Here is a 125079-nt window from a genome sequence, read left to right as displayed (position 1 = left end):
CTCGATGGCCATCACGGTGTCCTCAGTGGCCACCACGAACACCTCGGTGGCTACCATAAGGATCTTGGTGGCCCCCACGAGGACCTCGGTGGCCATTTTAGGGCTCTCGCTGGCCCCCACGAGGCCTTTGGGGGCCGTTCCGCTCTTGGTGGCCACCAGGAGGACCTCGATGGCCATCATGGTGACCTCGGTGGCCATCATGAAGACCATGGTGGCCATCACGAAGACCTCGGTGGCCACCACGAAGACCTCGGTGGCCATTTTATGGCTCTTGGTGGCCCCCAGGAGGACCTTGGTGGCCAGTCTGATCTTGTTGGCCACCACGAAGACCTCGATGGCCAGCATGGTGACCTCGGTGACCGCCATGAAGACCTCAGTGGCCACCACGAACACCTCGGTGGCTACCATAAGGATCTTGGTGGCCCCCACGAGGACCTTGGTGGCCATTCCGACCTTGGTGGCCACCACGAAGACCTCAGTGGCTGCCATGAAAGACCTCGGTGGCCAGCATGAAGACCTCAGTGGCCACCACGAGGACCTCAGTGGCCATTATAAGGACCTTGGTGGCCAACATGAGGACCCTGGTGGCCACCACGGGGACCTCGATGGCCATCACGAAGACCATGATCATCTTGGTGGCCATCATGAAAACCATGGTGGCCACCACGAAGACCTCGGTGGCCACTGGATGGATCCTGGTAGTCCCCAACGAAGACCTCGGTGGCCATTTTAGGGCTCTTGGTGGCCCCCACTAGGACCTTGGTGGCCATTCCGACCCTGTTGGCCACCACGAAGACCTCGGTGGCCACCAGACAGATCCTGGTGGCCCCCACGGAGACCTTGGTGGCCACTGGATGGATCTTGGTGGCCCCCACAAGGACCTCGGTGGCCATTTTAGGGATCTTGGTGGCCCCCACGAGGACCTATGGTGGCCATTCCAACCTTGTTGGCCACCACGAAGCCCTCAGTGGCCGCCATGAAGACCTCGGTGGCCAACACGAGGACCCTGGTGGCCACCACGGGGACCTTGATGGCCATCACGAAGACCATGATCATCTTGGTGGCCATCATGAAGACCATGGTGGCCACCACGAAGACCTCGGTGGCCACTGGATGGATCCTGGTAGTCCCCAACGAAGACCTCGGTGGCCATTTTAGGGCTCTTGGTGGCCCCCACGAGGACCTTGGTGGCCATTCCGACCTTGGTGGCCCCCACGAGGCCCTCGGTGGCCATTTTAGGGCTCTTGGTGGCCCCCACGAGGCCCTCGGTGGCCATTCCCCTCTTGCTGGTGGCTGGGGGGCGGGGCCTACCCGGTAGGGGCGGGGCACGGGCGGCCAATCGGGGAGCGGGGGGGGGGGGGGCGGCACTGGGGGCGTCCCCGTGGCCACCGCCACCAGCGGGGACACGGGGGGACACGGGGACAATGGAGTCAAGGGGGCAATGGGGGCAGTGGGGACAATGGGGTCAAGGGGACAATGGGGTCGATGGGGTCAATGGGGGCAATGGGGACATTGGGGGCAATGGGGGCAATGGGGGCAATGGGGAACAATGGGGGCAATGGGGTCGATGGGGGCAATGGGGGCAATGGGGACAATGGGGACAATGGGGGCAATGGGGGCAATGGGGACAATGGGGGCGATGGGGGCAATGGGGACAATGGGGACAATGGGGGCAATGGGGGCAATGGGGGCAATGGGGACAATGGGGACAATGGGGACAATGGGGGCAATGGGGTCAAGGGGGACAATGGGGGCAATGGGGGCAATGGGGGCAATGGGGGTAATGGGAGCAATGGGGACGATGGGGTCGATGGGGTCAATGGGGGCAATGGGGACAATGGGGGCAATGGGGACAATGGGGGCGATGGGGACAATGGGGGCGATGGGAGGCAATGGGGACAATGGGGACAATGGGGACAATGGGAGCAATGGGGGCAATGGGGAGCAATGGGGAGCAATGGGGGCCATGGGGGCAATGGGGGCAATGGGGAGCAATGGGGGCAATGGGGACAATGGGGGCAATGGGGGCAATGGGGAGCAATGGGGACGATAAGTCGATGGGGTCAATGGGGGCAATGGGGACAATGGGGGCAATGGGAACAATGGGGGCGATAGAACAATGGGGGCGATGGGGAACAATGGGGACAATGGGGACAATGGGGACAATGGGGGCAATGGGGAAGCAATGGGGGCAATGGGGGCAGAAGAGCAATGGGAGCAATGGGGGCAATGGGGGCAATGGGAGCAATGGGGGCAATGGGGAACAATGGGAGTCAATGGGGGCAATGGGAGGCAGTGGGGACAATGGGGACAATGGGGTCAATGGGGACAATGGGGAGCAATTAAGTCAATGGGGACAATGGGGGCAATGGGGGCAATGGGGGCAATGGGGGGCAATGGGGACAATGGGGGCAATGGGGACAATGGGGACAATGGGGGCAATGGGGGCAATGGGGTCGATGGGGACAATGGGGGCAATGGGGACAATGGGGGCAATGGGGACAATGGGGGCAATGGGGGCAATGGGGGCAATGGGGTCGATGGGGACAATGGGAGCAATGGGAGGCAATGGGGACAATGGGGGCAATGGGGACAATGGGGGCAATGGGGTCGATGGGGGCAATGGGGGCAATGGGGAGCAATGGGGGCAATGGGGACAATGGGGGCAATGGGGGCAATGGGGGCAATGGGGGCAATGGGGGCAATGAGGACAATGGGGTCAATGGGGAGCAATGGGGGCAGTGGGGACAATGGGGACAATGGGGTCAATGGGGACAATGGGGGCAATGGGGTCAATGGGGACAATGGGGGCAATGGGGGCAATGGGGGCAATGGGGGCAATGGGGACAATGGGGGCAATGGGGACAATGGGGACAATGGGGGCAATGGGGGCAATGGGGTCGATGGGGACAATGGGGGCAATGGGGACAATGGGGGCAATGGGGACAATGGGGGCAATGGGGGCAATGGGGGCAATGGGGTCGATGGGGACAATGGGGGCAATGGGGGCAATGGGGACAATGGGGGCAATGGGGACAATGGGGGCAATGGGGTCGATGGGGGCAATGGGGGCAATGGGGCCCTTGGGGCCATTTTGGGAGCCATTTGGGGCCATCTTGGGGCCATTTTGGGGCTGTTGAGGCCATTTTGGGGCCATTGGGTCCATTTTGGGTCCATTTGGGGCCATTTTGGGGCCATTTTGGGAGCCATTTTGGGGCCTTTTGGGTCCCTTTGGGGTCCCCAAATGTCCCCAAAATGTCCCCAAAGTCCCCTAAGGGTCCCCAAAATGTCCCCGAAGTGTCCCCAAATGTCCCCAAAATGTCCCCAATGACCCCAAAGTGTCCCCAAAGCGCCCCCAGGTGTCCCCGGGGGTCCCCACCACCCCTAAATGTCCCCCCCCCCCGGCGTCCCCAAAACGTCCCCCGGTGTCCCCAAGGTGCCACGGAAGAGGCGGACGCAGGCGGGGCTGGGGGCGGAGCCTTGTTGGGGGGCGGGGCCAGCGGGGGCGGGGCCGGCTCAGTCCCGCCACGTCACCTCCACCTCGTCCGTGCGGTACCTGGGGGCGGGGGCGGTGTCAGCGCGGCGCCGTCGGCATTGTCACCGGCATTGTCACCCGCGTCATTGTCATCGTCATTGTCACCGTGTCACCGTCATTGTCATCGCGTCATTGTCATTGTCACTGTGTCATTGTCACCGTGTCATTGTCATCGTCATTGTCATTGCGTCATTGTCATCGTCATTGTCATCACGTCATTGTCATTGTCACCGCGTCATTGTCACCATGTCATTGTCATCGTCATCGTCATTGTCATCACGTCATTGTCATTGTCACCGTATCATTGTCACCGTGTCATTGTCATCGTCATTGTCATTGTCACCGTGTCATTGTCACCGTGTTGTTGTCACCGTGTCACCGTCATCGTCATCGTCATTGTCACCGTGTCGTTGTCACCGTGTCGTCACCGTCATCGTCACCGTGTCATCGTCATTGTCATCGCGTCATTGGCATTGTCATCACTGTCACCGTGTCATTGTCACCGTGTCATTGTCATCGTGTCATTGTCATTGGCACCGTGTCATTGGCACTGTCATCATGTCATTGGCATTGTCACCGCGTCATTGTCATCACATCATTGTCATTGTCACCGTCATTGTCATTGTGTCATCGTCATTGTCACCACGTCATTGTCATCGCGACATTGTCATTGTGTCATCGTCACTGTCACCGTGTCATTGTCACCATGTCATTGTCACCATGTCATTGGCACCATGTCATTGGCACCGTGTCATCGTCATTGTCATCGCGTCATTGTCATCGCGTCATTGTCATTGTCATCACCATTGTCACCACGTCACCATAGTCACTGTGTCATTGTCATTACGTCATTGTCATTGTCACCACCTCATTGTCATTGAGTCATCACTGTGTCATCGTTGTCATCGTGTCACTTGTCATTGTCACCACGTCATTGTCATCGTCATTGTCACTGAGTTGTCATCGCATCATCATTGTCACCATGTCATTGTCGTCGTGTCATTGTCATTGGGTCACTTGTCATTGTCATCGTGTCATTGTCACCGTGTCATTGTCATCGTGTCACCGTCGCCGCGTCATCGTCACCACAGTGTCCCCACCCCTCGGGTCCCCTCGGTGTCCCCAACACCCCCGCCGTCCCCAACGTCCCTCAATGTCCCCAAGGTCCCCCATGTCCCCATCCCCAACATCCTTGATGTCCCCAACGTCCCCAACGTCCCCAACGCCCCCCATGTCCCCAAGGTCCCCGATGTCCCCAAGATCCCCAATGTCCCCAATGCCCTCGGTGTCCCCAACGTCCCCCATGTCCCCGATGTCCCCAAGGTCCTCGATGTCCCCAACGCCCCCACGTCCCCGATGTCCCCAAGATCCCCCATGTCCCCAATGCCCTCGGTGTCCCCAATGTCCCCGATGTCCCCAACGTCCCCGATGTCCCCAAGGTCCCCCATGTCCCCAATGCCCTCGGTGTCCCCAATGTCCCCCATGTCCCCAAGGTCCCCCATGTCCCCAATGCCCTTGGTGTCCCCAACGTCCCCGATGTCCCCAACGTCCCTGATGTCCCCAAGGTCCCCCATGTCCCCAAGATCCCCGATGTCCCCAATGCCCTCGGTGTCCCCAACGTCCCCCATGTCCCCAAGGTCCCCCATGTCCCCAAGGTCCCCCATGTCCCCAAGGTCCTCGACGCCCCCAACACCCCCAACACCCCCAACGTCCCCGATGTCCCTGACGTCCCCGATGTCCCCAATGTCCCCAACGCCCCCCACGTCCCCGATGTCCCCAAGGTCCCCCATGTCCCCAGGGTCCTCCATGTCCCCAATGCCCTTGGTGTCCCCAACACCCCCAACACCCCCCACGTCCCCGATGTCCCCAACATCCCCAACGTCCCCGATGTCCCCAACATCCCCAACGTCCCCGATGTCCCCAACACCCCCGACGCCCCCGACATCCCCGATGTCCCCAACACCCCCGACGCCCCCATGTCCCCCACGCCCCCGACGTCCCCGACAATGTCCCCGCAGACGCCCCCACCTCTGGGTGACCCCGGAGCGGGCGATGTCGGTCACCTGCCCCGTCCGCAGCATCTCCCAGCCGGCCTGGGCGATCATGGCGCCGTTGTCCACGCAGAACCTGGGGACGGGCGGCCGCCACCGTGTCCCCAACGCATCCCCAACGTGTCCCCACGCGTCCCCGGCGTCCCCAAAGTGTCCCCAAGTGTCCCCAACGCGTCCCCACCTCTCGTCGCTGGCGCAGAGCCGGGCCCCGCGGGCGGCGCACATCTCCTGCAGCATCTCCTGGAGGCGCTGGTTGCCTGCGGGGACATCGAGGTGGCCGTGTCCCCTCCCCCCGTGTCCCCTCCCCCCCCCCCGTGTCCCCTCCCCCCCCAGTGTCCCCAACTCACAGCCGACCCCGCCCACCAGCAGCAGCTCGGGCGCCCGGGTCAGGGCCATGGCGCGCTCCGTCACCTCCACCAGCATGGCGAACGCCGTCTCCTGCCACCGACGGGGCCAACGGTGTCCCCAAGGGGCCAACGGTGTCCCCAAGGGGTCACCCGATGACCTTTGGGGTCACCCAATGGCCCTCGGGGTCACCCACGACCCTACGGGGTCGCCCGACCCCGTTGACGTCACCCAACCCCGTCGACGTCACCCAGCCCTTGGTGGCACCCAACCCTTTGGGGTCACCCAACCTTGTGGGGTCACCCAACCCCTTCATACCCCCAAAACCCACTCAATATCCCCCCAAACCCACTTAATATCCCCCCAACCCCCCCCCAATATACTCCAAAACCCCCATAAGAACCCCAAAAGCTCATGAATGGCCCCCAAAAAAACCTTAAGAACCCTCCAAACCCCTTTAAGAACCCTCAAAATCCCTGAAATTTCCCCCAAATCTCCTTAAAACCCCCCAAATACCCCCAAATCTCCTCAAAACCCCTCAAATACCCCCATAAGAACCCCAAAAGCCCATGAATGGACCCCAAAAAACCCTTAAGAACCCTCAAAAATCCTTTAAGAATGCTCAGAATCCCTTAAAAGTCCCCCAAATCCCCATAAAAACATCCAAAACCCCCATAAGAACCCCAAAAGCCCATGAATCGTCCCCAAAAAACCGCTTAAGAACCCTCAAAAATCCTTTAAGAATAGTCAAAATCCCTTAAAATCCCCCCAAATCTCCTTAAAACCCCCCAAACCCCCATAAGAACCCCAAAAGCCCACGAATGGACCCCCAAAAAACCTTAAGAACCCTCAAAACCCCTTTAAGAACCCTCAAAATCCTTGAAAATTCCCCGAAATCTCCTTAAAACCCCCCCAAATACCCCCAAATCTCCTCAAAACCCCTCAAATACCCCCCATAAGAACCCCAAAAGTCCATGAATGGCCCCCAAAAAACCTTAAGAACCCTCAAAAACACTTTAAGAATCCTCAGAATCCCTTAAAATTCCCCCAAATCCCCTTAAAACCCCCCAAAACCCCCATAAGAACCCCAAAAGTTCATGAATGGCCCCCAAAAAAACTTAAGAACCCTCAAAAACCCCCTTTAGAACCCTCAAAATCCCTTAAAAGCCCCCCAAAACCCCTTGAATTTCCCCCAAAACCCCCTAAAGCCCCCCAAAACCCGTTAACAACACCCAAAACCCATTAACAAGCCCCAAAACCCCCCTGAGAAACCCTCAAAACCCCTCAAGAACCCCCAAAACCCACTAAAGAGCCCCAAAAGTTCATGAACGATCCCCTCAAAACCCCTGAAGAACCCCAAAACCCCGCAAACAGCCCCCAAAAGCCCCTTAAAAACCCCAAAACCCCTTAAATTCCCCCCAAAACCCCTCGACGACCTCCCCCAACCCCCCGTAATCCACCCCAAAACCCCCTTAAGACCCCAAAAGCTCCTTAAGAACCCCAAAACCCCTTGAAATCCCCCAAAACCCTCAAAACCCCTGAAGAACCCCAAAACCCCATAAACAGCCCCCAAAAGCCCCTTAAAAACCCCCAAACCCCTTAAATTCCCCCCAAAACCCCTTGACGACCTCCCTCAACCCGCCGTAACTCACCCCAAACCCCCGAAGACCCCCAAAGCCCCTTAAGAACCCCAAACCCCCTGAAATCCCCCCAAATCCCCTCAAAACCCCTTAAGAACCCCGAAACCCCAAAAACAGCCCCGAAAAGCCCATAAACAGCCCCAAAAATCCCCTAAAAACCCCCAAACCCCTTAAATTCCCCCCAAAACCCTTGACGACCTCCCTCAACCCCCCGTAATCCACCCCAAAGCCCCCCGAAGACCCCCAAAGCCCCTTAAGAACCCCAAAACCCCTTGAAATCCCCCCAAATCCCCTTAAAAACCCTAAAACCCCCTTAAGAGCCCCAAAACCCCATAAACAGCCCCAAAGCCCCTTAAGAACCCCAAAACCCTTAAATTCCCCCCAAAACCCCTTGACGACCTCCCTCAACCCCCCGTAATCCACCCCAAACCCCCCGAAGACCCCCAAAGCCCCTTAAGAACCCCAAAACCCCTTAAAATCCCCCCAAATCCCCTCAAAACCCTTAAGAACCCCAAAACCCCGCAAACAGCCTCAAAAAGCCCCTTAAAAACCCCAAAACCCCTTAAATTCCCCCCAAAACCCGCTGAAGACCTCCCTCAACCCCCGTAACCCACCCCAATCCCCCCCGAGGACCCCAAAAGCCCCTTACGAACCCCAAAACCCCATAAAACCCCCCAAAACCCCGTAATTCCCCCCCCCGGCCCTTTAATATCCCCCCGCTTCCCCCCAAAACCCCAAAATCGCTGGAATTTGCCCCAAAACCGCCCCCTACCTGCAGGGAGAAGCAGAGGTCCTCCGCGGTGGCCTCGCCGGTGGCCAGGAGCCGGGGGGCCACCGCCTTTGGGGTGGGGGGGACACGGGGCACGGTGACCGGGGGCCCCTCGGGGACATCGGGGTCCCCTTGGGGACATCTTGGGGGTTTTGGGGTCTTGATGACGTCATCACCCCTTTTGGGGACTTTGGGGGCCTTTTGGGGTCTTTGGGGGCCTTTTGGGGTCTTTGGGGACATCTTGGGGACATTGGGGACCTCTTGGGGACATCGGGGACCTCTTGGGGACATCGGGGTCTTCGTGGGGACGTTGGGGACATCTTGGGGGCTTTGGGGTCTTGATGATGTCACCACCCTTTTGGGGTCTTTGGGGACATCTTGGGGACTTTGGGGACCTTTTGGGGTTTTGGGGGCATTTTGGGGTTTTCGGGGACATCGGGGACCCCTTGGGGACATCGGGGACCCCTTGGGGACATCGTGGACCCCACAAGGGACATCGGGGTCTTCATGGGGATGTTGGGGACATCTTGGGGGCTTTGGGGTCTTGATGACGTCATCACCCTTTTGGGGACTTTGGGGACCTTTGGGGACTTTGGGGGCCTTTTGGGGGATTTGGGGACCTTTTGGGGACATCGGGGACATCTTGGGGACATCGGGGACCCCTTGGGATCATCAGGGTCTTCGTGGGGATGTTGGGGACATCTTGGGGGCTTTGGGGTCTTGATGACGTCATCACCCTTTTGGGGACTTTGGGGCCTTTGGGGGACTTTGGCGGCCTTTTGGGGTCTTTGGGGACCTTTTGGGGTCTTTGGGGGCCTTTTGGGGACTTTGGGGGCCTTTTGGGGTCTTCAGGGACCCCTTGGGGACATCGGGGACCCTATAAGGGACACCGGGGTCTTCATGGGGACGTTGGGGACATCTTGGGGGCTTTGGGGTCTTGATGACGTCATCACCCTTTTGGGGATGCTACGGCCCTTTTGGGGACTTTGGGGGCCTTTTGGGGTCTTTGGGGACCTTTGGGGTCTTTGGGGACCTTTGGGGACATCGGGGACCCCTTGGGGACATCGGGGACCTCACCTCGACGTGCGACAGCAGCCCCGAGAAGGAGACGTCCATGCCCTTCACCACGTAGGGCAGCTCCACCAGCTTGGTCCCCTGCGGCCATTTTGGGTCCGTTTTGGGCCGTTTTGGGCCATTTGGGGCCATTCTGGACCATTTTGGTCCACTTTGGGCCATTTTGGCCCATATTGGACCATTTGGGGCCATTTTGGGTCATTTTTGGTCCATTTTGGGGCCATTTTGGTCCATTTTGGTCCATTTTGGGTCATTTTGGTCCATTTTGGGGCAATTTTGGTCCATTTTGAGGCAATTTTGGTCCATTTTGGTCCATTTTGGTCCATTTTGGACCATTTGGGTCCATTTTGGGCCATTTTGGGCCATTTTGGGTCCATTTTTGGCCCATTGTGGGGACATTTTGGGTCGTTTGGGTCCATTTTGGTCCATTTGGGGCCATTTTTGGACCATTTCGTGCCATTTTAGTCCATTTTGGGCCATTTTGGTCCATTTTGGGGCATTCTGGGGCATTTTGGTCCATTTTGGTCCATGTGGGGCCATTTTGGAACATTTTGGTCCATTTGGGTCCATTTTGGGTCATTTTGGTCCATTTTGGGGCAATTTTGGTCCATTTTGGGTCCATTTTTGGCCATTTAGGTCCATTCTGGTCCATTTTGGTCCACTTTGGGCCATTTTGGTCCATATTGGACCATTTTGGTGCATTTTGGGCCATTTTGGGTCCATTTTGGGCCATTTTGGGTCCATTTTGGTCCATTTTGGACCATTTGGGGCCATTTTGGTCCACTTTGGGGCCATTTTGGTCCAATTTGGTCCATTTTGGGCCATTTTGGACCATTTTGGGCCATTTTGGGGTCAATTTGGTCCATTTGGGGTCAATTTTGGTCCATTTGGGGCCATTTGGGGTTATTTTGGGCCATTATGGGCCATTTTGGGCCATTTTGGGTCCATCTTGGGTCCATTTTGGTCCATTCTGGTCCATTTTGGTCCATTTTTTGGGGCCATCTTGGGTCCATTTTGGTCCATTTTGGTCCATTTTGGGGCCATTTTGGGGCCATTTTGGTCCATTTTGGTCCATTTTGGGTCCATTTTGGGGCCATTTTGGTCCATTTTGTTCCATTTTGGTCCATTCTGGTCCATTTTGGACCATTTTGGCCCATTTGGGTCCCGTTTTGGGCCATTTTGGGTCCATTTTGGCCCATTTTGGTCCCACTTGGGGCCATTTGGGGCCGCCTCGCTCACCTCTTGGCCAGCTGCTCGATGTTGTAGCCGGGGCTGGGGTCGTTGGAGATCTGCGGGGGACGCACACGCGTGTGACACGGGTGCGACACGCCAAGGCCACGCCAAGGACGCGCGTGGGACGCCCCCCACCTTGAGCGCGCGGGCGAAGCGGTCCAGGCAGTTGCCCACGGCGATGTCCAGCGTCTCGCCGAAGATGCGGGTAGCGCCGGCGCGAGAAGGCGATGACCTGCGGGGTGCGGGGGGGGGCGCCACGATGGCTCGCGGTAGCCCATAATATGGCGACATATCGCGATATAACGCCGATATCGCCCGATATCGCCCGATATTGCCCGATATTGCCCGATATTGCCCGATATCGCCCGATATTGCCCGATATCGCGCGATATCGCGACGGGGGGGGGGCGTACCTGGGTGTTGCCGCCGCTGACGTAGAGCACGAGGGGGTCGCGGGCGCGGGCCAGCAGGCGCCCCATCTCGATGTGCCCCACGCAGTGGTTGACGCCCAGCAGGGGCCGCCCCCAGAGCTGCGCCAGCGTCCGCGCCACCACCGCCACCACCGCCAGCGGCGCCCCCATGCCGGGGCCTGCGGGGGGGGGGGGCACGACACGCTAAGGACACGCTAAGGACATGCTAAGGGCGCGCGAAGGGCAAGGAGCTGTAGGGAAGCGCTGGACACGCTAAGAACACGCTAAGGGGAGGTTAAGGACACGCTAAGGAGGTCATTGGGAGGGAGAACACGCTAAGGACACGCTAAGGGGAGGTTAAGGACACGCTAAGGAGGTCGTTGGGAGGGAGAACACGCTAAGGACACACTAAGGGGAGGCTAACGACATGCTAAGGACACGCTAAGGAGGTCGTTGGGAGGGAGAACACTCTAAGGACACGCTAAGGACATGTTAAAGACACACTAAGGACACGTTAAAGGGGTCATTGGGAGGGAGAACACGCTAAGAACACGCTAAGGGGAGGTTAAGGACACGCTAAGGACATGCTAAGGAGGTCGTTGGGAGGGAGAACACGCTAAGGACATGCTAAGGGTGGATTAAGAACACGCTAAGGGCACGGTAAGGAGGTCGTTGCGAGGGAGAACACGCTAAGGACACATTAAGGGTGGATTAAGGACACGCTACGGACACGCTAAGGAGGCCATTGGGAGGGAGAACACGCTAAGAACATGCTAAGGACATGCTAAAGACACGCTAAGGACAAGCTAAAGGGTTGTTGGGAGAACACGCTAAGGACACGCTAAAGGAAGGCTAAGGACACGCTAAGGAGGTCGTTGGGAGGGAGAACACGCTAAGGACACGCTAAGGGTGGATTAAGAACACGCTAAGGACACGCTAAGGAGGTCGTTGGGAGGGAGAACACACTAAGAACACGCTAAGGGAGGTTAAGGACACACTAAGGAGGTCGTTGGGAGGTAGAACACGCTAAGGACATGCTAAGGGGAGGCTAAGGACACGCTAAGGATGTTGTTGGGAGGGAGAACACACTAAGAACACGCTAAGGATGGATTAAGGACACGCTACGGGCATGCTAAGGAGGTCGTTGGGAGGGAGAACACCCTAAGGACACGCTAAGGGTGGATTAAGGACACGCTACGGGCACGCCCTGAGGTCGGTGTGAGCAGGGACATGCTAAGAACACACTAAGAGCTGATGAAAAATACACTATGGGCACGGGAGGGACACAGTAAGGACACGCTAAGGACACACTAAGGGCACGCTAAAGCCATGTTAAGGACATGCTTAGAACAACCTAAAGACATGCTAAGAACACATTAAAGACACGGTAAGGACAAGTTAAGGTCATGCTAAGAACATGCTAAGGACATGTTAAAGACATGCTAAGGACACGCTGAGGGCACGCTTAGGACAACCTAACGACATACAAAGGACACGTTAAAGACATGGTAAGACCATGCTAAGGACACGCTAAGGACAGGTTAAAGACACATTAAAAACATGCTAAGGACATGTTAAAGACACGCTAACGACACACTAAGGCCACGTTAAGGACACGCTAAGGACATGCTTAGGACAGCCTAACGACATGCTAAGGACACGTTAAAGACACGGTAAGGACAGGTTAAGGCCATGCTAAGGACACGCAAAGGACACACTGAGGACATGTTAAGGACATGCTAAGGACAACCTCAGGACATACAAAGGACACGTTAAAGAGACATCAAGGACACGCCAAGGACACATTAAGGACAAGCTATGGACACGCTAAGGACACGCTAAGGCCATGTTAAGGACACACTAAGGGCACGTGTAGGACAACCTAAGGACATGTTAAAGACACATTAAGGACATGTTAAGGACACGCTAAAGACACGCTAGGGACACACTGAAGACACGCTAAGGACACACTAAGGCCATGTTAAGGACATGCTAAGGGCATGCTAAGGACAGGTTAAAGACACACTAAGGACATGCTAAGGACACGCTAAGGGCATGCTTAGGACAACCTAACGACATGCTAAGGACACGTTAAAGACACGGTAACAACAAGTTAAGGCCATGCTAAGGACACGCTAAGGACACTCTAAGGACACGCTTAGGGCAACCCAAGGACATGCTAAGGACACGTTAAGGACAGGTTGAGACCATGCTAAGAACATCCTAAGGACGCGCTAAGGCCATGCTAAGGCCATGCTAAGGACATGCCAAGGCCACATTAAGGCCATGCTCAGGACAACCTAAGAACACGCTAAGGACAGGTTAAAGACACGCTAAGGACATGCTAAGGACACGCTAAGGGCACGCTTAGGACAACCTAACGACATACAAAGGACACGTTAAAGACATGCTAAGGACAGGTTAAGGCCATGCTAAGGACACACCGAGAACACGCTAAGGACACGTTAAGGACACACTAAGGCCATGCTAAGGACACGCTAAGGACACGCTAAGGCCCCGCCAAGGCCCGGCACTGACCGCGGGTGAAGGCGACGGCGTCGACGTCGCGGGGCCGCAGCCCGGCCTCCTGCAGGGCCTCGGCCACCAGCCCCAGCACCGCCCCCCGGTGGTGCCCGCCCCGTGGGGCCGGGGGCGAAGCCTGGGGGGGGGGAGAGGGGTCAGAGGTCACCGCGGGGTCACGGGGAGGTCAAGGGTCACGGGGAGGTCAAGGGTCACGGGGAGGTCAAGGGTCACGGGGGGTGGGGGTCCCTTGGGGGTCGGGGGGCTGGGGGGGCGGGGTGAGGACTAGGGGGGAAGAGGTCACGGGGAGGGTAGGGGTCACGGGAGGGGTCAGGGGTCACGGGGGGTCAAGGGTCATGGGATGGGGTCATTGGGGTCACGGGGAGGTCAGGGGTCATGGGGAGGTCAGGGGTCGCGGGGGGTGGGGCTCAGACGGGCCGGGGGTGAAGACGGGGGGGAAGAGGTCACGGGGGCTGGGGGGTCAGGGGTCATGGGGGGTCAGGGGTCACGGGGGTCAAAGGTCATGGGCTGGGGTCATGGGGAGGTCAGGGGTCATGAGGAGGTCAGGGGTCACGGGGGGGGAGGGGGTCAGGGGGGCTGGGGGTGAAGAATGGGGGGGAGAGGTCACAGGGGGGCAGGGGTCACGGCAGGGGCAGGGGTCACCGCGGGGTCAGAGGTCATGTGCCGGGGTCACGTGGGGTCAGGGGTCGTGGGGGGAGGGATCATGGAGGGGGAGGGGCGACGGGGGGAGGGTTTTGGGGGGGTGGCAGCTGGGCGGTGACGTCACCGGGGTGTGTGTGATGATGTCATAGGGCAGGGCGATGACATCATCGGGGTGGTGACGTCATACCGGGGGTGGTGACGGGGGTGATGACGTCATAGGAGGGGCGATGACATCATACAGAGGGCGGTGACATCATAGGAGGGGGGTGAGGGCGGTAAAAGGGGGCGGGGCATGGAGGGGGTGGCACGGAGGGGGCGGGGCCTGGGAGAGTGACGTCACGGGGGAGGGGCTCCGGGGGTGACGTCACGCGGTGGGGGGGCAGTGATGTCATCGGGGGAGGGGCGCGGTGATGTCATAAGGGGGGAGGGGCCTGGGGGAGGGGAAGCGACTTCGGGGGGAGGGGCTATGGGGGAGTGACGTCACGGGGGGCGGGGTCTAGGGGCGTGACGTCACGGGGGCGGGGCCTAGGGAGCATGACGTCACATGGATGGGGGGTCCCCGTGACGTCACGGGGGGCGGGGTCTGGGGGCGTGACGCCACGGGGGGGGGGGCTCCCGGGCGGTGACGTCATTAGGAGTGGGACGGGGGGGGGGGAGTGACGTCACCCGGGCAGGGGGGTGGGTGGGTCGAGCCCCGTGACGTCACTTCCGCTCACCGTGCCCCGGCGGCGTGACGTAGGTGGCGCGGCGGTTGCTGAGCACGCGCCCGTCGCGCACCAGCCCCGCCCCCACCTTGTTGGCCGAGCCCTCCAGCCCCAGCACCGTCGGCATCGCTGACGTCACCGCCGACGTCACCGCCGACGTCACCGCCGACGTCACCGCCGACGTCACCGCCGCCGCCGCCGCCTCCCCTCCTCCTCCCGCCGCCGCCGCCGCCTCCCCCGCGCCGCTGCGCTTCCGCTTCCGGCCCGCGCGGCCTCACTTCCGGTACCTCCGCCCGGCGTCACTTCCGCTCCCGCTCCCCGCTTCCGCTTCCGCCCCGCGCGCCGCACGCGGAGAGCCCGGGCCCGGCCGCGCCGCCGCCGCCGCCGCTGATTGGCTCCGGGGCGGCCCCCGCGGCGGGCGCTGATTGGCGGAGGGGGCCGGGGGAGGGGCGGGGCCAGGCGGCGCCATGCCGAAGCGAGGCCGGAAGGAGAACGGCGGCGACAAGGAGGGTGAGTGGCACCAGTATAAACCAGTACGGACCAGTACGGGCCGGTATGGGCCAGTGTAGACCAGTTGGGACCCCTGTGGGCTGGAACGGGCCGGTTGGGAGCGGTGTGAACCAGTATAAACCGGTATAGACCGGTATAGACCAGTATAAACCAGTATAGACCAGTATGAATAGACCAGTGTAGACCAGTATAGACCAGTTGGGACCAGTATGGACGGGTACGGGGCGGTTGGGACCGGTATAAACCAGTATAAACGAGTATAGACCGGTATAGACCAGTATAAACCAGTATAGACCAGTATAAATAGACCAGTGTAGACCAGTATAGACCAGTTGGGACCAGTATGGACGGGTACAGGGCGGTTGGGACCGGTATAGACCAGTATAGACCAGTATAGACCAGTATAAATAGACCAGTGTAGACCAGTATAGACCAGTTGGGACCAGTATGGACGGGTACGGGGCGGTTGGGACCGCTATAAACCAATATAAACCACTATAGACTGGCATAGACCAGTACAAACCAGTATAGACCAGTATAAATAGACCAGTGTAGACCACTATAGACCACTTGGGACCAGTATGGACGGGTACAGGGCGGTTTGGACCGGTATAAACCAGTATAGACTGGCATAGACCAGTACAAACCAGTAGAGACCAGTATAAGTAGACCAGTGTAGGCCAGTATAGACCAGTTGGGACCCTTATGGGCTGGTACGGGCCGGTTGGGATCGGTATAAACCACTATAAACCAGTTTAGACCGGCTGGGACCAGTATAAACCAGTATAAACCAGTTTAGACCAGTATAAACAGACCAGTGTAGGCCAGTATAGACCAGTTGGGACCAGTATGGACGGGTACGGGGCGGTTGGGACCGGTATAAACCAGTATAAACCAGTATAGACCGGTTGGGACCAGTATAAACCAGTACAAACCAGTATAGACCAGTATAAATAGACCAGTGTAGACCAGTATAGACCAGTTGGGACCAGTATGGACGGGTACGGGGCGGTTGGGACCGGTATGAACCAGTATAGACCAGTATAGACCAGTATAAACCAGTATAGGCCAGTATAAATAGACCAGTGTAGACCAGTATAGACCAGTTGGGACCAGTATGGACGGGTACGGGGCGGTTGGGACCGGTATAAACCAGTATAAACGAGTATAGACCGGTATAGACCAGTATAAACCAGTATAGACCAGTATAAATAGACCAGTATAGACCAGTTGGGACCAGTATGGACGGGTACGGGGCGGTTGGGACCGGTATAAACCAGTATAAACGAGTATAGACCGGTATAGACCAGTATAAACCAGTATAGACCAGTATAAATAGACCAGTGTAGACCACTATAGACCAGTTGGGACCAGTATGGACGGGTACAGGGCGGTATAAACCGGTATAAACGAGTATAGACTGGCATAGACCAGTACAAACCAGTAGAGACCAGTATAAGTAGACCAGTGTAGGCCAGTATAGACCAGTTGGGACCCTTATGGGCTGGTACGGGCCGGTTCGGACCGGTATAAACCAGTATAAACCAGTATAGACCGGTATAGACCAGCATAAACCAGTGTAGACCAGTATAAATAGACCAGTATAGACCAGTATAGGCCAGTTGGGACCCTTGTGGGCCGGTACGGGCCGGTTCGGACGGGTATGAACCAGTATAAACCAGTATAGACCAGTATAAGTAGACCAGTGTAGACCAGTATAGACCAGTAGGGACCAGTATGGACAGGTACGGGGCAGTTTGGGCCAGTATAAACCAGTATAAATGAGTACAGACCGGTATAGACCAGTATAAACCAGTATAGACCAGTTGGGACCCTTATGCACCGGTATGGGCCGGTTGGGACCAGTATAAACCAGTATAGACCAGTATAAACCAGTATAGACCAGTATAGATCAGTTGGGACCCTTATGGGCCGGTACGGGCTGGTTGGGACCGGTATTAAGCAGTATAAACCAGTACAGACCAGTATAGACCAGTATAAACCAGTATAGACCAGCATAAACCAGTATAGACCAGTTGGGACCAGTATGGACGGGTACGGGGCGGTTGGGACCGGTATAAACCAGTATAGACCGGCATAGACCAGTATAAACCAGTATAGACCACTATAAGTAGACCACTATACACCAGTATAGACCAGTTGGGACCGTTCTGGGCCGGTATGGGCCGGTTGGGACCAGTATAAACCAGTATAGACCGGTATAGACCAGTATAAGCCAGAGTAGACCAGTATAAGTAGACCAGTATAGACTAGTATGGGCCAGTATAGATCAGTAGGAGCTGGTATGGACCAGTAGAAACCAGTATAAACCAGTATAGACCAGTATAAACCAGTATAAGTAGACCAGTATAAACCAGTACGGACCAGTATGGACTGGTACAGGGTGGTGGGGACGGGTATAGACCAGTATAAACCAGTATAGAGCAGTACAGACCAGTATAAGCCAGTATAGACCAGTGTAAGTACACCAGTAGAGACCAGTATGGGCCAGTATAGATCAGTAGGGGCCTGTATGGACCAGTAGAGACCAGTATAAACCAGTATAGACCGGTATAGGCCAGTATAAACCAGTATAGACCAGTATAAATAGACCAGTATGGACCAGTACAGGCCAGTATGGGCTGGTATAGACCAGTATGGACCAGTATAAACCAGTAGGGGCCGCTCTGGGCCTGTGCAAACGGCTGGAGGGGGAGGGCACCAGTATGGACCAGTAGGGACCAGTTTAGACCAGTACGGGTCAGTGCGGACCAGTACAGACCAGTACAGACCAGTAAGGGTTAAGGGGACCAGTAAGGACCAGTACGGGGCACGGGGAGGGGGCTCCTCCCAGTGCCCCCCAGTGCCCCCCAGTCCCTCCCAGTCCCTCCCAGTATACCCCAGTATATCCCAGTCCTTCCCAGTCCCCTCCCAGTATCTCCCAGTCCCTCCCAGTCCCCTCCCAGTACCCCAAACCCCCCCCCAAAGCCCCCCAAACCCCTTTAAATCCCCCCCTAAACCCCCCCCCAAACCTCCCCCAGTCCCTCCCAGTTCCCTCCCAGTACATCCCAGTTCCCTCCCAGTATATCCCAGTATCCCCCAGTTCCTTCCCAGTACATCCCAGTACCACCAAAACCCCCCTAGACCCCCCAAATCCCCCCCAAACCCCCTCCCAGTCCCCCCCAGTGCCCTCCCGGTCCCTCCAGTTCCCTCCCAGTATATCCCAGTATCCCCCAGTTCCCTCCCAGTACATCCCAGTACCCCAAAACCCCCCAAACCCCCCCCAAACCCCTTCCCAGTCCTTCCCAGTCCCCTCCCAGTGTATCCCAGTACATCCCAGTTCCCTCCCAGTATCCCCCAGTCTCCTCCCAGTGCCTCCCAGTACATCCCAGTCCCTCCCAGTTCCCTCCCAGTATACCCCAGTATCCCCCAGTCTCCTCCCAGTCCACTCCCAGTACCCCAAAACCCCCGAAAAGCCCCCCGAACCCCCCCCGACCCCCCCCAAATCCCCCTATAACCCCCTCTGAGTCCCTCCCAGTTGCCTCCCAGTACATCCCAGTACATCCCAGTCCCCTCCCAGTATATCCCAGTATCCCCCAGTCTCCTCCCAGTATATCCCAGTCACCTCCCGGTCCCTTCCAAGTACCCCAAAACCCCCCAATTCCCCCTAAAACCCCCCCAAACCCCCTCCCAGTCCCTCCCAGTATATCCCAGTTCCCTCCGAGTAACCCCCAGTCTCCTCCCAGTCTCTCCCAGTCCCCTCCCAGTACCCCAAACCCCCCCAAACCCCCCTGAAACCCACCCCAAACCCCCTCCCAGTCCCCCCCAGTGCCCTCCCGGTCCCTCCCAGTCCCCTCCCAGTCCCTGCCAGTGCCCTCCCAGTATATCCCAGTATCCCCCAGTTCCCTCCCAGTACATCCCAGTACCCCAAAACCCCCCAAAACCCCCCCGAACCCCCCCCCAAATCCCCCCCAAACCCCCTCCCAGTCCCCCCCCCCAGTGCCCCCCAATGCCCTCCCAGTGCCCTCCCAGTATATCCCAGTATAGCCCAGTATATCCCAGTCCTTCCCAGTCCCCTCCCAGTATCTCCCAGTCCCTCCCAGTACCCCAAAACCCCCCCAAATCCCCCCCAAACCCCTTCCCGGTCCTTCCCAGTCCCCTCCCAGTATATCCCAGTCGCCTCCCAGTATATCCCAGTATACTCCAGTCTCCTCCCAGTATATCCCAGTCGCCTCCCAGTATATCCCAGTATACTCCAGTCTCCTCCCAGTATATCCCAGTCACCTCCCTGTACATCCTAGTCCCCCAAAACCCCCCCAAATCCCCCCCAAACCCCCCCCATAACCCCCCCAAACCCCCTCCCAGTGCCCCCCAGTCCCTGCCAGTCCCCTCCCAGTACATCCCAGCCCCTCCCAGTCCATCCCAGTGCCCTCCCAGTATATCCCAGTATCCCCCAGTTCCCTCCCAGTACATCCCAGTACCCCAAAACCCCCCAAAAGCCCCCCGAAACCCCCCCCAAATCCCCCCCAAACAGCCTCCCAGTCCCCCCCAGTCCCCCCCAGTGCCCCCCAGTGCCCTCCCAGTGCCCTCCCAGTATATCCCAGTATACCCCAGTATCTCCCAGTCCTTCCCAGTCCCCTCCCAGTATCTCCCAGTCCCTCCCAGTCCCCTCCCAGTACCCCAAAACCCCCCCAAATCCCCCCCAAACCCCTTCCCGGTCCTTCCCAGTCCCCTCCCAGTATATCCCAGTCGCCTCCCAGTATATCCCAGTATACTCCAGTCTCCTCCCAGTATATCCCAGTCACCTCCCAGTACATCGTAGTACCCCAAAACCCCCCAAATCCCCCCCAAACCCCCCCCATAACCCCCCCAAACCCCCTCCCAGTGCCCCCCAGTCCCTCCCAGTCCCTCCCAGTCCCCTCCCAGTCCCTCCCAGTCCCTCCCAGTATATCCCAGTAAGCCCAGTTCCCCCCCAGCGCCCGCCAAGCGCCCCCCCGCGGAGCCGTGTCCCTACGAGGACCCCCCCGCGCGCGAGGTGGCCCCGGGGGGCGCGGCCGCGTCCCTGCGCGTCGCCTCCTGGAACGTGGGCGGCCTGCGGGGCTGGCTGCGCAAGGGCGGCCTCCAGGTACGGTTTGGGGCGAATTCGGGGGATTTTGGGCAAATCGGGGGGTTGGGGGGGTTGGGGGGGTCGGGGGGGTTGGGGGGGTGAGGGGGGGGTTGGGGGGTTGGGGGTTTTGGGGGGGTTTTGGGGGGATTTGGGGGATTTATGGGGTTTTGGGGGAAATTAGGGGGTTTTTGGGGTTTGGGGTAATTTATGGGGTTTTTGGGGTTTGGGGGGGAAATTATGGGGTTTTGGGGGGTTGGGGGATTTGGGGGGATTTTGGGGGATTTAAGGGATTTAGGGGGTTTGGGGGATTTAGGGGGTTTTGGGGGGGTTTAGGGGGTTTGGGGGATTTATGGGGTTTTGGGGGAAATTATGGGTTTTTTGGGGTTGGGGGGGTTTATAGGGTTTTGGGGGGTTGGGGTTTCGGGGGCTTTTGGGGGTTCGGGGGAATTTAGGGGGTTTGGGGGTTTTGGGGGGGGTTTAAGGGATTTAGGGGATTTGGGGGAAATTATGGGGTTTTGGGGGGTGAGGGGGTTTGGGGAAATTTGGGGGGAATTTGGGGGATTTGGGGGAATTTTGTGGGTTTGGGGGTTGGGGGGATTTGAGGGGTTTGAGGGTTTTGGGGGGTTTGGGGGATTTGGGGGATTTATGGGATTGAGGGATTTGGGGGGGATTTCTAGGGTTTTGGGGATTCGGGTTTGGGGGGGATTTCTGGGATTCGGGGTGGATTTGGGGGGATTTATGGGATTTGGAGTGGATTTGGGGGATTTATGGGATTTGGGGGATTTGGGAGGGATTTATAGGGTTTTGGGGATTTGGGTTTTCGGGGGATTTATGGGATTTGGGGCATTTCTGGGATTGGGGGTGATTTCTGGGGATTCGGGGTGGATTCATGGGATTTGGGGGATTTGGGGGGGATTTATAGGGTTTTGGGGATTTGGGTCTTTGGGGGATTTCTGGGATTTGGGGGATTTCTGGGATTGGGGGTGGATTTATGGGATTTGAGGGATTTAGGGAGGATTTATAGGGTTTTGGGGATTTGGGTTTTCGGGGGATTTATGGGATTTGGGGCATTTCTGGGATTTGGGGCGATTTATGGGATTTGGGGGATTTGGGAGGGATTTATAGGGCTTTGTGGATTTCTGGGATTTGGGGGATTTCTGGGATTTGGGGCATTTCTGGGATTTGGGGGGCATTTCTGGGGCCGGGGGCGATTTCTGGGGACTGGGGGTGGATTTCCGTATTTTCGGGGCATGTTCCTGCGTTTTTAATTTCCCGGGGCGTATTTATGGGGTTTTTTTTGGGGTTTTTTTTTGGGGGCGCGTCAGTGGGTGCAGGAGGAGGCCCCGGACGTGCTGTGCCTGCAGGAGACCAAGTGCGCGGCCCCCGAGGTGCCCCCCGAGGTGCGGGCGCTCCCGGGGCTCCCCCACCAGTTCTGGGCCAGCCCCGAGGGGCGCCCGGGCTACAGCGGCGTCGGGCTGCTGGCCCGCCACGAGCCCCTCAGCGTCACCTACGGCATCGGTGAGACCCCCCCCCCAAAAAAACCCCGACCCCAAAACCCCACCCCGGGACCCCAAAACCCCACCCCGGGACCCAAAATAGCTCCCCGGGCTTCAAAACCCACCTTGAAGGACCTAGAACCTTCATAAATGGGCCCAAATTGGAGCTAAAGTGACCCAAAATATACACTGGGACAAGGAAGGGACCACCCTGACCCATAATTTTCTTGTAGGGGACCCCAAAACCCCACCCCGTAACCCCAAATAGCTCCCTGGGCTTCAGAAGCTACCTTGACGAACCTAGAACCTTCATAATTGAGCCCAAATTGGAGCTAAAGTGACCCAAATTGGAGCTAAAGTGACCCAAAATCTACCTCAGGACCACCAAGGGACCCCCCCGACCCCATAACTATCTTGTAGGGGTCCCCAAAACCCCACCCTGTAACCCCAAATAGCTCCCCAGGCTTCAGAAGCTACCTTGACGGACCTAGAACCTTGATAATTGAGCCCAAATTGGAGCTAAAGTGACCCAAATTGGTGCTAAAGTGACCCAAAATATACCCCAGGATCAGCAAGGGACCCCCCGACCCCATAACTATCTTGTAGGGGACCCCAAAACCCCACCCCGTAACCCCAAATAGCTCCCCGGGCTTCAGAACCTACCTTGACGGACCTAGAACCTTCATAACTGGACCCAAATTGCCCCAAATTAGAACTAAAGTAACCCAAAATTCACCCCAAAACCACCAGGTGACCCCCCAACCCCATAACTACGTCTCAAGGGACCCCAAAACCCGATCCCGTAACCCCAAATAGCTCCCCGGGCTTCAGAAGCTACCTTGAAGGACCTAGAACCTTCATAAATGGACTCAAATTGGAGCTAAAGTGACCCAAATTGGTGCTAAAGTGACCCAAAATCTACCCCAAAACCACCAGGTGACCCCCCTGACCCCATAACTACATCCCAAAGGACCCCAAAACCTGACCCCGTAACACCAAATAGCTCCCCGGGCTTCAGAAGCTACCTTGAAGGACCTAGAACCTTCATAACTGGACCCAAATTGCCCCAAATTAGAGCTAAAGTGACCCAAAATCCACCCTAGGAACACCAGATGACCCCCCCCAATCCCATAATTACGTCTCAAGGGACCCCAAATCCCGATCCCGTAACCCCAAATATCTCCCCAGGCTTCGAAACGCACCTTGAAGGACCTAGAACCTTCATAACTGGACCCAAATTGGAACTAAAGTGACCCAAATTGGTGCTAAAGTGACCCAAAATCTACCCCAGGATCACCAGGGGACCCCCCCGATCCCATAATTACGTCCCAAGGGACCCCAAACACTGACCCCGTAACCCCAAATAGCTCCTCGGGCTTCAGAAGCTACCTTGGAAGACCTAGAACCTTTATAACTAGACCCAAATTGGAGCTAAAGTGACCCAAAATATACCCCGGGGCAACCAAGGGACCCCCCCCGACCCCATAATTATGTCTCAAGGGACCCCAAAACCCGACCCCGTAACCCCAAATAGTTCCCCGGGATTCAGAAGCTACCTTAACGGACCTAGAACTTTCATAAATGGACCCAAATTGCCCCAAATTAGAACTAAAGTGACCCAAAATCCACCCTAGGAACACCAGGTGACCCCCCCAATCCCATAATTACGTCTCAAGCGACCCCAAAACCCCACCCTGTAACCCCAAATAGCTCCCCGGGCTTCAGAAGCTACCTTGAAGGACCTAGAACCTTCATAACTGGACCCAAATTGGAGCTAAAGTGACCCAAATTGGTGCTAAAGTGACCCAAAATCTACCCCAAAACCACCAGGTGACCCCCGTGATCCCATAACTACGTCCCAAAGGACCCCAAAACCCGACCCCGTAACCCCAAATAGCTCCCCGGGCTTCAGAAGCTACCTTGATGGACCTAGAACCTTCATAAATGGGCCCAAATTACCCAAAATTAGAGCTAAAGTGACCCAAAATCCACCCCAGGATCACCAAGGGACCCCCCAACCCCATAACTATTTTGTAGGGGACCCCAAAACCCGACCCCGTAACCCCAAATAGCTCCCTGGGCTTCAGAAGCTACCTTGATGGACTTAGAACCTTCATAACTGGACCCAAATTACCCAAAATTAGAGCTAAAGTGACCCAAAATCTACACTAGGAACACCAGGGGACCCCCCCGATCCCATAATTACGTCTCAAGGGACCCCAAATCCCGATCCCATAACCCCAAATATCTCCCCAGGCTTCAAAACCCACCTTGAAGGACCTAGAACCTTCATAAATGGACCCAAATTGGAGCTAAAGTGACCCAAATTGGAGCGAAAGTGACCCAAAATCTACCCCAGGACAACCAAGGGACCGCCCCGATCCCATAATTACGTCTCAAAGGACCCCAAAACCCGATCCCGTAACCCCAAATAGCTCCCCGGGCTTCAGAAGCTACCTTGACGGACCTAGAACCTTCATAACTGGACCCAAATTGGAGCTAAAGTGACCCAAATTGGAGCTAAAGTGACCCAAAATCTACCCCAGGATCAGCAAGGGACCCCCCTGACCCCATAACTATCTTGTACGGGACCCCAAAACCTCACCCCATAACCCCAAATATCTTCTCATGCTTCAGAACCTATCTTGAAGGACCTAGAACCTTCATAAAGTGACCCAAAGTAGAGCTAAAGTGACCCAAATTGGTGCTAAAGTGACCCAAAATCTACCCCAGGATCAGCAGGGGACCCCCCCGACCCCATAACTATCTTGTAGGGGACCCCAAAACCTGACCCCGTAACCCCAAATAGCTGCCCGGGCTTCAGAAGCTACCTTGATGGTCCTAGAACCTTCATAACTGGACACAAATTACCCAAAATTAGAGCTAAAGTGACCCAAAATCCACACTAGGAACACCAGGGGACCCCCCCGATCCCATAATTACGTGTCAAGGGACCCCAAAACCCCACCCCGGGACCCCAAATAGCTCCCCGGGTTTCGGAACCTACCTTGACGGACCTAGAACCTTCATAATTGAGCCCAAATTGGAGCTAAAGTGACCCAAATTGGAGCTAAAGTGACCCAAAATCTACCTCAGGACCACCAAGGGACCCCCCTGACCCCATAACTATCTTGTAGGGGTCCCCAAAACCCCACCCTGTAACCCCAAATAGCTCCCCAGGCTTCAGAAGCTACCTTGATGGACCTAGAACCTTCATAACTGGACCCAAATTACCCAAAATTAGAGCTAAAGTGACCCAAAATCCACACTAGGAACACCAGGGGACCCCCCCGATCCCATAATTACGTCCCAAAGGACCCCAAAACCCCACCCCGGGACCCCAAATAGCTCCCCGGGCTTCAGAAGCTACCTTGGAGTACCTAGAACCTTCATAACTGGACCCAAATTGGAGCTAAACTGACCCAAAATCTACCCTGGGACAAGGAAGGGACCCCCTGACCCCATAACTATCTTGTAGGGGACCCCAAAACCCAACCCTGTAACCCCAAATAGCTCCCCGGGCTTCAGAAGCTACCTTGAAGAACCTAGAACCTTCATAACTGGACACAAATTGCCCCAAATTAGAGCTAAAGTGACCCAAAATCCACCCTAGGAACACCAAATGACCCTCCCCAATCCCATAATTACGTCTCAAGGGACCCCAAATCCCGATCCCGTAACCCCAAATATCTCCCCAGGCTTCGAAACCCACCTTGAAGGACCTAGAACCTTCATAACTGGATCCAAATTGGAGCTAAAGTGACCCAAATTGGTGCTAAAGTGACCCAAAATCTACCCCAGGATCACCAGGGGACCCCCCCGATCCCATAATTACGTCTCAAGGGACCCCAAACACTGACCCCGTAACCCCAAATAGCTCCCCGGGCTTCAGAAGCTACCTTGAAGGACCTAGAACCTTCATAACTGGACCCAAATTGCCCCAAATTAGAGCTAAAGTGACCCAAAATCCACCCTAGGAACACCAGGTGACCCCCCCCAATCCCATAATTACGTCTCAAGGGACCCCAAATCCCGATCCCATAACCCCAAATATCTCCCCAGGCTTCAAAACCCACCTTGAAGGACCTAGAACCTTCATAAATGGACCCAAATTGGAGCTAAAGTGACCCAAATTGGTGCTAAAGTGACCCAAAATCTACCCCAGGATCACCAAGGGACCCCCACGATCCCATAATTACGTCTCAAGGGACCCCAAAACCCCACCTCGTAACCCCAAATATCTCCCCGGGCATCAAAACCCACCTTAAAGGACCTAGAACCTTCATAATTGAGCCCAAATTGGAGTGAAAGTGACCCAAATTAGAACTGAAGTGACCCCAAATCCACCCCAGGACCACCAAGGGACCCCCCTGACCCCATAACTATCTTGTAGGGGACCCCAAATCCCGACCCCGTAACCCCAAATAGCTCCCCGGGCTTCAGAAGATACCTTGGAGGATCTAGAACCTTCATAAATGGACCCAAATTGGAGCGAAAGTGACCCGAAATCTACCCCAGGACAACCAAGGGACCCCCCCGATCCCATAATTACGTCTCAAGGGACCCCAAAACCCCACCCCAGGACCCCAAATAGCTCCCCAGGCTTCAGAATCTACCTTGGAGGACCTAGAACCTTCACAACTGGACCCAAATTGGTGCTAAAGTGACCCAAAATCTACCCCAAAACCACCAGGTGACCCCCGTGATCCCATAACTACGTCCCAAAGGACCCCAAAACCCGACCCCGTAACCCCAAATAGCTCCCCGGGCTTCAGAAGCTACCTTGATGGACCTAGAACCTTCATAAATGGGCCCAAATTACCCAAAATTAGAGCTAAAGTGACCCAAAATCCACCCCAGGATCACCAAGGGACCCCCCAACCCCATAACTATTTTGTAGGGGACCCCAAAACCCAACCCCGTAACCCCAAATAGCTCCCTGGGCTTCAGAAGCTACCTTGATGGACTTAGAACCTTCATAACTGGACCCAAATTACCCAAAATTAGAGCTAAAGTGACCCAAAATCTACACTAGGAACACCAGGTGACCCCCCCGATCCCATAATTACGTCTCAAGGGACCCCAAATCCCGATCCCATAACCCCAAATATCTCCCCAGGCTTCAAAACCCACCTTGAAGGACCTAGAACCTTCATAAATGGACCCAAATTGGAGCTAAAGTGACCCAAATTGGAGCGAAAGTGACCCAAAATCTACCCCAGGACAACCAAGGGACCCCCCCGATCCCATAATTACGTCTCAAAGGACCCCAAAACCCGATCCCGTAACCCCAAATAGCTCCCCGGGCTTCAGAAGCTACCTTGACGGACCTAGAACCTTCATAACTGGACCCAAATTGGAGCTAAAGTGACCCAAATTGGAGCTAAAGTGACCCAAAATCTACCCCAGGATCAGCAAGGGACCCCCCTGACCCCATAACTATCTTGTACGGGACCCCAAAACCTCACCCCATAACCCCAAATATCTTCTCATGCTTCAGAACCTATCTTGAAGGACCTAGAACCTTCATAAAGTGACCCAAAGTAGAGCTAAAGTGACCCAAATTGGTGCTAAAGTGACCCAAAATCTACCCCAGGATCAGCAGGGGACCCCCCCGACCCCATAACTATCTTGTAGGGGACCCCAAAACCCCACCCTGTAACCCCAAATAGCTCCCCAGGCTTCAAAACCCATCTTGACGGACCTAGAACCTTCATAATTGAGCCCAAATTGGAGCTAAAGTTACCCAAATTGGAGCTAAAGTGACCCAAAATCTACCTCAGGACCACCAAGGGACCCCCCTGACCCCATAACTATCTTGTAGGGGACCCCAAAACCCCACCCCGTAACCCCAAATACCTCCCCGGGCTTCAGAAGCTACCTTGATGGACCTAGAACCTTCATAAATGGACCCAAATTAGAGCTAAAGTGACCCAAAATCTACCCCAAAACCACCAGGTGACCCCCCTGACCCCATAACTACGTCCCAAAGGACCCCAAAACCCCACCCCGTAACCCCAAATAGCTCCCCGGGCTTCAGAAGCTACCTTGAAGGACCTAGAACCTTCATAACTGGACCCAAATTGGAGCTAAAGTGACCCAAATTGGTGCTAAAGTGACCCAAAATCTACCCCAAAACCACCAGGTGACCCCTGTGATCCCATAACTACGTCCCAAAGGACCCCAAAACCTGACCCCGTAACCCCAAATAGCTCCCCAGGCTTCAGGAGCTACCTTGGAGGACCTAAAACCTTCATAAATGGACCCAAATTGGAGCTAAAGTGACCCAAAATCTACCCCAGGATCACCAAGGGACCCTCCCGATCCCATAATTACGTCTCAAAGGACCCCAAAACCCCACCCCGGGACCCCAAATAGCTCCCCGGGCTTCAGAACCTACCTTGAAGGACCTAGAACCTTCATAATTGGACCCAAACTGGAGCTAAAGTGACTCAAAATCCACCCTGGGACAAGGAAGGGACCCCCCTGGCCCCATAACCATCTTGTAGGGGACCCCAAAACCCCACCCTGTAACCCCAAATAGCTCCCGAGGCTTCAGAACCTACGTTGAAGGACCTAGAACCTTCATAAATGGACCTAAATTGGAGCTAAAGTGACCCAAATTGTTGCTAAAGTGACCCAAAATCTACCTCAGGACAACCAAGGGACCCCCCTGACCCCATAACTATCTTGTAGGGGACCCCAAAACCTGACCACGGGACCCCAAATAGCTCCCCAGGCTTCAGAAGCTACCTTGACGGACCTAGAACCTTCATAACTGGACCCAAATTGCCCCAAATTAGAACTAAAGTGACCCAAAATTCACCCCAAAACCACCAGGTGACCCCCCAATCCCATAACTACATCCCAAAGGACCCCAAAACCCCACCCCATAACCCCAAATAGCTCCCCGGGCTTCAGAAGCTACCTTGAAGGACCTAGAACCTTCATAACTGGACCCAAATTGGAGCTAAAGTGACCCAAATTGGTGCTAAAGTGACCCAAAATCTACCCCAGGATCACCAGGGGACCCCCCCGATCCCATAATTACGTCCCAAGGGACCCCAAACACTGACCCCGTAACCCCAAATAGCTCCTCGGGCTTCAGAAGCTACCTTGGAGGACCTAGAACCTTTATAACTGGACCCAAATTGGAGCTAAAGTGACCCAAAATATACCCCGGGGCAACCAAGGGACCCCCCCCGACCCCATAATTATGTCTCAAGGGACCCCAAAACCCGACCCCGTAACCCCAAATAGTTCCCCGGGATTCAGAAGCTACCTTGGAGGACCTAGAACTTTCATAAATGGACCCAAATTGCCCCAAATTAGAACTAAAGTGACCCAAAATCCACCCTAGGAACACCAGGTGACCCCCCCAATCCCATAATTACGTCTCAAGCGACCCCAAAACCCCACCCTGTAACCCCAAATAGCTCCCCGGGCTTCAGAAGCTACCTTGAAGGACCTAGAACCTTCATAAATGGACCCAAATTCAAGCTAAAGTGACCCAAATTGGTGCTAAAGTGACCCAAAATCTACCCCAAAACCACCAGGTGACCCCCGTGATCCCATAACTACGTCCCAAAGGACCCCAAAACCTGACCCCGTAACCCCAAATAGCTCCCCAGGCTTCAGGAGCTACCTTGGAGGACCTAAAACCTTCATAAATGGACCCAAATTGGAGCTAAAGTGACCCAAAATCTACCCCAGGATCACCAAGGGACCCTCCCGATCCCATAATTACGTCTCAAAGGACCCCAAAACCCCACCCCGGGACCCCAAATAGCTCCCCGGGCTTCAGAACCTACCTTGAAGGACCTAGAACCTTCATAATTGGACCCAAACTGGAGCTAAAGTGACTCAAAATCCACCCTGGGACAAGGAAGGGACCCCCCTGGCCCCATAACCATCTTGTAGGGGACCCCAAAACCCCACCCTGTAACCCCAAATAGCTCCCGAGGCTTCAGAACCTACGTTGAAGGACCTAGAACCTTCATAAATGGACCTAAATTGGAGCTAAAGTGACCCAAATTGTTGCTAAAGTGACCCAAAATCTACCTCAGGACAACCAAGGGACCCCCCTGACCCCATAACTGTCTTGTAGGGGACCCCAAAACCTGACCACGGGACCCCAAATAGCTCCCCAGGCTTCAGAAGCTACCTTGACGGACCTAGAACCTTCATAACTGGACCCAAATTGCCCCAAATTAGAACTAAAGTGACCCAAAATTCACCCCAAAACCACCAGGTGACCCCCCAATCCCATAACTACATCCCAAAGGACCCCAAAACCCCACCCCATAACCCCAAATAGCTCCCCGGGCTTCAGAAGCTACCTTGAAGGACCTAGAACCTTCATAACTGGACCCAAATTGGAGCTAAAGTGACCCAAATTGGTGCTAAAGTGACCCAAAATCTACCCCAGGATCACCAGGGGACCCCCCCGATCCCATAATTACGTCCCAAGGGACCCCAAACACTGACCCCGTAACCCCAAATAGCTCCTCGGGCTTCAGAAGCTACCTTGGAGGACCTAGAACCTTTATAACTGGACCCAAATTGGAGCTAAAGTGACCCAAAATATACCCCGGGGCAACCAAGGGACCCCCCCCGACCCCATAATTATGTCTCAAGGGACCCCAAAACCCGACCCCGTAACCCCAAATAGTTCCCCGGGATTCAGAAGCTACCTTGGAGGACCTAGAACTTTCATAAATGGACCCAAATTGCCCCAAATTAGAACTAAAGTGACCCAAAATCCACCCTAGGAACACCAGGTGACCCCCCCAATCCCATAATTACGTCTCAAGCGACCCCAAAACCCCACCCTGTAACCCCAAATAGCTCCCCGGGCTTCAGAAGCTACCTTGAAGGACCTAGAACCTTCATAAATGGACCCAAATTGGAGCTAAAGTGACCCAAATTGGTGCTAAAGTGACCCAAAATCTACCCCAAAACCACCAGGTGACCCCTGTGATCCCATAACTACGTCCCAAAGGACCCCAAAACCTGACCCCGTAACCCCAAATAGCTCCCCAGGCTTCAGGAGCTACCTTGGAGGACCTAAAACCTTCATAAATGGACCCAAATTGGAGCTAAAGTGACCCAAAATCTACCCCAGGATCACCAAGGGACCCTCCCGATCCCATAATTACGTCTCAAAGGACCCCAAAACCCCACCCCGGGACCCCAAATAGCTCCCCGGGCTTCAGAACCTACCTTGAAGGACCTAGAACCTTCATAATTGGACCCAAACTGGAGCTAAAGTGACTCAAAATCCACCCTGGGACAAGGAAGGGACCCCCCTGGCCCCATAACCATCTTGTAGGGGACCCCAAAACCCCACCCTGTAACCCCAAATAGCTCCCGAGGCTTCAGAACCTACGTTGAAGGACCTAGAACCTTCATAAATGGACCTAAATTGGAGCTAAAGTGACCCAAATTGTTGCTAAAGTGACCCAAAATCTACCTCAGGACAACCAAGGGACCCCCCTGACCCCATAACTATCTTGTAGGGGACCCCAAAACCTGACCACGGGACCCCAAATAGCTCCCCAGGCTTCAGAAGCTACCTTGACGGACCTAGAACCTTCATAACTGGACCCAAATTGCCCCAAATTAGAACTAAAGTGACCCAAAATTCACCCCAAAACCACCAGGTGACCCCCCAATCCCATAACTACATCCCAAAGGACCCCAAAACCCCACCCCATAACCCCAAATAGCTCCCCGGGCTTCAGAACCTACCTTGAAGGACCTAGAACCTTCATAACTGGACCCAAATTGGAGCTAAAGTGACCCAAATTGGTGCTAAAGTGACCCAAAATCTACCTCAGGACCACCAAGGGACCCCCCTGAACCCATAACTATCTTGTAGGGGACCCCAAAACCCCACCCCGGGACCCCAAATAGCTCCCCGGGCTTCAGAAGCTACCTTGATGGACCTAGAACCTTCATAACTGGACCCAAATTGCCCCAAATTAGAGCTAAAGTGACCCAAAATCCACCCTAGGAACACCAGGTGACCCCCCCCAATCCCATAATTACGTCTCAAGGGACCCCAAATCCCGATCCCATAAACCCAAATATCTCCCCAGGCTTCAAAACCCACCTTGAAGGACCTAGAACCTTCATAACTGGATCCAAATTGGAGCTAAAGTGACCCAAATTGGTGCTAAAGTGACCCAAAATCTACCCCAGGATCACCAGGGGACCCCCCCGATCCCATAATTACGTCCCAAGGGACCCCAAACACTGACCCCGTAACCCCAAATAGCTCCTCGGGCTTCAGAAGCTACCTTGAAGGACCTAGAACCTTTATAACTGGACCCAAATTGGAGCTAAAGTGACCCAAATTGGTGCTAAAGTGACCCAAAATCTACCCCAGGATCACCAGGGGACCCCCCCGATCCCATAATTACGTCCCAAGGGACCCCAAACACTGACCCCGTAACCCCAAATAGCTCCTCGGGCTTCAGAAGCTACCTTGAAGGACCTAGAACCTTTATAACTGGACCCAAATTCAAGCTAAAGTGACCCAAAATATACCCCGGGACAAGGAAGGGACCCCCCCGACCCCATAACTATCTTGTAGGGGACCCCAAAACCTCACTCCATAACCCCAAATAGCTCCCTGGGCTTCAGAAGCTACCTTGATGGTCCTAGAACCTTCATAACTGGACCCAAATTGCCCCAAATTAGAGCTAAAGTGACCCAAAATCCACCCTAGGAACACCAGATGACCCCCCCCAATCCCATAATTACGTCTCAAGGGACCCCAAATCCCGATCCCGTAACCCCAAATATCTCCCCAGGCTTCGAAACCCACCTTGAAGGACCTAGAACCTTCATAACTGGACCCAAATTGGAGCTAAAGTGACCCAAATTGGTGCTAAAGTGACCCAAAATCTACCCCAGGATCACCAGGGGACCCCCCCGATCCCATAATTACGTCCCAAGGGACCCCAAACACTGACCCCGTAACCCCAAATAGCTCCTCGGGCTTCAGAAGCTACCTTGGAGGACCTAGAACCTTTATAACTGGACCCAAATTGGAGCTAAAGTGACCCAAAATATACCCCGGGGCAACCAAGGGACCCCCCCCGACCCCATAATTATGTCTCAAGGGACCCCAAAACCCGACCCCGTAACCCCAAATAGTTCCCCGGGATTCAGAAGCTACCTTGGAGGACCTAGAACTTTCATAAATGGACCCAAATTGCCCCAAATTAGAACTAAAGTGACCCAAAATCCACCCTAGGAACACCAGGTGACCCCCCCAATCCCATAATTACGTCTCAAGGGACCCCAAAACCCCACCCCGGGACCCCAAATAGCTCCCCGGGCTTCAGAAGCTACCTTGAAGGACCTAGAACCTTCATAAATGGACCCAAATTCGAGCTAAAGTGACCCAAATTGGTGCTAAAGTGACCCAAAATATTCCCCAGGATCACCAAGGGACCCCCCCGACCCCATAACTATCTTGTAGGGGACCCCAAAACCCAACCCCGTAACCCCAAATAGCTCCCCGGGCTTCAGAAGCTACCTTGACGGACCTAGAACCTTCATAACTGGACCCAAATTTCCCCAAATTAGAGCTAAAGTGACCCAAAATCTACCCTAGGAACACCAGGGGACCCCCCCCAATCCCATAATTACGTCTCAAGGGACCCCAAATCCCGATCCCATAACCCCAAATATCTCCCCAGGCTTCAAAACCCACCTTGAAGGACCTAGAACCTTCATAAATGGACCCAAATTGGAGCTAAAGTGACCCAAATCGGTGCTAAAGTGACCCAAAATCTACCCCAGGATCACCAAGGGACCCCCACGATCCCATAATTACGTCTCAAGGGACCCCAAAACCCCACCTCGTAACCCCAAATATCTCCCCGGGCATCAAAACCCACCTTAAAGGACCTAGAACCTTCATAATTGAGCCCAAATTGGAGTGAAAGTGACCCAAATTAGAACTGAAGTGACCCCAAATCCACCCCAGGACAACCAAGGGACCCCCCCGACCCCATAACTATCTTGTAGGGGACCCCAAATCCCGACCCCGTAACCCCAAATAGCTCCCCGGGCTTCAGAAGATACCTTGGAGGACCTAGAACCTTCATAAATGGACCCAAATTGGAGCGAAAGTGACCCGAAATCTACCCCAGGACAACCAAGGGACCCCCCCGATCCCATAATTACGTCTCAAGGGACCCCAAAGCCCCACCCCGTAACCCCAAATAGCTCCCCAGGCTTCAGAATCTACCTTGGAGGACCTAGAACCTTCACAACTGGACCCAAATTGGTGCTAAAGTGACCCAAAATCTACCCCAAAACCACCAGGTGACCCCCCTGACCCCATAACTACGTTCCAAAGGACCCCAAAACCTGACCCCGTAACCCCAAATAGCTCCCCGGGCTTCAGAAGCTACGTTGAAGGACCTAGAACCTTCATAACTGGACCCAAATTGCCCCAAATTAGAACTAAAGTAACCCAAAATTCACCCCAAAACCACCAGGTGACCCCCCGACCCCATAACTACGTCTCAAGGGACCCCAAAACCCGATCCCGTAACCCCAAATAGCTCCCCGGGCTTCAGAACCTACCTTGAAGGACCTAGAACCTTCAAAAATGGACCCAAATTGGAGCTAAAGTGACCCAAATTGGTGCTAAAGTGACCCAAAATCTACCCCAAAACCACCAGGTGACCCCCCTGACCCCATAACTACGTCCCAAAGGACCCCAAAACCTGACCCCGTAACCCCAAATAGCTCCCCGGGCTTCAGAAGCTACCTTGAAGGACCTAGAACCTTCATAACTGGACCCAAATTGCCCCAAATTAGAGCTAAAGTGACCCAAAATCCACCCTAGGATCACCAAGGGACCCCCCAACCCCATAACTATTTTGTAGGGGACCCCAAAACCCGACCCCGTAACCCCAAATAGCTCCCCGGGCTTCAGAAGATACCTTGATGGACTTAGAACCTTCATAACTGGACCCAAATTACCCAAAATTAGAGCTAAAGTGACCCAAAATCTACACTAGGAACACCAGGTGACCCCCCCGATCCCATAATTACGTCTCAAGGGACCCCAAAACCCCACCCCGGGACCCCAAATAGCTCCCCGGGCTTCAGAAGATACCTTGAAGGACCTAGAACCTTCATAAATGGACCCAAATTGGAGCGAAAGTGACCCGAAATCTACCCCAGGACAACCAAGGGACCCCCCCGATCCCATAATTACGTCTCAAAGGACCCCAAAACCCAACCCTGGGACCCCAAATAGGTCCCCGGGCTTCAGAACCTACCTTGACGGACCTAGAACCTTCATAAATGGACCCAAATTGGAGCTAAAGTGACCCAAAATCTACCCCAGGATCAGCAGGGGACCCCTCCGACCCCATAATTACATCTCAAGGGACCCCAAAACCCCACCCCGGGACCCCAAATAGCTCCCCGGGCTTCAAAACCCACCTTAAAGGACCTAGAACCTTCATAACTGGACCCAAATTGCCCCAAATTAGACCTAAAGTGACCCAAAATCCACCCAGGACCACCAAGGGACCCCCTGACCCCGTAACCTCATCCCAGTAGACCCCAGTTGCCACTGGTTGACCCCTCAGCTGCCACCAGTAGACCCCAAACCCCTTCAGTTTCCACCAGTTGACCCCAAAACCCTTTGGTGGCCACCACTGACCCCAAAACCCTTTCTGTAGACCCTTGGTGGCCACCATTGACCCCAGAATCCTTTAGTGGCCACCAGCAGACCTTTGGTTGCCCCACTGACCCCAAAACCCTTTGGTGGCCACCAGTAGACCCCTGGTTGCCCGTTGACCCCAAAACCCTTCGGTTTCCACCAGCAGACCCCAAAACCCTTCAATTGCCGCCATTGACCCCAAAACGCTTTGGTGGCCATCACTGATCCCAAAACCCTTTCTGTAGACCCTCGGTGGCCACAACTTGCCCCTGCTGGCCACCTGTAGACCCTCGGTGGCCACCACTCTCCCCCTGTGTCCCCCCCCCCCGCCGTCCCCCCGCAGGTGACCCCGAGCACGACGCCGAGGGCCGGGTGGTGACGGCCGAGGTCCTCCAAAAGAGTTCCCCAAACCCTTTGGTTGCCACCAGTAGACCCCTGGTGGCCACCATTGACCCCAAAACCCTTCAGTTTCCACCAGGAGACCCTAGAACCCTTTGGTGGCCACCAGTAGACCCCTGGTTGCCCCGTTGACCCCAAAACCCTTCGGTCACCACCATTGACCCCAAAACCCTTCGGTTGCGATCAGTTGACCCCAGAATCCTTTGGTGGCCACCAGCAGACCCCTGGTTGCCCCGTTGACCCCAAAACCTTTCAGTCACCGCCATTGACCCCAAAACCCTTCGGTTGTGATCAGTTGACCCCAAAACCCTTTGGTGGCCACCCATAGACCCTTGGTGGCCACCACTTTCCCGTTGGTTGCCCCATTGACCCCAAAACCCTCTGGTGGACACCAGTAGACCCTTGGTTGCCATGTTGACCCCGAAACCCTTTGGTGGCCACCAGTAGACCCCTGGTTGCCCCATTGACCCCACAACCCTTTGGTGGCCACCAGTTGACCCCAAAGTACCACCATTGACCCCAAAACCCTTCAGTTTCCACCAGTAGACCCCAAAACCCTTTGGTGGCCACCAGTAGACCCCTGGTTGCCCCATTGACCCCACAACCCTTCAGTCACCACCATTGACCCCAAAACCCTTCGGTTGCCACCAGTAGACCTCCTGGTTGCCCAGTTGACCCCAAAATCCTTTGGTGGCCACCAGTAGAGCCCTGATAGCCCCATTGACCCCAAAGCCCTTTGGTGGCCACCAGTAGAGCCCTGGTTGCCCCATTGACCCCACAACCCTTCAGTTCCCACCAGTAGACCCCAAAACCCTTTGGTTGCCGCCAGTAGAGCCCCGGTTGCCCCGTTGACCCCAAAACCTTTTGGTTGCCACCATTGACCCCAAAACCCTTCAGTTTCCACCAGTAGACCCCAAAACCCTTCAATTGCCGCCATTGACCCCAAAACCCTCTGTTGGCCACCATTGACCTCAAAAACCTTTCGTAGCCACCCGTGGACCCCCGGTGGCCACCGCTCTCAGCCTGCCCCCCCTCCCGCAGGTGACCCCGAGCACGACGCCGAGGGCCGGGTAGTGACGGCCGAGTTCCCGTCCCTCTTCGTGGTGGCCGCCTACGTGCCCAACTCGGGCCGGGGCCTGGCCCGCCTGGCGTACCGGCAGCGCTGGGACCGCGCCTTCCGCTCCTACCTCACCCGCCTGGACGCCCGCAAGCCCGTGGCCGTCTGCGGCGACCTCAACGTGGCCCACGCCGAGATCGACCTGCGGCACCCGCGGGCCAACCGCCGCTCGCCGGGCTTCACCCAGGAGGAGCGGGACGGCTTCGGGGCGCTGCTCGAGGCCGGCTTCATCGACACCTTCCGGCACCTGTACCCGGCCGTGCCGCACGCCTACACCTTCTGGACCTACCTGGGGGGCGCGCGGAGCCGCAACGTGGGCTGGCGCCTCGACTACTGCGTGGTGTCGCGGCGCCTGGCCGGGGCGCTGTGCGACAGCAAGATCCGCAACAAGGTGATGGGGAGCGACCACTGCCCCGTGGTGCTCTACCTGGCCCTATAACGGCCCTATAACGGCCCTATAGTGGCGCCCTGTAACGATCCTGCAAGTTGGTCCCGTAACGACCCCGTAAGTTGTCCTGTAACGGCCCCGTAAGGTCGTCCTGTAACGATCCTACAAGTTGGTCCTATAATGACCCTGTAAGATGCCCTATAACGGCCCTATGGGGTCATCCTGTAACGATCCTACAAGTTGGTCCTATAACGACCCCGTAAGATGTCCTATAACGGCCCTATAAGGTCGTCCTGTAGCGATCCCGTAAGGTCGTCCCGTAATGACCCTATAAGGCCATCCTGTAACGATCCCGTAAGCTCGTCCTATAACGACCCCATAAGATGTCCTAAAATGACCCTATAAGGTCATCCTGTAACGACCCCATAACTCGTCCGAAAATGACTCCTATAAGGTCGTCCTATAACGACCCCCAAAATCACCCCAGAACGACCCTATAAGGTCATCCCATAATGACCCCCAAAATCACCCCAGAACGACCCTATAAGGTCATCCCATAATGACCCTATAAGGTCGTCCTATAACGACCCCAAAAATCACCCCAAAACGACCCTATAAGGTTGTCCTGTAACGATCCCATAAATCATCCCATAACGACCCCATAAGATCATCCCATAACGACCCCGTTATTTCATCCCATAACGACCCCGTAAGATCATCCCATAACGACCCCATTAGTTCATCCCATAACGACCCCGTAACTCACCCCATAACGACCCCATAAGCTGCTCCCATTGGGTTTGGGTCTTGAGTTGGGTTCAATGTGAACCCGTTTGCCCCAAATCCCCCCAAATCCCCCCCAAATCCCCATAAACGAGCTCAACGTGTTCTTAATGGGGTCGCCCTGGTCTTTATGGGGTCTTGGTGGTCGTTACGGGGTCGTCGGGGCGGTTATGGGGTGGCCCCGTACCCGCTGCTGCGCGGTGTCGCGGCGCCTGGCCGGGCGCTGTGCGACAGCAAGATCCGCAACAAGGTGATGGGGAGCGACCACTGCCCCGTGGTGCTCTACCTGGCCCTATAACGGCCCTATAACGGCCCTATAGTGGCGCCCTGTAACGATCCTGCAGGTTGGTCCTGTAACGACCCCGTAAGATGCCCTATAACGGTCCTGTAAGGTCGTCCTGTAACGATCCCGTAAGGTCGTCCCGTAATGACCCTATAAGGTCATCCTGTAACGACCCCGTAACTGGTCCCAAAACGACCCTATAAGGCCATCCTGTAACGATCCCGTAAGCTCGTCCTATAACGACCCCATAAGATGTCCTAAAATGACCCTATAAGGTCATCCTGTAACGACCCCATAACTCGTCCGAAAATGACCCTATAAGGTCGTCCTATAACGACCCCCAAAATCACCCCAGAACAACCCTATAAGGTCATCCCATAATGACCCTATAAGGTCGTCCTATAACGACCCCAAAAATCACCCCCAAAACGACCCTAGAAGGTTGTCCTATAACGATCCCATAAATCATCCCATAACGACCCCATTAGTTAATCCCATAACGACCCCATTAGTTCGTCCCATAACGACCCCGTTATTTCATCCCATAACGACCCCGTAAGATCATCCCATAACGACCCCATTAGTTCATCCCATAACGACCCCGTAACTCACCCCATAACGACCCCATAAGCTGCTCCCATTGGGTTTGGCCCTTGGGTTGGGTTCAGTGTAAACCCGTTTGCCCCAAATCCCCCCAAATCCCCCCCAAATCCCCATAAACGAGCTCAACGTGTTCTTAATGGGGTCGCCCTGGTCTTTATGGGGTCTTGGTGGTCGTTACGGGGTCGTCGGGGCGGTTACGGGGTGGCCCCGTACCCGCTGCTGCGTGGTGTCGCGGCGCCTGGCCGGGCGCTGTGCGACAGCAAGATCCGCAACGGGGTGATGGGGAGCGACCACTGCCCCGTGGTGCTCTACCTGGCCCTATAACGGCCCTATGGGGTCGTCCTGTAACGATCCTGCAGGTTGGTCCCGTAACGACCCCGTAAGTTGTCCTATAACAGCCCTATGGGGTCGTCCTGTAACGATCCTACAAGTTGGTCCTGTAACGACCCCGTAAGATGTCCTATAACGGCCCTATAAGGTTGTCCTGTAGCGATCCCGTAAGGTCGTCCCGTAATGACCCTATAAGGTCATCCTGTAACGACCCCATAACTCGTCCGAAAATGACCCTATAAGGTCATCCTATAACGACCCCCAAAATCACCCCAGAACGACCCTATAAGGTCATCCTATAACGACCCCCAAAATCACCCCAGAACGACCCTATAAGGTTTTCCCATAATGACCCTATAAGGTCGTCCTATAACGACCCCAAAAATCACCCCAAAACGACCCTATAAGGTTGTCCTATAACGATCCCATAAATCATCCCATAACGACCCCATTAGTTCATCCCATAACGACCCCGTTATTTCATCCCATAACGACCCCGTAAGATCATCCCATAACGACCCCATTAGTTCATCCCATAACGACCCCGTAAGATCATCCCATAACGACCCCGTTATTTCATCCCATAACGACCCCGTAAGATCATCCCATAACGACCCCATTAGTTCATCCCATAACGACCCCGTAACTCACCCCATAACGACCCCATAAGCTGCTCCCATTGGGTTTGGCCCTTGGGTTGGGTTCAATGTGAACCCGTTTGCCCCAAATCCCCCCAAATCCCCCCAAATCCCCCCAAATCCCCATAAACGAGCTCAACGTGTTCTTAATGGGGTCGCCCTGGTCTTTATGGGGTCTTGGTGGTCGTTACGGGGTCGTCGGGGCGGTTACGGGGTGGCCCCGTACCCGCTGCTGCACGGTGTCGCGGCGCCTGGCCGGGCGCTGTGCGACAGCAAGATCCGCAACGGGGTGATGGGGAGCGACCGCTGCCCCGTGGGGCTCTGCCTGGCCCTATAACGGCCCTATAACGGCCCTATGGGGTCGTCCTGTAACGATCCTGCAGGTTGGTCCCGTAACGACCCCGTAAGTTGTCCTGTAACGGCCCCGTAAGGTCGTCCTGTAACGATCCCGTAAGGTCGTCCCGTAATGACCCTATAAGGCCATCCTGTAACGATCCCGTAAGCTCGTCCTATAACAACCCCATAAGATGTCCTATAGTGGTCCTATAAGGTTGTCCTGTAACAACCCCATAACTCGTCCCAAAATGATCCTATAAGGTCGTCCTATAACGACCCCATAAATTCATCCCATAACGGCCCTATAAGGTCATCCCATAATGACCCTATAAGGTCGTCCTATAACGACCCCAAAAATCACCCCAAAACGACCCTATAAGGTTGTCCTATAACGATCCCATAAATCATCCCATAACGACCCCATTAGTTCATCCCATAACGACCCCGTTATTTCATCCCGTAACGACCCCGTAAGTTGTCCTGTAACGGCCCTATAAGGTCGTCCTGTAACGACCCCGTAAGGTCGTCCCGTAATGACCCTATAAGGTCATCCTATAAGGACCCCATAAGTTTGTCCTATAACGACCCCATAAATCGTCAAAATGAGGTCGACGTGTTCCTTACGGGGTCATCGGGCTCCTTATGGGGTCGCGGGGGTTGTTACGGGTCGTGGGGGTCCCATAAAGCTCCTCTTGGCCCTAAATCCGCCCTAAATGGGGTCATTGGGGTCTTTATGGGGTCATCGGGGTCTTTATAGGGTCATTGGGGTCTTTACGGGGTCACTGAGGTCTTTATGGGGTCATCGGGGGTCTTTATCGGGTCATCGAGGTCATTATGGGGTCATCAGGGTCTTTATGGGGTCCTGGGGGTCTTTATGGGGTCATGGGGGTCTATATAGGGTCATCGAGGTCGTTATGGGGTCATTGGGATCTTTATAGGGTCATCAGGGTCTTTATGGGGTCGTGGTGGTCATTACGGGGTCGTGGGGTCGTTATGGGGTCATCGGGGGTCTTTATAGGGTCATCGAGGTCTTTATGGGGTCGTTATAGGGAGACTTGGGAGGCTGTACGGGGTCCTGCCGACCCTATAGACCCTATAGGGCCTCCTGGCCCCCTGTAGACCTCCTGGCCCCCTATAGATTTGTCTGACCCCTGTAGAACCCCTATAGATCCCCCTGACCCTATAGACGCCCCCCTCATCCCCTATAGACCCCACCCCACCGCTACAGATCCCCCCGACCCTATAAAGCTCCCCAGCCCCTATAGACTCCATTTGACCCCTATAGACCCCCCCGCCCCTATAGATGCCCCCCAACCCCTACAGAGCCCCACCCGCCCCTATAAAGCCTCCCCAGCCCCTATAGCCCCCCCCCCAACCCCTATACCCCCCGACCCTATAACGCCCCCCCGGCCTCTATAGACTCCCCCAACCCCTATAGACTCTCCTGGCCCCTATAGGCCCCCCCCTGACCCTATAACATCCCCCTTGCCCCTATAGCCCCCCCCCAACCCCTATAGCCCCCCGACCCTATAATGCCCCCCTGACCCTATAACGCCCCCAGCCCCTATAGACACCCCCCACCCCTATACCCCTCCCCCAACCCTATACCACCCCCCTGGCCCCTATAGTCCCCCCCAACCCTATAACGCCCCCTGACCCTATAACGCCCCCCAGCCCCCCCCTTCCCCTATAGACCCCCCCCCCCGCCCTATACCCCCGTTGTCCCCTATATCCCCCCCCCCGACCCTATAACGCCCCCCCGGCCCCTATAGCCCCCCCTCACCCCTATAGCCCCCCAGGCCCCTATAGACCCCATCCATCCCCTATACCCCCTCGTCCCCTATATCCCCCCCCCCGACCCTATAACGCCCCCCGTCCCCTATAGCCCCCCCCCCCCCCAGCGCCCGGCGCGGCCCTCAGGGACCCCTCCCTCCCCCCCCCCCCCGTTTCCGCGCAGCCAATCAGGAGCCGCCTCCGGGTCAGGCCCCGCCCCCTTTTTTTCTTCCGGGTTCTTTTTGGGGGGGGGGGGGAGGGAGGGGGCATGCGGGGAGGGGCGGGGCCAAGATGGCGCCCGGGGGCGTGGCCGGTGACGTCACGGGTCGGGGGGTCACGTGACCGGAGCGCGTCCCGGTGGGGTCACGTGACCGCAGTCGGGAACAACGCGTGTCACGTGACCTAAGCGTGTTCGTGGTGTGTCACGTGACCTAAGCGTGTCCGAAGCGTGTCACGTGACCCAAGCGCGTCCGAAGCATGTCACATGACCTGAAGCATGTCCGAGGCGTGTCACGTGACCTAAGCGTGACCGAGGCGTGTCACGTGACCGCAGTTGGGAACAACGTGTCACATGACCTAAGCGTGTTCGTGGTGTGTCACGTGACCCCAAGCGCATCCAAGGCGTGTCACATGACTGAAGCGTGTCCTAAGCGCGTCACGTGACCCGGGCGTGTTCGTTGCATGTCACGTGACCGCAGTCGGGAACGAGGCGTGTCACGTGACTGAAGCATGTCGGAGGCGTGTCACGTGACCCAAGCGCGTGCAAGGTGTGTCCATGACTGAAGCATGTCCTAAGCGTGTCACATGACCCAGGTGTGTTCTGAGGTGTGTCACATGACCTAAGCGTGTCGGAGGCGTGTCACATGACCCAAGCATGTCCGAGGCGTGTCACGTGACCGAGGCGTGTCCTAAACACGTTCCCGTGACCCAGGCGTGTCCTAAACGTGTTCCCGCGATGCAGCCATGTCCTAAACATGTTCTCATGGCCTAAGTGTGTCCGATGGCTCCCCCGTGACCAAAGCGTGTCCTAAACATGTTCCCATGACGCAGCCATTTCCGAAGCACGTCCCATGACCTAAGCGTGTCCGATGACCCAAGCGTGTCCAATGGATCTTACATGACCCAGGCGTGTCCCAAAGATGTTCCCACACCTGAAGCGTGTCCTAAACATGTTCCCATGACCCAAGCGTGTCCGACGGGTGTCCCATGCCGCAGCCATGTCCTAAACATGTTCCCATGACCCAAGCGTGTCCGACGGCTCTCCCGTGACGCAGCCGTGTCCGAAGCACATGCCATGACCTAAGCATGACCGCTGGATCTCCCATGACCCAGGTGTGTCCGATGGATGTCCCATGACCCAAGCGTGTCCTAAACATGTTCCCATGACCCAAGCGTGTCCGATGGTTGTCCCAGGACTGAAGCGTGTCCTAAACATGTTCCCATGACTGAAGCGTGTCTGACGGCTCTCCCATGCCGCAGCCATGTCTGAAGCACATCCCATGACCTAAGCGTGTCCGATGGATGTCCCATGACCCAAGCATGTCCAACGGCTCTCCCGTGCTGTAGCCGTGTCTGAAGCACATCCCATGACCGAAGCGTGTCCGATGGATGTCCCACGGCATAAGCATGTCCTAAACATGTTCCCATGACGGAAGCGTGTCCGATGGATGTCCCATGACATAAGCATGCCCTAAACATGTTCCCAAGGCTGAAGCGTGTCCGATGGATGTCCCATGACCCAAGCGTGTCCTAAACACGTCCCATGACCTAAGCATGTCCGATGGACCTCCCATGACATAAGCATGTCCTAAACACATCCCATGACCCAAGCGTGTCCAACGGCTCTCCCATGACGCAGCTGTGTCCGAAGCACATCCCATGAGCTAAGCGTGTCCGATGGATGTCCCATGACAAAGGCATGTCCCAAACATGTTCCCATGACCGAAGTGTGTCCGATGGATGACCCATGACCCAAGCGTGTCCTAAACACGTCCCATGACTGAAGCGTGTCCGATGGATGACCCATGAACGAAGCATGTCCTAAACATGTTCCCATGACCAAAGCGCGTCCGATGGCTCTCTCATGACACAGGCATGTCCTAAACATGTTCCCATGACCGAAGCATGTCCCAAACATGTTCCCACGCCCGAAGCGTGTCCGACGGACGTCCCGCGACCCAAGCGCGTCCCAGCCGCGTCTCCCCGCCTCCGCCTCTCGTCCCGTGCCCCCGACGTCCCCGCCGCGTGCCCCCCCCGGCCCCGGGCGTGTCGCAGGCGTGTCGCAGGCGTGTGGCAGGCGTGTGGCGGGGGCGGGGGGCTCAGGCGTGGCGGGGCAGGGGGTGGCTGACCCGCAGGCAGCCCCAGTAGCCGGCCCGCAGGAGGCAGGCGCCGGCCGCGGCCACCAGCAGGGCCCAGGCCGCGTGCAGGGCCCCGAAGCGCCGGGCGGCCGCCCACGTGCCCACCTGCGGGGGAGGGGGGCGCTCCCAGTATGGACCAGTACGGTCCCAGTAAGGACCGTAAGGACCCCAAAAAGGCCCGCCCGGTACGTACCGGGAGGGAACACGGCCGGAAAACGCCGCCCCAGTATGGACCAGTAACAAAAAGCCTCGCCCAGTACATCCCAGTAGCCCCAGGAACCCCGAAACCCTCTCCCAGTACAGCCCAGTATGGACCAGTAACCCAAGAAGGCCCTCCCAGTATCCCCAGGAACCCTGAAACCCTTTCCCAATATATCCCAGTATAGCCCAGTGCCCCAAAAGCCCCTCCCAGTACATCCCAGTATCCCTGGGGTCCACAAAGCCCTCTCCCAGTACATCCCGGTATGGCCCAGTAACCCAAAAAGGCCCTCCCAGTAGCCCCAGGAACCCCGAAACCCTCTCCCAGTATATCCCAGTATGGACCAGTAACCCAGAAAGCCCCTCCCAGTACATCCCAGTATCACCAGGAACCCCGAAACCCTCTCCCAGTACAATCCAGTATGGCCCGGTGCCCCAAAAAGGTCCTCCCAGTACATCCCAGTATCCTCAGGATCCCCCAAACCCTTGCCCAATGCATCCCAGTATGGTCCAGTAACCCAGAAAGCCCCTCCCAGTACATCCCAGTATCCCCAGGATCCCCCAAACCCTCTCCCAGTACATCCCAGTATAGACTGGTGGCCCAAAAAAGCCCTCCCAGTAGCCCCAGGAACCCAGAAACCCTCTCCCAGTATATCCCAGTATGGCCCAGTAACCCAGAAAGGCCCTCCCAGTACATCCCAGTATCCCCGGGGTCCCCCAAACCCTCTCGCAGTACATCCGAGTGGCCCCAAGCCCCTCCCAGTGCCCCCAGACCCCCTCCCAGCCCCTCCCAGTGCCCTCCCCAGTACATCCCAGTCCCCTCCCAGTATATCCCAGTCGCTCCCAGTCCCCCCAAACCCCCTCCCAGTCTCTCCCAGTCCCCCCAGCCTCCCCCATAACCCCCCCAAACCCCCTCCCAGTATATCCCAGTCTCCTCCCAGTGTCCCCAGACCCCTCCCCAGTCCCTCCCAGTCCCCTCCCAGTCCCCTCCCAGTACATCCCAGTCCCCTCCCAGTATATCCCAGTGGCTCCCAGTCCCCCCAAAACCCCTCCCAGTCCCTCCCAGTCCCCCCAACCCCCCCATAACCCCCCCAAAGCCCCTCCCAGTATATCCCAGTCCCCTCCCAGTGCCCTCCCAGACCCCTCCCCAGTCCCTCCCAGACCCCCCCCAGTCCCTCCCAGTGCCCTCCCAGTCCATCCCAGTCCCCTCCCAGTATATCCCAGTGGCTCCCAGTCCCCCCAAACCCCCTCCCAGTCCCCCCAAACCCCCCCATAACCCCCCCCCCAAACCCCCCTCCCAGCCCCCCCCCCCCAGCGCCCTCCCAGTATATCCCAGTCCCTCCCCAGTGCCTCCCAGTGCCCCCAGCGCACTCACGGCCAGCCCGCAGGCGCCGGCCCCCAGCAGGAGCCCCCCAGCAGGCAGCAGAGGCAGCGGCGCCGCGGGAACCGGGACCCCACGGCCGACCTGGGGGCGGGGACGGCCCTATAGGGGCACCTATAGCGGCCCCTATAGGGACACGCCCCCTATAGGCCCCACCCCCGCCCCTATAGGGTCACCCCCCCCCATAGGGCCCCCTGCCCCCTATAGGGCCACCCCCTATAGGGCCCCCACCCCACCCCTATAGGGTCTCCCCACCCCCTATAGGGTCACCCCCTATAGCCCCCCCCCATAGGGTCCCATCACTCCCCTATAGGGTCCCCCCCACCCCTATAGGGTCTCCCCTACCCCCTATAGGACCACCCCCATAGGGTCCCACCCCCGCCCTATAGGGTCCCACCCTATAGGGCCGCCCCCACCCTTATAGGGTCACTGTCAACCTATAGGGTCTCCCCCATCCCATATAGGGTCCCCTCGCCCCTATAGGGTCCCCCCTGCCCGTATAGGGTCCCCCCGCCCCCTAACGGGTCCCCCCACCCTCTATAGGGTCCTCTCATCCCTATAGGGTCCCCCTGCCCCCTATAGGGTCCCCCCTATAGGGCCCCCACTACCCTTATAGCGTCTCCCCGCCCCCTATAGCCCCCCCCCCCCGTCCCCTATAGGGTCCCCCGGCCCCTATAGGGTTCCAATCACCCCTACAGGGTCCCCCACCCCCCATAGGGTCCCCCCACCCCCTATAGGATCCCCCTGCCCCCATAGGGTCCCCTCACCCCTATAGGGTCCCCCCGCCCCCTATAGCCCCCCCACCTCTACAGGGTCCCCCCACCCCCTATAGGGTCCCCCACCCCCTATAGCCCCCCCCCCTAGGGTCCTCCCTGCCCCTATAGGGTCACCCTGCTCCTATAGGGTCTCCCTGCCCCCTATAGTGTCCCCTCACCCCTATAGGGTCCCCCCACCCCCTATAGCCCCCCCATCTCTAAAGGGTCCCCCCGCCCCCTATAGGGTCCCCTCACCCCTTAGGATCCCCCCGCCCCCTATAGGGTCCCCTCACCCCTATAGGGTCCCCTCATCCCTATAGGGTCACCCCTCCCCCCATAGGGCCCCCTGCCCCCTATAGCACCACCCCCTATAGGGTCACCCCCTATAGAGCCCCCCCACCCCTATAGGGTCCCCTCACCCCTATAGGGTCCCCCCGCCCCCTATAGGGTCACCCTCCCCCATAGGGCCCCCTGCCCCCTATAGGACCACCCCCTATAGGGTCACCCCCTATAGAGCCCCCCACCCCTATAGGGTCCCCCCACCCCTTATAGGGTCCCCCCACCCCTTATAGGGTCCCCTCACCTCTATAGGGCCCCCCCACCCCCTATAGGGTCCCCTCACCCCTATAGGGTCCCCCCGCCCCCTATAGGGTCACCCCTCCCCCCATAGGGCCCCCTGCCCCCTATAGGACCACCCCCTATAGGGTCACCCCCTATAGAGCCCCCCCCACCCCTATAGGGTCCCCTCACCCCTATAGGGTCCCCCCACCCCTTATAGGGTCCCCTCACCTCTATAGGGCCCCCCTGCCCCCTATAGGGTCCCCTCACCCCTATAGGGTCCCCCGCCCCCTATAGGGTCACCCCCTCCCCCTATAGGACCACCCCCTATAGGGTCACCCCCTATAGAGCCCCACCCACCCCTATAGGGTCCCCCCACCCCTTATAGGGTCCCCTCACCTCTATAGGGCCCCCCGCCCCCTATAGGGTCCCCTCACCCCTTAGGATCCCCCCGCCCCCTATAGGGTTCCCCGCCCCCTATAGGGTCCCCTCACCCCTTAGGATCCCCCTGCCCCCTATAGGATCCCCCGCCCCCTATAGGGTCCCCTCATCCCTATAGGGTCCCCCGCCCCCTATAGGGTCTCCCCACCCCCTATAGGGTTCCCTCACCTCTATAGGGCCCCCTGCCCCCTATAGGGTCCCCTCACCCCTTAGGATCCCCCCGCCCCCTATAGGGTTCCCCCGCCCCCTATAGGGTCCCCTCACCCCTTAGGATCCCCCTGCCCCCTATAGGATCCCCCCGCCCCCTATAGGGTCACCCCCTATAGAGCCCCCCACCCCTATAGGGTCCCCTCACCCCTATAGGGTCCCCCCACCTCTATAGGGCCCCCCGCCCCCTATAGGGTCCCCTCACCCCTATAGGGTCCCCTCACCTCTATAGGGCCCCCCCGCCCCCTATAGGGTCCCCTCACCCCTATAGGGTCCCCCCGCCCCCTATAGGGTCACCCCGTCCCCCGTAGGGCCCCCTGCCCCCTATAGGACCACCCCCTATAGGGTCACCCCCTATAGAGCCCCCCACCCCTATAGGGTCCCCCCACCCCTTATAGGGTCCCCTCACCTCTATAGGGCCCCCCGCCCCCTATAGGGTCCCCTCACCCCTATAGGGTCCCCCCGCCCCCTATAGGGTCCCCCTCCCCCATAGGGCCCCCTGCCCCCTATAGGACCACCCCCTATAGGGTCACCCCCTATAGAGCCCCCCCACCCCTATAGGGTCCCCTCACCCCTATAGGGTCCCCCACCCCTTATAGGGTCCCCTCACCTCTATAGGGCCCCCCCGCCCCCTATAGGGTCCCCTCACCCCTATAGGGTCCCCCCGCCCCCTATAGGGTCACCCCCTCCCCCATAGGGCCCCCTGCCCCCTATAGGACCACCCCCTATAGGGTCACCCCCTATAGAGCCCCCCCACCCCTATAGGGTCCCCTCACCCCTATAGGGTCCCCCCACCCCTTATAGGGTCCCCTCACCTCTATAGGGCCCCCCCGCCCCCTATAGGGTCCCCTCACCCCTATAGGGTCCCCCCGCCCCCTATAGGGTCACCCCGTCCCCCGTAGGGCCCCCTGCCCCCTATAGGACCACCCCCTATAGGGTCACCCCCTATAGAGCCCCCCCACCCCTATAGGGTCCCCCCGCCCCCTATAGCCCCCCCCGCCCCCTATAGGGCCCCCTATAGGACACTCACACCTTGCGGCAGTGGGGGCAGCGCGCCAGGCTGCGGTCGGCGAACTCGGTCCACTGCGGGGACGGTTTGGGGCAAATTCGTAGGGTTTTGGGGTTGTTTTGTAGGGTTTGGGGGTTTTGGGGAGGATTTGGGGGATTTTGGGGCTGTTTTGCTCCCGTTTTGGGGCCATTTCGGGCGGTTTTGGGTCCCCGTAGCCATTTTGGGGCCATTTCCCCCCTTTTGGGGCCTTTTTAGGGCCGTTATGGGGTCACTTCACGATCCCAAATGCCATTTTGGGGCATTTTGGGGCAATTTTGGGGGCCTTTTCGCCCCGTTTCAGACCCATTTTGGGGCAATTTCAGGCAGTTTTGGGTCCCCGGGGCCCTTTTGGGGCCGTTTTGCCCTTTTTGGGGCCATTTTGGGACCATTTCATGATCCTAAATACTGTTTTGGACCATTTTGGGGCCATTTTGAGCCATTTTCACCCCGTTTCAGTCCCATTTTGGGGCCATTTCAGGCAGTTTTGGGTCCCCAGCTGCTTTTTGGGTCCATTTCCCCCTTTTAGGGCCATTTTGGGGCCGTTTTAGGGCCATTTTAGGGTCATTTCATGACCTAAATACCACTTTGGGCCATTTTAGGGCCATTTTGAGGCCTTTTCACCCCATTTCGGTCCCATTTTGGGGCCATTTTGGGCAGTTTTGGGTCCTCGTGGCCCTTTTGGGGCCGTTTTCCCCCTTTTACAGTCATTTTAGGGCCGTTTTGGGATCATTTTGCGATCCCAAATACCGTTTTGGGCCATTTTGGGGTCATTTTGAACCCTTTCTGCCCCATTTTGATCCCATTTTGGGGCAATTTCTGGCAGTTTTGGGTCCCTGGGTGCTTTTTGGGTCCATTTCCCCCTTTTGGGGTCTTTTTGGGGCCGTTATGGGGTCACTTCAGGATCCTAAATGCCATTTTGGGCCATTTTGCCCCATTTCAGTCCCATTTTGGGGCAATTTCAGGCAGTTTTGGGTCCCTGGGTCCCTTTTGGGGCCATTTTCCCCCTTTTAGGGTCACTTTAGGTCCGTTTTGGGATCATTTCGCGATCTTAAATGCCGTTTTGGGGCCATTTTGAGCCCTTTTCGCCCCATTTCAGTCCCATTTTGGGGCAATTTCAGGCAGTTTTGGGTCCCCGGGTCCCTTTTGGGGCCATTTTGCCCTGTTTTGGGTCCTTTTGGGGCAGTTTTGGGGTCACTTCACGATCCTAGATACCATTTTGGGCCATTTTGGGCCCTTTTCACCCCGTTTCAGTCCCATTTTGGGGCAATTTCTGGCAGTTTTGGGTCCCCGGATGCTTTTTGGGGCCATTCTGCCCTTTTTAGGAGCCATTTTAGGGCCATTATGGGGTCACTTCACGATCCTAAATACCCTTTTGGGCCATTCTGGGGCCGTTTTGGGGCCATTTTGAGCCCTTTCCGCCCCGTTTCGGTCCCATTTTGGGGCAATTTCAGGCAATTTTGGGTCCCCGTGGCCCTTTTGGGTCCATTTCCCCCCTTTTGGGGTCCTTTTGGGGCCGTTATGGGGTCACTTCACGATCCTAAATACCATTTGGGGCCATTTTAGGGCCATTTTGAGCCCTTTCGACCCCGTTTCGGTCCCATTTTGGGGCCGTTTTGGGCAGTTTTGGGTCCCCGGGTCCCTTTTGGGGCCGTTTTGCCCATTTTCGGGTGGTTTTGGGGCGGTTTTGGGGTCACTCACCAGGAAGGGGGCCCCGCAGTGGGCGCAGGCCACCCGCACGCCGCCGGGGGGGGGCTCGGGGCTGGGCGCCCCCCCTGCACCGGGCCCAGGTTGATGACGCGCTTACTGGGAGCACTGGGTTATACTGGGAGCACTGGGGGGGCTGGGGGGGGCACTGGGAGGGGACTGGGAGGGGACTGGGAGGCCCCTCCAGCTGCTCCCAGTAGGGCCCAGTGGCCTCCCAGTGTATCCCAGTGCCCCCCAGTATATCCCAGTGCCCCCAAACTCCCTCCCAGTCCCCCCATATCTCTTCCCAGTCCATCCCAGTCCCTCCCAGTCCCTCCCAGTCCCCCCATATCCCCTCCCAGTGCCCCCCCAGTCCCCCATATCCCCTCCCAGTATATCCCAGTCCCCTCCCCAGTATATCCCAGTGCCCTCCAATCCCCCCAGCCACCCCATATCCCCCCCAAATCCCCCCAGCCCCTCCCAGTGCCCCCCTTGCCCCCCCCAGTATATCCCAGTGCCCTCCAATCCCGTTCTTAACCCCCCCAACCCCCTCCCAGTCCATCCCAGTCCCCTCAACCCCCCTCCCAGTGCCCCCAAACCCCCTCCCAGTGCCCTCCCAGTATATCCCAGTGCCCTCCCAGCCCCTCCCAGTACCCTCCCCAGTATATCCCAGTCCCTCCCAGCCCCTCCCAGTGCTCCCCCAGCCCCTCCCAGTGCCCTCCTAGTATATCCCAGCCCCTCCCAGTATATCCCAGTCCCTCGCAGTCACCCCCAGCCCCTCCCAGTGCCCTCCCAGTAAATCCCAATGCCCTCCCAGTCCCCTCCTAGTCCCTCCCAGCCCCTCCCAGTATATCCCAATCCCTCCCAGTACCCCCCCAGTGCCTCCCAGTACCCCCCAGTGCCCTCCCAGTACCCCCCAGTGCCCTCAAACCTCCTCCCAGTCCATCCCGGTCCCCCCCAACCCCCTCCCAGCCCCTCCCAGTGCCCTCCCAGTCCCCCCAAACCCCCTCCCAGTATATCCCAGCCCTTCCCAGTGCCCTCCCAGTATATCCCAGTCCCTCCCAGCCCCCCCAGCCCCTCCCAGTGCCCTCCCAGCATATCCCAGTCTCTCCCAGCCCCCCCAGCCCCCCCAGCCCCTCCCAGTGCCCTCCCAGTCGCTCCCAGTGCCCTCCCAGTATATCCCAGTCCCCCCCCAGCCCCTCTCAGCACCCCTCCCAGCCCCTCCCAGTCCCCCCCCCGCAGCCTGACCAGTAGGGCCGGGGGCAGGCGATGCGGCGGGCGGAGGCGCGGCACACCAGCAGGCAGTTGCAGGGGCACCGCACGTACTTCTTGCCCCCGGGCGCCGTCCGGATGGGCTGCCGGTGACGTCACGACCCCCCAATGGCGTCACGGGGGGTGACGTCACCGGAAATGTCATCACCGGAAATGACGTCACCGCGCAGGCCCCGCCCCCCCTTACCGTGGCCTCGTTGCAGACCCCGCACTTGACCACGTGCTGGTGGGCCTTGCCCTCCACGCTGATTGGCGCTTGGCACACGCGGCACGTGACCGCCGGCCCCGCCCCCGTCCGGGCTGCCCAATGGCGAGTAAGGGGGCGGGGCCTCGCCCGGGCCCGGCGGAGCGGCGTTGCCTGGCAACGGGTTAGGGGAGGGAGGGGGGGTGGCGGCGTTGCTTAGCAACGGTTAGGGGAGGGAGGGGGAGCGGCGCGGTTGCCTGGCAACGGTTAGGGGAGGGAGGGGGAGCGGCGCGGTTGCCTGGCAACGGTTCGGGGAGGGAGGGGGGAGCGGCGCGGTTGCCTGGCAACGGTTAGGGGAGGGAGGGGGAGTGGCGCGGTTGCCTGGCAACGGTTCGGGGAGGGAGGGGGAGCGGCGCCGTTGCCTGGCGACCCCCACAAGCCCCGCCCACTGCAGATAACCCCGTTTAGAAGCCACGCCCCCTTTACCAAGCCCCTCCCACTCGGCCACACCCCATCCGTCAGGCCACGCCCCCTTGATACAAGCCCCGCCCACCCTCCCCAAGCCCCGCCCACCACCCCACCCCTCCCCCAAGCCCCTCCCCTCCCCCTTCCCCCGCCCAAGCCCCTCCCCTCCCCCAAACCCCGCCCACAAGAGGCCCCGCCCACCGGGCTGAAGCCACGCCCCCCGCCGCAGGCCACGCCCCTCTCACCGGCAGGGCCCCCCGGCCCCAGGCCCCGGCCCAGGCCCCGGAGCCTCCGCGGGCAGCAGCGGCGACCGCTCCCCGTCCGCCATCGCCGCCGCGTCACCGCCTCCTCGCGCTCCCATTGGCCGCCGCGCCTCACGTGACCGCCGCCCGGCCACCTCCCCCGTTCCCATAGCAACCGCCCCCTCCCCCTGCCGCTCCCCTCTCCTCTCATTGGCCCGCGTCTATCACGTGACGCCCCCCAGCCACCTCCCTCCGTTCCCATAGCAACCAACTCCCTCCTTCTTCCTCCCTGCTCTCTCCTCATTGGCCCGCGCGGATCACGTGACCCCTCCCGACCACCTCCCCCGTTCCCATAGCAACCGCCCCCTCCCCCTGCCGCTCCCCTCTCCTCTCATTGGCCCGCGTCTATCACGTGACGCCCCCCAGCCACCTCCCTCCGTTCCCATAGCAACCAACTCCCTCCTTCTTCCTCCCTGCTCTCTCCTCATTGGCCCGCGCGGATCACGTGACCTCCTCCCGGCCACCTCCCTCCGTTCCCATAGCAACCGCGCCCCTCCCCTCTGCCGCTCCCCTCTCCCCTCATTGGCTCCCGCCCCTCACGTGATCCCCTGCCGGCCGCCTCCCCCCGTTCCCATAGCAACCGCCCCCTCCCCCTGCTGCTCCCCTCTCCCCTCATTGGCCCGCGTCTATCACGTGACGCCCCCCAGCCACCTCCCTCCGTTCCCATAGCAACCGCCCCCTCCCTCTTCCGTCACGCCCGCCGCTTATTGGCCCGCGCGCCTCACGTGACCTCCTCCCGGCCACCTCCCTCCGTTCCCATAGCAACCGCGCCCCTCCCCCCTGCCGCTACCCTGTCCCCTCATTGGCTGCCGCCCCTCACGTGATCCCCCTGCCGGCCGCCTCCCCCCGTTCCCATAGCAACCGCCCCTCCCTCTTCCCTCCCGCTCTCCCCCATTGGCCCGCGCGCCTCACGTGACCCCTCCCCGCCACCTCCCCCCCGTTCCCATAGCAACCGCCGCCCCTAGCGCACCCCACGTGACCGCCGCCCCGCGCCCCTCTCCGTTGCCATGACGACCTCCCCTCCCCCTACAGCCCCGCCCCTCCCCTCCCATTGGCCCGCTCCCCCCACGGGCCCCCTCCCCTCCCCGTCTCCATGGCGACGCCGCCCGCCTCGCCCTCCCATTGGCCCCGGCCGCCGCCGGGCGGGGCCCCCCCCCCCGCTGTGACGTCAGCGCCCTTATAAGGGCAGCGCCGGCGGGGGGGGGGGGAGCGCAGTCAGCCGGTTGCTATGGAGGGCAGGTGAGCGCGCGGCGCGCATGCGCAGAGCGCCCCCGGTGGGGGGGGTGGGGGCCCTATGGGGGGGGGGGCACCGCCGGTGTCCCCCGGGGGCTTCCGGGCGGCCCCGCGCCCCCGCGCCTTTGGTTCCGGCCCGCGGTTTTCCCCTCCCACCTCCCTCGTTACGCAAATGAGATGCTAATGAGGGCTAATTACGGGTAATTAAGGCCCCCCCGAGCCCCCGGCCTCTCTCGGAGCTCTTCAGCCGCTTCCCGGCTCCCCCCCCCCACCCCCGGCGGCCTTTGGGGGCTCGGCCAATGGGAGCGCGCCGCCGCGCTGTCCCGCCCCCTCGGCAGCCAATCAGCGCGCGGGGACGCGGCCCCCTCCCCCCGCTTCCGGCTCGCCCCCTCCCAGCCCGGAAAAGGGGGGGGGGGGGGAGGGAGGCGAAGTCCGTTGGGGTCACGTGGGAGAGAGGGGCGGGGTCACGTGGGAGAGAGGGGGCGGGGCCACGTGGGGGCGGGGTCACGTGGGGGGCTGCTATGGGGCCCGCTATGGGGCTGGGAGGTCTCTATGGGGCACCCTATGGGGCTGGGGGGCTCTATGGGGCACCCTATGGGGCCCAAGGGTCTCTATGGGGCACCCTATGGGGCTGGGGGCTCTATGGGGCCCGCTATGGGGCTGGGAGGTCGCTATGGGGCAGGCTGTGGGGCTGGGGGTCGCTATGGGGCTCAGGGGTCCCTATAGGGCCCGCTATGGGGCTGGGGGGGTCGCTATGGGGCCCAGGGTGACCCTATGGGGCCCGCTATGGGGCTGGGAGGTCGCTATGGGGCAGGCTGTGGGGCTGGGGGGGGGCCTCTATGGGGCTCAGGGGTCCCTATAGGAGCAGGCTATGGGGCTGGGGGGTCGCTATGGGGCCCAGGCTGACCCTATGGGGCCTGCTATGGGGCTGGGGTGACCCTATGGGGCAGGCTGTGGGGCTGGGGGGTCGCTATGGGGCTCAGGGGTCCCTATAGGGCCCGCTATGGGGCTGGGGGGTCGCTATGGGGCCCAGGCTGACCCTATGGGGCCCGCTATGGGGCTGGGGTGACCCTATGGGGCAAGCTGTGGGGCTGGGGTGGTCGCTATGGGGCCTGGGGGTCTCTATGGGGCCCGCTGTGGGGCCCGGGTGTATCTACGGGGCCCGCTATGGGGCTGGGGGGTCCGCTGGGGCTTGGTCGACCCCATAGCCCACCCCATGGCCCTTGGGTGCCCCTAAACGTCACCCCACGGGTCTTGGTTGACCCCATTGCCCACCCTATAGATCTTGGTCGACCCCATAACCCACCCCACATCCCTTGGGTGCCCCTAAACGTCACCCTATAGATCTTGGTTGACCCCATAGTTCATCCTATGGCCCTTGGGTGCCCCTAAGTGGCACCCCATGGCCCTTGGGTGCCCCCAGTGGTCACCCTATAGATCTTGGTTGACCCCATTGGTCATCCTATGTCCCTTAGGTGCCCCTAAGTGCCACCCCATGGCCCTTGGGTGCCCCCAATGCCCACCCTATAGATCTTGGTTGACCCCATTGGTCATCCTACGGGTCTTGGGTGCCCCTAAATGTCACCCTATGGGTCTCGGTTGACCCCAATGGTCACCCCATAGATCGTGGTTGACCCCATAGTCCATCCTATGGCCCTTGAGTGCCCCTAAGTGCCACCCCATGGCCCTTGGTTGACCCCAATGCTCACCCTATAGATCTTGGTTGAGCCCATTGGTCATCCCATGGGTCTTGGCTGACCCCATAGCCCACCCTATGGCCCTTGGGTGCCCCCAATGGTCACCCCATAGATCTTGGTTGACCCCATAGTCCCTTCTATGGCTCTTGGGTGCCCCCAATGCTCACCCCATAGATCGTGGTTGACCCCATTGGTCACCCTATGGCCCTTGGGTGCCCCCAATGCTCACCCCATAGATTGTGGTTGACCCCATTGGTCATCCTATGGGTCTTGGTCAACCCCATAGCCCACCCCATGGCCCTTGGGTGCCCCTAAACGTCACCCTATGGGTCTTGGTTGACCCCAATGGTCATCCTATGGGTCTTGGGTGCCCCTAAGTGCCACCCCATGGCCCTTGGGTGCCCCCAATGCTCACCCCATAGATCGTGGTTGACCCCATTGGTCATCCCATGGGTCTTGGCTGACCCCATAGCCCACCCCATGGCCCTTGGGTGCCCCTAAACGTCACCCTATGCCCCTTGGGTGCCCCCACTGCCCACCCCATAGATCTTGGTTGACCCCATAGCCCACCCCATGGCCCTTGGGTGCCCCCAATGCCCACCCTATAGATCTTGGCTGACCCCATAGCCCACCCCATGGGCCGTGGTTGACCCCATAGTCCATCCTATGGCTGTTGGGTGCCCCGAAACATCACCCTATAGATCTTGGTTGACCCCATTGGTCATCCTATGGCCCTTAGGTGCCCCTAAGTGGCACCCCATGGCCCTTGGGTGCCCCCAATGCCCACCCTATAGATCTTGGTTGACCCCATTGGTCATCCTACGGGTCTTGGGTGCCCCTAAACGTCACCCTATGGGTCTTGGGTGCCCCCAATGCCCACCCTATAGATCTTGGTTGACCCCATTGGTCATCCTACGGGTCTTGGGTGCCCCTAAACGTCACCCTATGGGTCTCGGTTGACCCCAATGGTCACCCCATAGATCGTGGTTGACCCCATAGTCCATCCTATGGCCCTTGGGTGCCCCTAAGTGTCACCCCATGGCCCTTGGGTGCCCCCAGTGCCCACCCTATAGATCTTGGTTGACCCCATTGGTCATCCTACGGGTCTTGGGTGCCCCTAAACGTCACCCTATGGGTCTTGGGTGCCCCCAATGCCCACCCTATAGATCTTGGTTGACCCCGTAGCCCACCCCATGGCCCTTGGGTGCCCCCAATGCTCACCCCATAGATCGTGGTTGACCCGAATGGTCATCCTATGGGTTTTGGGTGCCCCTAAGTGCCACCCCATGGCCCTTGGGTGCCCCCATTGCTCACCCCATAGATCGTGGTTGACCCCATAGCCCACCCCATGGCCCTTGGGTGCCCCTAAACGTCACCCTATGGGTGTTGGTCGACCCCATTGGTCACCCTATGGGTCGTGGTTGACCCCATAGTCCATCCTATGGCTGTTGGGTGCCCCTAAACGTCACCCTATAGATCTTGGTTGACCCCATAGCCCACCCCACATCCCTTGGGTGCCCCTAAACGTCACCCTATAGATCTTGGTTGACCCCATTGGTCATCCTATGGGTCTTGGTTGACCCCATAGCCCACCCCACATCCCTTGGGTGCCCCCAGTGCTCACCCCATAGATCTTGGTCGACCCCATAGCCCACCCCATGGCCCTTGGGTGCCCCCAATGCCCACCCTATAGATCTTGGTCGACCCCATAGCCCACCCCAGGGCCCTTGGCCGACCCCATAGCCCACCCCGCGCCCCTTGGGGTGCCGCCCCCCCTGATTTGTCGCCCCGTGTCCCCCCCCCCAGCTACGAGGCGTGCGCCGAGGCGGCCGCCTGGGTGTCGGGGCGAGCGGCCGAGCCCCCGCGGGTGGCCCTGGTCTGCGGCTCGGGGCTGGGGGCCCTGGCCCAGGAGCTGGAGGCGCCGCTGGCCATCGACTACGGCGACATCCCCCACTTCCCCCGCAGCACCGGTCGGTCGGGGGGGGGCACGGGGGGGTTGGGGGGGGATTTGGGGGATTTAGGGGGATTTATGGGGATTTGGGGGGATTTATGGGGGATTTATGGGGGATTTGGGGGGGTTGGGGGGGGTTTCAAGGGGGTTTGGGGGGGTTTGGGGGGGGTTGGGGGGGTTTCAAGGGGATTTGGGGGGATTGGGGGGGTTGGAGGGGATTTGGGGGGGATTTGGGGGCGATTTGGGGGCCTTTGGGGGGGTTTCAAGGGGATTTGGGGGCGTTTGGGGGAATTTGAGGGAGGTTTAGAAGGGTTTGGGGGGGTTTGGAGGGGATTTATAGGGGGTTTAGGGGGGTTTGGAGGGGATTTGGGGGGGTTTAGGGGGGGTTGGGGGGATTTATGGGGGATTTGGGGGGGTTTGGAGGGGATTTGGGGGGATTTATGGGGGGTTGGGGGGGTATTGGGGGGGTTGGAGGGGATTTGGGGGGTATTGGGGGGGATTTGGGGGGTATTGGGGGGGTTTTGGGGGGTTCCAAGGGGGTTTGGGGATTTTGGAGGGGGTTTGGGGGGCTTAGAGTGGGTTTGGGGGGGATTTGGGGGGGTTTGGAGGGGATTTAGGAGGATTGGGGGGTTTTGGGGGGGTTGGGGGAGGTTTGGGGGGGATTTGAGGGGATTTGGGGGGGATTTGGGGGGGATTTATGGGGGGTTTGGGGGGATTTAGGGGGAATTTGGGGGTATTTGGGGGGGTTGGGGGTATTTCTGGGGGGATTTGGGGGGGGTTGGAGGGGATTTGGGGGGGGTTGGGGGGGATTTGGGGGGGTTGGGGGGGTTTGGAGGGGGTTGGGGGATTTGGGGGGGGTTTGGGGGCTTTGGAGGGGATTTGGGGGTGTTTGGGGGGGGGTTGGGGGGCTTGGGGGGGATATATGGGGGATTTATGGGGGGGTTGGAGGGGATTTGGGGGGTTTGGGGGGGTTTGGAGGGGATTTGGGGGGCATTTATGGGGAGTTTGGGGGGATTTATGGGGGGTATTGGGGGGGTATTGGGGGGGTTATTAGGGGATTTGGGGGGTTTAGGGGGATTTAGGGGGGTTCGGGGGGGTTTTGGGGGGGATTTATGGGGGATTTGGGGGTTTTCAAGGGGATTTAGGGGAATTGGGGGGGGGTTGAGGGGGATTTGGGGGGGATTTGGGGGGGGTTGGGGGGATTTAGGGAGATCTGAGGGGGGTTTGGGGGGATTTGGTGGGTATTTGGGGGTGGGTTTGGGGGGGTTTCGAGGGGATTTGGGGGGGATTTGGGGGGGTTTACGGGGGATTTAGGAAAATTTGGGGGGGATTTGGAGGGGTTGGGGGGGATTTGGGGGGGATTTAGGGGAACTTGGGGGGGTTGGGGCGGTTTCAAGGGGAACTTGGGGGGGGATTTGGGGCTTTTTGGGGCGCATTGGGATGGATCCCGGATTGGGATGGGATATCCCAATTTGGGGGGGGTCTTTGGGGGGGGTCTTTGGGGGGGGTCTTTGGGGGGGGGTATTTGGGGGGGTATTTGGGGGGCGGGCCCCACTGACGGGGCGCGTCCCCCCCCCCCCCCCCCCGGGCAGTGTCGGGGCACGCGGGGCGCCTGGTGCTGGGGCGCCTGGGGGCGGCGCCGTGCGCGGTGCTGCAGGGACGCTTCCACCTCTACGAGGGGTACAGCGCCCCCCAGGTGCGCCCCACGGCGGGGTTATGGGGCGCTATGGGGCTGGGGGGGGGCGCTATGGGGCTGGAGGGGGGCGCTATGGGGTGGGGAGGGCGCTATGGGGCGCTATGGGGCTGGGGGTCTCCGTGGGGCCGGGTCCTGGGCTTCGGGTCCCGTCCGCGGTCAGTGGGGCCGACGGCGCCAGGGGGGTCTCGGGGGGGGTCCCGCGGGTGCTCCTGGGGGTCCCCCGGGTCCAGCCCTGCCCCATCGGGTGCCCCACGGCCCCCACCCCGATGTCCCCCAACCCCAAGTTCCTCACCCCGATGTTCCTCAACCCCAATGTTCCTCAACCCAGTGTCCTTCAACCTTGATGTTCCTCACCCCAACATCCTTCACCCCAAGTTCCTCAACCTTGGTGTTCCTCACCCCAAAGTTCTTCAACCCCGATGTCCTTCAACCTTGATGTTCCTCAACCCCCCATGTTCCTCACCCCAAAGTTCTTCACCCAAAGTTCTTCAACCTTGATGTTCCTCACCCCAATGTTCTTCACCCCAAGTTCCTCAACCCCAATGTCCTTCAACCCTGATGTTCCTCACCCCAAAGTTCTTCAATCCCATGTTCCTCACCCGAATGTTCCTCACCCCCATATCCTTCACCCCAAGTTCCTCAGCCTTGATGTTCCTCACCCCAAAGTTCTTCAACCTTGATGTTCCTCACCCCAAATGTTCTTCACCCCCATATCCTTCACCCCTGATGTTCCTCACCCCAATGTTCTTCACCCCAAATTCCTCAGCCTTGATGTTCCTCACCCCAAAGTTCCTCACCCTGATGTTCCTCAGCCCCAATGTTCCTCACCCCCATGTCCTTCACCCCAAGTTCCTCAACCCCAAATGTTCCTCAACCCCAAATGTTCCTCACCCCAAATGTTCCTCAACCCCATGTCCGTCACCCCGATGTCCTTCAACCTTGATGTTCCTCACCCTGATGTTCCTCACCCCCACATCCTTCACCCCGATGTTCCTCACCCCAGTGTCCTTCACCCCAAGTTCCTCAACCTTGATGTTCCTCACCCTGATGTCCTTCACCCCAAGTTCCTCAGCCTTGATGTTCCTCACCCTGATGTCCTTCACCCCAAGTTCCTCAGCCTTGATGTTCCTCACCCTGATGTCCTTCACCCCAAGTTCCTCAACCTTGATGTTCCTCACCCTGATGTCCTTCACCCCAAGTTCCTCAGCCTTGATGTTCTTCACCCCAATGTTCCTCACCCCAATGATCTTCACCCCAAGTTCCTCAACCTTGATGTTCCTCACCCCCACATCCTTCACCCCAAGTTCCTCAGCCTTGAATTTCCTCACCCCAATGTTCCTCAACCCCAAATGTTCCTCACCCCGATGTTCCTCACCCCAAAGTTCTTCAATCCCATGTTCCTCACCCCCATATCCTTCACCCCGCTGTTCCTCACCCCCATGTCCTTCACCCCAAGTTCCTCAACCCCGATGTTCCTCACCCCGCTGTTCCTCCACCCCACGTCCTCCACCCTCGCCGTTCCCCGCCCCGAGTCCCCCAGCCCCAAAGTTCTCCGCCCCGACGCCCTGGCCCCGCGTCCCCAGGTGGTGCTGCCGGTGCGCGCCCTGCGCCTGCTGGGCGTCCACACGCTGGTGCTGACCAACGCCGCCGGCAGCCTCAGCCCCGCGCTGGGCCCCGGGGACCTCATGGTCATCAAGGACCACATCGACCTGCCCGGCCTGGCCGGCCGCGGGCCCCTCGTCGGGCCCAACGATGAGCGGTGAGCGGGGGCTGCCTTGGGGGCCACCTTGGGGGGCTTGGGGGCCACCACTGGGGCCATCCTGGGGGGCTTGGGGGCCGTCCTGGGGGGCTTGGGGGCCATCTTAGGGGTCTTGGTGGCCATCTTGGGGACCTTGGTGGCCTTTGTGGTGTCCATCTTGGTGTCCGTCTTGGTGGCCACCATTGGGACCATCTTGGGGACCCTGATGGCCATCTTGGGGACCTTGGTGGCCACCATTGGGGCCACATTGGGGGTCTTGGTGGCCATCTTAGGGGGCTTGGTGGCCATCTTGAGGACCTTGGTGGTCTTCGTGGTGTCCATCTTGGTGTCCGTCTCAGTGGCCACCATTGGGACCACCTTGGGGGCCTTGGTGGCCATCTTAGGGGCCTTGGTGGCCATCTTGGAGACCTTGGGGGCCTTCGTGGTGTCCATCTTGGCGTCCGTCTTGGTGGCCACCATTGGGACCATCTTGGGGACCTTGGTGGCCATCTTGGGGGTCTTGGGGGCCATCTTGGGGACCTTAGTGGCCACCACTGGGGGCCGTCTTAGGGGGCTTGGTGGCCATCTTGAGGACCTTGGTGGCCTTCGTGGTGTCCATCTTGGTGTCCGTCCTGGTGGCCACACTAGGAACCATCTCGGGGACCTTGGGGGCCACCATTGGGGCCATCTTGGGGGTCTTGGCTGCCATCTTGGGGACCGTGGTGGCCACCATTCGGACCACTATGGGGGCCTTGGTGGCCATCTTGGGGACCTTGGTGGCCACCTTGAAGCCAGCATGGGGACCTTGGTGGCTTTCATGGTGTCCATCTTGGCGTCCGTCTTGGTGGCCACCATTGGGACCATCTTGGGGACCTTGGGGGCCACCATTGGGGCCATCTTGGGGGGCTTGGAGGCCATCTTGGGGGGGTCTTGGTGGCCATCTTGGGGACCTTGGTGGCCTTCGTGGTGTCCATCTTGGTGTCCATCTTGGTGGCCACCATTGGGGCCATCTTGGGGACCCTGGTGGCCATCTTGGGGACCTTGGTGGCCACCACTGGGGCCGTCTTGGGGACCTTGGTGGCCTTCGTGGTGTCCATCTTGGCGTCCGTCTCGGTGGCCATCTTTGGGACCACCTTGGGGACCTTGGTGGCCATCTTTGGGACCACCATGGGGACCTTGGTGGCCATTATGAGGACCTCAGTGGCCACCAGGGGGGGACTTTGGTGTCCCTCAAGGGACAGGAGACAGAAGGACACCCAGATGTCCACGATGACGACCGAGGTGTCCACCATGGTTTAGACAACCCAAGGCCACCACGATGGCCCTGATGCTGGTCGAGGTCTCCACCATGGTTTGGAAGCCCCAGGGCCACCAAGACGTGGTCGAGGTGTCCCCCATCGTGTAGACAACCCAACGACCCCACAACCTCCGTGACGTTGGTAGAGGTGTCCACCATGGTTTAGAAGACCCAACGACCCCACAACCTCCATGAAGTTGGTTGAGGTGTCCACCATGATGTTCATGGTCTTGGTGGAGGTGTCCACCATAATTTAGACAACCCAAGGCCACCAAGATGGCCCTGATCTTGGTCGAGGTGTCCCCCACGGTTTGGAAGCCCCAAGGCCACCATGACCTGGTCGAGGTGTCCCCCACGATGTAGACAACCCAACGACCCCACAACCTCCATGAAGCTGGTTGAGATGTCCACCACGATGCAGACAACCCAACCCCACCTCAACCTCCGTGAAGCTGCTTGAGATGGCCACCACCCTTTGAAGCCCCCAAGCCCACCCCAACCTCCCCAACGCCTCCGGAGCCTCCCGCCCCGTCGGTGACCCCGTTTCTCCTCGTTTTTTCCCCCCAAAAACCCCCCCCAGCTTCGGCCCCCGCTTCCCGACCATGCTGGACGCCTACGACCCGGAGCTGCGGCGCCTGGCGCTGGCCATGGCCCCCCCGGAGCTGCGGGCGCGCGAGGGCGTCTACGCCGGGGTGGGCGGCCCCAGCTACGAGACCGTGGCCGAGTGCCGCTTCCTGCAGCGCGCCGGCGCCGACGCCGTCGGTGAGTCCGGCGGGGGGGTGGGGAATTGCCCAAAACCCCACGGAAGTAGCCCAAAACCCCATGAAAGTAGCCCCAAAACCCATGGAATTAGCCCAAAACCCCACAGAAATAGCCCCAAACCCATGGAAGTAGCCCAAAACCCATGAAAGTAGCCCCAAACCCCACAGAAATAGCCCAGAACCCCACAAATAGCCCCAAACTACGTGGAAATAGCCCAAAACCATGTAGGAACGCCCCCAAACCCCACGGAAGTAGCCCAAAACCCCATGAAAGTAGCCCCAAACCCCACGGAAATACCCCAAAACCCTACAGGACCACCCCAAAACCCTATAGAAATAACCCAAAACTACAGAGGAATAGCCCCAAACCCCACGGAAGTAGCCCCAAACCCCACGGAAGTAGCCCCAACCCCATGGAAGTAGCCCCAAACCCCCAAGAAATACCCCAAAACCATATAGGACCACCCCAAAACCCTATAGAAATAACCCCAAACCCCACGGAAGTAGCCCCAAACCCCAGAGAAATAGCCCAAAACCCCACGGAAATAGCCCCAAACCCCATGAAAGTAGCCCCAAAACCCACGGAAATAGCCCCAAACCCCACGGAAGTAGCCCAAAACCCCACGGAAGTAGCCCAAAACCCCACGGAAGTAGCCCCAAAACCCCATGGAAGTAACCCAAAACCCCACGGAAATAGCCCCAAACCCCACAGAAATAGCCCAAACCCCATGGAAGTAGCCCCAAACCCCACAAGTAGCCCCAAACTGCATGGAATTAGCCCCAAACCATGTAGGAACGCCCCAAAACCCCGCAGAAATAACCCCAAACTACACGGGAAGACCCCAAAACCATATAGGACCACCCCAAAACCCCACAGAAATAGCCCAAAACCCTGTAGGACCACCCCAAAACCATACAAATACCCCAAAACCGTGTAGAATACCCCAAAACCCTACGGAAATACCCCAAACCACTCAGAAATACCCCAAAACCGTGTAGGACCGCCCCCAAAACCACCCAGAAACACCCCAAAAACCCACCCAGGAACACCCCAAACCGCCCCAAAACCGCCCCGGAAAACCCTGAACCCCCCAGGACCACCCCAAAACCACCCCCGCGTTAAATGAGCCCAAAAAAGCCCAATGACATGCCAAGAACACGCCAAGAACACGCTAAGCACATGCTAGGAACACGCTAGGAACACACCAGGACCCAATATTTCAACACAACCCCCTAAATCCCCATAAACCACCCCAAAACCCGCCCCATCTCCCCCAGACCCCTCCCTAACCCCATGCAGGACGGCGATCACGCCAAGAACACGCCAAGCACACGCGTGTCGACCACAATAACCCCTCCCAACACCCAAATATTGATTAAAAACGGTAAAAATTGATAAGATAAGAGTAGGGAAACCCCAAAAGAGGGGGGCTGGGGGTGTAGGAGGGGGGCGGCCGGGGTCTCGGCGGGGTCTTAGCATGTGCTTAGCGTGTCCTTAGTGTGTCCCCGCCCCCTTTAGGCATGAGCAAGACCCTATAACCCAAAACAAGACCCAAACACGCTGAAAACACCCTAATAACACGCTAAGACATGCTAAAAACACACTAAAACACCCTAATAACATGCTAAGACACACTAATAACATGCTAAGCACATGCTAGGAACATGCTAGGAACACGCTAGGACCACAATATTTCAACGCAACACCCTAAATCCCCATAAACCACCCCAAAAACCCCTCTATCCCCGCCGGACCCCTCCCTAACCCAGGTAGGACGGCGCTCACGCCAAGAACACGCCAAGCACACGCGTGTCGACCACATTTATCCCTCCCAAGACCCAAATACCGATAAAAAATGATAAAAATTGGCAACAAAAGAGGAGGAAAACCCCAAAAGAGGGGAGCTAGGGGTGTAGGAGGGGGGCGGCCAGGGTCTTGGCGGGGTCTTAGCGTGTTCTTAGCGTGTCCTTAGCGTGTCCCCGCCCCCTTTAGGCATGAGCAAGACCCTATAACCCAAAACAAGACCCAAACACGCTGAAAACACTGTAATAACATGCTAAGACATGCTAAAAACACTAAAACACCCTAATAACACGCTAAGACATGCTAATAACATGCTAAGCACATGCTAGGAACATGCTAGGAACACGCTAGGACCACAATATTTCAACGCAACCCCCTAAATCCCCATAAACCACCCCAAAAACCCCTCTATCCCCGCCGGACCCCTCCCTAACCCAGGTAGGACAGCGCTCACGCCAAGAACACGCCAAACACATGCGTGTCGACCACAATAAGCCCTCCCAACACCCAAATATCGACAAAAAATGGTAAAAATTGATAACGTAAGAGTAGGGAAACCCCAAAAGAGGGGGGCTGGGGGTGTAGGAGGGGGGCGGCCGGGGTCTCGGCGGGGTCTTAGCATGTGCTTAGCGTGTCCTTAGTGTGTCCCCGCCCCCTTTAGGCATGAGCAAGACCCTATAACCCAAAACAAGACCCAAACACGCTGAAAACACCCTAATAACACACTAAGACATGCTAAAAACACGCTAAAACACCCTAATAACATGCGGATACATGCTAATAACACACTAAAACACCCTAATAACACGCTAAGACACGCTGATAACATGCTAAGCACACGCTAGGAACACACTAGGATCCCAATATTTCAACACAACCCCCTAAATCCCCATAAACCACCCCAAAACCCGCCCCATCTCCCCCAGACCCCTCCCTAACCCCATGCAGGACGGCGATCACGCCAAGAACACGCCAAGCACACGCGTGTCGACCACAATAACCCCTCCCAACACCCAAATATTGATAAAAAACGGTAAAAATTGATAAGATAAGAGTAGGGAAACCCCAGAAGAAGGGGGTCGGGGGTGTCGGAGGGGGGCGGCCAGGGTCTCAGCGGGGTCTTAGCATGTCCTTAGCGTGTCCTTCGCGTGTTCCCGCCCCTTTTAGGCATGAGCACGGTGTCGGAGGCGGTGGCGGCGCGTCACTGCGGGCTGCGGGTGCTGGGGCTGTCGCTGATCACCAACGCGGCCCCGCTGCCCCCCGAGGACGGGGGCCCGGCCCCCGAGCCCCCCGCCGGGCACCAGGAGGTGCTGGAGGCCGCCAGCGCCGGCGCCCGGCACCTGCGGGAGCTGCTGGCACGCCTGGCGCCGCGCCTGGACGCCGGGCACGCGTGAGACGGGGGACGGGGGTTGGGGGGGGACACGGACACGCTAAGGGGGGTGGCGGCACGGTTAGGACACGCTAAGGGCTGGGATAACATGGGTAGGACACACGAAGGGGGTGGCGACACGTGGCGACATGGGGAGGACATGCTAAGGGGGGTGGCGACATGTGGCGACATGGGTGGGACACGCTAAGGGGGTGGCGACACGTGGCGACATGGGTGGGACATGCTAAGGGGGGTGGTGACACGGGTAGGACATGCTAAGGGGGGTTGTAACATGGTTAGGACACGCTAAGGGCTGGGATAACATGGGTAGGACACGCTAAGGGTGACCAGAACATGTATAGGACATGAGAAAGGTGGTGACACGGGGAGGACACGCTAAGGGTGACTATTAACATGGGTAGGACACGCTAACGGGGTGGCGACACATGGCGACATGTGTAGGACATGCTAAGGGTGACTATTAACATGGGTAGGACACTTTAAGGGGGGTTATAACATGGGGAGGACACGCTAAGGGGGGTGGTGACATGGGTAGGACATGCTAAGGGGGTTTATAACATGGGTAGGACATGCTAAGGGTGACCAGAACATCTATAGGACATAAGAAGGGTGGTGACACGGGGAGGACACGCTAAGGGTGACTATTAACATGGGTAGGACACGCTAAGGGGGTGGCGACACGTGGCGACATGTGTGGGACATGCTAAGGGTGTGGTGACATGGGTAGGACACGCTAAGGGCTGGGATAACATGGGTAGGACACGCTAAGGGGGTGGCGACACGTGGCGACATGGGTAGGACATGCTAAGGGGGTGGTGACATGGGTAGGACACGCTAAGGGGGTGGCGACACGTGATGACATGGGGAGGACACGCTAAGGGGGGTGGTGACATGCGTAGGACATGCTAAGGGGGGGTGTAACACGGGTAGGACATGCTAAGGGGGTGGCGACATGGGGAGGACACACTAAGGGGGTGGAGACACGTGTCAACATGGGGAGGACATGCTAAGGGGGGTGGTGACATGGGTAGGACACGCTAAGGGTGACCATAACATGTATAGGACATGAGAAGGGTGGTGACACGGGGAGGACACGCTAAGGGTGACTATTAACATGGGTAGGACACGCTAACGGGGTGGCGACACGTGGCGACATGTGTAGGACATGCTAAGGGTGACTATTAACATGGGTAGGACACGTTAAGGGGGGTTATAACATGGGTAGGACACGCTAAGGGGGGTGGTGACATGGGTAGGACATGCTAAGGGGGTTTAAAACATGGGTAGGACACGCTAAGGGTGACCAGAACATCTATAGGACATGAGAAAGGTGGTGACACGGGTAGGACACGCTAAGGGGCTGGAGACACGTGGCGACATGGGGAGGACACGCTAAGGGGGGTGGCGACATGGGTAGGACACGCTAAGGGTGACCATGACATGGGAAGGGGGGGCGACGTGTAGGACACGCGAACGGTTATGACATGGGTAGGACACGCTAAGGGTGACAACACGTGTGGGACACGCCGAGGGTGACCAGAACATGGGTAGGACACGCTAAGGGGGGTGGTGACACGGGCAGGACACGCCACGGGTGGCAACAACACGCGTAAGAACACGCTAAGGGCGCTGGCATGCCAACGGCAATGCCAACACGCTAAGGACACGCTAAGGACGGCGTGATGTGGATTGCAACACGCGTGGGATTACGACACGCTAAGGAGAACACGCTAAGGATTACAACATGCTAAGGACATGCTAAGGACATGCTAAGGATTACAACATGCTAAGGAGAGCACGTGTGGGATTACAACACGCCGAGGAGAACGCGCTAAGGCTGTCGCGTGTGGGATTACAACACGCTAAGGACACGCTAAGGATTGCGCCACGCCAAGGAGAACCCGCGTGGGATTACGACACGCCAAGGAGAACACGCTAAGGCTGTCGCGTGTGGGATTACAACACGCTAAGGACATGCTAAGGATTGCACCACGCCAAGAAGAACCCGCGTGGGATTACGACACGCCGAGGAGAATGCGCTAAGGCTGCTGTGTGTGGGATTACAACACGCTAAGGACACACTAAGGATTACGACACGCTAAGGAGAACCCACGTGGGATTACGACACGCCAAGGAGAACACGCTAAGGACGAGCACATGGTAAGGGCAACCCGCTGCGGGACAGCAACACGCTAAGGACACGGACAACACGCTCAGGGCCCCGCGACACGCTAAGGACACGGCCCCGCTGCCACTGCATGCTGGGAGGACGGACACATGTCGTTAGCGTGTCGGCCCGTGCCGAGTCGCCGCCGGGCCTGCCCCTGGCCCGTGTTAATCCCGTGGTAATCCCGTGCCGGTGGCCTGTCGCCACGTGCATGTTAATCCCGTGTCGATTCGCATCTGCCTGCCTTAATCCCGCGCTAATCCCGTGCCGATCGCATGTCGGCCGCGTGTGGGTTGCGTGTCAGTCCCGTGTTCGTTGCCGCCTGCCTGCCCTGACCCCGTGTTAATCCCGCGTTGGCCCTGGGACTGTCGCGTGTCGTTGGCGTGTTAACCCGTGTTAATCCCCCGCCCTCCCCCGTCCCGTGGCGATCGCATGTTTGTAGCATGTTCGTTACATGTTGGGACCTCCCCTGGTGCCGTGTTGGTCCCGTGTCAATCCCGTGTTAATCCCGTGTTAATCCCCTGTCATTCCCGTGTTAATCCCGTCTTTATCCCATGTTTTTCCAACCCTACCCGTGTTAATCCGTGTAAATCCCGTGTTGTTCCCATGTAAATCCCATGTTTAAACAGTTTTGCCTGTGTTAATCCGTGTTAATCCCATGTAAAGCGCACTTTGTCCCCAGTTTCTGTCCCGTGTCAATCCCGTGCCAATCCCGTGTTAATCCAGATTCAATCCCGTGTCAATCCCGTATCAATCCAGATTCCACACCCTGTCAATCCCGTGTCAATCCCGTGCCAATCCCGTGTTAATCCAGATTCCACCCTATGTCAATCCCTTGTTAATCCCATGTTAATCCAGATTCTACCCTGGGTCAATCCCATGTTAATTCAGATTCCATCGCATGTCAATCCAGATTCCACCCTGTGTCAATCCCATGTTAATCCAGATTCCACCCCGTGTCAATCCTGTGTTAATCCAGATTCAGTCCCACGTCGATCCTGTTTCTACCCCGTGTCAATCCCATGTTAATCCCAATTCCACCCTGTGTCAGTCCCGTGTTAATTCAGATTGAATCCCGTGTCAGTCCCATGTCAATCCCATGTCAATCCAGTGTCAATCCCCTGTTAATCCAGATTCAATCCTGTGCCAATCCCATATCAATCCCCTGTTAATCCAGATTCAATCCAGTGTCAATCCCATGTTAATCCAGATTCAATCCCAAATCAATCCCATGTCAATTGCATGTCAATCCAGATTCAATTTTGTGTCAATCTCATGTTAATCCAGATTCAGTCCCATGTCAATCCTGTGTTAATCCAGATTCCACCCCGTGTCCATCCCGTGTCAATCCCATGCTAATCCAGATTCCACCCTGTGTCAATCCCGTGTCAATCCTGTTTCAATCCAGATTCAATCCCGGTTCAATCCCATGCCAATCCCATATTAATCCAGATTCAATCCGCATGTCAATCCCATGTTAATCCGGATTCCACCCCATGCCAACCCTGTGTTAATTCAGATTGAATCCCATGTCAATCCTGTGTCAGTCCCGTGTCAATCCTGTATCAATCCAGATTCAATATTGTGTCAATCCCTTGTTAATCCCATGTCAATCCAGATTGCACCCCATATCAATCCCATGTTAATCCAGATGCAATCCTATGCCAATCCCATGTCAATCGCATGTCAATCCAGATTCAATTTTATGCCAACCCCTTGTTAATCCAGATTCAGTCCCGTGTCAATCCTTTGTTAATCCCATGTCAATCCAGATTCCACCCTGAGTCAATCCCATGTCAATCCCTTGTCAATCCCGTGTCAATCCCGTGTCAATCCAGATTCCACCCCCTCTCAATCCCATGTCAATCCCATGTTAATCCAGATTCAATTCCATGTCAATCCGGATTCCACAGCATGTCAATCCCGTGTCAATCCCGTGTGAATCCAGATTCCATCCCATGTCAATCCGGATTTCACAGCATGTCAATCCCATGTCATTCCAGATTTAATCCCGTGTCAATCCCATGTTAATCCAGATTCAATCCCATGTCAATCCGGATTCCACAGCATGTCAATCCCGTGTCAATCCCATGTCAATCCAGATTTAATCCCATGTCACTCCCAATGTTAACCCAGATTCTACCCCCTGTCAATCCCACGTTAATCCAGATTTAATCCTGTGTCAGTCCCATGTTAATCCAGATTCCACCTGTGCTAATCCCGTGCCAATCCCATGTCAATCCCATGTTAATCCCGTGTCAATCCAGATTCAATCCTGTGTCAATCCAGATTCCACCCCGTGTCAATCCCATGTTAATCCAGATTTAATCCCGTGTCAGTCCCATGTTAAACCAGATTCCACCCCGTGCTAATCCCGTGCCAATCCCATGTTAATCCCGTGCCAATCCCATGTTAATCCCGTGCCAATCCCGTGCTAATCCCATGTTAATCCCGTGCTAATCCCGTGCCAATCCGGTGTTAATCCCGTGTTAATCCCGTGTCCGTCCCGTGTTGCCCCCCAGGACCACCCCCCGTGGGACCACCCCCTCATTAACCTCGGGCATTAATCACCCCTCCCCTAATCACCCCCTCGCCCACAATTAACGCCGTGTGCCTAATTAATTAATTACCGCCCCTCCCCCCCTCCCTAATTAATTACCCACGAGCGGCCGGTTACGCGCGAATAGTTAATTAGGTCTGAGACCCCCCCCCCCCCCGGTTAATTAATTGGGGGTAATTACTTAGGAGCAATTAATTAATTAGGAGTAAACAAGGAATTAATTAGGAGTCGTTAATTATTGAAGGGCGCGGCGGAAGTGCCCGTATGCAAATGAGGCCGTGGGCGGTGACGAGGGGGCGGGGCTACGGGCGGGGGCGGGCGGGGGCCGGGGCGCGGCTCGTTAACGACAGCGTTAATTGGCGTGGGGGGAGGGGCGGGAGGCGGTCACGTGCTCGGGGCTAATTATAGCCCCGCCCCTCCCCCCTCCCGCCGGGGCCCTCCTGGGGGGGTTGGGGACGGGGGGGGGGAGGGGCTATAGGGGCACGGGGGGGTCCTATAGGGTCACGGGGGGGTCCTGTAGGGGCATGGGGGGGTCCTATAGGGGCACGGGGGGGTCCTATAGGGGCATGGGGGGAGTTCTATAGGGTCATGGGGTCCTATAGGGGCGGGGGGGGGTCCTATAGGGGCATGGGGGGGTCCTATAGGGGCATGGGGGGAGTTCTATAGGGTCATGGGGTCCTATAGGGGCGGGGGGGGTCCTATAGGGGAATGGGGGGGGTCCTATAGGGGCACGGGGGGGTCCTATAGGGGCATGGGGGGATCCTATAGGGGCATGGGGGGAGTTCTATAGGGTCATGGGGTCCTATAGGGTCACGGGGGGGTCCTATAGGGGCACGGGGGGGGTCCTATAGGGTCACGGGGGGGTCCTATAGGGGCATGGGGGGGTCCTATAGGGGCATGGGGGGAGTTCTATAGGGTCATGGGGTCCTATAGGGGCGGGGGGGGGTCCTATAGGGGCATGGGGGGAGTCCTATAGGGTCATGGGGTCCTATAGGGGCACGGGGGGGTCCTATAGGGTCACGGGGTCCTATAGGGTCACGGGGGGGTCCTATAGGGGCGGGGGGGGGGTCCTATAGGGTCACGGGGGGGTCCTATAGGGTCACGGGGTCCTATAGGGGCGGGGGGGGACCTATAGGGGCAGGGGGGGGTCCTATAGGGGCACAGGGGTCCTATAGGGCTGTGTGGGTCCTATAGGGTCACAGGGTCCTATAGGGGAATGGGGGGGGTCCTATAGGGGCATGGGGGGGTCCTATAGGGTCATGGGGACCTATAGGGGAATGGGGGGGTTCCTATAGGGGCACGGGGGGGTCCTATAGGGGCACGGGGGTCCTATAGGGCTGTGTGGGTCCTATAGGGTCATGGGGTCCTATATGGGCACAGGTGTCCTATAGGGGAACGGGGAGGTCTTATAGGGTCATGGGGTTTTATAGGGGAATGGGGGGGTCCTATAGGGTCATGGGGTCCTATAGGGTCATGGGGTCCTATAGGGACATGTGGGTCCTATAGGGGCATGGGGACAGGGGGCTCCTATAGGGGCGTGCGGGTCCTATAGGGAAACAGGGGACCTATAGGGATATGGGGACTTGTGGTTCCTATAGGGCCATGGGGATGTGTGGGACCTATAGGGTCCTATAGAGTCACAGGGGGGCTATAGGGTCATGAGGACAGGGGGACATGTGGGTGCTATAGGGCAGTGTGGGTCCCATAGGGACATGTGGGTCCTATAGGGACGTGTGGGCCCTATAGAGGCATGTGGGTCCTATAGGGGCGTGGGGACAGGGGGGTCCTGTAGGGACATGTGGGTGCTATAGGGACGTGGGGGTCCTATAGGGGCATGGGGACAAGGGGGTCCTATAGGGACTTGTGGGTCCTATAGGGCAGCGTGTGTCCTGTGGGGCATGGGGACATGTGGGCCCTATAGGGGCAGGGGAGTCCTATAGGGGGGTGGGGACCTGTGGGTCCTATAGGGGTATGTGGGTCCTATAGGGCTGTGCAGGTCCTATGGGGACATGGGGTCACGTGGGTCCTATAGGGGCACTGGGACGGGGGGGGGCCATCCTATAGGGCCATGTGGGTCCTATAGGGCCACAGTGGGACGGGGGGTCCTATAGGGCCATGTGGGTCCTATAGGGCTGCGTGGGTCCTATGGGGCTGTGTGGGTCCTATAGGACTGTATGGGTCCTATGGGGCCGTGTGGGTCCTATGGGGCTGTGAGTCCTATAGGGTCGTGTGGGTCCCATGGGACCTATAGGGCTGTGTGGGTCCTATGGGGCTGTGGGCCCTATGGGGACACGTGGGTCCCATGGATCCTATAGGGTCCTATAGAGCCGTGTGGGCCCTATGGGGCCGTGGGACCTATAGGGCCATGCGGGTCCTATAGGGACAAGTGGGTCCCGTGGGGCCGTGGGTCCCGTGGGTCCTATAGGGCTGCATGGATCCTATAGGGCTGCATGGATCCTGCGGGGCTGTGGGCCCTATAGAGACATGCAGGTCCCATAGGGCCGTGTGGGTCCTGCAGGTCCTATGGGGCTGCGTGGATCCTATAGGGCCACGGGTCCCCTGGGTCCCCTGGGTCCCCCTGGGTCCTATAGGGCCACGTGGGCCCTATAGGGCCGTGCGTCCCCTATAGGGCTGTGTGTCCCCTATGGATCCTATAGGGGCCCTATAGGGTCCCGTGGGTCCTTATGGGGCCGTGCCCCCTCCGCCCCCCCCCCCCCCCGGCCCTATAGGGCCCCTATAGGGCCCCTATAGACCCCTATAGGGCCCCCCTATAGACGCCTATAGACCCCTATAGGCCCCTCGGGGCCCCCCTTTTTGGGTCCCCCCCGTTACGTCACGGCCACGGGTCCCCTGGGTCCCATAGGTCCCCCTGGGTCCTATAGGGCCACGTGTCCCCTATAGGGCCGTGTGTCCCCTATAGGGCCGTGCGTCCCCTATAGGGCCGTGTGTCCCCTATAGGGCCACGTGTCCCCTATAGGGCCACGTGTCCCCTATGGATCCTATAGGGGCCCTATAGGGTCCCGTGGGTCCTTATGGGGCCGTGCCCCCTCCGCCCCCCCCCCCGGCCCTATAGGGCCCCCATAGACCCCTATAGGTTCCCCTATAGACCCCTATAGGGCCCCCTATAGACGCCTATAGACCCCTATAGACCCCTATAGACCCCTATAGGCCCCCTATAGACCCCTATAGGGCCCCCTATAGACGCCTATAGACCCCTATAGACCCCTATAGGCCCCATAGGCCCCTCGGGGCCCCCCTTTTCGGGTCCCCCCCCGTTACGTCACGGCCCCTCCCCCCCCGTGTGGGTGGGGGGAGGGGGGGGGGGGGGTTCCCCCGGGTGGGGGAGGGGCGGCCGGCAAAGGCAAGTGAAGGTGGCGGGGGGGGGGGGAGGGGAAAAAAAAAGCCCCTAAAAATGCCCCAAAAAAGCCCCGATCGGCCCCAAAACCCCCCCGGGGGGATTCCCCGGGCGTTTTTTCTCCCCCTCCCCGTGGGTTTTGGGGCCGCCCCCCCCCCCCTTCCTAATTAACGCCCCCCCTTAATTAACGCCCCCCCCCCCCCCCTTGAAGGGGACGGGCACAAAATGGCGGCCAAGGGGGGGGGGAGGGGTCAGAGGGGGCGGGGTCAAAGGTCGTGACCCCGCCCCCCCCCCAATTTCGCCCCCCCCCCCCCACCTGACGGCGTGACCCCAAGATGGCGGAGCCGAGGGAGGAGGGCAGCGAGGTGAGGGGGGATTTGGGGGGAAAAAGGGGGGTTTTGGGAAAACCGGGGGGTGGGGAGGGGAGAGCGGGGGGGGGGGGGGGAGGGGTTGGTTTTGGGGGGAAAAAGGGGGTTTTGGGGGAAAAGGGCGGGGTTTGGGGGGAGAAAGTGGGGGTTTGGGGGGGCAGGGGGGTTCTGAGGGGAAAATGGGGGATTCTGAGGGGAAAAGGGGGATTTTGGGGGGAAAAAGGGGGTTTGGGGGGAAAAGTGGGATTTTGGGGGGAAAATGGGGGGTTCTGAGGGGAAAAGTGGGGGCTCTGAGGGAAAAAGTGGGATTTTGGGGGGAAAAAGTGGGATTTTGGGGGGAAAAAGGGGGATTTTGGGGGGAAAAAGGGGGTTTGGGGGTAAAATGGGGGGTTCTGAGGGGAAAAGTGGGATTTTGGGGGGAAAAAGGGGGATTTTGGGGGAAAAAGGGGGAGGGGAAAAATGGGGATTCTGACAGGAAAAGTGGGATTTTTGAGGAAAAAAAGGGGTTTGGGGGGAAATAAGGGGGATTTGGGGGTGAAAAGTGGGGTGTTTGAGGGAAAAAGCGGGGATTCTGACAGGAAAAGTGGGATTTTTGAGGAAAAAGGGGGATTCTGAGGGGGAAAATGGGGATTATGGGGGAAAAGGGGGGATTTGAGGGCAAAAAGTGGGATTTTTGAGGGGATAAATTGGGGCTTTGGGGTGGGAAGGAGGATTCTGAGAGGAAAAGGGGGGGGTTCTGAGGAGAAAAGTGGGATTTTTGAGGAAAAAGGGGGACTTGGGGGGGAAGTGGGATTTTTGAGGGTGGGATTTTTGAGGGAAAAGTGGGGGTTTTGAGGGGAGAAAGGGGGTTCTGAGGAGAAAATGGGGGGTTCTGGGGGAAAAAGTGGGATTTTTTTGGAAAAATGGGGGGTTTGGTGGAAAAATGGGGGTTCTGAGGGAAGAAGTAGAGTTATGAGGAGAAAAGTGGGATTTTTTGGGGAAAAAAGGGGGGTTTGGGGGGGAAATGGGGATTTGGGGGAATAAGGGGGATTTTTGAGGAAAAGTGGGGGTTCTGAGGGGAAAAAGTGGGGTTTTTTGGGGGAGAAAGGGGATTCTGAGGGGAAAAGTGGGGTTTGTGAGGGAAAAAGTGGGGTTTTTGAGGGAAAAGTGGGATTTTTGAGGGAAAAGTGGGGGGTTGTGAGGGGAAAAAGTGTTTTTTTTTTTTGGCGGGGGTAAATGGGTATTCTGAGGGGAACAAGCGGGGTTTTTGAGGAGAAAAGAGGGATTCTGAGGAGAAAAGTGGGGGTTATGGGGGAAAAAGGTGGATTTGGGGGTAAAAACTGGGATTTTTGGGAGGAAAGTGGGGGTTCTGAGGGGAAAAGTGGGATTTTGGGGGGAAAAAGGGGATTCTGAGGGAAAAAGTGGGATTTTTGAGGAAAAAAGGTGGGTTCTGAGGGGAAAAAGTGGGGTTTTGGGGGGAGAAAGGGGGGTTCTGAGGGGAGAAATGGGGATTCTGACAGGAAAAGTGGGGTTTTTGAGGAAAAAAGGGGGTTTGGGGGGAAATAAGGGGGATTTGGGGGTGAAAAGTGGGGTGTTTGAGGGAAAAGCGGGGATTCTGACAGGAAAAGTGGGATTTTTGAGGAAAAAAGGGGGATTCTGAGGGGGAAAATGGGGATTATGGGGGAAAAGGGGGGATTTGAGGGCAAAAAGTGGGATTTTTGAGGGGATAAAGTGGGGTTTTGGGGTGGGAAGGAGGATTCTGAGAGGAAAAGGGGGGGTTCTGAGGAGAAAAGTGGGATTTTTGAGGAAAAAGGGGGGACTTGGGGGGGGGAAGTGGGATTTTTGAGGGAAAAGTGGGGGTTTTGGGGGGAAAAGGGGGGTTTCTGAGGGGAAAAATGAGTGTTCTGAGAGAAAAAGTGGGATTTTTGAGGGAAAAGTGGGATTTTTGAGGGAAAAGTGGGATTTTTGAGGGAAAAGTGGGATTTTTGAGGGAAAAGTGGGGGTTTTGAGGGGAGAAAATGGGGGGTTCTGAGGAGAAAATGGGGGGGTTCTGAGCAGAAAATGGGGGGTTCTGGGGGAAAAAGTGGGATTTTTTTGGAAAAATGGGGGGTTTGGTGGAAAAATGGGGGTTCTGAGGGGAAGAAGTAGAGTTATGAGGAGAAAAGTGGGATTTTTTGGGGGAAAAAAGGGGGTTTGGGGGGGGAAATGGGGATTTGGGGGGAATAAGGGGGATTTTTGAGGGAAAAGTGGGGGTTCTGAGGGGAAAAAGTGGGGTTTTGGGGGGAGAAAGGGGGATTCTGAGGGGAAAAGTGGGGTTTGTGAGGGAAAAAGTGGGATTTTTGAGGGAAAAGTGGGGGGTTGTGAGGGGAAAAAGTGTTTTTTTTTTTTTTGGCGGGGGTAAATGGGTATTCTGAGGGGAACAAGCGGGGTTTTTGAGGAAAAAAGAGGGATTCTGAGGAGAAAAGTGGGGGTTATGGGGGAAAAAGGTGGATTTGGGGGCAAAAAGTGGGATTTTTGGGAGGAAAGTGGGGGTTCTGAGGGGAAAAGTGGGATTTTGGGGGAAAAATGGGGGGTTTGAGGGGGAATAAGGGGGGTTTGGAGTGAAAAATGGGGATTCTGAGGGGAAAACTGGGATTTTTGAGGAAAAAAGGTGGGTTCTGAGGGGATAAAGTGGGATTTTTTGGGGGGAAAGGGGGTTCTGAGGAGAAAATGGGGGGTTCTGAGGGGAAAAAGTGATTTTTTTGGGGGGAAAGGGGGATTCTGAGGGAATAAATGGGGATTTTGGGGGAAAAAAGGGGGTTTGGTGGGAAATAAGGGGGGATTTGGGGTTGAAAAGTGGGGTTTTTGGGGGAAAAGTGGGGGTTCTGAGGAGAAAATTTTTTTGGGGGGGAAGGGGGATTCTGAGGGGAAAAATGGGTATTGTGAGAGGAACAGTGGGATTTTGGGGGGAAAAACGGGTTTTTGGGGGTGAAATGGGTGGTTTGGGGGAAAATTGGGGGGTTTAGGGGGTGAAAGAGGGGTTTTGAGGGAAAAAATGGGGATTTTTGGGGGAAAAAGGGGGGTATTTGTGGAGGGAAATGGATATTCTGAGGAGAAAAGTTGGATTTTGGAGGGGAAAGTGGGATTTTTTGGGGAAAAGGGTAATTCTGAGGGGAAAACGGGGGCTTTGGGGGGAAACCTGGGATTTGGGGGGAAAAACTTGGATTTGGGGGGTGGAATGGGGCAATTCTGACAGGAAAAATGGGGATGCTGAGGGGGAAAGGGGGATTTTGGGGTGAAAAAGGGGGATTTGGGGAAAAAAGTGGGATTTTGAGGAGAGAAAAGGGGGGTTTGGTTGTAAAAATCACGATTTGGGGCCCAAAATAGATGTTTTTGTGCAAAAGGGGAGGTTTTTGAGAGGAAAAAGTGGGAATTTTGAAGGGAAAGGGAGGTTTTGAGGAGGAAAAGGGAGGGTTGGGGGAAGATTGAGGGTTTTGAGGAGAAAAAGCGGGGTTTAGGGGCAGGAAAAGCTTGGTTTGTTATAAAAACCTTGGGTTGGGGAGGGGAAGGGATTTTGAGGAGAGAAATTGGGATTTTGGGCGCGAAAGGTTATTTTTTGAGGAGAAAAGGGTGGTTTGGGAGGGAAAGGAGGATTTTGAGGAGAAAAAAGGGGATTTGGGGCTTCAGGGGCCGTTTGAGGTGATTTTGGGGATGAAAATGGAATTGGGGAGCAAATGGGGGGATTCGGGTGGTGACGAGGGAATTTTGGGGGCAAAAAGGGTGATTTTGGGGGTAAAACGAGAAAATTTGGGGTTTAATGGGGAAAGCTGAGGCTAGAGGGGCGATTTTGGGGTCGAATGGGCAAACCTGGGGCCAAACGGCTGGTATGGGGACAAAACAGGCAATTTTAGGTCAGAGGGGCCAATTTTGGGGTTAAAACGGTCAATTTAGGCACAAAAGAGCAAATTTTGGAGAAAAACAAGCCATTTTGTGCCACGAGGCACAATTTTGGGTGCAAATAAGCAGTTTTGGGTAAGAAGGGCAGGTACTGGGGGTGGGGCAGGCAAATTGGGGACAAAAATGGCAGTTTGGGGCAAAAATGGGCGATTTTAAGGGCCAAATGGGCAGTTTTTGAGGTGAAATTGGTGATTTTTAGGGACAAATGGGTGATTTTTGAGGTGAAATGGGTGATTTGTAGGGCCAAATGGGCAGATTTGGGGCCAAATGGGCAGTTCTTGAGGTGAAATGGGAAGATTTTGGGGCCAAATGGGTGATTTTTGAGGGAAAGTAGGCAATTTTGGGGGCCAAACGGGTGATTTTGGGGCCAAACGGGTGATTTTTGAGGGAAAGTAGGCAATTTTGGGGGCCAAACGGGTGATTTTGGGGCCAAACGGGTGATTTTTGAGGGAAAGTAGGCAATTTTGGGGGCCAAACAGGGGATTTTGGGGCCAAACGGGTGATTTTTCAGGGAAAGTAGAAAATTTCTGAGGCGAAATGGGCAATTTTGGGGCCAAATGGGCAATTCTTGAGGTGAAATGGGCGATTTTGGGGCCAAATTGGTGACTTTTGAGGGAAAGTAGGCGATTTTGGGGCCAAATGGGCGATTTTTGAGGGGAAACGGGCAGTTCTTGAGGTAAAATGGGAAATTCTTGAGGTAAAATGGGTGATTTTGGGGCCAAATGGGTGATTTCTGAGGAAAAGCAGTCAATTTTGGGGCCAAACGGGCAATATTTGAGGGAAAGTCAGCAATTTTGGGCCAAATGGGCGATTTTGGGGCCAAATGGGTGACTTTTGAGGGAAAGTAGGCGATTTTGGGGCCAAATGGGTGGATTTGGGGCCAAACGGGTGACTTTTGAGGGAAAGTTGGCAATTTTGGGGCCAAATGGGCGATCTTTGAGGTGAAATGGGCGATTTTGGGGCCAAGTTGGTGATTTCTGAGGGAAAGTGGGCCATTTTGGGGCCAAATGGGCGATTTTTGAGGGAAAACGGGCAATTCTTGAGGTAAATTGGGTGATTTTGGGGCCAAATGGGTGATTTCTGAGGAAACGCAGGCAATTTTGGGGCCAAATGGGCAATGTTTGAGGGAAAGTAGGCGATTTGGGGCCAAATGGGTGGATTTGGGCCTAATGGGCGATTTTTGAGGGAAAGTAGGCAATTTTGGGGCCAAATGGGCATTATTTGAGGGAAAATAGGCAATTTTTTGGGCCACATGGCCAATTTTTTGAGAGAAAGTAGGTGATTTTGGGGCCAAATGGGCGATTTTTGAGGGAAAACGGGCAATTCTTGAGGTAAAATGGGAAATTCTTGAGGTAAAATGGGTGATTTTGGGGCCAAAATGGGTGATTTCTGAGGAAACGCAGGCAATTTTGGGGCCAAATGGGCAATATTTGAGGGAGAATAGGCAATTTTGGGGCCAAATGGGCGATTCTTGAGGTGAAATGGGCGATTTTGGGGCCAAGTTGGTGATTTCTGAGGGAAAGTGGGCCATTTTGGGGCCAAATGGGCGATTTTTGAGGGAAAGTAGGCAATTTTGGGGCCAAATGGGCGAATTTTTGAGGGAAAGTAGGCAATTTTGGGGCCCAAATGGGCGATTCTTGAGGTGAAATGGGCGATTTTGGGGCCAAATGGGTGACTTTTGAGGGAAAGTAGGCAATTTGGGGGGCAAATGGGCGATTTTTGAGGGTAAAACGGGCAATTCTTGGGGTAAAATGGGTGATTTTGGGGCCAAATGGGTGATTTCTGAGGAAACGCAGGCAATTTTGGGGCCAAATGGGCAATATTTGAGGGAAAGTCGGCAATTTTGGGGCCAAATGGGCGATTCTTGAGGTGAAATGGGCGATTTTGGGGCCAAATTGGTGATTTCTGAGGGAAAGTAGGCAATTTTGGGGCCAAATGGGCGGATTTGGGGCCAAACGGGTGACTTTTGAGGGAAAGTCGGCAATTTTGGGGCCAAATGGGCGATTCTTGAGGTGAAATGGGCGATTTTGGGGCCAAGTTGGTGATTTCTGAGGGAAAGTAGGCAATTTTGGGGCCAAATGAGCGATTTTTGAGGGAAAGTAGGCAATTTTGGGGCCAAATGGGCGAATTTTTGAGGGAAAGTAGGCAATTTTGGGGCCAAATGGGCGATTCTTGAGGAGAAATGGGTGATTTTGGGGCCAAATTGGTGATTTCTGAGGAAACGAAGGCAATTTTGGGGCCAAACGGGCGGATTTGGGGCCAAATGGGCGACTTTTGAGGGAAAGTAGGCCATTTTGGGGCCAAACGGGTGACTTTTGAGGGAAAGTAGGCCATTTTGGGGCCAAATTGGTGATTTCTGAGGGAAAGTAGGCAATTTTGGGGCCAAATGGGCGATTTTTTTTGAGGGAAAGTAGGCAATTTTGGGACCAAATGAGTGGATTTGGGGCCAAACGGGTGACTTTTGAGGGAAAGTTGGCAATTTTGGGGCCAAATGGGCGATTCTTGAGGAGAAATGGGTGATTTTGGGGCCAAATGGGCGAATTTTTGAGGGAAAGTAGGCAATTTTGGGGCTAAACGGGCGATTTTTGAGGGAAAGTAGGCAATTTTGGGGCTAAACGGGCGATTTTTTGAGGGAAAGTAGGCAATTTTGGGGCCAAATGGGCGATTTTTGAGGGAAAGTAGGCAATTTTGGGGCCAAATGGGCGATTTTTGAGGGGAAACGGGCAATTCTTGGGGTAAAACGGGCGATTCTCGAGGGAGAGCAGGCGATTTGGGGCCGAACGGGGAAGCCTTGGGGCCGGGGGGGGCCGGGCGGGGTGGGGGTGGGGGTGGGGGGAGGCTAACTTTGGGCCGAAACCCGCCCTTTTTGGGGGCGCCAGCGCGTGGCGGTGGTGGAGACGCCCTACGGGGCCGCGCGCGTCACCGTGGTGGGCTCGCCCCGGCCGGGCCGCCCCGCGCTCCTCACCTTCCCCGACGTCGGCCACACGCGTGAGTGACCCTAACGGGGGCGTTACGGGGTCGGGGTTACGGGCTCGGGGCCTCGAGGTCACGCCGAGCCCCCCACCCCCAGACGAGTCGTGCTTCGCCCCGCTCTTCGCCCACGAGGAGATGCAGGAGATCGCCCCGCGGCTTTCCTGCGCCTGCACCTCGAGGGCGCCCGGCATGGAGGAGGGCGCCCCCCCGTACCCCTCGGGGTCCGTGCTGCTCCCCCCTTGGCCCCGTTAACCCCCCCTTGACCCCATTAATCCCCCGTGGCCTTATTAATCCCCCCCTGGCCCCATTGAGCCCCCCCCGGCCCTATTAAGCCCCCCTTGACCCCATTAAACCCCCCTTGGCCCCATTAATCCCCCTCAGCCCTATTAAGCCCCCCATCGACCCCGTTGAGCCCCCATTGACCCCGTTGAGCCCCCCTCGGCCCCATTAAACCCCCATCGACCCCGTTGAGCCCCCCTCGGCCCCATTAATCCCCCATTGACCCCATTAATCCCCCATCAACCTCATTAATCCCCCTCGGCCCCGTTGAGCCCCCCTTGGCCCCATTAAGCCCCCATCAACCCCGTTGAGCCCCCCTCAGCCCTATTAATACCCCATCGACCCCGTTGAGCCCCCCTCGGCCCCATTAATTCCCCATCGACCCCATTAATCCCCCTCGGCCCTATTAAGCCCTCCTTGACCCCATCAATCTCCCATCAACCCCATTAATGCCCCCTCGGCCCCGTTGAGCCCCCCTCGGCCCCATTAATCCCCCATCGACCCTATTAAGCCCCCATCGACCCCGTTGAGCCCCCCTCGGCCCTATTAATCCCCCCTTGACCCCATTAACCCCCCTTGACCCCATTAAACCCCCCCGGCCCCGTTGAGCCTCCCCTGGCCCTATTAAGCCCCCCTTGACCCCATTAATCCCCCTGGCCCCATTGAGCCCCCCCCCGGCCCTATTAATCCCCCCTTGACCCCATTAAACCCCCTTGACCCCATTAATCCACCGTCGACCCCTCGACCCCATTGGCCAGCCCTCGGCCCCATTAATCCCCCATCGACCCCGTTGAGCCCCCCTTGGCCCTATTAACCCCCCCCGGCCCCATTGAGCCCCCCCCGGCCCTATTAATCCCCCCTTGACCCCATTAAGCCCCCCTCGGCCCCATTAATCCACCGTCGACCCCTCGACCCCGTTGGCCAACCATTGACCCCATTAATCCCCCCTTGGCCCATTAACCCCCCGTCGACCCCATTAACCCCAAATCAACCCCGTTGAGCCCCCCTCGACCCCATTGCCCCCCCCCCCGACCCCACAACCCCCCCCCCGACCCCACAACCCCCCCCCCGACCCCACAAGCGCCCCCGTCCCGCAGGTACCAGTACCCGTCCCTGGAGCAGCTGGCCGAGACGATCCCCTGCGTCCTGCAGCACCTCAAGTGAGTGGCCCTATAGCGGCCCTATAGGCCCTATAGCGACCCTGTGAGGCCCTATAGGCCCTATAGCGACCCTGTATGGCCTTATAAGGCCCTATAACGGCCCTATGAGGCCCTATAGACCCTATAACGACCCTATAAGGCCATATAACGACCCTATAAGGCCATATAACGCCCTATAATGACCCTATAAGGCCATATAACGCCCTGAACTGACGCTGTAAGGCCCTATAATGGCCCTATAAAGCCCTAAAGGCCCTATCATGGCCCTATAGTGACCCTATAAAGCTTTATAAGGCCCTGTAAGACCCTGTAGTGACCCTATAAGGTCTTAAAAGGCTCTATAACGACCCTGTAAGTCCCTGTAATGGCCCTATAACAGCCCTATAAGACACTATAAGACCCTGTAACAACCCTGTAAGGCCCTATAATGGCCCTATAAGACCATGTAGTGACCCTATAAGGTCTTATAAGGCCCTATCATGACCCTATAGTGACCCTATAAGGCCTAATAAGGTCGTTATAAGGCCTTTTAAGACCTTATAGGGTCACTACAGGGTCTTATAGGGCCTTATAACGACCCTATAGTGACCGTATAAGGCCCTGTAATGACCATATAAGGCCTCATAAGGCCCTATAATGACCCTATAAGACACTATTAGACCCTATAACAACTGTATAAGGCCCTATAAGACCATATAGTGACCCTATAAGGTCTTATAAGGCCCTATAACGACCCTATAGTGACATTATAAGGCCCTACGGTGACCCTATAATGACCTTATAAGGCCTTATAAGGCCCTATAACGACCCTATAATAACCCTATAAGGCCCTTATAAGGCCCTATAAGACACTGTGAGGCCCTATAACAACCCTATAAGACCATATAGTGACCCTATAAGGTCTTAAAAGGCCGTATAATGACCCTATAAGGCCTTATAAAGCCCTATCATGGCCCTATAGTGACCTTATAAGGCCCTATCATGGCCCTATAGTGACCCTATAAGGGCTCATAAGGCCCTATAAGGTCTTATAAGGCCCTATAAGACCCTGTAGTGACCCTATAAGGTCTTATAAGGCCCTATAACGACCCTATAAGGCCCTGTAGGCCCTATAACAGCCCTATAAGACACTATAAGACCCTGTAACAACCCTGTAAGGCCCTATAATGGCCCTATAAGACCATGTAGTGACCCTATAAGGTCTTATAAGGCCCTATAGTAACCTTATAAGGCCCTATCATGACCCTATAGTGACCCTATAAGGCCTCATAAGGCCCTATAATGATCCTATAAGGCCTTATAAGGCCCTATAAGATCCTGTAGTGACCCTATAAGGTCTTAAAAGGCCTTATAACGACATATAGTGACCTTATAAGGCCCTGTAATGACCCTATAAGGCCTCATAAGGCCCTATAATGACCCTATAAGACACTATAAGACCCTATAACAACCCTATAAGGCCCTATAATGGCCTTATAAGACCATATAGTGACCCTATAAGGTCTTAAAAGGCCGTATAATGACCCTATGAGGCCTTATAAGGCCCTATAGGCCCTAAAATGACCTTATAAGGCCCTATAACGACCCTGTAAGGCCCTATAGTGACCCTGTAAGGCCCTATAACGTCCTTATAATGGCCTTATAAGGCCCTATAATGACCCTATAAGGCCTTATAAGGGCCTATAACAACCCTATAAAGCCCTATAGTGACTTTATAAGACCCTATAGTGACCCTATAAGGCCTTATAAGGCTCTATAACAACCGTATAAGGCCCTATAATGACCTTGTAAGGCCTTTTAAGGCCCTATAACAGCCCTATAAGACACTATAAGGCCCTATAAGACCTTACAGTGACCCTATGAGGTCTTAAAAGGCCCTATAACGACCCTATAGTGACCTTATGAGGCCGTATAACAACCCTATAGTGACCTTATAAGGCCCTATAACGATCCTGTGTGACCCTATAAGGCCTTATAAGGCCCTATAGGCCCCAAAATGACCCTATAAGGCCTTATAAGGCCCTATAGTGACCTTGTAAGGCCCTATAATGACCCTATAGTGACCCTATAAGGCCCTATAACGACCCTATAATGACCCTATAAGGCCCTATAGGCCCTAAAATGACGCTATAGTGACCCTATAAGGCCTCATAAGGCCTTATAATGACCCTATAAGGCCTTATAAGGCCCTATAACAGCCCTATAAGACCCTATAATGGCCCTAGAGTGACCCTATAAGGCCTCATAAGGCCCTATAACGACCCTATAGTGACCCTGTAAGGCCCTATAATGTCCCTGTAATGACCTTATAGTGACCCTATAAGGTCTTAAAAGGCCCTATAGTAACCTTATAAGGCCCTATAACGACCCTATAGTGACCCTATAAGACCCTATAGTGACCCTATAAGGCCCTATAATGACCCCTATAAGGCCCTATAGGTCCTAAAATGACCCTATAAGGCCTTATAAGGGCCTATAACGATCCTATAAGACCCTATAATGCCCTATAAGGCCCTGTAACGGCCCTATAAGGCCTTATGGGGTCGGGGAGGCGGGGGCTGACCCGGCCCCGTGTCTTTCCCCCCCCGTGACCCTACAACAGCGTCAGGAGCGTCATCGGGATCGGGGTCGGGGCCGGAGCCTTCGTCCTGGCCAAGTTCGGGGTGAGCGGGGGTCGGGGGGGGGTTATGGGGTCAGTTACGGGGTCGGGGGGTTATGGGGGGTTATGGGGTTGGGTGTGGGGTTATGGGGTGGGTTATGGGGTCGGGGGGTTATGGGGTCGGGTGTGGGTTTATGGGGTGGGTTATGGGGTGGGTTATGGGGTCGGGGGGTTATGGGGTCGGGTGTGGGTTTATGGGGTGGGTTATGGGGTGGGTTATGGGGTCGGGGGGTTATGGGGTCGGGTGTGGGGTTATGGGGTCAGTTATGGGGTCATGGGGTTATGGGATGGGTTATGGGGTTGGGTGTGGGGTTATGGGGTCAGTTATGTGGTCGGGGGTTATGGGGTCAGTTATGGGGTCGGGGGGTTATGGGGTCAGTTATGGGGTTATGGGGTTATGGGGTCGGTTATGGGGTCAGGGGGTAATGGGGTGGGTTATGGGGTCGGGTGTCGGGTTATGGGGGGGTTATGGGATTGGGTGTGGGGTTATGGGGTGGGTTATGGGGTCGGGGGGTTATGGGGTGGGTTATGGGGTCAGTTATGGGGTTATGGGGTCAGTTATGGGGTTATGGAGTCAGTTACGGGGTCGGGGGGTGGGTTATGGGGTCAGGTGTGGGGTTATGGGGTCAGTTATGGGGTTATGGGGTCAGTTATGGGGTCGGGGGGGGTTATGGGGGGGTTATAGGGTCGGGTGTGGGGTTATGGGGTCGGTTATGGGGTCGGGGGTTATGGGGTGGGTTGTGGGGTTTTTAGGGGGTTATGGTTTTTTTTTTAGTTGGGTTTTGTTTTTCTCATTGGGGTTTCACGGTTTTTAGTGGGGTTTGGGTTTCCTTTTAGTGGGGTTTCGTTCTTTTTTACCGGGGTTTTGGTTTTATTCAGCGGGGTTTCGGGTTCTTTAGCGGGGTTTTAGGGTTTTCCAGTAGGGTTTTGGGTTCTTTAGTGGGGTTTCGTGTTTTTTTAGTGGTCTTTCGGGGTTTTTTCAGTGGGGTCGTGGTTTTTTTAGTGGGGTTTCAGGATTTTTAGTGGGGTTTCCTGTGTTTTTTGTGGTTTCGGGGTTTTTAGTGGGGTTTCACTTTTTCAAGCGGGATTTCAGGGTTTTTAGTGGGGTGTCTTTTTTTTTTAGTAGGGTTTGGGGTTTCTTAGTGGGGTTTTGGGGTTTTTAATGGGGTTTTGGGGTTTTGTAATGGGGCTTCAGGGTTTTCTAGTGGTTTTCTTTTAGTGGGGTTTGGGGTTTTTTAGTGGGGTTTGGGGTTTTTAGTGGGGTTTGGGGTTTTTAGTGGGTTTTGGGGTTTTTTAGTGGGTTTTGGGGTTTTTTAGTGGGGTTTGGGGGTTTTTTAGTGGGGTTTTGGGGTTTTTAAATTGGGGTTTGGGGTTTTTAATTTGGGGGTTTGGGGTTTTTTAATTGGGGTTTGGGGTTTTTTAATTGGGGTTTGGGGTTTTTTAATTGGGGTTTTGGGGTTTTTTAGCGCTGTTTTGGGGTTTTTTAGTGGGGTTTGGGGGTTTGAAATTGGGGTTTGGGGTTTTTAGTGGGGTTTGGGGTTTTACATTGGGGTTTTGGGGTTTCGTAATGGGGTTTCAGGGTTTTCTAGTTTTTTTTTAGCGGGCTTTGGGGTTTTTTAGTGGGGTTTGGGGTTTTTAAGTGGTGGTTTGGGTTTTTTTAGTGGGGTTTGGGGTTTTTTAGTGGGGTTTGGGGTTTTAAATTGGGGTTTGGGGTTTCGTAATGGGGTTTCAGGGTTTTCTAGCTTTTTAGCGGGGTTTGGGTTTTTTTTTAGTGGGGTTTGGGGGTTTGAAATTGGGGTTTGGGGTTTTTAGTGGGGTTTTGGGGTTTTGTAATGGGGTTTCAGGGTTTTCTAGTTTTTTTTTAGTGGGCTTTGGGGTTTTTTAATTGGGGTCTGGGTTTTTTTAGCGGGGTTTGGGGTTTATTTTAGCGGGGTTTCAGGTTTCTGTTAGTGGGGTTTCATTTTTTAGGGGGTTTCGGGTTTTTCAGTGGGGTCTTGGGGTTTCCAGTGGGGTTTGGGGCTTTTCTAGTGTTTTTTTTTTTTTAGTAGGATTTCACTGTTTTTAGCGGGGTTTTGGGTTTTTCAGTGGGACTTTTATTTTTTTTTAATGGGATCTGGGGGGTTTCCGGTAGGGTTTTGGGTTTTTCGGTGGGGTTTTGGGTGCGTTTGGTGGGTTTTGGGTACGTTTAGGGGGGTTTGGGTTCGTTTAGGGGGGGGTTTTGGGTTCGTTTGGCGGGGGTTTGGGTTCGTTTGGCGGGGGTTTGGGTTCGTTTGGCGGGGTTTTGGGTGCGTTTAGCGGGGTTTTGGGTGCGTTTAGCGGGGTTTTGGGGCGGGCGGTGACGCGTGCCCCGCAGCTGAGCCGCCCGGAGGGCGGTCGAGGGCCTGGTGCTCGTCAACATCGACCCGCAGGCCAAGGGCTGGATGGACTGGGCCGCGCACAAGGTGGGCGCCCCCTATAGCCCCTCCCCCCTATAGCCCCTCCCCCTATAGCCCCTCCCCCTATAGCCCCTCCCCCTATAGCCCCCTCCCCCTATAGCGCCCCCAATCCCTCCCGGGTCACCTGTGGGGTCCCCCGTACGTTCCCGTGGGGCGCCTGCGGGTCCTTAGAGGTCCCCTATAAGTCCCTATAGATCCCCTATATGTCCCCCATAGGTCTCCTATATGTCCCAAGTCCCCCATAGGTCTCCTATAGGTCCCCTGTAGGTCCCCTATAGGTCTTCTGTAGATCCCCTATAGGTCCCCATAGGTTTCCTATATGTCCCAGGTCCCTATAGATCACCTATAGGTCCCTATAGGTCTCCTGTAAGTCCCTATAGATCCTCTGTATGTCCCCTATAGGTCCCCATAGGTCTCCTATATGTCCCAGGTCCCCATAGATCCCCTATAGGTCCCCTATAGGTTTGCTGTATGTCCCCTATAGGTCCCCCATAGGTCTTCTATATGTCCCAGGTCCCTATAGGTCCCCTATAGGTCTCCTGTAACTCCTCGTAGATCCCCTATAGGTCCCCATAGGTCTCCTGTATGTCCCAGGTCCCTATAGATCACCTATAGGTCCCCTATAGGTCTCCTGTAAGTCCCCATAGATCCCCTGTATGTCCCCTGTAGGTCCACGTAGGTCTCATATATGTCCCAGCTCCCCATAGATCCCCTATAGGTCCCCTATAGGTCTCCTGTAAGTCCCCATAGATCCCCTATATGTCCCAGGTCCCCTATAGGTCTCCTGTAAGTCCCCATAGGGGCCCCTGTATGTCCCCTATAGGTCCCCATAGGTCTCCTACATGTCCCAGGTCCCCATAGATCCCCTATAGGTCCCCTATAGGTCTCCTGTAAGTCCCCATAGATCCCCTATAGGTCGCCATAGGTCCCCTATAGGTCCCCATAGATCCCCTATATGTCCTGGTGGGTCCCTGTGCGTCCCTGTGGCTCCCTATAGCCCCCTATGGATCCTGGGGGTCCCGGCGGCCCCCTATGGATCCTGGGGGGTCCCGGTGGGTCCCGATGGGTGCCGGTGCCCCCTATGGATCCCATACCTTCCCCCAGCTGTCGGGGCTGACGTCGTCCACCACCGAGCTGATCCTGGGGCACCTCTTCACGCAGGTGGGGGGAACTGGGGGAACTGGGAGTTACTGGGGGGAACTGGGAGTTACTGGGGGGGGCTACAGGGGGGCTATAGGGGGTCCGGGGGGGCTATAGGGGGTCCGGGGGGGGGTTGTGGGGGGGGTTGTGGGGGGAAATGGGGAGGGGGTGGGGTAACTGGGGGTAACTGGGAGTTACTGGGGGGGGAACTGGGGGTCTGGGGGGTAACTGGGAGTAACTGGGGGGGTCCTAGGGTAACTGGGGGGCTACTGGGGGGTAACTGGGGGGAACTGGGGGGTCCCTGGGGTAACTGGGAGTTACTGGGGGGGGAACTGGGGTGACTGGGGGGTTACTGGGAGTGACTGGGGGGGTCTCGGGGGTAACTGGGCGGGTAACTGGGATCACTGGGATGTAACTGGGAGTAACTGGGGGGGTCCCTGGGGTAACCGGGGGGTAACTGGGAGTGCCTGGGGGGTAACTGGGAGGTAACTGGGAGTTACTGGGGGTAATGGGGGGTCCCTGGGGTAAGTGGGGGTGAATGGGGGGGTTACTGGGAGTAACTGGGGGGTAACTGGGATCACTGGGAGGTAACTGGGGTAACTGGGGGGGTCCCTGGGGTGACTGGGGGTAACTGGGGGGTAACTGGGATCACTGGGAGGTAACTGGGAGTAACTGGGGGGGGTCCCTGGGGTAAGTGGGGAATAACTGGGAGTTACTGGGGGGTAACTGGGAGTTACCGGGGGTAACTGGGGGGGGTGCCTGGGGTAAGTGGGGGTAACTGGGGGGTTACTGGGATCACTGGGAGGTAACTGGGAGTAACTGGGGGAGTCTCTGGGGCAAGTGGGGGTAACTGGGAGCAACTGGGATCGCTGGGGGGTGACTGGGGGGGTAACTGGGAGCTACTGGGGGAAACTGGGGAGTCCCTGGGGTAACTGGGGGGGTGCTGGGGGTAACTGGGGGGTAACTGGGAATGACTGGGGGGGGCAGAGGGAAACTGGGAGGGTTGCTGGGGGTAACTGGGATCACTGGGGGGGGTGACTGGGAGGTAACTGGGAGGCACTGGTGCCGCAGGAGGAGCTGGCGGCCGCCCCCCCCCCAGTGCAGCAGAGCCGGGAGCGCCTGGGGGGGGCCCCCAACGTGCCCCTGCTGTGGGCCATGTACAACAGGTGGGGCACTGGGAGCACTGGGAGGCACTGGGAGGGGGCTGGGGGGCACTGGGAGGGGGTTTGGGGGGGTTATGGGGCACTGGGAGGCACTGGGAGGGTACTGGGATGTACTGGGAGGGTGACTGGGAGGCATTGGGAGGGTACTGGGAAGCACTGGGCGTACTGGGAGGTGGTTATGGGGCGCTGGGAGGTTACTGGGAGGCAGTGGGTGGTACTGGGAGGTTACTGGGATGTGGTGAGGGGTTACTGGGAGGGACTGGGAGGTGCTGGGGGGGACTGGGAGTGAGTCACGGTGCACTGGGAGGTTACTGGAATGTACTGGGAGATACAAGGAGGGACTGGGAGGGTCACTGGGAGGCACTGGGAGGTTACTGGAAGGCACTGGGTGGTACTAGGAGGGTACTGGGAGGTTACTGGGGGTTACTAGGAGGTACTGGGAGGTTACTGGGAGGCACTGGGTCATACTGGGAGGGACTGGGAGCTTACTGGGATGTATTGGGTTATACTGGAGGCACTGGGACATGGTGGGGGGTTGCTGGGGGGTTACTGGGAGACAATGGGATGTACTGGAGGTTACTGGGGTTTACTGGGGGATTACTGGGAGGCACTGGAAGGGTCACTGGGAGGCAGTGGGAGGTTACTGGAAGGCACTGGGTGGTACTGGGAGGTTACTGGGAGGCACTGGGTGGTACTGGGAGGTTACTGGCGGTTACTAGGAGGTACTGGGAGGTTACTGGGAGGCACTGGGTCATACTGGGAGGGACTGGGAGCTTACTGGGATGTATTGGGTTATACTGGGAGGCACTGGGACATGGTGGGGGGTTGCTGGGGGGTTACTGGGAGACAATGGGATGTACTGGAGGTTACTGGGGTTTACTGGGGGATTACTGGGAGGCACTGGAAGGGTCACTGGGAGGCAGTGGGAGGTTACTGGAAGGCACTGGGTGGTACTGGGAGGTTACTGGGAGGCACTGGGTGGTACTGGGAGGTTACTGGCGGTTACTAGGAGGTACTGGAGGTTACTGGGAGGCACTGGGTCATACTGGGAGGGACTGGGAGCTTACTGGGATGTATTGGGTTATACTGGGAGGCACTGGGACATGGTGGGGGGTTGCTGGGGGGTTACTGGGAGACAATGGGATGTACTGGAGGTTACTGGGGTTTACTGGGGGATTACTGGGAGGCACTGGAAGGGTCACTGGGAGGCACTGGGAGGTTACTGGAAGGCACTGGGTGGTACTGGGAGGTTACTGGCGGTTACTAGGAGGTACTGGGAGGTTACTGGGAGGCACTGGGTCATACTGGGAGGCACTGGGGGGTTACTGGGAGTTCACTGGGATGCACTGGGAGGTTACTGGGGGGTTACTGGGACATACTGGGAGAGTACTGAGAGGCACTGGGATGTACTGGGGGTTACTGGGAGGCACTGGGTCGTACTGGAAAGCACTGGAGTGTTACTGGGGGTTAGTGGGAGGCACTGGGAGGTTGCTGGGGGGTTACTGGGATGTACTGGCTCAGACTGGGAGGCACTGGGATGTACTGGGGGGTTACTGGGATGTACTGGATCATACTGGGAGGTTCTGGGGAGGTTAGTGGGATGTACTGGGATGTACTGGGGCTTACTGGGAGGTTACGGAGGGCTTACTGGGGGGTTACTGGGGCTTACTGGGAGCTTAATGAGGGGTTGCTGGTCCATACTGGCGCGTACTGGTATATACTGGTGCGTACTGGTCCATACTGGTGCATACTGGTTTATACTGGTGCGTAGTGGTCCATACTGGTGTGTGGTGCTGCATACTGGTCTGTACTGCCTTATACTGGTTTATACTGGTCTGTACCGGTCCATACTGGTTTGTACTGGTCTGTACTGGTCCATACTGGTTTGCATCAGTCCGTACTGGTTTATACTGGTGTATACTGGTCTATACTGGTTCCCTTCCCCCCCCAGCCGCGGTGACCTGGGCCTGGAGCGCAACGGGGCCGTGACCCTGCGGTGAGCGCCCTTTGACCCCCCGTGACCCTTGACCCCGTGACCCCTTGACCTCTAACCCCCGACCCTTGACCCCCCTTGACCCCGTGACCTTGACCCCGTGACCTTGACCTTTGACCCCTGCCCCCAGCTGCCCGGTGATGCTGGTGGTGGGCGACAACTCCCCCCACGAGGACGCCGTGGTGAGCGCGTGCGGGGGGGCGGAGCCTGTGACGTCACCGGGGAGGGGGCGTGGCCTCGTGACGTCACCGGGGAGGGGGCGTGGCCTCGGGGTGACGTCACCCTGGGGGCGTGGCCTCCGCGGCTGAAGCCCCGCCCCCTTTTTGCCCATATAAGGTGGAGTGCAACGCCAAGCTGGACCCCACCCAGACCTCCTTCCTCAAGGTGGCCCCGCCCCCTGACCCTTGACCCCGCCCCCTGACCCTTGACCCCGCCCCTGACCCTTGACCCCGCCCCCACCTTTAACCCCGCCCCCGCCCTCTGACCACGCCCCCCGGCCTCTGGCCCCGCCCCCTTTTTGCCCCCCCCCCCCCCCCCTTGCAGATGGCCGACGGAGGGGGGCAGCCGCAGCTCAGCCAGGTGAGGGGGGGGGGCGGGGGGGGTCACGGAGGGGTCAGGGGTCATGGCGGGGTCAGGGGTCACGGAGGGGGAGGGGGGAGGGGTCGGGGGTCACGGAGGGGTCAAGGGGAGGGGCCAAAGGGCAGAAGGGAAGGGGGGAGGGGCTTGGGGGGTCAGAGGTCACAGTGGGGTCAGGGGTCACAGGGGGTCAAGGGGCAGGGGCAGGGGTTACAGAGGGGTCACGGGGTGGGGTCGGGGGGTCATGGAGGGGTCGGGGGGAGGGGCCAAAGGGCAACAGAAGGGGTTATGGAGGGGGGAGGGGTTTGGGGGTCAAAGGTCACGGTGGGGTCAGAGGTCACGGGGCGTGGTCGGGGTCACGGTGGGGTCACGGGGCGGGGTCGGGGGTCACGGAGGGGTCGAGGGGAGGGGCCAAAGGGTGACAGGAAAGGGGGGGGAAGGGGGCGGGGCCGGGGTGGGGCGGGGCCAGCGTGGGGTCAAAGGTCACGGGGGGTCAAAGGTCACCGGGGGGCGGAGTCACGGGGTCGTGACCTTTGACCCCGCCCCACAGCCGGCCAAGCTGACCGAGGCCTTCAAGTACTTCGTGCAGGGGATGGGCTACGGTGAGCGGGGGAGGGGAAGTGACGTCATCGGGGGGTGAGGGGGGGCGTGGCCAGGCTTGGCCCCGCCCCCCCGCGCTGACAGGCCCCGCCCCTTGCCCCTCCCCCCCTCCCCCGCCCCCTCCCCCCCCCCCCAGTCCCCCGCGTGGCGGAGCGGAGGCGCGGCGCGGCCCCAGGTAGGGCGGGGATGGCCTGCGTGACGTCACTTCCTGTCCCACGTCACTTCCTGTCCCCACGTCACTTCCTGTCCCCGCGTCACTTCCTGTCCCCGTCACTTCCTGTCCCCGCCCCTCCCCATCTAAGCCACGTGTGACGTCACCGCCCCTCCCCCCCCCATATGAGGTCACGCGTGACGTCACCGGCTAACCCGGGAGGGGCGGGGCCTAAAGGGGGGCGGGGCCTAAAGGGGAGGGGCCTAAAGGGGAGGGGCTTAAGGGGGCGGGGTCACAGTGGGCGGGGCCTAAAGGGGGAGGGGGTGGAGGGGGCGGCGTTAAAGGGAGGGGGCGGGGCTTAGGAGGAGGGGGCGGGGCTTAGGAGGAGGGGGGCGGGGCCACCCGCAGCACTAACAGCGCCGGGGGCGGGGCTTAAGGGAGGGGGCGTGGCCTAAGGGGGCGTGGCCTAAGGGGGGCGTGGCTTACCGCGAGGGGGCGTGGCCTGAATGAAAGGGGCGGGGCTTGGCGCCTCCCAGTGCCCTGCATTAACCCCGGTGTGTGCTCTGTGGGGGGGCGTGGCTTGACGGAAGGGGGCGGGGCTTAACACGGAGGGGGCGGGGCTTGGTGGAGGGGGCGGGGCTTGGGGGGGCAGAGCGGGACCAAAGGGGGCTGGGGGGGGGGGGGGGGTTAAGGGGGCGTGGCTTAATGGGGCGTGACCCAGGGGGGCGTGGCCTAACAGGTGGGCGTGGCTTAGGGCCAGGGGGCGTGGCTTAAGGGCGTGTGGGCGTGGCTTAAGTCAGGGGGCGTGGCTTGGGGGCTCCCCCTTTAGCGCCATGGGGGGGGCTTAAAGGAGGGGGCGTGGCTTAAAAGGGCGGGGTCGGAGGGGCGTGGCTTGGCGCTGGGGGCGTGGCTTGGCGCTGGGGGCGTGGCTTGGGGCAAGGGGGCGTGGCCTAACCCGGGGGGCGTGGCCTGGAGCCTCCTCCATAGGGGAGACCCATGGGGGATTTGGGGGGGGGGCTTAAAGGAGGGGGCGTGGCTCGGTGGGCGTGGCCTAGGGGGGCGTGGCTCGGTGGGCGTGGCCTAGGGGGGCGTGGCGATCAAGGGGGCGTGGCCTAACGTGTCCCCGCCCCCCCCCCCCCCCCCCCGGTTCCCGGCAGCGGCGGCGGCGGCCATGACGCGCCTGTCGCGCTCCCGCACGGCCTCGGTGTGCAGCAGCTCCTCCTCCGGGGGGGGCGGGGCCGGGGGGGGCGGGGCCGGGGAGGCCGGGGGCGGGGCCAGGGGGCGGAGCCTGTCCCGGGGCAGCACCGGGGGGGCGGGGGGAGCCCCCTGACGGCCCCCCCATCCCCCCCCCCGGGACCCCCCTAAACCCCCCCCCCGGGACCCCCCCCCCAAAACCCCTCCGAGACCCCCAGGGCCCCCCCCCAAATTACCCCCCCCCCCCCCCCCCCCCCCCCCCCCCCCCCCCCCCCCCCCCCCCCCCCCCCCCCCCCCCCCCCCCCCCCCCCCCCCCCCCCCCCCCCCCCCCCCCCCCCCCCCCCCCCCCCCCCCCCGGGACCCCCAGGGACCCCCCCCAGGACCCCAAAACCCCCCCGGGACCCCCCCAGGGACCCCAGGGACCCCCCCCAGGGAAAAACCCCCCCGGGACCCCCCCCAGGGACCCCCCCCCCCGAAAAACCCCTCCGAGACCCCCGGGGCCCCCCCAACCCCCCCCAAATCCCCCCCCAAGGACCCCCCCAAATTACCCCAGACCCCCCCCGGGACCCCAGGACCCCCTAAAATTTCCCCAAATCCCCCCGGGACCCCCCCCAACCCCCCCCCAAAACCCCTCCGAGACCCCCCAGGGCCCCACCCAAATTACCCCAGACCCCCCCAGGGACCCCAAAACCCCTCCGGGACCCCCCCGAGACCCCCCCAGGGCCCCCCCCAACGCCCACAGGACCCCCCAAAACCCCCCCAAATTAACCCCAGACCCCCCCAAGGACCCCAAAACCTCCCCAAATGCCCCCAGGACCCCCCAAAACCCCCCCAAATTAACCCCAGACCCCCCCAAGGACCCCAAAACCCCCCCAAATCCCCCCGAGACCCCCCCAGGAGCCCCCCCAAATCCCCCCTTGGGACCCCCCCAAATTATCCCAAGACCCCCCCAGGACCCCCCCCCAAATCCCCTCTGGGACCCCCCCAAATTACCCCAAGGCCCCCCCAGGGACCCCAAAATCCCCCCAAATCCCCCCGAGACCCCCCCAGGAGCCCCCCCAAATCCCCCCCTGGGCCCCCCCAAATTACCCCAAGGCCCCCCCAGGGACCCCAAACCCCCCCCCCAAGGACCCCCAAACCCCCGCTGAGACCCCCAGGACCCCCCCAGGGACCCCAAAATCCCCCCAAATCCCCCCGAGACCCCCCCAGGACCCCCCCAAATCCCCTCTGGGACCCCCCAGGACCCCCCCAAATTACCCCAAGACCCCCCCAGGGACCCCAAAACCCCCCCAGGACCCCCCCAAACCCCCATGAGCCCCCCCCCCCCCGGTGCCCCCCCGCCGACGCCCCCGGAAGTGGAGCCCGCCCCGCCCCCCCCCGCGATAAACCACCGGAAGTGACGTCACCGACCTCCCCCTTCAATAAACGCCCCGCCGCGCTGCCGGCCCCCGTCTGGCTCCGTTCCCGGCGCGCTCTGCGCATGCGCCGTTGCTAGGCGACGCTCCCCCGCCCCTCCCTGAAATCCCCGCCGTTGCTAGGCGACGCTCCCCCTCCCCTCCCTGAAATCGCTTTGTTGCTACGCAACGCTCCCCCTCCCCTCCTTGTCCTCACTCCGTTGCTAGGCAACGCGCCCCCTCCCCTCCCTAACCCCACTCTGTTGCTTGGCAACGCTCCCCCTCCCCTCCCTGAAACCCCCCTGTTGCTAAGCAACGCTCCCCCTCCCCTCCCTAACCGCCCTCCGTTGCTAAGCGACGCTCCCCCTCCCCTCGCTGTTCCCCCCCCCACGCATGCGCAGCCGCGCCGCCCAGCCCCTCCCGTCGCCATAGCAACGCGCGCATGCGCAGCAGCTCCCCCTCCCCCCTTCCGCGCATGCGCAGTGCTTCGGTGAGGCCGTGGTGGGGGGGGTGGACGGAGTTTTGGGGGAAAAACGGGCGGTTTTGGGCAAAAGGCGGCGTTTTGGGGGAAAAGAGGGGATTTTGGGGTGCGGGGGGGGCTGTTTGGGGGTCCAGAAGGGCGTTTTGGGGCAAACGGGGGCTGTTTGGGGTGCGGGACGCCATTTTGGGGCAAATTAGGGAATTTTAGGGGTTCAGGAGGCCGTTTTGGGGCAAAAGAGGCCATTTTTGGGTACAAGGGGGCACTGGGGTGGGCATGAAGCATTTTTAGGGTGTGGGAGGCTATTTAGGAGGTCCATGAGGCCATTTTGGGGTATAGGAGGCTGTTTTGGGGCAAAAGTGGCCATTTTGGGGTATTAGAGGCCATTTTGGGGGGTCCCGGAGGCCGTTTTGGGGCAAAAGAGGCCATTTTTGGGGTACAGGGGCCACTTGGGGGCGTAAGGAGGATTTCGGGGGGTTGGGAGGTTATTTTGGGCCATGGGAGACCGTTTTGGGGCAAAAGAGACCATTTTGGGGTGTGGGAGGCCATTTTGGGGGCAAAGGAGGCCGTTTTGGGGCAAATTAGGCAATTTTGGGGGTGCAGGAGGCCGTTTTGGGGGGAAAAAAGGCCATATTGGAGGAACGGGGGTCACTTGGGACTGTGAAAAGGGTTTCGGGGTGTAAGAGGCTGTTTTGGGATGTGGGAAGGTATTTTGGGGGGTCCAGGAGGCCATTTTGGGGGAAAAAAAGGCCATTTTTGGGGTGCGGGAGGACATTTTGGGGCAAAAGAGGCCGTTTTGGGGTGCAGGAGGCTATTTTGGGGGTCCAGGAGGCAACTTTGGGGTGGGGGAGGCCATTTTGGGGCAAAGGAGGCTGTTTTGGGGCATGGGAGGCCATTTTGGGGACACAAGAGGCCCTATTTTGGGGCGTGGAAGACCATTTTGGGGCAAAGGAGGCCATTTTTGGGACACGGGCCGTATTTTGGGGCACGGGAGGCCATTTTGTGGGTTCCGGAGTCCGTTTTGGGGCAAAAGAGCCCATTTTGGGGCGCGACCTCCCGCGATACCGGTGCCCAACAGCCGCCTCCGACCTTCCCCTTCCCGCTCCCCAAATTCCCATCGCCCCCTTGGCCAACGGAGACCGAAAACGACCGTTTTTCGCCCCAAAATGATTTCTAATCATCCCCTTGGGCAACCGAGGCCGCGCCGCCTCTTCCAACCCAACTCAACCCAACCCAACTCAACCCAACCCAACCCAACCCAACTCAACCCAACCCAACCCAACCACTGGAGACCCTTCAACCCAACCCAACTCAACCCAACCCAACTCAACCCAACCCACCTCAACCCAACCCAACCACTGGAGACCCTTCAACCCAACCCAACTCAACCCAACCCAACTCAACCCAACCCAACCAATGGAGACCCTTCAACCCAACCCAACCCAACGGTTGCTTCCGTGCCCCGTTGGCCATCTTGGCCACTCATCCCCCCCCCCTTGGGCTCGCGTCGGCCATTTTGGCCACCCCGGGGCTCGCGTCGGCCATCTTGGCCACCCCGGAGCTTGCGAAGGAGCTGCCGAGGCCGCTGGGGTCCGGGGCGTGGTTTATTGAGGGGGCGCCCTCCGAAGCCGACGTCGGGGTGAAATTTTTGGGGGAAAAAAGAAGAGAAGAGGGCTTTTTCCTCTCCCCGAACCCTATCGGAGGAGGGGTCGGGGGCCTCCCGCCCGCGCCGGGCTCCTCTCGAGGTCAGGGCTCGCTCCTGTCGACGCCGGTCATGGGGTAAGTGCTGGGGTCCTCCTTGTTGTAGAGACCTTTCCAGTGGGCCCTCCCTGCCAAAAATGAAACGTGTTTCTCCTCAGACCCCTTTTTTTGGGCCGTTTCTACCTCAAAAAGCTCAGATGTCCCACGCTTGGTTGGCTTTTGGGGGAAAACTCTGGGATTTTGGGGTTCCTCGATCTAAGGGCGCGCCCTCAAGGCCCTCAACCCAACGCTGTCTTCTCGCTGTGCCCCTGAAGTGGTTTTTTATATGTTTTTTTTGTCCTTAATCCCATTTTTTTGGTGAAAAAGGGGCTGTTTCTACCGAAAAGGCTCATGGTAAGCCCAAACCTCCCATGCTTGGTTGTTTTTTTGGGGGAAAACGTTGGGATTTTGGGGTTCCCCGATCTAAGGATGCGCCCTCAAAGCCCTCAACCCAACGCTGTCTTCTCGCTGTGCCCCTGAAGTGGTTTTTTATATGTTTTTTTTGTCCTTAATCCCATTTTTTTGGTGAAAAAGGGGTTGTTTCTACCAAAAAGGCTCATGGGAAGCCCAAACCTCCCACGCTTGCTTGGATTTTTGGGGGGAAACTTCGGGATTTTGGGGTTCCCCGATCTAAGGACGTGCCCTCAAGGCCCTCAACCCAACACTGTCTCCTTGCTGTGTCCCTAAAGTGTTTTTTTTATCTTTAATCCTTTTTTTTTTGGTGAAAAAGGGGCTGTTTCTACTGAAAAAGCTCATGGGAAGCCCAAACCTCCCACGCTTGGTTGGATTTTTGGGGGGAAAATTCAGGATTTTGGGGTTCCCTGACCTAAGGATGCGCCCTCAAGGCCCTCAACCCAACGCCGTCTTCTCGCTGTGCCCCTAAAGTGTTTTTTTTATGTTTCTTTTATCCTTAATCCCCCTTTTTTTGGTGAAAAAGGGGCTGTTTTTACCGAAAAGGCTCATGGGAAGCCCAAACATCCCATGCTTGCGTGGATTTTGGGGGAAAACACCAGGATTTTGGGGTTCCCCGATCTAAGGACGCACCATCTCCTCGCTGTGCCCCCGAAGTGCTTTTATACGTTATTTTTACCGTTTTTAACCCGTTTTCGCTCACCTCTCCTCCTCTGGCAGTAGCAGACGGCCAGGAGCAGCCCCAGGAGCAGCGCAGCGGCGGCGGCACCGCAGCCGGCCACCAGCGGGACGGGCAGGGCCGCGGCTGTCCGAGAGACCCCAAAAAAACCCCTAAAGGTCAGCAACCTCACGGGCATCGGGGCCATTTCTGGGGCGTTTCCCTGCCTTCTCTTTCAAATTTCCATCACTTTTTTCAAAATTTCCATCCCTTTTTCAAATTTCCCGTCCCTTTTTTCAAAATTTCCCGTCCCTTTTTTCAAATTTCCCATCACTTTTTTCAAATTTCCCGTCCCTTTTTTCAAATTTTCCCATCCCTTTTTCCACTTTTCCCGTCCCTTTTTTCAAATTTCCCGTCCCTTTTTTCAAATTTCCCATCCCTTTTTCCAATTTCCGTCCCTTTTTCCACTTTTCCCGTCCCTTTTTCCACTTTTCCCGTCCCTTTTTTCAGATTTCCCATCCCTTTTTTCAGTTTTCCCGTCCCTTTTTCCAAATTTCCCATCCCTTTTTCAAATTTCCCATCCCTTTTTCAAATTTCCCATCCCTTTTTTCAAATTTCCCATCCCTTTTTTCAAATTTCCCATCCCTTTTTCCAATTTTCCCGTCTCCTTTTCCAATTTTCCCGTCTCCTTTTCCAATTTTCCTGTCTCTTTTTCCAATTTTCCCGTCTCCTTCCTCAGTTTCCCCACCTCCTTCCATTTTTCCACCTTCTTCAACAATTTTCCCACCTTTTCCAGCAATTTCTCCACCTCCTTCAGTGATTTCCTTATTTCCCTCAAGATTTTTTCCATCTTTTTCAATTTCTCCACCTCTTTTTTCAATTTCTCCACTTTTTTTCAATTTTCCACCTCTTTTTTCAATTTGTCCACCTTTTTTCAGTTTTTCCACCTCTTTTTTCAATTTCTCCTCCTCTTTTTTCAATTCCTTCCTCCCCTTTTTCAATTTCCTCATCTCCTTTTTCATTTTCTCTGCTTTCTTTATCAATTTCCCCAACTCCTCAATTTTTTCCGCCTCTTTCCTTAATTTCCCCATCCTTTTTAACCATTTCCCCACCTCTTCTAACAATTTTCCACCTCCTTTTTCACTTTCCCCTCCTCCTTCAATTTTTCTGCCTCTTTCCTTAATTTCCCCACCCCTTTTAACCATTTTTCCTCCTCTTTTAACCATTTTTCCTCCTCTTTTAACCATTTCCCACCTCTTTTAACCATTTCCCCACCCCTTTTAACCATTTTCCTCCTCTTTTAACCATTTCCCACCTCTTTTAACCATTTTCCTCCTCTTTTAACCATTTTCCTCCTCTTTTAACCATTTCCCCACAATTTTCCACCCCTTTCAATGATTTCTCCTCCTCCTTTTCCAATTTCCCCTCCTTTTTCACCGATTTCCCTCCCCCCCCCCCGCTGAGGTCGAGGATCCCCCACCGAAAGGTGGGGGATCTTCCTCCCCCAACTCATCTTCCTCCCCAACTCATCACGCTCTTCCTCCCCAACTCAACGTCATCTTCCTCCCCCAACTCGTCATCTTCCTCCCCAACTCGTCGCACTCTTCCTCCCTCGACTCAACATCATCTTCCTCCCCAACTCAACATCATCTTCCTCCCCCAACTCAACGTCATCTTCCTCCCCAACTCAACATCATCTTCCTCCCCAACTCATCGCGCTCTTCCTCCCCCAACTCATCGCGCTCTTCCTCCCCCAACTCATCGCGCTCTTCCTCCCCAACTCAACATCATCTTCCTCCCCAACTCATCGCACTCTTTCTCCTCCACTCAACACGATCATCCCCCAACTCATCGCGCTCTTCCTCCCCAACTCATTGCGCTCTTCCTCCCCAACTCATTGCGCTCTTCCTCCCCAACTCATCGCGCTCTTCCTCCCCCAACTCATCACACTCTTCCTCCTCCACTCAACGCGATCATCCCCCAACTCAACTCTTTTCCTCCCCAACTCAACGCGCTCTTCCTCCTCCCCTCAACACGATCCTCCCCCAACTCATTGCGCTCTTCCTCCCCCAACTCAACATCATCTTCCTCCCCAACTCAACATCATCTTCCTCCCCAACTCATCGCGCTCTTCCTCCCCAACTCATCGCACTCTTCCTCCCCCAACTTATCGCGCTCTTCCTCCCCAACTCAACGTGCTCTTCCTCCCTCAACTCAACATCATCTTCTTCCCCAACTCAACGCGCTCTTACTCCCCAACTCATCGCGCTCTTCCTCCCTCAACTCAACACGATCATCCCCCAACTCAACGGGCTCTTCCTCCCCCAACTCAACATCATCTTCCTCCCCCAACTCAACATCGTTTTCCTCCCCCAACTCAATGTCATCTTCCTCCCCAACTCAACGTCATCTTCCTCCCCCAACTCAACTCTCTCTTCCTCCCCAACTCAACGCCCTCTTCCTCTTCCACTCAACACGGTCCTCCCCCAACTCATCGCGTTCTTCCTCCCCCAACTCATCACACTCTTCCTCCTCCACTCAATGCGATCATCCCCCAACTCAACTCTTTTCCTCCCCAACTCAACGCGCTCTTCCTCTTCCACTCAACACGATCCTCCCCCAGCTCATCGCGCTCTTCCTCCCCCAACTCAACGTCATCTTCCTCCCCAACTCATCACGCTCTTCCTCCCCAACTCACTGCCCTCTTCCTGCCCCAACTCACCGCGCCCTCCCGGCCCCGTTTTTGGGGCGCGGAACGCAGGGACCCTCACCTCTGACGGTGACCACCGCGGCGTGGCTGAGCGGCGACGGGACCCACCGGTCGCCGACCCTCTCCTCGTACCTGCAGGAGAAGCTCCCGGCCGTGCTTTTGGCCACGGGGAGGCTGAGGAGGGCCCGGTCCCGGGCTCCCGCCTCCGAAAACTGCTCGGCGCCGTCCTTGTAGAAGTAAAACCTCCGCTCGCCCCCGCCGGTGCCGTTGGCCGCGCACGTCACCGCCAGGGTGTCCCCGGCCCTCACTTCGCCCGACGGGGGGTCCAGCAGAAGGCCCGGCGGGCCCGGGAGGTCTGGCGAGGCCAAAAAAGACGAATTAGTAGGAGAAAAAACGCGGTTTTTGGGGAAAAAGGCGCCGCAAAGAGGTCGTTATCGCTAATTGGGCTTCGTTAACGCGTCCTCAGGTGATTATCGAGAGGCTGAGGGTCGACCAAGAGCTTTTGAGGCCAAGAGGAGCGTTACAAGAGGTGGCGTTGGCCCGTGGAGAGGACCCAGAGGGGGGATTTTAACAGTTTCCAGCTGACGAGGGTGAGTTCGAACAATTTTAATTACCCTCGGCTAACGAGGGAAGACGGGAGGGCGTTTTCGACCAGTTTTTGACCCGTTTTTTCCTCCAATTTCAGAAACCGGAGCTGAATTTGAGGCCGGATTTGGGAAATGTGGTTCCTCCAACCGCTCCTCGAGGTGGAATTTTGGGAACCGAGGCTCCTCCAACCACTTTTTGAGGTGGATTTTTGGGAATTGAGGTTCCTCCAACCGCTTTTTGAGGCGGATTTTTGGGAACCGAGGTCCCTCCGACCGCTTTTTGAGGTGGATTTTTGGGAACCGAGGTCCCTCCAAGCACCCCCCGAGGCCTCCTGTCCCCCCCCCGAGGACCCACCTACCCTTGACGGTGATGTCCAGCGCTTGGCTCCGGGCGACGGCACCCACGTCCCGCCCACGTCCTCCTCGAACCCGCAGCTGAAGGTCCCGCCGAAGCCCCTCGGGGTCTGCGGGACGAGGAGCTCGGAGGAACCCCCCGGGGTGGTCCCGGGGAGGTTTTTGGGGCCGGGGGAGCCCTCCGGGATCTCGACCCCGTTCCTGTAGAAGCGGAAGCGCAGCCTGGAGCCGGCCCCGGGGGCCAGGCAGGTGAGTCGCAGCGGGGAGCCCTCGCTCAGCACCGTGAAGGGGGGCTCCACGCCCAGGCGGGGAGCCGAGGGGGGCTCTGAAAAGAGGGAAAAAAAGAAAAATGGGGGGGAAAAACTTAAAATTAAGTCAGAATTAAGTCAGGATTAAATTTGAGGAGGAAAACGGTAATTTGAGTTCAGGGGAAACGTCTCAGTGGGCGTCAACGGGGGATTGAAGGCGGTGAATTTGGGTTTGGGACATCCCAGAGTAAATTTGAGGAGGAAAATGCTAATTTAAGGTGAGGAGGAACGTCTTGATGGACCCCAAAATGGAATTGAGGATGGGGAATTTGGGTTTGGGACGTCCTAGAATTAAATTTGAGGAGGAAAATGCCAATTTAAGGTGAGGAGAAATGTCTTGATGGACCCCAACATGGAATTGAAGATGGAAAATTGGGGTTTGGTACGTCCCAGAATCAAATTTGAGGAGGAAAATGCCAATTTGAATTTAGGGAAAACATCTTGAAGGACCCCAAAATGGAATTGAGGATGGCGAATTTGGGTTTTCAACGTCCCAGAATTAAATTTGAGGAGGAAAATGCCAATTTAAGGTGAGGAGAAACGTCTTGATGGACCCCAAAATGGAATTGAGGATGGGGAATTTGGGTTTGGGACATCCCAGAATTAAATTTGAGGAGGAAACTGCCAATTTGAGTTTAGGCAGAACATCTTGATGGCCCTCAACATGGAACCGAGGGTGGAAAAAAGTCTTAAAACCATCAATTTTGGGCAAAATGTTACGTCAGTTGAGCATCGGGGCGGCAGGAGGAAGATTGGGCCAAAACGTCGGACCCCAACGGACCTTGCGCTCCTCCCCACCACCCAAAAAGCCTGGGTTCGACCCCAAAACGTCGCTCTACCTTTGACGAAGACCTCCACGGCCTCGCTGAGGAAGGAGAGGATCCAGCGGCCCTCGATGTGCTCCTCGTAGCCGCAGGTGAAGTTCCCGGTGTGGTTTCGGCTGCTCTCGGCCACCCGGAGCCGAGCCTGGTGGCCCTGCGTGGCCACCTCGGCCCCGCCGATGGCCTCGGCCCCGTCCTTGTAGAAGCGGAACCGCGGCGGCGCCGCCTCCGCCGCGCTCGCCGGGGCCGTGCAGAGGAAGAGGAGGGGGAAGCCTTCGCTCACCACCCCGGCCGACGCGTTGAGGACCAGCGTTGGCTGCGGCGGGGGGTCTGGGGGTGGGGGGGGAAAGGGGGGGACGCGGCGTCGGGACACGGCTCCGACCCCGAGTTCGTACCCTATTAAGTCGCGACGGGGGATTGGGGACAGAAAATGGGGGTTTGGGGCATCCCAGAATTAAATTTTTAGGAGGAAATTGCCAATTTGAGTTTAGGAGGAACATCTTGATGGAGCTCGACGTGGAATTGAAGACGGAAAATTTGGGTTTTCAACACCCCAGAATTAAATTTGAGGAGGAAAACGCCAATTTAAGGTGAGGAGAAACGTCTTGATGGACTTTAATGGGGAATTGGAGATGGAAAATTTGGGTTTTCAACATCCCAGAATTAAATTTGAGGAGGAAAATGCCAATTTGAGTTTAGGAGGAACATCTTGATGGACCCCAGCATGGAATTGAAGATGGAAAATTTGGGTTTTCAACATCCCAGAGTTAAATTTGAGGAGCAAAATGCCCATTTAAGGTTAGGAGGAACATCTTTATGGACATCAACATGGAACTGAAGATGGAAAATTTGGGTTTTCAACATCCCAGAATTAAATTTGAGGGGGAAAATGCCCATTTAAAGTTAGGAGGAACATCTTGATGGACCCCAGCATGGAACTGAAGATGGAAATTTTGGGTTTTCAACATCCCAGAACCAAATTTGAGGGGGAAAATGCCCATTTAAGGTTAGGAGGAACATATTTATGGACCCCAACATGGAATTGAAGATGGAAAATTTGGGTTTTCAACATCCCAGAATTAAATTTGAGGAGGAAAATGCCCATTTAAGGTTAGGAGGATCATCTTTATGGACCTCAACATGGAATTGAGGATGGAAATTTTGGGTTTTTAACATCCCAGGGTTAATTTTGAGGAGGAAAATGCCCATTTAAGGTTAAGAGGAACATCTTGATGGACCCCAGCATGGAACTGAAGATGGAAATTTTGGGTTTTTAACATCCCAGAGTTAAATTTGAGGAGGAAAATGCCCATTTAAGGTTAGAAGGAACATCTTGATGGACATCAACATGGAACTGAAGATGGAAAATTTGGGTTTTCAACATCCCAAAACTAAATTTGAGGAGGAAACTGCCCATTTAAGGTTAGGAGGAACATCTTTATGGACATCAACATGGAATTGAAGATGGAAAATCTGGGTTTTCAACATCTCACACTTAAATTTGAGGAGGAAAATGCCCATTTAAGGTTAGGAGGAACGTATTTATGGACCCCAACATGGAATTGAGGATGGAAAATTTGGGTTTCTCGCATCCTGGCGTTAAATTTGAGGAGGAAACCGCCGCTTTTAAGCCACCCACCTCTCACGTTGATGTCGACGGCTCTGCTCTCCCGCGAGCGCCTGGCTTGGCGGTACCGGTCGCCGACGGTGTAGGTGCAGGTGTGGGAGCCGCCGTCCTTGGGGCCGGTGACGTTGAAGGTGTAGGTGTAGGTCCTCCACGCCGTCCGCACGTCCAGCCAGCCGCCCGTCCTGGAGAACTGGAAGCCCCGCACCTTGTCCCGGGACCGGGGGGCCGAGCACCGGATGGAGACCGTGTCCCCGATGAGATATTCCCTCTTCTCCGGCGTCACCGCGATGTCGGGAGGAGGAGGAGGAAGGTCTGAGGAAGGTTTTTTTTTGGGGAGAAAATGGGTGAGAACGGGGTTCTGCCTGCGGCAGGCGGGACCCGGAGCGTGTCTCCAAGCCAAATTTGTTTTTATCGGCCTCGATGGGGGCGTCTCGGAGCCGAATTTGGAGTTTTTGGCCACGATGGAGGTGTCTCGGAGCCGAATTTTGGGCTTTTTGGCCACAATTTTCGCGGTTTTGGTGCTGGGGTGAGGAAGAGGAAGGAGTTTGTTCTTCCCCGATCCCTCCTAAACCCCCCAGTCGCTCATCAGAAGGGGTTTTTCCCCCCCGAAAAATGTTGATTTTTTTTTGTCCTATAAGAGCCATCGGGTCTGCTCTGATCGGGCCACGAAGCCAACCCCGGTCCCCAGGGAGGAAAAATCGAGGAGAAAAACCTCCAAAAAATCGGTATTTTGGTAAAAGGAGAAGATTTTGTAGCCTGGAGCGTTTTTTGGGGTCCCACCAAGCCTTTTTGCCCCGGGGTCTTGTCCCCCACGAGCTCCGTTGGCTCGAGGGGGGACCTCAGTGGCTTTAGCGCCGAGACACGCGGGGGTTTTGGGGCAAAAATTGGCAAGTTTGGGTCCAAACGGGTCACCCGTCCCCAAAATTGTTACCTGTTGGCGATCCCTGCAGGAGGATTATCGGGAGGGAGGCTGGAAGAGAGAAGGGAGAGAAGTCAGTGGGGCGGAGGGGGGGGTGCCAAAAAGATGTGAAAAAGGGGGAGAAATGGGAAAAAATGCGGGGAAATGGTGATTTATTGGTAAGGATGGAAAGAAGAGAGGAAAAAGGATTGAGGGAGAAAGGAAAAAGGGAGTGGGAGGGAAGGGAAAATAGGAAAAGGAGAAAAGAAAAAGGGAAAAGGGGGAAAAAAAGGAAAAGGGGAAAAAAGGAAAAGGGGAAAAAAAGGAAAACCTCAGAAAAAAGGGGAAAAAAAAGGAAAACCTCAGAAAAAAGGGAAAAGAAAAGGAAAACCTCAAAAACGAGAAGAAAAAAGAGACGGTGGTTGGGCAATGCTAAAAGCGAAGAGAAACGAAAGAAAAAAGAAGTCACCGCCCTGATGCGTAATGGAGGGGAGAGGGGGAATAGGGGAAAAAGGGAAGAAATGGGGAAAAACGCGAAGGGATGGGGGAAAAAGTAATGAGGTTGGAGAGAGAGTGAGGAGATGGGGAAAAATGTGACGAGGTGGGGAAAAAACATAAAGAAATGGGGAAAAAATGTGACGGGATTGGGAAAAATACAAAGAAATAGGGAAAAAATGTGACGAGGTGGGGAAAAATATGAAGAAATGGGGAAAAAACGAGATGTGACGAGATTGGGAAAAATATGTAAAAAATGAAATGGGGTAAAAAATGTGGTGAGATTGGGAAAAATATAAAAGAACGGGAAAAAATGTGAAGAGATTGGGAAAAATATGAAGAAATGGGGAAAAAATGCGATGAGATTGGGAAAAATACAAAGAAATAGGGAAAAATGTGGTGAGATTGGGAAAAATATAAAAGAATGGGGGAAAAATGTGATGAGACGGGAAAAATATAAAGAAATGGGGAAAAATGTGGTGAGATTGGGAAAAATGTAAAGAAATGGGGAAAAATGTGACAAGATTGGGAAAAATGTAAAGAAATGGGGAAAAATGTGACGAGATCGGGAAAAATGTAAAAAAATGGGGAAAAATGTGACGAGATCAGGAAAAATATGAAGAAATGGGGAAAAAATGTGACGAGATCGGGAAAAATATGAAGAAATGGGGAAAAAATGTGACGAGATTGGGAAAAAAATAAATGGGGAAAAAACACGTAGAGGTGAGGAAAAAGCATAAAGAAATGGGGAAAAAAACATAGAGGTGGGGCAAAACCAAAGAAATGGGGGAAAAACATGGAGGGGGGGAAAAACATAAAGAAATGGGGAAAAAGCAGGTAGAGGTGGGGAAAAAACAAAGAAATGGGGAAAAAACAAACGGAGAGCTGGGGAAAAAAACATAGAACTGGGAAAAAAACAGAGGTCTGGAAAAATCAAAGAAATGGGGGAAAAACAGGTAGAGGTGGGGAAAAACATTAAAAAAAATGTGGAAAAAACGAAGAAATGGGGGAAAAAGTTGTAGAGGTGGGGAAAAAGGAAGTAGAAGTGGGGAAAAAGATGAAGAGGTAGGGAAAAAACACGTAAATTTGGGAAAAAAGGGGAAAAACCACGTAGAGGGGGAAAAAACATGAAATTGGGGAAAAAACATGGACAGATTGGGGAAAAATGCAAAGAAATGGGGAAAAATGCAAAGAAATGGGGAAAAAATGCAAAGAAATGGGGAAAAATGCAAAGAAATGGGGAAAAATGAAAAGAAATGGGGAAAAAATGGAAAGAAATGGGGAAAAAATGGAAAGAAATGGGGAAAAATGGAAAGAAATGGGGAAAAATGGAAAGAAATGGGGAAAAATGGAAAGAAATGGGGAAAAAATGCAAAGAAATGGGGAAAAATGGAAAGAGATGGGGAAAAATGGAAAGAGATGGGGGAAAAATGCAAAGAGATGGGGAAAAAATGGAAAGAGATGGGAAAAAATGGAAAGAAATGGGGAAAAATGGAAAGAAATGGGGAAAAATGCAAAGAAATGGGGAAAAAAGGGGACGAGAAAGGGGAAGAGGCAAAGGAGCGGTGGCGAACTCGGTGAAGAAAGCTGGAAAAGGGGAGGCGTTGGCTGAACGGGCTTGGAAATGAGTGAAAAACCGGAGGAATAGGGAAAAAGGGAGGAACGTTGGATGGGAAAAGGAGGAGGAGGTGGAGGAGGAGGAGGAGGAGGAAGGCTCACCGAGCAGGGGGATGAGCTGAAGGAGCCCCATGGCGGCGTCCTCCTCTTTCCCTCTCTGCCGGGACGGGAACGTCTCCTTCCCCCTTCGCATCCGCCACGTCAACCCCCAGTTGCTGGGGAACAAAAACGAGGGCCAAAAAGTCCGAAATATCAAAAAAAAAAAAAAAAAAAAAGAAATTAAAAAAAAAAAAACCAACAAAAAAAATTGCGACATCTTCCCTCGGCGCGCGGTCGAGGCCGAACGCCTCGCTGGCGGCGCGTTGAGCAATCGGGCGGGTTCGGCCCCAAAAAACCGCCCGCGGGAGGCGGCTTTGTGGCAGGAAAAGCTCTTCCCCGTTGGGGAAACGAGGTGAAAAACCGGCTTTTTGGGGTCGGTTCGGGGCACGGGCGGCGGTTTCGGGGCGCCGAGGTTCTGCGGGGCGACGCGTCCCGAAGAAGGGTCTCCAGTCAACGCGTTGCGTCGTCGCGTTGACCCCGGAGTGGGTTCGTCTCGTTTTTCTGGGGCTTTTTAGAGGGTTTTGGTGACTTTCGTAGGCCAGAAAAACGAAACGTGGCCCGCGGCGGCGGCGAGGAGCTGAAATATCCCTGAATCGGCGATTTTGCCCGTGCGTTTGGGGGAAATTGAGGCAGTTTTGCTTCCCGATTTGCAAGGAAACCTCAGCGGCGACCCCGAAGTTCCCCTTCGCTGGCCCTCCCTTGGCTTCCTCGTTTTCGGCCGAGCCCTGACTCATCGGGCAAAAAAAAAAAAAGCTCTTTTTTGGGTAATTAATTAATTATTTTAGGCCCAAATTTAACCAATTACCCCAAAGAGCCGAAATCGGAAAATCTGGAGGACCCCCGGGGCCGAGATAGGGGCTGTGATGAATTTTTTAACCTTTTTTTCGCTGGATTTCGCCGATTTGTTTGAATTTTACGGCAGTTTTTGGAAAAGGGAGCGGGGGCGGTTGTGGGATGGGAGGGTGAAAACGTTCCGGATGGTGAATTTCACGCAAAAACGTGGATTTAACGTGTGAATTTAACGCAAAAGGGGATTTAAGAAAAATGTGGATTTAAGAAAAATGTGGATTTAACAAAAAATGTGGATTTAACAAAAAATGTGGATTTAACAAAAAATGTGGATTTAACAAAAACGTGGATTTAACAAAAAACGTGAATTTAACAAAAAACGTGAATTTAACAAAAATGTGGATTTAACAAAAAATGTGGATTTAACAAAAATGTGGATTTAACAAAAATGTGGATTTAACAAAAATGTGGATTTAACAAAAATGTGGATTTATCAAAGATGTGGATTTAACAAAAATGTGGATTTAACAAAAAATGTGGATTTAACAAAGATGTGAATTTAACAAAAAATGTGAATTTAACAAAAATGTGGATTTAACAAAGATGTGGATTTAACAAAGATGTGGATTTAACAAAAAATGTGGATTTAACAAAAATGTGAATTTAACAAAAAATGTGGATTTAACAAAAATGTGGATTTAACAAAAATGTGGATTTATCAAAGATGTGGATTTAACAAAAATGTGGATTTAACAAAAAATGTGGATTTAACAAAGATGTGAATTTAACAAAAAATGTGAATTTAACAAAAATGTGGATTTAACAAAGATGTGGATTTAACAAAGATGTGGATTTAACAAAAAATGTGGATTTAACAAAAATGTGAATTTAACAAAAAATGTGAATTTAAAAAAGATGTGAATTTAAAAAATTTAACAAAAACGTGATTTTAACAAAAATGTGAATTTAACAAAAATGTGAATTTAACAAAAATGTGAATTTAGCACAGTGTGATTAACACAATTGGGATTTTAACAAAAAAAACATACATTTAACACAAATGTGTATTTAAAGATGTGAATTTACCAGAAATGTGAATTTATCAGAAACGTGAATTTCTCAGAAACGTGAATTTGTCAGAAACAGTGAATTTCTCGCTGTGAATTTACCAGAAACATGAATTTCTCCTGAACGTGAATTTCTCAGAAACGTGAATTTCTCAGGAAGGTGAATCACACAAAAGTGAATTGAACGCAAACGCGTATTTAACAGAAAAACATGAATATAACATAAAAATGAATTTAGCACATTTGTGAATTTACCAGAAACGTGAATTTTACAGAATTCTGAATTTAACACAAATGCGAATTTAACACAAACGTGAATTTAACAGAAATATGCATTTGACAAATATCTATTTAATATGAATATGAATTTAACACAAATGTAAGTTTAACAGAAATGTGAATTTGTCGGAAACGGGAGTTTATTAGAAACACGAATTTATCACAAATGTGAATTTATCAGAAACATGAATTTAACAGAAACGTGAATTTATCAGAAATGTGAATTTAACAGAAATGTGTAGCAGAAACAGGAATTTAACAGAAACGGGAATTTAACAGAAACACGAATTTAACGCAAATTTCTCTTTTTATCTGCTTTCAGGAACAGGAACTGGCTCCGATGGGACCTGAGGACGCTTACGCCAACGCCAAATTTTCTTTTTTTTTACTGATTTTTTGCGGACGTAAGGTTCGAAGCACGAGGCCCTCTCGTGTTTTCAGAAATTTTGAACGATTTGGGCAAATTTGGCTCAAAAACGTCTTTCCGAAGGGCACCGGGGACTTGTTTTGGAAGCGCTCGTCCCTTGTGAACGTCCCGGTGGGTTTGTGTTGGAAAAGAGGAAAACCACCCCAAAATGTGACCCGAGAGGTCCTGGCCCTACGTCTCCTCCTCCGGGGGGGCTTTGAGGAGGGGTGGGGAGAAGGTGCCGTGGTCATGGTCATGTTCATCTGGTTGTGGTCAACTGGTCATGGTCATGGTCAACTGGTCATGGTCAACTTGGTCATGGTCAACTGGTCATGGTCAACTGGTCATGGTCAACTGGTCATGGTCATGGTCAACTGGTCATGGTCGTGGTCAACTGGTCATGGTCGTGGTCAACTGGTCATGGTCAACTGGTCATGGTCATGGTCAACTGGTCATGGTCAACTGGTCATGGTCATGGTCAACTTGGTCATGGTCAGCTGGTCATGGTCATGGTCAACTTGGTCGTGGTCAACTGGTCGTGGTCATGGTCAACTGGTCGTGGTCAACTGGTCATGGTCAACTTGGTCATGGTCAACTTGGTCGTGGTCAACTGGTCATGGTCATGGTCAACTGGTCATGGTCATGGTCAACTGGTCATGGTCAGCTGGTCATGGTCAGCTGGCCATGGTCAACTGGTCATGGTCATGGTCAACTGGTCATGGTCAACTTGGTCATGGTCATGGTCATGGTCAACTGGTCATGGTCGTGGTCAACTGGTCATGGTCATGGTCAGTTGGTCTTGGTCATGGTCAACTGGTCACGGTCGTGGTCAACTGGTCATGGTCATGGTCAGCTTGGTCATGGTCAACTGGTCATGGTCATGGTCAACTTGTCAGCCCCCAAAAATGAGTAGAAAAAGGGCAAAATTTCCCCTTTGACCCCCAAAAATGAGTAGAAAAAGGGCAATTTTCCCATTCAGCCCCCAAAAATCGGTAGAAAAAGGGCCAAAATTCCCCTTCAGCCCCCGAAAATGAGTAGAAAAAGGGCAAAATTCCCCTTTGACCCCCAAAAATGAGTAGAAAAAGGGCAAAATTCCCCTTTGACCCCCAGAAATGAGTAGAAAAAGGGCAATTTTCCCATTCAGCCCCCAAAAATCGGTAGAAAAAGGGCCAAAATTCCCCTTCAGCCCCCGAAAATGAGTAGAAAAAGGGCAAAATTTCCCTTTGACCCCCAAAAATGAGTAGAAAAAGGGCAAAAATTCCCCTTCAACCCCCAAAAATCAGTAGAAAAAGGGCAAAATTCCCCTTGGACCCCCAAAAATGAGTAGAAAAAGGGCAAATTTCCCCTTCAGCCCCCAAAAATCAGTACAAAAAGGGCAAAATTCCCCTTTGACCCCCCAAAATGAGTAGAAAAAGGGCAGAATTCCACTTTGACCCACAAAAATCAGTAGAAAAAGGGCAAAATTCCCCTTTGACCCCCCAAAAATGAGTAGAAAAAGGGCAAATTCCCCTCCAGCCCCCAAAAATGAGTAGAAAAAGGGCAAAATTCCCCTTTGACCCCCAAAAATGAGTAGAAAAAGGGCAAATTTCCCCTTCAGCCCCCCAAAAATGAGTAGAAAAAGGGCAAATTTCTCCTTCAGCCCCCAAAAATGAGTAGAAAAAGGGCAAATTTCCCCTTCAGCCCCCAAAAATGAGTAGAAAAAGGGCAAATTTCCCCTTCAGCCCCCAAAAAGGGCAAAATTCCACTTTGACCCCCAAAAATCAGTAGAAAAGGGGCAAAATTCCCCTTTGACCCCCCAAAAATGAGTAGAAAAAGGGCAAATTTCTCCTTCAGCCCCCAAAAAAGAGTAGAAGAAGGGCAAAATTCTCCTTCAGCCCCCAAAAATGAGTAGAAAAAGGGCAAATTTCCCCTTCAGCCCCCCAAAAATGAGTAGAAAAAGGGCAAATTTCCCCTTCAGCCCCCAAAAATCAGTAGAAAAAGGGCAAAATTCCCCTTTGACCCCCAAAAATGAGTAGAAAAAGGGCAAAATTCCCCCTTGACCCCCAAAAATGAGTAGAAAAAGGGCATATTTCCCCTTCAGCCCCCCAAAAATGAGTTGAAAAAGGGCAAATTTCTCCTTCAGCCCCCAAAAATGAGTAGAAAAAGGGCAAATTTCTCCTTCAGCCCCCAAAAATGAGTAGAAAAAGGGCAAAATTCCCCTTTGACCCACAAAAATGAGTAGAAAAAGGGCAAAATTCCCCTTTGACCCCCAAAAATGAGTAGAAAAAGGGCAAAATTCCCCTTTGACCCCCAAAAATGAGTAGAAAAAGGGCAAAATTCCCCTTTGACCCCCAAAAATGAGTAGAAAAAGGGCAATTTTCCCATTCAGCCCCCAAAAATCGGTAGAAAAAGGGCCAAAATTCCCCTTCAGCCCCCGAAAATGAGTAGAAAAAGGGCAAAATTTCCCTTTGACCCCCAAAAATGAGTAGAAAAAGGGCAAAAATTCCCCTTCAACCCCCAAAAATCAGTAGAAAAAGGGCAAAATTCCCCTTGGACCCCCAAAAATGAGTAGAAAAAGGGCAAAATTCTCCTTCAGCCCCCAAAAATGAGTAGAAAAAGGGCAAATTTCCCCTTCAGCCCCCCAAAAATGAGTAGAAAAAGGGCAAAATTCCCCTTTGACCCCCAAAAATGAGTAGAAAAAGGGCAAATTTCTCCTTCAGCCCCCAAAAATGAGTAGAAAAAGGGCAAAATTCCCCCTTGACCCCCAAAAATGAGTAGAAAAAGGGCAAATTTCCCCTTCAGCCCCCCAAAAATGAGTAGAAAAAGGGCAAATTTCTCCTTCAGCCCCCCAAAAATGAGTAGAAAAAGGGCAAATTTCTCCTTCAGCCCCCAAAAATGAGTAGAAAAAGGGCAAAATTCCCCTTTGACCCCCAAAAATGAGTAGAAAAAGGGCAAAATTCCCCTTGGACCCCCAAAAATGAGTAGAAAAAGGGCAAATTTCCCCTTCAGCCCCCAAAAATGAGTAGAAAAAGGGCCAAAATTCCCCTTCAGCCCCCAAAAATGAGTAGAAAAAGGGCAAAAATTCCCCTTCAACCCCCAAAAATGAGTAGAAAACGGCAAAATTCCCCTTGGACCCCCAAAAATGAGTAGAAAAAGGGCAAATTTCCCCTTCAGCCCCCAAAAATGAGTAGAAAAAGGGCAAAATTCCCCTTTGACCCCCCAAAATGAGTAGAAAAAGGGCAAAATTCTCCTTCAGCCCCCAAAAATGAGTAGAAAAAGGGCAAATTTCCCCTTCAGACCCCAAAAATGAGTAGAAAAAGGGGAAATTCCCCTTCAGCCCCCAAAAATCAGTAGAAGAAGGGCAAAATTCCCCTTTGACCCCCAAAAATGAGTAGAAAAAGGGCAAAATTCCCCCTTGACCCCCAAAAATGAGTAGAAAAAGGTCAAAATTCCCCCTTGACCCCCAAAAATGAGTAGAAAAAGGGCAAATTTCCCCTTCAGCCCCCCAAAAATGAGTAGAAAAAGGGCAAAATTTCCCCTTCAGCCCCCAAAAATGAGTAGAAAAAGGGCAAAATTCCACTTCAGCCCCCAAAAATGAGTAGAAAAAGGGCAAAATTCCCCTTGGACCCCGAAAAATGAGTAGAAAAAGGGCAAATTTCCCCTTCAGCCCCCAAAAATCAGTAGAAAAAGGGCAAAATTCCCCTTTGACCCCCCAAAATGAGTAGAAAAAGGGCAAAATTCCCCTTTGACCCCCCAAAAATGAGTAGAAAAAGGGCAAATTCCCCTCCAGCCCCCAAAAATGAGTAGAAAAAGGGCAAAATTCCCCTTTGACCCCCAAAAATGAGTAGAAAAAGGGCAAATTTCCCCTTCAGCCCCCCAAAAATGAGTAGAAAAAGGGCAAATTTCTCCTTCAGCCCCCAAAAATGAGTAGAAAAAGGGCAAATTTCCCCTTCAGCCCCCAAAAATGAGTAGAAAAAGGGCAAATTTCCCCTTCAGCCCCCAAAAAGGGCAAAATTCCACTTTGACCCCCAAAAATCAGTAGAAAAGGGGCAAAATTCCCCTTTGACCCCCCAAAAATGAGTAGAAAAAGGGCAAATTTCTCCTTCAGCCCCCAAAAAAGAGTAGAAGAAGGGCAAAATTCTCCTTCAGCCCCCAAAAATGAGTAGAAAAAGGGCAAATTTCCCCTTCAGCCCCCCAAAAATGAGTAGAAAAAGGGCAAATTTCCCCTTCAGCCCCCAAAAATCAGTAGAAAAAGGGCAAAATTCCCCTTTGACCCCCAAAAATGAGTAGAAAAAGGGCAAAATTCCCCTTTGACCCCCAAAAATGAGTAGAAAAAGGGCAAAATTCCCCTTTGACCCCCAAAAATGAGTAGAAAAAGGGCAATTTTCCCATTCAGCCCCCAAAAATCGGTAGAAAAAGGGCCAAAATTCCCCTTCAGCCCCCGAAAATGAGTAGAAAAAGGGCAAAATTTCCCTTTGACCCCCAAAAATGAGTAGAAAAAGGGCAAAAATTCCCCTTCAACCCCCAAAAATCAGTAGAAAAAGGGCAAAATTCCCCTTGGACCCCCAAAAATGAGTAGAAAAAGGGCAAAATTCTCCTTCAGCCCCCAAAAATGAGTAGAAAAAGGGCAAATTTCCCCTTCAGCCCCCCAAAAATGAGTAGAAAAAGGGCAAAATTCCCCTTTGACCCCCAAAAATGAGTAGAAAAAGGGCAAATTTCTCCTTCAGCCCCCAAAAATGAGTAGAAAAAGGGCAAAATTCCCCCTTGACCCCCAAAAATGAGTAGAAAAAGGGCAAATTTCCCCTTCAGCCCCCCAAAAATGAGTAGAAAAAGGGCAAATTTCTCCTTCAGCCCCCCAAAAATGAGTAGAAAAAGGGCAAATTTCTCCTTCAGCCCCCAAAAATGAGTAGAAAAAGGGCAAAATTCCCCTTTGACCCCCAAAAATGAGTAGAAAAAGGGCAAAATTCCCCTTGGACCCCCAAAAATGAGTAGAAAAAGGGCAAATTTCCCCTTCAGCCCCCAAAAATGAGTAGAAAAAGGGCCAAAATTCCCCTTCAGCCCCCAAAAATGAGTAGAAAAAGGGCAAAAATTCCCCTTCAACCCCCAAAAATGAGTAGAAAACGGCAAAATTCCCCTTGGACCCCCAAAAATGAGTAGAAAAAGGGCAAATTTCCACTTCAGCCCCCAAAAATGAGTAGAAAAAGGGCAAAATTCCCCTTTGACCCCCCAAAATGAGTAGAAAAAGGGCAAAATTCTCCTTCAGCCCCCAAAAATGAGTAGAAAAAGGGCAAATTTCCCCTTCAGACCCCAAAAATGAGTAGAAAAAGGGCAAATTCCCCTTCAGCCCCCAAAAATCAGTAGAAGAAGGGCAAAATTCCCCTTTGACCCCCAAAAATGAGTAGAAAAAGGGCAAAATTCCCCCTTGACCCCCAAAAATGAGTAGAAAAAGGTCAAAATTCCCCCTTGACCCCCAAAAATGAGTAGAAAAAGGGCAAATTTCCCCTTCAGCCCCCCAAAAATGAGTAGAAAAAGGGCAAAATTTCCCCTTCAGCCCCCAAAAATGAGTAGAAAAAGGGCAAAATTCCACTTCAGCCCCCAAAAATGAGTAGAAAAAGGGCAAAATTCCCCTTGGACCCCGAAAAATGAGTAGAAAAAGGGCAAATTTCCCCTTCAGCCCCCAAAAATCAGTAGAAAAAGGGCAAAATTCCCCTTTGACCCCCCAAAATGAGTAGAAAAAGGGCAAAATTCCCCTTTGACCCCCCAAAAATGAGTAGAAAAAGGGCAAATTCCCCTCCAGCCCCCAAAAATGAGTAGAAAAAGGGCAAAATTCCCCTTTGACCCCCAAAAATGAGTAGAAAAAGGGCAAATTTCCCCTTCAGCCCCCAAAAAATGAGTAGAAAAAGGGCAAATTTCTCCTTCAGCCCCCAAAAATGAGTAGAAAAAGGGCAAATTTCCCCTTCAGCCCCCAAAAATGAGTAGAAAAAGGGCAAATTTCCCCTTCAGCCCCCAAAAAGGGCAAAATTCCACTTTGACCCCCAAAAATCAGTAGAAAAGGGGCAAAATTCCCCTTTGACCCCCCAAAAATGAGTAGAAAAAGGGCAAATTTCTCCTTCAGCCCCCAAAAAAGAGTAGAAGAAGGGCAAAATTCTCCTTCAGCCCCCAAAAATGAGTAGAAAAAGGGCAAAATTCCACTTCAGCCCCCAAAATGAGTAGAAAAAGGGCAAATTTCCCCTTCAGCCCCCAAAAATCAGTAGAAAAAGGGCAAAATTCCCCTTTGACCCCCAAAAATGAGTAGAAAAAGGGCAATTTTCCCATTCAGCCCCCAAAAATCGGTAGAAAAAGGGCCAAAATTCCCCTTCAGCCCCCGAAAATGAGTAGAAAAAGGGCAAAATTTCCCTTTGACCCCCAAAAATGAGTAGAAAAAGGGCAAAATTCTCCTTCAGCCCCCAAAAATGAGTAGAAAAAGGGCAAATTTCCCCTTCAGCCCCCCAAAAATGAGTAGAAAAAGGGCAAAATTCCCCTTTGACCCCCAAAAATGAGTAGAAAAAGGGCAAATTTCTCCTTCAGCCCCCAAAAATGAGTAGAAAAAGGGCAAAATTCCCCCTTGACCCCCAAAAATGAGTAGAAAAAGGGCAAATTTCCCCTTCAGCCCCCCAAAAATGAGTAGAAAAAGGGCAAATTTCTCCTTCAGCCCCCCAAAAATGAGTAGAAAAAGGGCAAATTTCTCCTTCAGCCCCCAAAAATGAGTAGAAAAAGGGCAAAATTCCCCTTTGACCCCCAAAAATGAGTAGAAAAAGGGCAAAATTCCCCTTGGACCCCCAAAAATGAGTAGAAAAAGGGCAAATTTCCCCTTCAGCCCCCAAAAATGAGTAGAAAAAGGGCAAAATTCCCCTTTGATCCCCAAAAATGAGTAGAAAAAGGGCAAAATTCTCCTTCAGCCCCCCAAAAATGAGTAGAAAAAGGGCAAATTTCTCCTTCAGCCCCCAAAAATGAGTAGAAAAAGGGCAAAATTCCCCTTTGACCCCCAAAAATGAGTAGAAAAAGGGCAAAATTCCCCTTGGACCCCCAAAAATGAGTAGAAAAAGGGCAAATTTCCCCTTCAGCCCCCAAAAATGAGTAGAAAAAGGGCCAAAATTCCCCTTCAGCCCCCAAAAATGAGTAGAAAAAGGGCAAAAATTCCCCTTCAACCCCCAAAAATGAGTAGAAAACGGCAAAATTCCCCTTGGACCCCCAAAAATGAGTAGAAAAAGGGCAAATTTCCCCTTCAGCCCCCAAAAATGAGTAGAAAAAGGGCAAAATTCCCCTTTGACCCCCCAAAATGAGTAGAAAAAGGGCAAAATTCTCCTTCAGCCCCCAAAAATGAGTAGAAAAAGGGCAAATTTCCCCTTCAGCCCCCCAAAAATGAGTAGAAAAAGGGGAAATTCCCCTTCAGCCCCCAAAAATCAGTAGAAGAAGGGCAAAATTCCCCTTTGACCCCCAAAAATGAGTAGAAAAAGGGCAAAATTCCCCCTTGACCCCCAAAAATGAGTAGAAAAAGGTCAAAATTCCCCCTTGACCCCCAAAAATGAGTAGAAAAAGGGCAAATTTCCCCTTCAGCCCCCCAAAAATGAGTAGAAAAAGGGCAAAATTTCCCCTTCAGCCCCCAAAAATGAGTAGAAAAAGGGCAAAATTCCACTTCAGCCCCCAAAAATGAGTAGAAAAAGGGCAAAATTCCCCTTGGACCCCGAAAAATGAGTAGAAAAAGGGCAAATTTCCCCTTCAGCCCCCAAAAATCAGTAGAAAAAGGGCAAAATTCCCCTTTGACCCCCCAAAATGAGTAGAAAAAGGGCAAAATTCCCCTTTGACCCCCAAAAATGAGTAGAAAAAGGGCAAATTCCCCTCCAGCCCCCAAAAATGAGTAGAAAAAGGGCAAAATTCCCCTTTGACCCCCAAAAATGAGTAGAAAAAGGGCAAATTTCCCCTTCAGCCCCCCAAAAATGAGTAGAAAAAGGGCAAATTTCTCCTTCAGCCCCCAAAAATGAGTAGAAAAAGGGCAAATTTCCCCTTCAGCCCCCAAAAATCAGTAGAAAAAGGGCAAATTTCCCCTTCAGCCCCCAAAAAGGGCAAAATTCCACTTTGACCCCCAAAAATCAGTAGAAAAGGGGCAAAATTCCCCTTTGACCCCCCAAAAATGAGTAGAAAAAGGGCAAATTTCTCCTTCAGCCCCCAAAAAAGAGTAGAAGAAGGGCAAAATTCTCCTTCAGCCCCCAAAAATGAGTAGAAAAAGGGCAAATTTCCCCTTCAGCCCCCAAAATGAGTAGAAAAAGGGCAAATTTCCCCTTCAGCCCCCAAAAATCAGTAGAAAAAGGGCAAAATTCCCCTTTGACCCCCAAAAATGAGTAGAAAAAGGGCAATTTTCCCATTCAGCCCCCAAAAATCGGTAGAAAAAGGGCCAAAATTCCCCTTCAGCCCCCGAAAATGAGTAGAAAAAGGGCAAAATTTCCCTTTGACCCCCAAAAATGAGTAGAAAAAGGGCAAAATTTCCCTTTGACCCCCCAAAATGAGTAGAAAAAGGGAAAAATTCTCCTTCAGCCCCCAAAAATGAGTAGAAAAAGGGCAAATTTCCCCTTCAGCCCCCCAAAAATGAGTAGAAAAAGGGCAAAATTTCCCCTTCAGCCCCCAAAAATGAGTAGAAAAAGGGCAAAATTCCCCTTTGACCCCCCAAAATGAGTAGAAAAAGGGCAGAATTCCCCTTTGACCCCCCAAAAATGAGTAGAAAAAGGGCAAAATTCTCATTCAGCCCCCAAAAATGAGTAGAAAAAGGGCAAATTTCCCCTTCAGCCCCCCAAAAATGAGTAGAAAAAGGGCAAATTTCCCCTTCAGCCCCCAAAAATGAGTAGAAAAAGGGCAAAATTCCCCCTTGACCCCCAAAAATGAGTAGAAAAAGGGCAAAATTCCCCCTTGACCCCCAAAAATGAGTAGAAAAAGGGCAAATTTCCCCTTCAGCCCCCCAAAAATGAGTAGAAAAAGGGCAAAATTTCCCCTTCAGCCCCCAAAAATGAGTAGAAAAAGGGCAAAATTCCCCTTTGACCCCCAAAAATGAGTAGAAAAAGGGCAAATTTCCCCTTCAGCCCCCCAAAAATGAGTAGAAAAAGGGCAAATTTCTCCTTCAGCCCCCCAAAAATGAGTAGAAAAAGGGCAAATTTCTCCTTCAGCCCCCAAAAATGAGTAGAAAAAGGGCAAATTTCCCATTCAGCCCCCAAAAATCGGTAGAAAAAGGGCCAAAATTCCCCTTCAGCCCCCGAAAATGAGTAGAAAAAGGGCAAAATTCCTCTTTGACCCCCAAAAATGAGTAGAAAAAGGGCAAAATTCCCCTTTGACCCCCAAAAATGAGTAGAAAAAGGGCAATTTTCCCATTCAGCCCCCAAAAATCGGTAGAAAAAGGGCCAAAATTCCCCTTCAGCCCCCAAAAATGAGTAGAAAAAGGGCAAAATTCCCCTTGGACCCCCAAAAATGAGTAGAAAAAGGGCAAATTTCCCCTTCAGCCCCCAAAAATCAGTAGAAAAAGGGCAAAATTCCCCTTTGACCCCCCAAAATGAGTAGAAAAAGGGCAAAATTCTCCTTCAGCCCCCCAAAAATGAGTAGAAAAAGGGCAAATTCCCCTTCAGCCCCCAAAAATGAGTAGAAAAAGGGCAAAATTCCCCTTTGACCCCCAAAAATCAGTAGAAAAAGGGCAAAATTCCCCTTTGACCCCCCAAAATGAGTAGAAAAAGGGCAGAATTCCACTTTGACCCACAAAAATCAGTAGAAAAAGGGCAAAATTCCCCTTTGACCCCCAAAAATGAGTAGAAAAAGGGCAAAATTCCCCTTTGACCCCCAAAAATGAGTAGAAAAAGGGCAATTTTCCCATTCAGCCCCCAAAAATCGGTAGAAAAAGGGCCAAAATTCCCCTTCAGCCCCCGAAAATGAGTAGAAAAAGGGCAAATTTCCCCTTCAGCCCCCCAAAAATGAGTAGAAAAAGGGCAAATTTCCCCTTCAGCCCCCCAAAAATGAGTAGAAAAAGGGCAAATTTCTCCTTCAGCCCCCAAAAATGAGTAGAAAAAGGGCAAATTTCCCCTTCAGCCCCCCAAAAATGAGTAGAAAAAGGGCAAATTTCTCCTTCAGCCCCCAAAAATGAGTAGAAAAAGGGCAAAATTCCCCCTTGACCCCCAAAAATGAGTAGAAAAAGGGCAAATTTCCCCTTCAGCCCCCCAAAAATGAGTAGAAAAAGGGCAAATTTCTCCTTCAGCCCCCCAAAAATGAGTAGAAAAAGGGCAAATTTCTCCTTCAGCCCCCAAAAATGAGTAGAAAAAGGGCAAAATTCCCCTTTGACCCCCAAAAATGAGTAGAAAAAGGGCAAAATTCCCCTTGAACCCCCAAAAATCAGTAGAAAAAGGGCAAATTTCCCCTTCAGCCCCCAAAAATCAGTACAAAAAGGGCAAAATTCCCCTTTGACCCCCCAAAATGAGTAGAAAAAGGGCAAAATTCTCCTTCAGCCCCCAAAAATGAGTAGAAAAAGGGCAAAATTCCCCCTTGACCCCCAAAAATGAGTAGAAAAAGGGCAAATTTCCCCTTCAGCCCCCCAAAAATGAGTAGAAAAAGGGCAAATTTCCCCTTCAGCCCCCAAAAATGAGTAGAAAAAGGGCAAATTTCTCCTTCAGCCCCCAAAAATGAGTAGAAAAAGGGCAAAATTCCACTTTGACCCCCCAAAAATGAGTAGAAAAAGGGCAAAATTCTCATTCAGCCCCCAAAAATCAGTAGAAAAAGGGCAAAATTCCCCTTTGACCCCCAAAAATGAGTAGAAAAAGGGCAAAATTCCCCTTGGACCCCCAAAAATGAGTAGAAAAAGGGCAAATTTCCCCTTCAGCCCCCAAAAATGAGTAGAAAAAGGGCCAAAATTCCCCTTCAGCCCCCAAAAATGAGTAGAAAAAGGGCAAAAATTCCCCTTCAACCCCCAAAAATGAGTAGAAAACGGCAAAATTCCCCTTGGACCCCCAAAAATGAGTAGAAAAAGGGCAAATTTCCCCTTCAGCCCCCAAAAATGAGTAGAAAAAGGGCAAAATTCCCCTTTGACCCCCCAAAAATCAGTAGAAAAGGGGCAAAATTCCCCTTTGACCCCCCAAAAATGAGTAGAAAAAGGGCAAATTTCCCCTTCAGCCCCCCAAAAATGAGTAGAAAAAGGGCAAATTCCCCTTCAGCCCCCAAAAATCAGTAGAAGAAGGGCAAAATTCCCCTTTGACCCCCCAAAAATGAGTAGAAAAAGGGCAAAATTCCCCCTTGACCCCCAAAAATGAGTAGAAAAAGGGCAATTTTCCCATTCAGCCCCCAAAAATCGGTAGAAAAAGGGCCAAAATTCCCCTTCAGCCCCCAAAAATGAGTAGAAAAAGGGCAAAATTCCCCTTGGACCCCCAAAAATGAGTAGAAAAAGGGCAAATTTCCCCTTCAGCCCCCAAAAATCAGTAGAAAAAGGGCAAAATTCCCCTTTGACCCCCCAAAATGAGTAGAAAAAGGGCAAAATTCTCCTTCAGCCCCCCAAAAATGAGTAGAAAAAGGGCAAATTCCCCTTCAGCCCCCAAAAATGAGTAGAAAAAGGGCAAAATTCCCCTTTGACCCCCAAAAATCAGTAGAAAAAGGGCAAAATTCCCCTTTGACCCCCCAAAATGAGTAGAAAAAGGGCAGAATTCCACTTTGACCCACAAAAATCAGTAGAAAAAGGGCAAAATTCCCCTTTGACCCCCAAAAATGAGTAGAAAAAGGGCAAAATTCCCCTTTGACCCCCAAAAATGAGTAGAAAAAGGGCAATTTTCCCATTCAGCCCCCAAAAATCGGTAGAAAAAGGGCCAAAATTCCCCTTCAGCCCCCGAAAATGAGTAGAAAAAGGGCAAATTTCCCCTTCAGCCCCCCAAAAATGAGTAGAAAAAGGGCAAATTTCCCCTTCAGCCCCCCAAAAATGAGTAGAAAAAGGGCAAATTTCTCCTTCAGCCCCCAAAAATGAGTAGAAAAAGGGCAAATTTCCCCTTCAGCCCCCCAAAAATGAGTAGAAAAAGGGCAAATTTCTCCTTCAGCCCCCAAAAATGAGTAGAAAAAGGGCAAAATTCCCCCTTGACCCCCAAAAATGAGTAGAAAAAGGGCAAATTTCCCCTTCAGCCCCCCAAAAATGAGTAGAAAAAGGGCAAATTTCTCCTTCAGCCCCCCAAAAATGAGTAGAAAAAGGGCAAATTTCTCCTTCAGCCCCCAAAAATGAGTAGAAAAAGGGCAAAATTCCCCTTTGACCCCCAAAAATGAGTAGAAAAAGGGCAAAATTCCCCTTGAACCCCCAAAAATCAGTAGAAAAAGGGCAAATTTCCCCTTCAGCCCCCAAAAATCAGTACAAAAAGGGCAAAATTCCCCTTTGACCCCCCAAAATGAGTAGAAAAAGGGCAAAATTCTCCTTCAGCCCCCAAAAATGAGTAGAAAAAGGGCAAAATTCCCCCTTGACCCCCAAAAATGAGTAGAAAAAGGGCAAATTTCCCCTTCAGCCCCCCAAAAATGAGTAGAAAAAGGGCAAATTTCCCCTTCAGCCCCCAAAAATGAGTAGAAAAAGGGCAAATTTCTCCTTCAGCCCCCAAAAATGAGTAGAAAAAGGGCAAAATTCCACTTTGACCCCCCAAAAATGAGTAGAAAAAGGGCAAAATTCTCATTCAGCCCCCAAAAATCAGTAGAAAAAGGGCAAAATTCCCCTTTGACCCCCAAAAATGAGTAGAAAAAGGGCAAAATTCCCCTTGGACCCCCAAAAATGAGTAGAAAAAGGGCAAATTTCCCCTTCAGCCCCCAAAAATGAGTAGAAAAAGGG

General features: G+C 55.3%; 6 protein-coding genes across 10 annotated transcripts; 3 read left to right on the top strand and 3 right to left on the bottom strand.

The window, feature by feature from the left end:
* Positions 1 to 3465: 3465 nt before the first annotated feature.
* LOC136789502 (tRNA N6-adenosine threonylcarbamoyltransferase-like) lies at positions 3466 to 15204 on the bottom strand. The gene is given in 13 exon segments (XM_066989549.1): positions 3466 to 3556; positions 5564 to 5662; positions 5768 to 5843; positions 5934 to 6024; positions 8344 to 8409; positions 9418 to 9496; positions 10654 to 10703; positions 10783 to 10851; positions 10853 to 10879; positions 11061 to 11236; positions 13596 to 13689; positions 13691 to 13716; positions 14957 to 15204. Coding segments are annotated over 13 exon segments (1008 nt in total). The 5' UTR covers positions 15072 to 15204; the 3' UTR covers positions 3466 to 3516.
* Positions 15205 to 15256: 52 nt separating this feature from the next.
* On the top strand, positions 15257 to 40447 carry LOC136789503 (DNA repair nuclease/redox regulator APEX1-like). Of its 5 annotated transcripts, none has more exons than XR_010828226.1 (6): positions 15257 to 15454; positions 20431 to 20579; positions 21887 to 22079; positions 36100 to 36143; positions 37241 to 38066; positions 39856 to 40447. XR_010828226.1 is itself a non-coding variant. In XM_066989552.1 (5 exons), exons 1-5 carry the CDS (start codon positions 15412 to 15414, stop codon positions 37709 to 37711), a joined length of 861 nt encoding a protein of 286 aa, XP_066845653.1. In that variant the 5' UTR covers positions 15257 to 15411; the 3' UTR covers positions 37712 to 40229. The 5 variants fall into 5 exon arrangements, 3 of the variants coding, with proteins under 3 accessions (XP_066845653.1, XP_066845651.1, XP_066845652.1); XR_010828225.1 differs by having other exon boundaries at positions 37241 to 38279; positions 39168 to 40229; XM_066989552.1 differs by having other exon boundaries at positions 21926 to 22079; positions 37241 to 40229.
* Positions 40448 to 42799: 2352 nt separating this feature from the next.
* On the bottom strand, positions 42800 to 53527 carry LOC136789520 (type 1 phosphatidylinositol 4,5-bisphosphate 4-phosphatase-like). The gene is given in 10 exon segments (XM_066989571.1): positions 42800 to 44868; positions 46337 to 46371; positions 46374 to 46426; positions 49334 to 49386; positions 51050 to 51123; positions 51126 to 51154; positions 52283 to 52389; positions 52494 to 52599; positions 52601 to 52651; positions 53210 to 53527. Coding segments are annotated over 10 exon segments (810 nt in total). The 5' UTR covers positions 53368 to 53527; the 3' UTR covers positions 42800 to 44724.
* An 832-nt stretch (positions 53528 to 54359) lies between these two features.
* Positions 54360 to 69672, top strand: LOC136789497 (purine nucleoside phosphorylase-like). Its single transcript, XM_066989536.1, has 6 exons — positions 54360 to 54496; positions 57994 to 58157; positions 59731 to 59834; positions 61418 to 61593; positions 63450 to 63631; positions 66602 to 69672. The coding sequence occupies exons 1-6, from the start codon at positions 54486 to 54488 to the stop codon at positions 66826 to 66828; spliced, it is 864 nt and encodes a 287-aa protein (XP_066845637.1). The 5' UTR covers positions 54360 to 54485; the 3' UTR covers positions 66829 to 69672.
* LOC136789498 (protein NDRG2-like) lies at positions 67047 to 95663 on the top strand. The gene is made up of 15 exons (XM_066989537.1): positions 67047 to 68984; positions 75242 to 75271; positions 82069 to 82177; positions 82260 to 82383; positions 83539 to 83601; positions 86204 to 86268; positions 88619 to 88701; positions 89800 to 89856; positions 90907 to 91001; positions 92950 to 92994; positions 93122 to 93173; positions 93328 to 93375; positions 93535 to 93570; positions 94118 to 94169; positions 95476 to 95663. Exons 1-15 carry the CDS (start codon positions 68982 to 68984, stop codon positions 95646 to 95648), a joined length of 1035 nt encoding a protein of 344 aa, XP_066845638.1. The 5' UTR covers positions 67047 to 68981; the 3' UTR covers positions 95649 to 95663.
* A 3307-nt stretch (positions 95664 to 98970) lies between these two features.
* On the bottom strand, positions 98971 to 109743 carry LOC106029482 (basement membrane-specific heparan sulfate proteoglycan core protein-like). Its single transcript, XM_066989553.1, has 8 exons — positions 109713 to 109743; positions 107532 to 107570; positions 106613 to 106912; positions 104992 to 105303; positions 103525 to 104169; positions 102965 to 103258; positions 100239 to 100340; positions 98971 to 99213 (listed from the first exon to the last, which is right to left on the bottom strand). The coding sequence occupies exons 1-8, from the start codon at positions 109741 to 109743 to the stop codon at positions 99131 to 99133; spliced, it is 1806 nt and encodes a 601-aa protein (XP_066845654.1). The 3' UTR covers positions 98971 to 99130.
* Positions 109744 to 125079: the final 15336 nt, after the last annotated feature.

Source organism: Anser cygnoides, unplaced genomic scaffold (genome assembly GCF_040182565.1).
Source record: "Anser cygnoides isolate HZ-2024a breed goose unplaced genomic scaffold, Taihu_goose_T2T_genome scaffold_52_1, whole genome shotgun sequence".
Classification (NCBI taxonomy): Eukaryota; Metazoa; Chordata; class Aves; order Anseriformes; family Anatidae; genus Anser; species Anser cygnoides.
The sequence above is the reverse complement of the archived record's forward strand: the minus strand, read 5'-3'. Positions and strand labels throughout refer to the sequence as shown.

Bases quoted from the DNA above. Each gene is read 5' to 3' on its own strand.
- LOC106029482 (XM_066989553.1), bottom strand. From the start codon at position 109,743: ATGGGGCTCCTTCAGCTCATCCCCCTGCTCG. The intron at 105,304-106,612 runs GTGGGTGGCTTA...CCCCACCCCCAG, and splicing joins CGTCGACATCAACGTGAGAG to ACCCCCCGCCGCAGCCAACG. The intron at 100,341-102,964 runs GTGAGGGTCCCT...TCTCTCGGACAG, and splicing joins CGCGGTGGTCACCGTCAGAG to CCGCGGCCCTGCCCGTCCCG.
- LOC136789498 (XM_066989537.1), top strand. The intron at 92,995-93,121 runs GTGAGCGCCCTT...CCCTGCCCCCAG, and splicing joins AACGGGGCCGTGACCCTGCG to CTGCCCGGTGATGCTGGTGG. The intron at 94,170-95,475 runs GTGAGCGGGGGA...GGTTCCCGGCAG, and splicing joins CGTGCAGGGGATGGGCTACG to CGGCGGCGGCGGCCATGACG.
- LOC136789497 (XM_066989536.1), top strand. The intron at 58,158-59,730 runs GTCGGTCGGGGG...CCCCCCGGGCAG, and splicing joins CCACTTCCCCCGCAGCACCG to TGTCGGGGCACGCGGGGCGC. The intron at 61,594-63,449 runs GTGAGCGGGGGC...AACCCCCCCCAG, and splicing joins GTCGGGCCCAACGATGAGCG to CTTCGGCCCCCGCTTCCCGA.
- LOC136789503 (XM_066989551.1), top strand. From the start codon at position 15,412: ATGCCGAAGCGAGGCCGGAAGGAGAACGGCGGCGACAAGGAGG. The intron at 15,455-20,430 runs GTGAGTGGCACC...GTTCCCCCCCAG, and splicing joins GAACGGCGGCGACAAGGAGG to CGCCCGCCAAGCGCCCCCCC. The intron at 20,580-21,886 runs GTACGGTTTGGG...GGGGCGCGTCAG, and splicing joins TGCGCAAGGGCGGCCTCCAG to TGGGTGCAGGAGGAGGCCCC.